The sequence below is a fragment of the Balaenoptera borealis genome, assembly GCF_965194805.1.
Source record: "Balaenoptera borealis genome assembly, chromosome: 12".
In the NCBI taxonomy this organism is placed as follows: Eukaryota; Metazoa; Chordata; class Mammalia; order Artiodactyla; family Balaenopteridae; genus Balaenoptera; species Balaenoptera borealis.
In genome coordinates this window covers 53,190,389-53,323,209 of record NC_138869.1, presented here as the reverse complement: position 1 = coordinate 53,323,209, position 132,821 = coordinate 53,190,389, and the positions used below count along the sequence as shown (strand labels likewise).

Below are 132,821 nucleotides of genomic sequence, written 5' to 3'. Positions count from 1 at the left end.
CTGTAACAGATATTTTTGAATGAATGAAAAAATAAAACTCAGCTTGGGACACGTTGAGTGGAGGTGTTTATGCAACACAGAAGGCAAAGGCACCTGGTTGAACAGTGATGTGCTGATTAGTGGTTATCTGCTGACTCTTGACAAAGCCCTGGTTGGTAGCCTTTGTGGAATGCCATGGTGTAAATTGCATTTCAGTTTCCATGTGGCTGATTTCAAGCTCCCAATGTGACATTGCAAAATAGAGTTGGGAAGAGGTGTGTACCATTGGCTCTCGTGAGTTGCCATGACTGGGCTCCAGTGAAGTGCTGCCTGTGGGCAGGTGGGTGTGGGGAGTGGGATGTAGGCTGGAGAGATGGATTTGGTGACCATCTGTGGAGTGATGGTCATTGGAGCTGGGGAGCACCAAGATGACCCACAGAGTTGGCTCGGGGTCAAAAGAAGAAAAGAAGGATAGATTCTGAGGCGACACCAGCATTGACGTGGCCTGTAGAAAAAGAAACCTCTTTGAAGAAAGAGGCAGGAAGACCTGAAAGAGAAAATCAGTAGAACTGGGTCAGTATTGTGTCATGGAAGCCAGGCAATGGGAACCAAGGAGTAGAAATTCTCAAGATCCCCACTGGCAAATAAAGGAGAGTGATTCAATAATGGAAGTGCTACAAAATGTGTGTTGCATCTCAAACTTAGCAGGTTGGTGTTATTGAACCAGCGTTGTGAGGATAGCAGCCAGATTTAGAGAGGAAAATATTTGAAAAGAAAGTGTATGTGGCCAGCGAGGCTGTCGTTTTGGGTGTTACATTAGTTACTGATATTTATTATTTCATAACAAATTACTCTACAACTTAATGTTTATTGTTGTTTTAAACTACTATCTCATACCCGCTGTGGGTCAGTATTTCAGGAACAGCATAGCTGGGTAGTTCAGACTGGGGTCTCTCATGAGGTTGTACTTAAGATGCTGGCTGGTGCTACTGTCATCCGAAGGCTTGACCAGAGCTAGAGGACATGTTTCCAAGATGGCACACTCATGGGATTGGCAAGTCAGTCCTGGCTGTTGGCAGGAGGCCTCAGTTCTTCCCCCATAAGGAACTCTCCATAGGGCTGCTTGAATGTCCCAACAGTATAGCAGCTGGTTTCCTCCAGAGTGGGTGATCGGAGAAGAGAATGGCAGAAGATGCAATGTCTTTGACATAGCCTCAGAAGACGTATGCCATCACTACTGCAGTATCCTACTGATCACACAAACCAGTCCTGATTCAGTGGAAGGAGTGACACAAGGGCACAGTTACCAGGAGGAAAGTTCATTGGGGACCATCTTGGAGGCTGGCTGCCACAGCATGGGACCAGGCAAGCCAGGGTTGTGAGACCTGGTGGGATTAATTGGCCTCAGGGTTGTAAGAAGAACTCTGATATAAATCGGCTTCATGGAATCACAGGTGTATTTGGGTTCCCTGATAGTTATTAGGCCCTCAGTGTGAGTACATCTTCCTGTAGACTTGAGGCTGCTCCCCCAGCAATGTGGAGAATTTTTTTCTGTGAGGACCACAAACCAGCAGAGGCTGAGGCCTTACATGAAGGCCCTTGGCTGAGTCTTTTTCAAACACACAGCCCTCTCTTGGAAGGTACACAATGGCTGGACCTAGAAATCTGTGTATCAAGATAAAAGTAGCATCAGTATCAGAATGTACGGAGTGTGTTTACCCTGATTCAGTGTTGTGTTTACCCTGATTTGTGTAATCTTAATGATCAAGTTTTACCTCTTTCTACCTCTTAAGATTTCAATTTTTTTAGTAGCAAAATACACGATTTGGGGGAAATGTTTTGACTTTGCAAGTTTGTGTGTCATAAATCTACAAGAGCTTATCATGTAAGCACAACACCTCCTATAATGTCTGAAGATCTGAATCAAATCTGTGGAAACGGCCAGAATTTTCTATTCAGTCACCTTTGGGGGTGAATTCTCTGCTGCCATCTTGTGGCCACTTAGAATAATAACAACTAGAGCGTTGCCTTTGGTCCAGTGAATCATCCACCAGACAATGTCCAGAATTCCTCCTCCCATGTCCCACCCAAATGTCCTCTATTCTGGGTGAATACTTCCCATGCAGGGTGCCAATTTGCAAAGCAGTCTATACCTATGTTGTAAAGCTTTGATTATTAGAAAGTGCTTTCTGACACTCATCCAAATTCTGCCTGGGTCTAATTTCTATCCAAGCTGTCCTTTTTCTACTACTGTATTTAATTTTTAAATATTTGAAGGCATCTGCTCATCATATTTCCACACAATTTTTTTCCTAGACTAAATATTTCAACTCCTTCATCATCTCCTTATGTGATATGTTTTCCAGAGCTTCTGTCATCCTGTACTTCTCTCTCAGGTCAGGTTCCCTAGTAGCAGATATGAGGCAGGGATTCTAATGCAAGGGATTTACTGGGGGAGTGTCCTCAGGGCACACTTGTAGGGGCTTGAAGCAGGATGGGGGAGGGGGGAAAAGAAAAATGGAAGAGAAGATATTACCAGCTCATTCCCAATGATCAGTGTCTTGTGAGTCTTTAATCATGGCTGTCCTTCCAAGTGTATGTCAATTGTTCTGTATGCATAATTTTCATAATTTCTTTGAAATAACAATCTAGTAATATCTTAAGAACTCATTGTTCCTTTTATGTCACCTGCCTTAGTTTGGGTTTGCTCAAAAAGCAGGGACTTAGGAGCTAGCAGTCTTTTAGGGAGGTGATCGGGGAGCAGAAGTGAAGGAGTGGAGACAGCAAGACAAGGAAGGGAGAAAAACTAAGACAGGAAGAATACAATGGAACACTACTCAGCCATAAAAAAGAAGGAAATTTTGCCATTTGCAGCAACATGGATGGACTTGGAGGGTATTATGCTAAGAGAAATAAGTCAGACAGAAAGACAAATACTGTATGATATCACTTATATGTGGAATGTAAAAAATACAACAAATTAGAGAATATAACAAAAAAAAAAGAAGCAGACTCACAGATACAGAGAACAAATTAGTGGTTACCAGTGGGAAGAGAGAAGCAGGTCAGGGATTAAGAGGTACAAACAATGAGGTATAAAATAAGCTATAAGATATATTGTACGACACAGGGAATATAGCTAGTATTTTATAATAATTATAAATGGAGTATAATTAAAAACTGTGAGTCACTATATTGTACATTTGTAACTTATAAAATATTGTAAATCAACTATACTTCAATTCAAAAAATTTTTAAAGAGGGAATTCCCTGGCAGTCAGTGGTTAGGACTGTGCGCTTTCACTGCCGTGGGCACGGGTTTGATCCCTGGTTGGGGATCCCACATGCCGTGAGGCGAGGCCAAAAAAACCAAAACCAAACCTAAGACAGGAACATCAGCAGTGAATGTATAATCAAGAACTTCATTTTATTTTGGCTGCACTGTGCTGCTTGTGGGATCCCAACCAGGGATTGAACCCGGGCCCTTGGCAGTGAGAGTGGGGAGTCCTAACCACTGGACCGCCAGGGAATTCCCCAAGAATTTTATTTTTGGATACACTAAATTTGAAATGATTATTTAGACATCCAATGAAGAAGTTAAGCAGGCACTTGGCAAGAAAAAAAAAAAAAAAAGAAGAAAAGTCTGATTATTCACAGTCAATAAATTCGAGCTGATCACTGGTTAGTTTCTCCAGCAACAAGTCTCTCTTCTGACATAATGTCTGTCACCTCCCAGGCTTTCTTTTCCCTGGCAATCGATGTTAGTTAACTGGAGACGGAGCATTATGTAAGACTCTATTTAGAGTTATTCAAAAGATAAACAGCTAGCCTTTACTGTTGGTGGCAGCTGCTTTCCAGATGCCAAAATCACCCCTAAGTTCTTTTATTACATTAAAAATGGCCCAGATGCTGCTTTCCACAAACTCCATCCTTATGTCTTCTTGGGTGTTTTTCAATGTGTTAGTCCACAGAGTGGAAGGCATTACCACGCTCATTTATTTTTCATGGAGTGTCGTAACAGGAATCCTGGATTCGACAAGTGAAGCTGGAAGCCATATTAATAATGTATGTTAAGTACAGCTGATCAGCACTCCTGTCATCGTAACATCACTGAGAGCATCAGAGCAAAGAGGCACACATGTGGCAATGTGGTCACGTACTGTATCCCTTCTGCCACAAGATCCGTAATGAAGTGACTAGAGGTGAATCTTTAGCTTTCAGCCTAAGCTAGTTGTTCTCCAGCATTAGTGAGCCATCCCAGTGTGAATCTAACTCAGTGGGTCTCCATCTATCCCTCCCTCTCTTCCTTCCAACAAATATCTCTTAAGCTCCTGCCATGTATCGGACAATGCCTTAGGCCTAGGAATCTGCATGTAACAAGCTCTGTAAATGATCTTCATATAGGTGGTTCACGGAACACATTGTAGGAGAAGCTGGCCTAAAGAAACTTGTAATTGGTACTGTGGTTGTCTCTCTAGCACCCATTTTATCCAGCCCCCCACCCCCTCACACAGATGTATGTTGTGTTTAGGTGGCTCTGTTCTCAGCCATGTGCTTCAGGAGAGGCTGACCAAAGAGGCATACATATCATCGATGAAGATAGTCAATAAACAATGTGTAATAGGAATAGAAAAGAGTTTCCTGGGCTTCCCTGGCAGTGCAGTGATTGAGAATCTGCCTGCCAATGCAGGGGACGCGGGTTCGAGCCCTGGTCTGGGAGGATCCCACATGCCGCGGAGCAACTGGGCCCGTGAGCCACAACTACTGAGCCTGCACGTCTGGAGCCTGTGCTCCTCAACAGGAGAGGCCGTGACAGTGAGAGGCCCGCGCACCGCAATGAAGAGTGGCCCCCGCTTGCTGCAACTAGAGAAAGCCCTGGCACAGAAACGAAGACCCAACACAGCCAAAAATAAATAAATAAATAAATAAAATTAAAAAAAAAAAATCTGCATGACTCCAAAAACCAGGTTCTTAAAAAAAAAAAAAAAAAAGAAAGAAAATGGAGTTAGGGGGAGGAAGAACGTTTGAGAACTTTTGTATGTTTGCTTTTCTATTCCAAGCAACATTTATTAAGGGTAGTGAATAGCTAGGTGTGGCAGGGCCAGGGGCTGCCCTCTGTTGCCAAACCTCAGGCTGTGTACAGGGATATATATACAGGGAGAGGGGCTGGATGTAGGGAGAGCACCATGCAGGGGTGGCACACCGGTCTCAGATAGGTGAACTCTACTTGACTTGCTCAAGGCACATCAGGGAACATACTGGAAACCAGGAGGCAACGGCAGCCCACTGGTGTCACGAGCCCTCACCAACCATCACTCTAACAGTGTTTTCCTTTGCAGTCCAATGTCCTCCACCCTAGGGATTGTGAGCAAGTTTTAGGAATAGAGAAAAAGGCCAGTTCCAGAGGACAATCCATCTCTCTGCACATGAGTGATTCTCTCTGGTGGTTGTCAGTTAAGTCACAGATAAGTCAGTGTTATTGGGCAGTTGCTGGGTGGGGGTCAGAGGAGTTGTCCCCAACAGAAACCTCTTCATCTGGGAACAGGTTGGGGACAACTTTTTTTGGCCGCTTCCATGATCGGTCTTGGTTAGGCCAGCTGCTGAGTTGTCACAATGGGTGACACTGAATGTCAACATTTTCACAGTCATCCCACACAGCTGAGCTACATCTCACCCTGGCATCTGTCCCTTGGCCCTGGGAGGACAGGCAATTCTTTCATATATAACGGGAAAAGATACAAGAGAGACACTGTCTTTCTCTCAAAGACTGTTCGAGTAGCGGGCCATTGCACCCTGAATAATGCCCTTTCAAAGGGAGAAAAAATTGGATTCTAGAATCACACACTTCTGGGACATTTAGAGAGGGCAGTTTACTGAGTATGATTTTTGCAAGATGATTGTGTAATGAAATGTAAGCCTCAAAGTCTGAGAGAAAGAAAATGCATTTATTCAGAATATCTCATGAGTGTTTGTATATGTATGTTGAAACCCATCACCCTTCAAGTGTCCTATGATCAAGACAGGGGATGAGAATTATACTGTATCTGGAAGTGCAGACAATGTTGAGGCTGAGAATGCAAGGCAGGTGGGGATTCCACACCTGGGTGTCCCTTTGGGGAGCTGTGGAACTGGTGTGCCAGGGGTGGTCTGAGGTGAGAGCTCTCCCCGGGGAAGGAATGCTTCTCTGCCTTTCAGCCTTTTACAAGCTGAAGCTGCAGCTTGGCCTGGAGGTGCAGTGGGTGGAGGTTTTGACTGAGTCTAGAGGCCCCTGGTGTCTGCCCAGTGTGAGGGGAGGTTGACCCAGCACCTCCTGGCTGCCGTCGGAACTGTGGAGGGTAGCTGGTGGGTAATGACCCCTGATAGAAGGTGGACACACATGCTCTTTCTCTTCTGAAGGTCTAAATGGTGCAGCCGCGAGCATCCTGAACCCTCACAAATGTGTTCCACCTTTCCTTTTTCTCTGGGTTGAAAAGTCAAGCCTGTTTCTTTGAATTATGCCTCATTCACTTTCATTTTCTTCATCTATTCCTAAAGGAGCCTAGTGCCTGGAACCCCTGGTTAAACTAAAGATCCTTAGCTTACATGTTGAAAACAAATCTCCATGGTTAAGAAAATGTCAGTAAAAAGTCTTTATTTTTTAGCTCTAATTTTCTTAAATTAGAAGTATGATCCTTGGACTTCCCTGGTGGCACAGTGGTTAAGAATCTGCCTGCCAATGCAGGGGACACGGGTTCGAGCCCTGGTCCAGGAAGATCCCACATGCCGCGGAGCAACTAAGCCCGTGTGCCGCAACTGAGCCTGAGTGCGCTCTAGAGCCTGCGAACCACAACTACTGAGCCGGCATGCCACAACTACTGAAGCCCGTGCGCCTAGAGCCCGTGCTCCGCAAAAAAGAGAAGCCACTGCAATGAGAGGCCAGCACACCGCAACGAAGAGTAGCGCTACCCCGCTCGCCGCAACTAAAGAAAGCCCGCGCGCAGCAACGAAGACCCAACGCAGCCAAAAATAAATTAAAAAGGAAAAAAAAAGATCCTTTCAGGATTATCGATGACAGAAAAAGACTTAGTGTTTAGAATGTCCTCTCTTTCTCCAAAGGAGGCAGTGCCTAGTAACCACTTTTTTTGGCTAAGTGCAAAATCAACTTCCTGTCACAATTGCCTCTCCTGTCCAGGACAGACTTAAGTGATAGATGTGGGGATGGAAGACTGGTGAAGTGGGGCAGGGGAAGCGCTGCTTCAGGAAAGGAGAGACAGATTGCCAGAGGCCTTGGAGCTGGTGGAGGAGGGTGGGGTCAAACAAGGCTGAGGTCCACATGGGGAGATTAAGACACTGACCACAGAGCTGCAGGTAGGGTGGTTTGAGGAGAAAAGAGATGCTTAATAAGATTATTTGGAGTGAAATACTGTGCACTAGACAATGTAAACCATGACTTTTGTTCCCCCTAGAAAATCTAGACTAGAAATTCTAGATTCTGGAGTAAAATATCCACATCTTTGGTGCTGGGTGTTGTATATATTTTACATCTTAAATATTCAAAGCATGAAGAAACACACAAAGCAAAAAGCGATATTTGCACTTCCCCTGTTTTAATTAATCCCAGTGTTCAGAGTTCACCTATCCAAAGCTAATAGTTTGATGTGTATCCTTCAATAGTTTTCCTAAGCATTTATGGACATATACATGATTATTAATAATTTGGCTCAAAAACAATGAGATTGATGGAGAGAAGGGAACCCTCTTGCACTATTGGTGGGAATGTAAATTGATACAGCCACTATGGAGAACAGTATGGAGGTTCCTTAAAAAACTAAAAACAGAACTGCCATACGACCCAGCAATCCCACTACTGGGCATATACCCTGAGAAATCCATAATTCAAAAAGAGTCATGTACCACAATGTTCATTGCAGCTCTATTTACAATAGCCAGGACATGGAAGCAACCTCAGTGTCCATCAACAGATGAATGGATAAAGAAGATGTGGCACATATATACAATGGAATATTACTCAGCCATAAAAAGAAACGAAATTGAGTTATTTGTAGTGAGGTGGATAGACCTAGAGTCTGTCATACAGAGTGAAGTAAGTCAGAAAGAGAAAAACAAATACCGTATGCTAACACATATATATGGAATCTAAAAAACAAACAAAAAAATGGTCATGAAGAACCTAGGGGCAAGACAGGAATAAAGACGCAGACCTACTAGAGAATGGACTTGACGATACAGGGAGGGGGAATGGTAAGCTGGGACAAAGTGAGAGAGTGGCATGGACATATATACACTACCAAATGTAAAATAGCTAGCTAGTGGGAAGCAGCCGCATAGCACAGGGAGATCAGCTCAGTGCTTTGTGACCACCTAGAGGGGTGGGATAGGGAGGGTGGGAGGGAGGGAGATGCAAGAGGGAAGAGATATGGGGATATGTGTATATGTATAACTGATTCACTTTGTTATAAAGCAGAAACTAACACAGCATTGTAAAGCAATTATACTCTAATTAAGATGTTAAAAAAAATGAGATTGAAAACATTCTCTTCAAAATTTCGAAGGTATTGCTCCATTGACTACTTTCTTTTTTTGCATGTTAAAATTAATTTTTGAATAGTAAATACATGCGTGGGGGATGAATTTGAAAGATAAAAAAGGATACCACTAATACTTCCAGCTGCCTTGTTTCCTTCACTGGTGGCAACAACTGTCACTGGTTTCTTATGTGTATTTCCAGATATATTCTGTAATATCCATGTGTTTACAAATATACATACACACATATGTTGAACCATATTAAATTGCCATTTTTGAAGTTAAAAATCAGCAACTTCACGCAATTTAACCTAACACAGATATATATGAATATAATTTTTAATCACACTAATGATAGTGTGCTGTATACACTGTAGTGCACTTTGGTTTCTGACTTAATGAAACATCTTGAGATCTCCCCATAACTGTATGCATAGAGCTGCCTCATTCTTTTTTAATTTTGTGCCTATTTATTTGTTTTCATGGCAAAATGTTATTATTTTTAAATTTACGTATAGTAAAATTGAATTTTAATTTTGATGTACAGTTCTTTGTGTTCTAACATCTGTGTACCCACCACTACAATCAGGAAACAGAAATATTTCAGACATATCTATGTCATCACCACCAATGACAAAGAATACTACTGGCAGGCACCTCAAACCTCCCTCCCGATTGTTACGCCTTTCCTACACCCCAAGACAATATTTCTCTTGACTTCTAACACCGTAGGTTAGTTTTGCCTACATGAAATAAAGGAGTATACATTCTTTTGTTTGCCTTCTTTGGCTCAACATTATGTAAGATTCATCCATGTTGTTATGTGATTACTATAGAACAATGAATTACACAATATTTCATTATTTTATAGCATTTTTTTGGCATGCAGAATAAAAAAAACCCCTTTATTATAAACTGTTTTTTTGTAATGGTTTCTGGATTTTGTGCTATACTTAGGAAGGCTTTTAGCGCTCCAGGGTTATAAAATAAATCTTCCAGTGTTTTCTTCTAGTAATTTAAAAATTTCATTTTTTCAGGTGTGAGGAATGAATCCAACTTTTTTTTTCCAAGATACTAACTTATTATCCAAATACTCATTTAATCTTCATGGGAAATTTATGATGGATACAATGACATGTCTTCATTTTACAGATGAAGAAACTGACACATACAAAAGTTCAGTCATTTTCCCCCATCACAGAACTAGTAAATGGCAAAGATGCGACTTGAACCCAGTCAGTTGAGTTTAATGCCTTTGTGCTTATTCATTATACTACCCAGCCTTTCCACCCACACAGTATCTTGAGTATGAGGCAAGGATCCAAACATTTGCAAGAGTGAAGTTGTTTACTTAGGAGTCTGATTATCATATAGTTATTCAGTAGGAGCAGAGAATTTGACACTTCACCTCCAGTCCCTCAGCCCTTCTCTGTGTTACCAAGAGCCCTCATTCTTGAAATAAGATTTTTTTTTTTCTCAGCCCAGTGTTGGGTTTTCCCTTCCAAGGACTCTTCTCATTAGATTGTTGAGTCATCAGCTGGGTAAACAGCCCTAGGACATGTGTAAACAATTACAAAACTGTTAAAAAATTGAGCAGGGTGTGTCTCAGAGAAGAGAAGGAAATGTGAAACATACTACAGTTGGAGACCAGGATAAAGGGCAAGAAGCCTGAGGTCAGTTTCCACTTCCATCTCTGAGATCATATGACTCCGGGAAGGTCACTTTTTGGCTCTTCGTTTTGCGATAGCAATAATAATGTAGCCCTTCACTTTTCCTTAGTTTCCTTATTTCTGCCTACAATGGGAATTAAATTAAAAACAAAGATACCAAAAAAACCCAAACATTCTTTAAAGAAAAGGCCCCAGGCTGAAAAGTAAGCTAAATTCCTGGGAGAGTCACAGTCAAAGTCTAGACACTGATGTGCAGACCTTTCTTCGATGGGAGGTCTTCCAACTGTTTTATAACTTTAATTTTTTTAGTAAGTTTTTGGCCGTGCTACCTGGCATGCAGGATCTTAGTTCCCTGTGGAGTCTTAACCACTGGACTGCCAGGGAAGTCCCCATATAATTTTAATTTACATAGCCATAAGATGTTCTTTTGCAAAGTAAATATTAAAAACATACTGTGTTTCAAAGTGTTCCGGTGAAGTACATTAAAACAGGATAGGAATACAAGTATTTCAGTCCGCTCCAGATCTGTTACTTGCTATAGCCAAAATATGTACGCATATATATTATATACATATATATCCCCCCCAACCTTACAAATGTTGGCAAATCTGGTATGTGAAGAACAACACAGCTGTTGCACTTTCACATTTGTGGATAAGTGCTCTCAATGTACAAAATATTTTTTCTTTTCTTTCTTTCTTTCTTTGCAACCAGGAAAGAATATATGCTGGTGAGGACACTGGATATCAATCAGTAAATCATTTTGGAGCAAAGTATTGGAGAACATAGCAAAATCAATGTCAGTGGTAGTCTATGCCACCATGGTAAGGGATCCAGAGGCGGTGTGGGTGGGTGGTGTAGACATGGGCTTTAGAGCCATGAGAGCTCTGGGTTCAAGTGCTGCCTCCACCATGTCCAAGCTGTGTTACTTTGGGTGAAATTCTTAACCTCTCTGAGCCTCGGGTTTTTAATTTCCATTTTAAAGTTTTCATACAGTGAAGTTTAGTGTTTGTGGTATATAGTTTTCTGGGTTTTGACAAATGCACACAAAGTTGTATATCTACCACTATAGTTATGATATGAACTGTTTCATCATCCCAAAGATTCCCTCATCCTGCCCTTTTGCAGTTAACACCACTTCTACCCCAATCCAGTCCTGGCCCACTCAACTCCTAGCAACCACTGGTCCATTCTCCCTCCCTATAGCTTTGCCTTTTCATAATGTCATATAAGTGGAATCTGTTGGGCTGCATCCCACAGGCCTGCAAGCCTTGTACTTGCCCAGCTTCAAGACCAAAGAGAGTCCAGAGTCAGTGACAGAGACATCAATGGTTTAGTGGATGGGGGATCTTACATGTCTGAAACAAGGTCCTGTAGCGACACCCCACCGTGTGCAGCAGGACACGGCACTAGTCTTTGCTTCCAGGCAGAGGGGAGGTTACCAGTTATAGGGAGAATTGACTTCCGGTTGGCTCATCGGTTACCAAGGAAACCAGCAGAGGAGCGTGCCCCTCACCTCCCCTTTGGTAAACTATCATAGTGGCGAGATTCTGATCTAAAGATGAGAACAATCACTAGTTGGAGCTGGGGGCAAGTATGCAGGCATTTACTGATGAAGGTCTATGATTAAGATGGGAGGTCAGTCAAGTGAGTAGGGTGTAGGTGAGGCAGGGACTGTACAGAGAGCAAGATATATATGTATGGCTTCTTTTGGGTCACTCATCAAAACTTAAGGAGATCCATTTAGGTTGTTATGAGTATCAATACTCTGTCCTTTATATTTCAGAGTAGCATTCCATGGTATGGAAGTACCACAGTTTGTTTATTCATTCACTGACCTAAGGGCATCTGGGTTTTGATAATTTGTGTCAGATATTCCCTTATAATATCTGTAGAATCTGTGGCAATAAGCCCTCTTTAACTCCTGATATTGATAATTACTGTTTTTCTTTCTATGAGTCTTACTAGAGGCTTACCAATTTTATTAATCTTTTCTAAGAACCAAATTTTAGTCTTGTTGGTTTTTCTCTATTGTCTGTTTTCTATTTCATTGATGTTTTGCTCAGTATCTTTTATTTCATTCCTTCTACTTACTTCGATTTTAGTTTTTTCTTCTTTTTCAAACTTCTTAAGGTGGAAGCTTAGATGATTGATTTTCAATCTTTATTTCCTTTGTAATACAAACACATAATGCTATTATTTTCCATGTAAGCACTGCTTTAGCTGAACCTCACAAATTTTGCTATGCTCTGTTCTCATTGTCATTCTTTTAAAATATTTTCTAGTTTCCCTTGTGCTTTGCTTTTTGGCCCATCAACTATTTAGAACTGTGCAGCATAATTTCCAAATATTTGGGGACTTTCTAGATATCTCTGTTATTGATTTCTAATTTAATTGCTTTGTGGTCGGAGAACACACTATATGATATTAAGCCTTTGAAATTAATTGAGACCTGTATTATGAATTAGCACATGGTCTATCTTGGGAATGTTCTATAAGTATTCCAAAAAACCCCGTGTATTCTGCAGTTGTTGGGTCTTTTCGAAAAAGATCAATTAGGCAAAGTTAGCTGATCCAACTTCTCTATATCCTTACTAATTTTTTTGTCTACTTGTTCTATCAAAGACTGAGAGAGACCCCGAAGAACCTGGCACTTAGAATTAAAGATTTTTGAAGGAATATATGAAAATATACGATTTCTGTGAAATAAAAGATAAATAAAGGCGATGTCCAAAGGACTGAAATCTTACAATATTGGCCAGAAACTTCTGGACCCTGGGAGCCCCGTGTCAGGCACTTCTTGAACCCTGGAAGAGTGCAGCGAAGGGAAGAGGGCCCCTCTGGGAAGCAGTAGGAGTACGAGACACTGAAGGCAGAGAATCCTAACCACAAATACTGAACAAAAGTACACTATCCTTCAGAGCCCTCGGCAGTCTTCTCGCACCCCGGACACCCACACATGCAGTTCTTTGCGGCAGGATTGTCAGCCTTGCGGTCCTCAAAAGAAGCAGCACCCTCCCCACCAGACTTCGCAGCGCCGAAGCCCCGGTGTGCGTCAGCGTAGCGTTCCGACGAGCCCGGGATCCGGCTCTGAGGGCATCTAGGCACGCAGTGAGCATACGCAGCGCAAACCCCTGGATTTTCCGGGAGCGACCCTGGAGCGCGCATGTGCGGGCCCGACTTCCAGCTTGTCCCCTCCGGCGCTCCGTAGCGCTCCCTCGGCGAGCTCCACGTAGGCCGCGCAGGCGCCTTGGGCACACGCTCACCTGGTGCCGTTGTTGTCGCCGCCGCCGCCGCCGCCGCCGCAGGGGCTGGATGGGGGGCCGAGGCCAACCGGTGGCACCCAGAAGAGAGAGACGCGGCGGCGGCGACGCCGACACCCGCAGGACGAGTGTGCCGACCCGCCCGCGAGGCCAAGGAGGAGAGGCGAGGCCCGGCCCCCGCGGTTCCTGGTGTAGAGAACCCTCCGTCGCCGCCGCGGCCGGGTCTCTCAGAGCACTCGCCCTCAGGTCTCATTCACATTCAGGAACCCGCGTTGCGCCATGTTCAAGAAACTGAAGCAAAAGATCAGCGAGGAGCAGCAGCAGCTCCAGCAGGCGCTGGCCTCTCCTCAGGTACTATGGCCGCCGCGCTCCCCTAGTTCCCTGACCTTTGACCTCTAACCTGAGGCTTCCCCCAGACCCCGGACTGGGAAAGAGCTCAAGGCTGTCCAGGTCCTCCGTGACTCCTGACCCGGGTCCCCCAACCCAAAACTCCGTTCTGGTTGTGGGGGTGGCTGGATTTGTGACACCTGACCTCTGGTAATTTTCCCTAATTCCCAACCCGGTCTGAGAATAAGTGAGAAGGGCTCCGATCTTGCATGATTTTTGACCCATATCGAAGGTTCCACCAACTATCCGAGACCCCAACTCAAGAGTGAGGGCGGAATGGGAAAACCAGGGTCCCTTGTAACATCTGATCTCTCGACTGAAGTCCCCTCTCTGATCCCCGACCCGAGATTGAGTACGGAGGGGCCCCTGGCCCGTGACGAAGTCTAATTCCAAACCCTCGTCCAGGCGTGAGGGCCAGGGGTCGAGCCATTCCTGCCCAGGCTGCTTGCAGGAGCATTGGGACCTGAAAGAGGTGGCGGTGTGGCCGGCGTCCAGCGCCCGCGACTGTCACGAGTTAGTCACTTCGCATAACTTGGTTGATCCGGGACGGGCGGAGGGGCTGACACTGTGCGGCCCAGCAGGGCTTGCGCCTGTCCATAGCCCGGCTCTGCTTCTTCAAGTCTCGTTAATATTTGTTTTTCACGAACGCTGTTGCTTCAGGAAATGACGGTTTTCAGGAAAAAGGGGGCGTGTTAGTAGTGTTAATTTAAAGAAGCAGAAGCAGTTTCCTAAGCAGCTGTGATTGTGTGTTTGGGTGCTGGCAGCACGTGGTCCCTTCAGCAGAGGGGAGGGCTTCTGCTAAATTCCTTCCCAGCCTTTCAGAGTCTCAACAGATGGAGCAAATCTCTCTCTTAACTTTAGAGTTTCTACAAGAAAGGCTGAGTTTTGACTAATTTGGAGGCATTTCTAAACATCTTTAACATAACATTTATCGTATGCAACTTAAATATAGCTAACTAATTAACAACTACTAAATCAAACAACTATTGAATTTATTCTGAAACTGTAAATTGAAGTTGTTCTCTAAAAATGTAAAGGTCCCCTAGAGTGAAACAGTGGTTGAGATACATAGGTACATGGTACCGAAAGCTTGTTCATTCTCCCAAGTGAAACGTAAATAGTGATTAAGATTTCAGTACTAGAATTTTACTTTTCATACCATTTACCGCAAGCTTTTAAATTTTATAAAACACCATTATTTAAGAAACAAAGGAAAAACTAAAAATTGAGGTACAGATGAGGAATGTGGGGAAACAGGTGTGGTAGTGAATGTAAGGAACTCTATACATATCACTGATCCAGGATTCCACCTCTAGAAATTTATTCTAAGAAAATTTAGGATGTATTAAGCAGTTAGCCACATGGATTTTCACTTCAGTGTTGTTTTAATAGGTAAAATCTGGCCAAAAATGTTCAACGCTAGAAAATTGGTTAAACACGTTATATTAGATAGTTATTCCGCAGCCTTAAAAAAATGCCATCATTTATTAGGTTCTTACTCTATGCTAGGCATTTTGCTTGTATTATTTTGTTTAATTCTCACATAACTCTACAACTTAGAGAATCTTTCATACATGGAGTGAGGCTCAAAGGGGTTAAGTAACCTGCCTGATGTCACACAGCTAGAGTTAGAGCCTACGGAGACGTAGGCTCTAACTTGTAGTAAAAGATTGAAAAAGTGTGTAGGGGTTTCCTTTGTGGGGAAAGTATGTATATAAGTGTGTATATATATATATATATACACACACAGAAATAGTGAAAATAGTTTAAGAAGAATATGCTCCAAGGTGCTCATTCTTTTTCTTATTTGTAATATTATCTTTTTTTCATGAGCTTTAACAAAGGGAGGATGTCTTTAGAATGATAGTAAAAGAGCTAGTTAAAAGATAATGTATTAGAGCTCCCAGTTTCTATGGGTTGATGCCTCTGGTGAGACAGTGCATGTGGAGCAAATAATATCACCTTGTATACAAAAGATTGAAAACAATCCTCTTTGATAACATATATTTATTTATTCAGAATGCCAGAGTAAATTGTTAGTGATCAACTGCTGATAGAAACTTGATTATTTTCTGGTCTTGATCCTCAGCTATTCAGAACCCTTCAAGTTGAGAAGTTCTGGATTTATTTGTTTATTTATTTTGTTTATTTATTTTTGGCTGCATTGGGTCTTCGTTGTTGCGCGCGGGCTGTCTCTAGTTGTGGCGAGTGGGGGCTACTCTTCGTTGCGGTGTGCGGGCTTCTCATTGTGGTGGCTTCTCTTGTTGCAGAGCATGGACTCTAGGCATGTGGGCTTCGGTAGTTGTGGCACACGGGCTCAGTAGTTGTGGCGCACGGGCTTAGTTGCTCTGCAGCATGTGGGACCTTCCCAGACCAGGGATCGAACCGGTGTCCCCTGCATTGGCAGGCAGATTCTTAACCATTGCACCACCAGGGAAGTCCCGAAGTTCTGGATTATTGTTTTCAGAGTTAAGGATTTCTTTCAAGCATGAATTAAACAAATATTTTTTGATGGGACAGTCCTTTTATAACAGATTACGCATATCCTTGTTTTCTTGTGCAAAGGATCCTGAATTTGTATAATATTATCAATGTCTTCATTTTTGAGTATGAATTATTTTGTGATGAAGGCACCATGCCCTCAGGAATTTAATGGGGTATGAAAGACAATTCCCTTTTACCCACTCAGGAGGATTTATTTGTTTTTGGTCTACTTTTTGTAATTACTTTGTAGTCTCCCTTGCTATCTGCCCAGTGTCGTTCTTCCAGCTTCTGAATTGTTTGGGCTTTAAATCAAGACAAGACACTAAACTTCTAAAATTTTGGGTAAAATAAGGGCAAGTACCTAAGAGATTCTTTAGTGTATATTAGTGTATTAACACAAATTTTGAGACATTTGTTTCGAGATTTTGGAGGCCTGTGTGTGCATACTTCCTGGTTCTTAGCTTGCTTTCCAGAGGGGAGATTGCCTGATAGGGATGTTTCAAGTAGAGTGAGTTGTCAGGTGTTCATAATTATGGGAGAAATGAATGATTTGCATCATAATATTTGCAAAACTTTTCAGTAATAGTAATAGTGATGGTGTTAGTAACACTGTAAGGGTCCCTTAAGTTTTTGAAAGCATTCAGTAAAAGACAGCCTTCTGGGGCTTCCCTGGTGGCGCAGTGGTTGGGAGTCTGCCTGCCAATGCAGGGGACATGGGTTCGAGCCCTGGTCTGGGAAGATCCCACATGGCCGCGGAGCAACTGGGCCTGTGAGCCACAACTACTGAGCCTGCGCGTCTGGAGCCTGTGCTCCGCAACAGGAGAGGCCGCGATGGTGAGAGGCCTGCGCACCGCGATGAGGAGTGGCCCCCGCTCGCCACAGCTAGGGGGGGCCCTCGCACAGAGGCGAAGACCCAGCACAGCCAAAAATAAATAAATAAATAAATAAATAAACCCATTTAAAAAAAAGACAGCCTTCTGTAGTCCCCAGTCACTTCTCTTTGGTTGGTGCTAAGATTATTTGAACCCCTCTTTGGCAGATATTATTTTAAGTAAACATTTGTTCAATTCTGATGATGACGTGAAGCCTAATCACTAATTAAGAATAAAATTTAAAAATTTCAAATCAAGTTCCATTTAATATATATATTTTTAAGATTTATTTATTATTTATTTATTTTATTTATTTTTGGCTGCGTCGGGTCTTAGTTGCGGCACGGGGGATCTTCGTTGAGGCATGTGGGATCTTTTGTTGCAGCCCGTGGCTTCTCTCTAGTTGCGGTGCGCGGGCTTCTCTCTAGTTGTGGTGTGCGGGTTTTCTTTTCTCTAGTTGTGGCGCGCAGGCTCCAGAGCGCGTGGGCTCTGTAGTTTGCAGCACACGGCTTAGTTGCCCCGCGACATGCTGGATCTTAGTTCTCTGACCAGGGAGCGAACCCGTGTCCCCTGCATTGTAAGGCGGATTCTTTACCACTGGACTGCCAGGGAAGTCCCTCCATTTAATATTTTTTTAACAACAAATATCTACTTAGATTTTTAAATTCCTTACAGAATGAATTTGATAAAAATTATTAAAAAGTAATATAGAATACTTTCTAACTTCTTAGGATATATGTAGTGCCATGAATAAAAATATTTTTTAACATTTTCAGCCTTTTTCAAATATTACTGAAACTTAAAAATTATAAAAAGCACAGGCGCAAATGGACAATTGTATGATTCCACTTGTATGGGGTACCTAGATTAGTCAATTTCATAGAGACAAAAAATAGAATGGTGGTTGCCAGGGGCTGGAGAGGGGAGGGGGAAGTGGAGAATTACTGTTTAATGAGAACAGAGTTTCAGTTTGGGAGGATGAAAAAGTTCTGGAGATGGATCGTGGTGATGGTTGCACAACAGTGTAAATATAATTAATACCACTGAACTGTACACCTACAAATGTTTAAAATGGTAACTTTTATGTTATGTATACTTTACCACAAAAAAAAATTAAATTAAAAAGAAAGCAAAATGTGGGCCTACCCCAAACCTGCAGAATTATAGCTTTTTTAGAGTGGGGCCTCAAAATAATAGTTTATGTAATAGAAATTTTTTAAAAATTCCACAGACAGCAGAGGAAAGAGTCGCCTTCTGAAGGAACATAGGCTTTTTGTAAATGCCACTTGGCAAAATAACTAGCCTCAATCTAAAAAGCATAACTCCCAGAGAGAATATTTAGATCAGAAAAATCAGAATGTCTTGAGTGTTTATAAATCTGTATTTTGACCAGGGAGCATAGAGTGCCTATTTGTATTACTTTATATAGAATATACATTAAGTTCTCATGTTTTAAATAATTTAAACATATATGTAAACAAACTTGTTCATGTGATTTAAAAAATCTTTGTGAAACTTGAATGGGGTAAGGGCCATACAAAGTTCTCTTATCTGCTTCTTAGTTTGATAGGAAGAGCTGGAGGAAAAAAATTATGAGAGAGTCTTTGTCTCTGTAGCTTTTGGGATGAATTAACCCAATTTGTTAAACTGTGATGTTCAAAGACCCCAAGACATAGATGCAAATTATACATACCTTAACTTTACATCCCACGGAAGCTGTAGGCAGATTCAAAAGTGCATCTTCCTGGGCCCAGGTGAGAAAGCAGGGCTGGAAACTTTGATGTAGAAATTCAGTTAATGTGTTGATAAAGGTCAGGGCTCTTAAAAGTATAGGATTTTAACTAACAGCATTTGGCTTCTTCACCTTCTAAATCACAAAATATTAGGAAGACGTTCTCACTTAAACATTTATTTGGCTAGCTATTAAACTCCAGGTTGAAAAATTCCCCTCAGACCGTTGACTGTTTTTCTTCCTTATCTTCTAGCATCCTGTGTGCAGATGAAAAGTCTAATTCCAAATTGTTCTTTCTTTATTGGTAGTTACTTGATCTTTGAATCTTTTCTTTTTTCCTTGATGCTAGAAAATTTCCAGTTTTCTTCTTCTATTTTTTTTTAGTCCCCCTCCTTTTTAAAAAAAATATTTATTGATTTATTTATTTACTGGCTGCGTTGGGTCTTCGTTGCTGCACGCGGGCTTTCTCTAGTTGCTGCGAGTGGGGGCTACTCTTCGTTGCGGTGCACGGGCTTCTCATCACAGTGGCTTCTCTTGTTGCAGAGCACGGGCTCTAGGTGTGCAGGCTTCAGTAGTTGTAGCATGCGGGCTCAGTAGTTGTGGCTCGCAGGCTCCAGAGCACAGGCTCCGTAGTTGTGGCGCACAGGATTAGTTGCTCCGCGGCATGTGGGATCTTCCTGGACCAGGACTCAAACCCATGTCCCCTGCATTGGCAGGCGGATTCTTAACCACTGTGCCACTAGGGAAACCCTAATCATATATTTAATTTCCACAAATAATAACACTAGTCAACACTGGATAGTTATTTTTAGCCAGGTGCTTTCTTGGTGCATTGCATGTATTAACTAAATTAATACATGAAATAATAAAAGGTGTGGATTTGTATTATACCCATTTTACAGATAAGAAATTGAGGCCTAGGGAGGTTAAGTAACTTGTCTGTGGTAGACAGCTAGTACGACACAGCTAAGTGGTAGAGCCGAGATATGAACCCAGGCAGTCTTGCTCTAAAGCCCATTCTCTTAACCAGAGTACTACGCTTGTTGCTTTGTTTCAGTTTTCAGTAGCAGCTTGTGTTTTAACGGAAACTAGAGCTTCTCAAAACTCTTGCAGGATAAGTGTTATATATTATACGTACATGCATATTTAAGTTCCCTTCCTTGATTTATCTGATTGCTCTGGGTTACTTGTTATATTTCTTCATACTTGTCGTCGTTTATCTTTTTTCTTTTTTTTGAGAAAAGTGTCTTGTTATTATTGGTTGTTTGTTTATATTTATGAAAACCTAGTGGGTGGTTTATTTCGGTAGCTAACATGGGTTTTCTCTGCTCTTACCTGCTACTCTCCTGTGTGGAGGGCCAGCCAAAACACAGAGAGTCCTGCTTTGAAAGGTGACCATACGATTTATTATCCAAACGTTCTTATGAATGAACGGGGACGCTACTGGCAGTTATCTTGGAACATAAACTGGCATGAACTGGGTGGGACTGGGATTGCCTTGGTCAGACTGGGGCGTATTGTTACCCTGCTGCTTTGTGGTACCAGCCCCTGCTATTGGAGCGCTAACTCCTCCAAGGTATTGCTCTTTATATTTGGCTGTTACTGTTGTCTGGAGATCTATTTGGGTTGGGGGAGGCTGACCCCACGTACCTGTTTGTCTTGCAGACACTTAACACATTGCTGAGAGCAGTAATCTCCCTTTAGAGTGTCTAAAACTGTGATTTTTTTTTCTTCCTGTTGCAGAAAGTTGCTGCTGCCTCTCCCGCAGCCTTCTGTGCGTGTTTAGGGTTATGGCTACCTTTGCCCTGATTTTTCCACCAGTTTGAATCCTTTTGCCTTTGAGTCTTCAAAAATTTATTTTCTTTTTGCCTGTGGTGTTCTCTCTCTTGTTCTAGAGTGTTAATCTGTCTGGTTTTCTAATTTTTTTTTAACCTTCATTTCAATGGGTTTTGGGTTTTGGGGAGGAAGAGAAGTAAACAGTTTTTATTATTGCATTGTGCTGGACATCCAGTGGACGCTTTAAGTGTGGTGACTCCTGTGCTTAAATTCTTGGAAACTTTTAGGTATTATTTCTTTGATAATTCCCTCCCCTTTGTTTTTTCTCTTCTGTCCTGAAATTCCAGTTAGTTAGCTTTTGTGCCTTCAGGATAGATTCTCATTTATTATTTTTTACCCTTTATGGTCTATTTTTATTTTTTTGTTCTATTTTTGAGAGTGTGCTTCAATTTAACTCTTCAGTTGAATTTTTTGTTTTATATATTTATTTATTGAAGTATAGTTGATTTACAATGTTGTGTTAGTTTTCTTCAATTGAATTTTTAATTTTGGCTACTCTATTTTTAAATTTCCCAAGGCTGTTTCTTATTGTCTTTTGCTTTTTCGTAGCATTGCTCTTGATGTACTGATATATCTTTTCTCTCTCTGAGAATAATGGGGATTTCTTTTCTTTTGTTTTCTTTTAATCTTTATTGTGTTAGGGTTTTTTTTTTTAAATTGTTTATTTATTTATTTACTTATTTACTTGGCTGTGCTGCGTCTTAGTTGTGGTGTGCGGGATCTAGTTCCCTGACCAGGGATTGAACCGGGACCCCTGCATTGGGAGCATGGAGTCTTAACCACTGGACCACCAGGGAAGTGCCGTGTTTGTTTTTTGGTTTTGGGGTTTTTTTTCTTCTTGTTTTTGGCTCCCTCTTACATTGGAAATTTTCTTTATTGAGTGCTCTGGGCTATCTATTCATATTTAAGGGCGAGGCACTAACAATCTGATGCTATTTGGAAGTAGCATGTGATTGACACTGGGGCTCACTGGTGGGTGGCAAGCTGTAAACTGGTTTTATTGTTGGGAGAAATATCTACATGTTGGTAACCAGAGGCCTAGCTGCCAACTTTCTGGAAGCAGGTCTGAGAAGGACTGCTGGAGGTTCCATTGTTCACTGTGCAGAATATCGCCTAATCTGCTCAGTTTAGTCACACACTTTGCCCTTCTCTCCTGTCTTACTGTGGTGCTTGGTTTCACCCAGTTTAAAGCCTCATTGGCTCCAGAAAATAAACATCTGTTTCTTCAGAGGCTATGTAAGGTGGGACAGGGGACCTGGGGACTCTTTCAGCCAATCTTTCTGGTTTTGATCCTGTCTCATCTTGCTTTATAACTTTTGCTTCAAGTCCTAAGTCTTTTTAGGGTTCTGGGGATGAAAATAGGCTTCTTCTCATCACTATTCCCTTCTCCATGGGGTTGTAGTGGTGTCAGCAGTACTGTTACTTTAGTATTCTTTCATTCACATCCAATCTTCTGAAAATTGGTTGAAATTTAACTCTTTGGGAGGGAGAGAAAATAGGAACATATGTAGCCAATCTACTATGTTTAACTAGAAGTCTCCTTAAATTACTTTTGAATGAGTGGATCTCACCACATTAAAGGGCTGTTTTTGAGAGGTAAGCATTTATAACATAAATAGCAATATTTCATTTCCGGCACTACTATTTAGATGTCAGGATGTGGAAGATACTTTATTACAGACATAATAGAAAGCTCTAATAATTTTGGTAACTAGTAAACAGAGGTTTATGTGAAGCATTAACTCCCAGTTACTTTGGCCATTCCTTTATAGCTGGGATGTCGGATGGATTTGGCAGAGACTTTCAGGAGTGCTGTGGTGAGAAGGAGTCTACGGCTATATCCTTGCCATGATTGATTACCATGGGTGTGGGAGGGAGAAGTGAAGCCAGATGTTTGTTATGCTTGTGTAAGAATAACATCTCATCTATTGGGGGCATAACTTGAGAACTGAGTAGTGTCAAAAGGCCTCTAAGCAGCCAAAATTTTAATGTCACTAACTTCACATTCCATAGTTAATGTATGTTGTTCATAAGAATACTTTAAAAAATCCCTCACTTAGAGCTTCCTTATGCTTATTTTGTCTACAATTCCAATAAATGTAGTTATCTAGCTTCTAAACTAGTAGCAGGCTAAAATGGACAGAGAAGATATACTACAAGTAGCATATTGACAGGAATGACAACTGACCTAGAAAATGTTAAATTATATTCAATTTCCTTTTATATTTGAAAACTAGAATTAGTTATTGTCGGAAAGGTGAAACCTGATTTCAGAAAAGTGTAGATTCAAAATGGTTAAACCTCATTGTTATCTCCAAACCCCTTCAGGTATTAGTGAGGTTTAACCATCTTGAATCTGTAACTTTAGATAGATATCTATCTAACAATTCAGCTATTTTGAGTAATTCTTTCTATGAAAACTCCCAGATAATAGAGCCCCTTATGGAATAAACTATGATTAACATAGTTTTGACTTTAGTGTAGAACTTCCCAGTAATGTGAATGTCCAAAATTTGTGTTTTTGTTGTCTTTAGATTTTGTTGTTCAACCTAGAATTAATGCTTTTTAATTTCTATTTTGTGGTATATTTAAAATATATTAGATATATTTGATGTATTCTGGATTTAATAGTTAGTGGCCATGTTTATCAACATTGTTCTTATACAGACAACATGGTATGATGAAAGCAGTTCAGGTGGGTTGTGGAATCTGTGGATTGGGATCAGCTTTTTTTTTTTTTTTTTAAATGAAAGACTAGATTAGGTCAAAATGTGGCATCTTATGTTGTAAAGGTTAAGGTTTCGTAAAACTTGTTTTAGAAGTGTCTGTGTGAAAAGGATGTTGTTGTTTTACTGTGGGTCCCAGTGAAAAAAATTTGAGAAACAGTGATCCAAAGAATACTGGGGAAGTGGATGAGGGGCTCAGAAGACCTGTTTGCTAACCCAGATGCTGCAGTATGCAACCTGATCAAGCCACATAAGCATTGTGAGCTTCTTACTTTCTTGTCAGGGAATTGGGGATGATAACTGTCCTGTTTACCTTGCAGATTGGTTGTGAGAATCAAAAGAGAAAGTATTTGAAAGCATTTGTAGTTATAGAACGCTTCTTTATTTAACAGAGCCTGCTAAGGTGCTGTGCTGGTGTTGCATTTGTCTTGAAGGGTAGATGTAGTCTCTGTACCATAGGGTTGAGAGACAGTTACTCCTGGTGTGGTGGGAGTGTGAGAGGATCAGGGTGACATCTGATAGAGTCTTGATGGGTAATGAAAAGTCATGGTGTTCAAGGCTTATTATTCCTAAAGGTGACTGTACTAGTTTCCTAATGTTACATAACACATTACCACAACCTTGCTGCCTAATAACCCAGTTATTGTTTCACAATCTGTATGTCAGAAGTCTGGCATGACATGACTGGCTTCCCTGCTCAGGGTCTCACAAGACTAAGATCAACTATTGTCCAAACTGTGTTCTCATCTGGAGGTGAGGGTCCTCTTCCATGCTCACGTGGTCGTGGTAGAATTTAGTCCTTTGTGGTTGTAGGACAGAGGTCCTTATTTCTTGCTGGCTGTTGAGCGGGACCACTTTCAGCTCCTAGGGCTGCCCACAGTTCCTTGCCACTTGGCCCCCACAGGCCTTTTGCTTTCTTTCAGGGTAGCAGGAGTACATCTCTCTGCTTTCTACTGCTGCCTCTGCACTCTGGGCTCATTTGAAGGGCTTGTGTGATTAGGTTGGACCCATCCAGACAATCTCCTTTCAGTTAACTCAGAGTCAACTGGTTAGTAACCTTAAATATACCTGCAGAAACCTTTTTGCTATGTAAGGTAAGATAATCAGGGCAGTGATAATCTCATATTCACAAGGTGAGGGTCATTTGGGTTCATCTTCAAATTCTGCATACCACAGTGACTAAAATGGGTTTTTTTATACTGAAGTTGAGGGCTATGGTCAATTAATAATCAGTTAGTTGGCAATAAAAATATTAATTGTGAGCCTGGTTATAGTCATCAGGTTTTTTTGGTAAATAGCCATGAGAAATCTGAAGACAGATTTCTAAGCTATGAGAATTAATTAGACCAAATTTAGTTTGAAGGAATCTAAATCCTTATATATTTTGAAGTGAGGATAGCCTGTTAAAGATCCAGGACTTTGGGATAAACACTCAAGTACAGTTAGTTTTTTATGCATGTTTTATACTTTACAGTCATATCCATTCCCTCATGTGTTCCTTACTTTTGCAACTCCAGAGGAAGATCTACAAGCCATCAGGCCAAACCTTGCCACGTGGTACTACTTTTCGGAGGACAGTGTGTGTTAGAACCTCTTCTTTAACTTTATAAACCCCAACATTTGATTTTGCCGGTTTATCCAGAGCTGATGAGGCTCCAATTACAATTAGGCTCACATGAGGCCAAAGTAAAAAGACATAGTGCCACTTAAAAAAATTCACAGTGGAGGTGTACTTTTCAAGTGATTTCAAGGTCCCTGTCTGAAGTAGCCCTGTCCTGGCATCTGGGCATTTGGAAAGCTGAGTTATTAACCCCCAAATTTTTTGGATATGATGGCATCACAACAGAGAGGGTTAGCTAAGAGCTATATCCTTTAGCCTAGTATTACTTCTCTAATCACTTTCCTAACTTTTTGCCCTCTCAGTGGCCCTTTTATTTTATTTATTTATTTTTTGGTCTATTTTTAAAAATATTTATTTATTTATTTATTTATTTATTTAATTTTTTGGGCTGCGTCGGGTCTTAGTTGCAACGTGCGGGTTCCTCTCTAGTTGTGGCGCGTGGGCTCCAGAGCATGTGGGCTCTGTAGTTGGGGCACGCAGGCTTAGTTGCCCCGTGGCATGTGGGATCTTAGGTCCCCAACCAGGGATTGAACCCGTGTCCCCTGCATTGGAAGGCGGATTCTTAACCACTGGACTACCAGGGCAGTCCCGGTGGTCCTTTTATTAAAGGAGATATTACATACAACCATTTAAAAGTAGATGCAAATGGAGTTTCTCCCGGTCATAGTGGTAGTGTTTGAAACATCTACAGCCTTTGAAGCTGGCATGGTTTGAAATTTATGGCTCTAGGTGTGGGAAGGGTTATTGCACTTCCCTCAACTTCAGTGAGAACTGTTTCTGAAGTGCTTTGAATACTTAAGATTTTTGTTTCAGTCCTGGGTAAACTCTGTCCAGTGACTGCTTTCCCTTCCCATTTTCTAAGCACAATGTTGGCTTCATACATTTTCTAGACATTTAAAACATTGATAAGCTTCAGCTTTATTTCACATTCAACCATTTTGTTGCTTAAAATTCTAAGGCCTTACTGTTTCTGTTTTATCTTGATTGAGAAAGGGATATCTTATCCCCTAAGGTAACTGCTGCACATAGCTAATTCCTTCTGTCACATGTTGATTTTTCTGGTTCATCTTTTAGAAGGTATGTGTGTGCTGGAATTCTACGCTGTAAGCAACAGAACTCAGTCTAGCTAGTTAAGCAGAAAAGGGATCTATTAATGAATAGTTGGTGACTTACAGAATTTTCAGGAGGGCCTGAAAGTCTGGGCTGATTGCTCTGCTCAGCCACACTTGGGGGGCTGCACTAATAAGAATGTTGCAGCCGCCTCAGTTTGGCAGCATTGCATCTTGCACTGCACAGCTCTTGTGAACGACTGCATGAAGCTCCGTGTCTCCATGTTCACCAGCTGATGAACTTTATTAATTTTGCATGTCTGTTTTCTCATATTACCCACTTATGACTCAGTGTCTTGTGTGGGTATGTTCATTGGTGGAGTTCAGGTCACCTGCCCTAGATGAAAAGAAGACTGGGGTGGTGAGTTTTCTGAGTTCTGACTTAAGCACTTATAAGAGCTGTTTAGAAAAAAAGGTTATTAAACTTTGTCATGTTTTGTTGATGTTTTCCCCTCCTCCCAATTAATCTATTCCTTTTGATTTCTGCTTCTGACATAAAAATCTCTTTCCCATTCAGAGATTATAGAAATAGACTCTCATATTTTCTCTTATATTTCAATTAAAAATCATTTAGATCTTTAATATAGCTTAAGTATGAAGTGAGGATCTGATTGATATTGCTCCCCCATATGGATGGCCATTTGTCCCAGCACCGTTTATTGAACATCTGTCTTGATTAGAAATGTTAGACTTATTGTAAACTGAATATGTATATGTGTGTGTAGAGTGTGTGTATGTGTGTGCAACATTCCTCGTGACCTCTCTGTTCTAGCATAGCCACAGCAGTATGTACTGACTTGACAGATTAGCGTTCCATTTGTTCATTCAGTCATTTATTTAACAAATATTTATTAAATGCCTTTTTAGGTAGTGCTGTACAGACTACAAAAGGGTAAGACATTGAGACATTTCTTTGTGGAGATGAGTTAAGATCTGTCTTGTTATGGGTGATGGGGGGTCTTGAAGTTTTGGTTTTACACTTTTTGGACTGTTTTTAGCTCACCTTAGAGTACACCTCAGACTCCTAGTTTAAATTTGGGGCCCTTTCTCCTGTGGGTTTCTGTATAGGAGTCATGTGTTCCTTTACAGAGCAAATGGACTGGCATCTCAGTGTTGGGCTATGGTGTGCATGGTGTTCTCAAAGCAAGGCCCTTGACTAGAGAGATGTTTACCTGTGCAGTTCATTATATTGAATATTAGAGCTGGATGACACTTTAAAGATTGAATTGACAACCTTATTTTTTAATGAACTTTTAATTTTGGAATAATTTTGATTTATAGGAAAGTTGCAAAGATAGTACAGAGAGTTTTCATATACTTCTCACCTGGTTTCAGTTTCCCCTGATGTTATCATCTCTTAAATAAAATTTTATTTATTTATTTATTGTTTTTGGCTCTGTTGGGTCTTCGTTGCTGCTCATGGGCTTTCTCTAGTTGCGGTGAGCGGGGGCTACTGTTTTTTGCGGTATGTGGGCTTCGGTGGCTTCTCTTGTTGCGGAGCACAGGCTCTAGGTGTGTGGGCTTCAGTAGTTGTGGCACGCAGGCTCAGTAGTTGTGGCTAGCGGGCTCTAGAGCGCAGGCTCAGTAGTTGTGGCGTACAGGCTTAGTTGCTCCGCGGCACGTGGGATCTTCCTGGACCGGGAATTGAACCCGTGTCCCCTGCATTGGCAGGAGGATTCTTAACCACTGTGCCACCAGGGAAGTCCTAATGTTATCATCTTATGTTATCATCACGACCTTATTTTTGAGGTTAACGTTAGCCCTCAAAATGTTAATTTAGCTCAGATCATAGTTCTAGTTGGTGGCAGAATCAGACCAAGGACCCAGTAGGTAGCCTGGGTCTGCTAGTTGATTATGTTTCAGTTATCCTTTTCTGTTTTTCATGTATTTGCTCTTTTCCTTCCTTTCACTGGGTTCTTTGGGCATGGACTGTGAGAAGGACTACCTAGTACATAGTGCGCTCATCAATGTAGTCTTTCTAATTTGTGCAATAATTTTTAAATCTAGGCTTCCTCCAGTTCTTCAACGCCAACGAGAACCAGGAGCAGGACGTCTTCATTTACAGAGCAACTTGATGAAGGTACACCCAATAGAGAGGTAAGTTTGGAATTTCTTCGTCAATAAATCCTTTATAAGAAGCTTATTAATTTAAAATGTAATGCTACTGTTGATAACAAAATGGGAAATTACTTAGTTCCTAGGTATTGTTTTTTTTTTTAGTAACAATTTTTTTTTTTTGCAAATAGTAGTGTTGCTTTTGTAAAGTGTGTTTTCTTTGAATATCTTAATTTGAGAGGATAATATACTTTGCCTTTAATATTTGAAATTTTCAGAATGATTTGATAACAATTTGTTCAGCATAGCATTATGTGGGGAGAAGTCCTATATTTTCAAGCTAGTGATTGGAAACTATGAAGTAACTCCTAATTCCATGTGACTTGGAGCTGGCACTATAACTCAGATTAGATTTTTTTCCAACTTTTTTTGTTTCTGTGAAGGATTATAAGAGTCATGCAAGTAGAACATAAGTACACAAATCAGGGTAAAAAGAGGGTAAAAGAAAAAAGGGTAAAAAATAAATGCATAAATCAGTGAATTATTATGAAGTGAATCCCTATGTGACCACCACCCAGGTCAAGAAAAGGAACACTGCCAGCATTGGAGTGCTGCTTCCCTTCCCCACAAAAGAGTACCGTCATCCTGACTTCTTGATATTTGCTTCCTTCTTTTTTTAAATTTTTTAAATTTTTATAGTACCACTTAAGTATGCTTTCTGTTGTAAACCTTATAGTTAAACCTTTGGGTTGTCTAGTTTTTGGCTATTATGAATTATGCTGCTGTGAACATTATTGTATATTTCTTTTGCTACACATGTACCTGCATTTCTTTTGCTATGTACTTAGGAGTAGAATCACTGGGTTAAAAGGTATACATAGTTTTACCACTTTAGAAGGTAATGCCCATTGTTTTTTAGAATAGTTGTAGAATTTTACCTTCCCACCAGGAGTTTATGAAAGTCCTTGTTGCTCTATATCCTTGCTAGTCTTTAATTTCAGCCATTCTGGTGGGTGTGTAATGTTCTCTTATTATAGTTTTAATTTGCATTTCACTGATGACTAATAAGATTGAACATTTTTCATCTGTGTACTGATAACTTCTTTTGCGAAGTGCTTACTTAAGTCTCTTGCTCATTTTTCTATTGGTTTATCTTTGTCTTACTGATTTGTAGGAGTTCTTTTTTATTTAGTGTGGATAGGAGTTTTTTATTGGATACATGCCTTGCAAATATCTGCTTCCAGTCTGTGGCTTGCCTTTTACTCTCTTAATGGTGTCTTTTGAACAGAAGTTCTTAGTTTTAATGCATTCCAATTTATCAATATTTTATTTTCTGGCTAGTGTTTTTTGTTTTTTAGTATTCTTTTCTTACCCTTCAGAGTATTTCCCGTTATTATCCTGTTTTACCTTTCACATTTGGATCTGTACTCTATTTGGAAAAGATTTTTTTCAATATGGTGTGAGGTAAGGATCAAGTTTCACCACCGCCCCCCTCCCCACATAGCTATCCAGTTGTTCCATTCTTTCCATACTGCTATACTGTGCTACCTTTTTTTCAGAAACTAAGTGTCCATATTTGAGTGGATTTCTGGACTCTTGTTTCTGTTCTGTCATTTGCTTTGTCTTTGATCTGATCCCACACTGTCTTCATAACTATAGTTTTATATTAAATCTTGCCCTCATTAGAGCAGGTCTTGCATGTCTTTGTTTTAAAGCCAGAATTCCATAGACTGGGTGGCTTAAGCAACAGACATTTATTTCTTAGAGTTCTGGAGGCTGGGCAGTCCAGGATCAAGGTGCCAACAGATTCATTATCTGGTGAGGGCCCTCTTCCTGATTTGCACACAGCTGTCATCTCATGATGTCCTAGCATGGCCTTTCTTTGTTGCATGCACCTAGGGAGAGATGGAAGAGTGGGGAGGCAGCTCTCTTGTCTCTTTCTCTTTTATAAGGACAGTAATCCCATCATGAGGGCCCTGCCCTCATTACCTTTTAACTGTAATTACCTCCCAAAGGCTCTGCCTCCAAATACCATCACTTAATATCCTTGGGGGTTAGGGCTTCAATATATGAATTTTGGGGGACATACGCAGTCCATAGCACTCCTACCTTCTTCTTCTTGAATGTCTTAGTAATTCTTGTACCGTTCCATATAATTCCATATAAATTTTAGAATCAGATTTTCAAGTCTTACAAAACAAACTCAAAACAAACCAAAATAAAATACAGTGCTGACAACAAAGAAACAAACCTGTAGAGATTTTTACTGGGGTTGCATTGACTCTATAGATTAGTTTGGGAAAAGTCTCAATATTATGAGTCAAATTTTATAATCTTTTTGATATTATAAGTAGTACTGGACTGAGCATTTTACATAATGCATAAGTTACAGTGCTGTTTTTCTTTAGGACAGATTTCTAAGAGTGGGATTGCTGGGTGGTAGGGTATATGCAAATTAAAAAATTTGAAAGATTTTTCCAAACTGCCTTGATGTTACTTTAAAACATAATTTTTTAAAACCTTTATTTAATAGATGTTGATAGCAAAATAAACTTAAAAACTTCGTAGTAGTTTTTGCATTCAAAGTTAATGGCATATATACTGTGTCTTTGGTTTATGTATTTAAATGATCTGACAAAGTACATAAGAGTATAAAGTATATGTATACTTTCTTTGAGATCTTATTTTCTTATGCATTATTTGCAATATTGCAATTCTTTAATTTTATGATTTCAAGTTTAATGGTGTTGAACTTAGTTTATATGTGTAACCAGTTGGAATGAAAGCTGCAGTACTGAGTAGTGAAAACACTTTTTGCAGTCAGTGTTAATGGCATCATTCCTATACTTACTATATTGGTTGATATTATGGTATATTGGTTTACATATAATATAGTAGAAACCTTGAAAACAACTTGTTGATTGTTACTATTGCTTTTTAAACAAAGATTTATCTAAGATGCTTTAAAACATTAAAATTGAATATGTCTTTATAAAATAATCCTTTCTGAAAGGGATGGTTTGAGCATTCTTTTACAGCAGGCTAAGTAAGCTACAGGTTAGTTTTTATTTCTTCCCAAATTTCAATACTAGAGGTCCTGTGCTTATAGATATAGTTTAAGAAATGGTTTCTGATTGAAAGCCAAAGCAGTATCATCACTTTGTCTCGTTGCTTTTTAAGCATTTTCTAACAACTCTAAAAGATATTTTTGACCACAAAGTGAAGTGTAAACTTTAGTTCAACTTATTTTACAATAAATAAAGGACTTTTAAATTTCATGATCAATTTATAGATTAAAGGGCATTACATAAAATTATCTTGTTACACAGAATGGACCTGAGGACATGCGGAGGGGGAAGGGTAAGCTGGGACGAAGTGAGAGAGTGGCATGGACATATATACACTACTAAATGTAAAATAGATAGCTAGTGGGAAGCAGCTGCATAGCACAGGGAGATCAGCTCGGTGCTTTGTGACCACCTAGAGGGGTGGGATAGGGAGGGTGGGAGGGAGACGCAAGAGGGGGGAGTTATGGGGATATGTGTATATGTATAGCTGATTCACTTTGTTATAAAGCAGAAACTGACACACCATTGTAAAGCAATTATACTCAAATAAAGATGTTAAAAAAAAATAAAAAAGCTTGATGGATAAAGTCTAAGACAGATCCATCTTGTACCATAATCCACCTTAAGGTAAATGGTAAATACAGATGTATCATCTTAACCTAATGTAAAAATCCAGATTTACAAAACAAGTCAATGAAAATATAATTTTTTTTCCTGTTGCAAAAAAAAAAAAAAATTGTTAGTCACCATGCCGCACCCCCACCCCACCCCAGGTTTTCATCTCGTTAAACCTCTAAGATGGAAGATACTCTGTCAGTGATGGGATCCTCACTTTTAGTTTTAAGTTTCTTTTTAGCAAAATGTGGAAGTTTAATTCAAATTATAAATATTTGTCCCATCTCTCCAGTAGGTACAGTAAATTCTATGTAATCTAGAATGCTTGGGAAGTAGAATGGTTTCATTAAGTTGATATTTCCATCAGTTAAATGTTTTACCTTTTTTCAGCTATTGCTGAAAATCCTAATGTCTGTTTTCCCATATTAGTAAATATTATATGTAAATCTAAATAAGTCTGTCTTTGATTGCAGTGCCTCAGGCTTCCTTATAGGGCTGTAAAAAATCATCTATATGATTGTAGACTTTAAAGGCAAAGGAGAGTAGGGTGATGTGCACTGACCCTGAGGTCTGCGGGTCTCTGGCGCTCTTTCATCCTGCACAGATGGCATATCTGTCCAGTTGACCTGGTACTCTCTCCTGGGGGTCCCAGGCATAGCCTCATTACCCTCATCATAGGGCTTCCTTCCCCTTTGTGTTGCTTGAGATGAATCTTTTTTGCCTCTAGAGCTGGGTGCCTTTGAGCAATATGGAGTGTGGCATCATGTAAAAGGTTAACTAGGCAAATGACACTAACTGTCCTCCTGCCCTCTGCTCCACTCTGATTTTTTTTTTTAACTGAGGTAAAATTCCTATAACATAAAATTTACCATTTTAAAATTTATTTATTTATTTTTTAAATTTTTGGCTGTGTTGGGTCTTCGTTTCTGTGCGAGCGCTTTCTCTAGTTGTGGCAAGCGGGGGCCACTCTTCATCGCGGTGCGCGGGCCCCTCACTGTCGCGGCCTCTCTTGTTGCGGAGCACAGGCTCCAGACGTGCAGGCTCAGTAGTTGTGGCTCACGGGCCCAGTTGCTCCGTGACATGTGGGATCTTCCCAGACCAGGGCTCAAACCCATGTCCCCTGCATTGGCAGGCGGACTCTCAACCACTGCGCCACCAGGGAAGCCCCAATTTACCATTTTAAAGTGAACAATTAGGTGGTATTTAGTACATTCACAGTGTTGTGCATCCATCATATTTGTCTAGTTCCATGATATTTTCATTACCCTAAAAGGAAACCCCCTACTCATTAAACAGTCACTCCCATTCTCCCTTTCCCCCAGCCCCAGGCACCACTAATTTGCTTACCTACTGTATGGATTTACCTATTTTAGATATTTCATTTAAATGAAATCACACTATGTGACTTTTTGTGTCTGGCTTCTTTCACTTAGCATCATGTTTTCAAGCATCATGTTTTCAAGGTTCATTTATATTGCAGCATGTATCACTACTTCATTCCTTTTTATGGCTGAGTCTAATGATTTTTGTAAGAGAATGAGAATATGTTTATTTGTTTGGAGTAAGACCTGGAATAGACTAGTGAGAAGGGGTTGGTTTTTGGAGTCATCTGGATTTGCTGGCTGAAGGATCTTTGAAGGTTAACTTTTCAGTGACTGAGGTTTTCTCATGTGTAAGATGGGAATAATAATGCCTTCCTTGTGGTATTGTGGGGATTACCAGTAGTACAGCAGGTAACTCTCCTCACGTCGTGCCGTGCACATGGTAGGTGCTTACTAAGTTGTTACTGGGGCAGCCACGGAAGACGGGAAAGGCTGCTCCACTTACTCTGCGTAGGTCCCCTCACGAGGGGAGGGAAACAGATGTACCATTATGTGGATTGGGGCCCTAGGGGTGTTAGTGCGCTGTCTTTGCCTGCTGAGCTTTCGAAGGAATGATATTTTCACTTTCCCTGCTACCCTGTTCTCTAGTTTGCTCTCTTGTGGAGGCACTTCCTCATAGATTGGGGGTCAAAGTAGGCATGCCCATTCTTTCCCTGGAAACTCATCTGTTCAAATTTTTCATATTATTTTAAAATTAAACTTTAGAAATCAGTTTATTTTCATATATGTATTTTGGCTAAAAAAATGCATAGAAAGAAATAAACTATTCTAGTTAATCGATGGATTCTGTTCTGTTTAGTAGATGTCTGTTCATATATACTGCATGCTTTTTTTGCTTCCCTACATGCAGAGAGAGAGCCTGGAGTAGTAGAAGGATCCCAGGATTCCATCCCTTACCTGCTGTGTGGCTTTAGGCAGCTTTCTTTAACTTCTCAGAACCTCAGCTCTCTCAACTTTAAATTGTAGTGAAATGAATATCTACTCTCACAGGGTTCTTGTGAAGGGCAAGTGAATTCAGAAGTATGAAAATACTCATAATTTGTGTATCACATACAAAAGATCGTTATTATACAGAAAAGAAAAGGCTTCTTCTGTACTCACCAGCTCTTGAGCAGCATGGACACTGCATTTTGTGTTAAGAGTGACATTGTAGGGAAAGAAACAATGAAGCGTCAGGCTGCTTTGGAGTAGATGCTTTCCCAAGCTTCAAGAAAGGTGTCCCTTTTTCTTTTTTATTCTCTTAATCTGAGATATTTTTTAGAAGCAAAATGCTGCCTCTTACCTTAGTAGTTGTCTTTGTATTTCCAAGTCAATTTTCACTGTTCCGTGTGAGGACCCCTAACAGGGATTCTTGATACTCTCAGATTTTGACAATTCTTTTTTTGAATTTTGTTCGGTTTTTTGGAATTTATTCTTTGTTTCAGGGCTTCTAAAGGCATCGTTCTTTAGGAATTATTAAGAAGTATCTTCAAAGTAATGGGTGAGAAATGTTTCTTCCTAAGTTTGGAATTAATTTTGCCCCTAAATGGATTGACTTTCAAAGCTGGATATGCTTTTTTTTTTTTGTTAGATGTTAGATTATAACCTACCTACCCTCTGTCAGTTAATCAAAGTAAAAGCCATGCCTGTTAGATTGTCTTTGGTGTCTATTCAATTCTCATATTTTTTCTTTTGATCTAATGATAGGATATGAATTATATTAATAGATTTCCTAATATTAAGCCATTCGTTCATTCCTTAAATCAACTCTGCTGGTCAGAGTGCATTTTTAATATACCGTTGTTCTCTGATACTCATGTTATTAACATTTTCTCTGACTCTATTTGTAAGGAGAGGGGTTTAATAAATTGGAAACTTTCTATCTTCTCCTGCTGGTCCTTTCTTTTCCTTCTCCTCCTCCATTTATTTAGGTCTTCTTTAATTTCTTTCTCAACAAAATTTTATCGTTTTCAGAGTTTAAGTTTTGTACTACTTTTGTTAAATTTATTCCCAAATATTTTTTTCCTTTTAATGTTAACATAAGTTGAATTGTTTTCTGAATTTCATTTTCAGTTTTCTTGTTATTCTACAGAAATAAAATTGGATTTTTATAAATTAATCTTGTTATCCTGTAACCTTGCTGAACTCATTTCGTAGTTCTAACCGTTCTTTCGTGGATTACTTAGTTTCTTCTTTGTACAAGATCAAGTCATCTGCAAATAGAGGTAGTTTTACATCTTCCTTTAATCTGGCTGCCTTTTATTACATTTGCTTGCCTAATTTTCCTGGCCAGAACCTCCAGTTGAATAGAAGTGGTGAGAGCAGACATGCTGTCTCTCATTCCTGATCTTAGGGGAAAGGCATTCAGTCTTTTTGTCATTAAGTATGATGCTAGCCATGGTGTTTAACAGATTCCTTTTCTCATGTTGAAGAAGTCCCCTTCTGTTCCTAGTTTGTTGAATGTTCTTAGCATGAAGTAGTGTTGGATTTTGTCAGATGCTTTCTTTGCATCTTGAGATTGACATTGTGGCTTTGTTTTACTCTGTTGATACGATGTATTATATTAATTGGTTTTGGATGTTAAACCAGCCCTGTATAGGATAAATTCCACTTGTTCATGGTGTGTAATTTTATATTGCTGGATTTGATTTGCTGGGGGTTTTTTTGAGGATTTTTGTGTCTATATTCATAAGAGATGTTGGTCTGCAGTTTTCTTTTTTGTGTGTGTGTGATGTCTAGTTTTGGTGTCAGGAAAATTTTGGCCTTATAAAATGCGTTGGGAAGTGTTCCCTCTTGTAATTTGTGGGAAAATTTTGAAGATTAGTATTAGTTCTTTAAATGTTTGGTATAATTTACCAATGAAGCCATCTGATCCTGGCCTTTTCTTTGTGAGAAGTGTTTTGATCACTAATTCAATCTTTTCATTTTTTATAGTTCTGTTGATATTTTCTGTTCCTCCCTGCATCAGTTTTGGTAATAAGTGTCTTTCTAGGAATTTGTCTGTGTCATCCATGTTGTCCAGTTTGTTGGCGTACAGTTGTTCGTAGCATTGCCTTATAATCCTTTTTATTTCTGTAAATGCAGTAGAATTTTTCCTCTTTTATTCCTGATATTAGTAATATAATATGAATCTTCTCTCTTTTTATTTTACTCTGTCAAACAAAATATGAACCAGTGTTTGATTCCACTTTCTTGATGAGTGTAGTGAGCATTCTCAGGATTGGAGTGGCAAGCTGATCTTTGATGACTTATTTTTCTCAAGTCCCAGATGCCCTGGGACTTAGCAGAAATTACTTGAATCTGTTTTGTTACTTTCCTGGTTTTCTGGCCTGATATGTGTTTTTTACCATCTTTATATAGCCTTGGTCTTTTCAGTGCTCGTCGGTCCTTTTTTGCTATCTTTTTTGTTTAATGGCTTTGTATGTCTTTAACTTTATATATAGTGGAAATATCCATATAGACAAAATAGGGCCTTAATTCGTGACCTTAGATTTGATCAAAATGATTTAACCACAGTCTGTACTGCATATTTTCTCACCTGCTGCTACTACAGGCAGTTTTTTCTCATATCTTCTGCTGAGTATATTGTGTACTTCTTAAGGTATACATTATTGGGAATAAGAAGGAAGTGAATTTGACTCAAAAAAGTAAGTGTTGCTACTAACAGCTATATATAACAGTGTCTGGGAAGATAGAAACAGGACCTCTTCTCTTCAAGGCAGAGATACTAAAAGATACTAAACTTTTTAGGGTCCCTCTCCTAATAGGAGGTACATTAGTACGTAGGAGACATATTAATTCATTACATACAGTGGATGCTAGGTAGCACATGCCTTTCGGCTGGCATTAGGATTTAATTTTCTCTTTGAACTCTGGTTGAGAAGGACTGGGAGGGTTCTGTGCTGCCACAGTTTGATTTGGTGCTGCAAGGCAGAGGCTAAAGTGGGGCTCATGGCACTGGTGAAAGGAGGTTGAAGAAAGCGTTTCCCAGCTGATGCATAGAGCTCTCTGTGGCCCATTGTGAGAAGCTGCTGTCTCTAGGGAGGCTTCATGACCAACAACTGAACAAACCTCGCATCAGCTTAGTGACTGAGTCTGTGATAACCTGTGTTGCGATAGGGCAGGAAACCCAAACTGGGGCCCAGGGAATCAGATTGACTGGATAAGGAGGGATGAGCACAGGAGGAAGGAGAAGGAAAATACCTTCCTCAAAATGAGCCTGTAAATGAAAATGCTAAAATAAATGCTAAGAAGACAGCCAATAAAAATAGGAATTGGGATATCAATTTATTCCAGGTGAAATTAGAATAAGTAAAAGGGCAGTCTGGATAAAACTTTGAAACAAGTATTTTCAGTAGGATAAGTGAAGTAATAGTTTTCTTAAAAAGAACAGAGAATTGTGGGGAAAAAACAGGCCAAAAAATAGACTAGGTAGATATGAAAAAGAACCAATTAGAAATCCTGGAAATTAAAAAAAAATGATATAAGAATGTAAATCAGAATAAAACTCAGACTGGTCCCAGTTCAAGGGAAAATTAGGGAATTTGAAAAGAATACTGAGTAATCCCACCAAAAACACAGAGATAGAGATAGATAATTATCTAAAGAGTAAGAGACATGGAGGATAGATTGAAAGCTTTCACCACATATCTGATAGGAGTTTTAGGTAGTCGTCATGAATGTTGAGATGCATAAAACTTTAGTCAGTGTTAGTTCAACTGATGGGACCACACAGAAGAGGCGAATTAAATTCTTAGCAGATTTGGATTAGAATTTCAACAAAGTTTGAAAGAGTTGAGACAGACTTACTGAGGATTTTTGAGAACTGAATCTTGGGAGACTTTGATAGGCATAAGAAGCAAATGACAAGGACCACAAGTGGGGAGGAAGCCTCTTTAGGCTTTGAAATAGCTGTCAGTGGAAACTAATTTCGACACACTTTGCTTTTTTACTATGGCATGGAATGTAAATTGTTGTTTGGTAGCACCTTCTTTTGAAATGTTTGGTCAGCGTGTGTTTCTATACTGGTTTCTATACAGCTTTTGTGTTTTTCTCTTAAAATTCCAAATCTACTCTTAACTGTGAAATTTTAAATTATTTCCTTATGTGATATGAAAAGTGACTTCATTTCAAAAATTAACTTTGGAAGCCTAAGAAGAGTGAATTTGTATAGCATTTAACTTAAGATAACATCCACTCAAAAGATGACCTTTCTGAGTTTCCGGGAGAGTAAGATTTTCAGCAGGAGTGGAAACTTGAATAGAATGATACCCTAGAGCCAAACAGGCATCTAGTGTATTTTAGTATACTACTGACACTAAATTTTAGGGTTTTAAGATCAATTCTTGAATCCTACCCAAAGAGTACCAGTTATTAACATAACCAAAAAAGACTTAAAAAAAAAATTTGTCTCATCTGTAAGGTGGCCTCTAATGTAGGACCAGATGAAGAGTTAGTGAAGGCTCTAGTCGTTATCCAGAACTCTAGAGCACTGAGATGAAAAGTGTCAGTTTTTAAACTTTTGCAGACATTTATTTTATGACATAATTCTTTATTATATATTATATAATAACATACATTAACTGCTAAGTTAATGTTTCAAAACTTTTGTTTTTTAAAGTTTTTATTTTGAAATAATCGGATTCATGGGAGGTTAAAAAATTTCTTTTTAGGGAGGCTCTGTGTACCCTTTATCCAGTTTCTCCCAAAGGTAACATCTTATATAACTATAGTACACTATCAAAACAAGGAAATTGACATTGGTAACCTCTGTGACATCCACAGAGCTTATTCAGATTTCACCTGTTGTGTGTGTGTGTGTGTGTGTGTGTGTGTGTGTGTGTAGCTTTATGCAGTTTTATCACATATGTATGTTTGTGTAACCCCCACCATGAAAAAGTTCATTTTAATTATAATTTCTTATACATCTAGTTCATGATAACTAGTATTTTGGTGTATAGTATACAGTTTCTGAAAGAAAATTGAAGCTCAGAAGAGAATATATATCAAAAGAGCTAGTATAATAGAATTTATCCTTAAAACTTACTATAAATTTGTTTCAAAAGTTTCTTCTGTATGTATTGGAGAAAACTGTATTTGTATATAAGTAGAAATAAATGATTATTTAAAGTTTTATGTGTTTATACTCCCCATAAATTTCCATGCTGTCTTTTTGAATATATAAAAATGAGTGGCTCAATATTTGTTATACTAAGGCTTTGTGTTCTTTACCATGTATTGTTCTTACTGGTATAGGCTCTCATACTGAATTGCCAGATGTGCTGTGTGCTGTGGTGCCTGTTGCATATATCATTTGTATGCCAATAAGCAAGTTGGTTAAAGTTGAGTTTTGAGATCCAAAACAGCTCACCTCATCTCCCTTCCTGACCTTTCCCAGCAACTTACTGTTTCTATGGGTGGAGTGATGGGTGGCAGCAGTGGTGGTAGCACAAGGCCATTATAGCGTTGTGTGTGCTGTGCGGTGAGGACACGTTGCAACATGCCCTTATGATTTGTCTTTCATCCTTTGTTTTATTTTTATACCTCTGCTCATTGCACTGAATGAGACAGCTCCTAGCCGGGATGATAGCAGAGCCTGCTTTTCTCTCTGAGTATACTATCTTTGCTTTGGATTCCTCCAAGCAGCCTAAAACCCAGACTGACGGTGTGGTGAGTCCTTCCACCGCTTTCTGCATTCCCTTTGTGGGGAAGCAAAGTAATTTGATAATTCTAGAAGCAGATCTCACATTGCTTGTCACTTACCATCTCTCAAAGCATCTTCAGTGCCCTGTTGCTAACCTCGCTCTAAAAAATCAGAGAGTAAATTGCTGAATTCTGATGGCTGGTGTGTTTTTTGCTAGCTTTTTAACAGCAACAAAATAACACTGTTTTCATTAATGTAGTGAAGAATACTTTCACTTGGTCTAAACTCTTAAGTTTTCTCCCTAGGGAATGTTTGCTCATTAACTAAAAGAGGTATGCATTGCTAGGAATCTGTTGGTAGGAGGCCAAGAATATTTTGAGATGTGACTCACATTTTTAGGAAAGAAAAATGCATTGTATGTAAATCCATAATTAAACAACATTGAGTAGGCAGGTGGAGTCTACTGTAACAAGTAATTGCATCTTATTTTGGGAGAGTACCAGTTTTCTGTGTATTCAACATTTGAAAGGAAAAAGTTACCTCTTTATTTTTCAACTGACTGAATTCATACAATTTTGAATCTTGTATATATTGATAATTTCACTTGGGGAAAGTAGACTTTCTTCATAAAGTATCTAAGTTCTTAATTTAGCAAATTAAAACTTAGAGATGTTTGATTGCTTAGTAAGGATAGCTTTTGTTGTTAGAATGGACACCGACTGAACTGGGATTGAGGTTTTTTTAAACAGTGAGAATTGGTTTAATTTATTAAGTGGCTGGTAATGAAGTTAGAACATTTCTGTATTTATCAATTGCAGCCAGTAAAGACTTGGTCTGCATATGGCCAGTAGCAATCTTATATTACATTCTAAACTTGGTTTTAGAAAAGGAGGCAGCTCAGAGTTCTCATAATGCCTTAGCTTGGTTCTCAGGTATAATGGTCTCTCCTTGGTTCTGGCTACAAGTAACACCTCACTGTTTTCAGTACTGGTTTGAGAGGGAGACAGGAGTCCCAGTTAGAGATAACTTACCAACTTATTTTAAAAACATAAAAGGATATTACACTTCATGTAGTAGTAATAGAACCTTAAAAAACAACAACAAAAAAGAGCTTCTCCTAGGCCCACTTCCATTAGAACATAAAATGATTTGTATTGAGTGCCTATCCTATTGTGAAAAATGCTAATAATTTTAAAATGGAGGCTTTAGAACTATTTAAAATAATTTAAGTAGACTGAAAGTCTACGTTAATCTTATTTAAATTTTGTTTTGTTCAGATAAAAACTTATTTCTCCTCACATAAAACCATAGCATAACCTATAGTAGAATAAAAATTTAGTGAGCGTCTAATTCATTATTTTATTTCACCAACTGCTGACTTTTCCTTAATTCAGTTTTTTGAAAAATGCATCTCTTTACCCCAAATTCTAAAAGTTGCTGTATCCTTAGTGCTCGGTAGTCAAAAGTAGTTGTTGAAAGATTGAACAAAACTTAATTGAAGGGAATTCCCTGGTTGTCCAGTGGTTAGGGCTCAGCGCTTTCACTGCTCTGGGCCCGGGGTTCGGTCCCTGGTCGGGGAACTAAGATCACGTGAGCCACGCAGTGCGGCTGAAAATTAAAAACAAACAAAAAACAAAAAAACAACACACATACACAAAACACCATAATTGAAGACAAACCTGGCAGGGAACCTGTGTGTGCTTTTAAGTTAAATGCACTTTAGAAATGTTTTCCTGTTATCTAAGAATTGCCTCCAGGAGAAAGTGTTGGTGACTGAGTAGTGACATGTGTTGAGCTAGTTCTTTAGGCTTCTTTCTTGGGGGAGGCCTTCAGAAGTCTCCTTACACTGAAGGAAGTAACTGTATAAAGATTTAACAAGCAATTACTGAGCCTCTACTACAGTCAGGCAAAATGTAGGGTTCCTGCCCTCTGAGCGTTTATAGTTTAGTATGGAGACAAAGATGTCAGAATACACTTAACAATGCAAAGGAATTAAGTCTTCGTAGAACAAAATACAGGCATAGGAAATGTGTTAGCCCCTCAGGCCAGCCATATGAAGCTTCACAAAATAAGGGGCATTTGAAAGTTGAAAGACAAATAAGAATTTGCTGGGCAGAAATGGAGAAGGCATTACAGGTAGTGATAAAATCTCTAATTTTGTTTCTAGAGATTCCTAACTTAGATTTACATGGTAACAGAGGCCAATACTTTCCTTAGCTGTCTTGCATTTATTTAGATATATAGTATAACAAGTAAATTGAAATATAGATGCAGAGATGAAAAGTTTTTAAATGTTATGCTGTTTGTTTGGTAGGGTGATATTTCAGACAATTGTAGAATAGCTTTTTTTGTATGGACCACAATCATGTGTCAAGTAATTTACTTAGAATATGGACTCTCTTGCCGCTCTTCTTCCTGACCTAAATATTTTATGGAGCCCTTTCATTTGCTTTCTCCATAATTTAACAGTAACTTACTTTTCGGTATACTGCCTGGCAGAGAGACTTGCTGATTTCTCTGAAGTATGTTTTTTATTTTATAGTGTGTAGTGTAGGATATTTTTAGGGCTGGAAAGCATTAATTATGATGCTACACAAATAATATGCCATGTATACGACTTCTAATTCTTTGAAATGGCAGACAGCAGGAAGATAAAAGTTAATTCCTATGTTTCCCCAACCGTTCTCCCCTATGTAACTTTAAGGAAGTGTCTTGGACTGATAAAATTTGATAACTCTTTTTATGTCAGAGGGAGAAGGTATTTAAACTTTTATGAGGAAAAAATTCAAATGTATTGCAAGAGTGAAAATAGTAATGAGTCACATAAGATTTCTTCCCCCTTCCCCAGTATCCATTATCCAGTGTCAACAATTAATAAGTCATGGCCATCTTATTACCATCCCCTCATACCTCCCTAACCACACCACTCCCACCCTCCCCACACATGCAGATACCCTCTGCCCATTCCCGTGGGATTATTTGAAGCAAATTTCAGATATCTTATCTAAATATTTTGGTATATATTTCTAAAAGATAAAGACTAAAAGTATATAACCACAATACATTTATCACACCTAAAATTATTTCCTAGTATCAAATACCTAATGAGAGTTCAAAAATTTGAGAACACTTTTGCAAAGCTGAGTGCCTTCTCCACTTGTATTTAAGAATAAGAAGAGTCATATATTTGACCCTTTCTTGGTTAGCCCTAGAGTTGTAGGGGAAATGTATTTTCAAGTTACTGAAACATAGTGGCTAGTATTTGGTTGAATGCTTTTGTTTAAAACATGGAAGTTATTTTATCATGAGCTGCTTCTATAGCTTTAATTTTAGACACTTAGTATATTATGAATGCAACGTAGAATTTTGAATCTCGAAGAATATCATCCATTATGGAACTCACGCCGGTATGATGTAATCAGTAGAATGTTGTGTAACTTGGAGCATTTGTCATACCAACAAAACAAAACAAAAAGCTTTCATATGTGGAAGAAATTATTTTTAATTATAAGTTTTTCTGAAAATTGTCATAACAATTTCATTTAGACTGCTGGCTTCAAATGAATGAGGCATTTCCATTTCTTGTTACCAAGATATTTTTCAGAGCTTAGCCCAAATAACTTTAAATATTATTTTACTGTAAGGAACAATTGACGTTACTTTTTCTGGATAGTTTTCTACTTGAATGAGTTTTGCTAATTGAATCCCTGATGTTAACTTCATATTGAGGGAAAAAACTGGGGAGATTGGAATGGGGAGAGGTATGTGATTAGCTTGAAATAAATTTGGCTGCATACTAATCTTTGCTATTTAGTTACAGATATTATAGCAAAATGAATTTTCTAAAATACTTACCATACTAGTTTTGCCTTGCATGAAAAATTCTAATAAGTGAACAATTACTAATTTTGTTTAACAGATAAATGTATCTAATAGGTTTTGGTACTTGACCTTTCTTTGTTCTTAACAGTTTTAAACTTTTAGTTTTCTGATCCTTTCTTTACAATGTTTCTTTCTTTTTCTTAGAATGCATCTATCCAAGCCATGAAATCTCCCGACAGTGTTAATGGAAGTGAACCCACAACTCCTCAGGTCTGTTATTAATGTTATTTAAAAGAAAGAGCAAGTCATTTCAGGATGTCAGTCAATCTGTATTATTAGCATTTGACTTTACATTGAAACAGTGATGTCTGAACATTGATACAATGTCTATGGTAAATCCAGGTTTGTTGGTGGTTTCTTGGAAAAAGTTTAAAATGAAAGCAATACAGGTATATATATACCAGTCATGTAAGATTCCATTATTACTCATTTAAAAAACTAATGGCACTGAAGAGAAAACTTCGGGAAAAAAGACTCTGATTTTATAGTAAAAGATTATGGAGTAAGTCATATTGAAAGACATGTTGAGTTACATATTCTAGAAGGGAGATGTGAAGAAAATGGGATTTCTTTTAAAGTTTGTTCTAATGCAGAGTATCTTACTACCAGAGAATTTAGTTTATCTTTGATTTTAAAAAGTTATTTGGAGAGTGGGGCTCATGTAACATTCTTTTGACTCCTTCCAAAAAAGAAAGAAAGAATTTTTTTAATTCATTAAAAAAAATCTTAATGATAGCAGTGTCTGAGATGAACATTTATTTTCTTTGGCTTTAGTGATTATTATTATCATTAACCTGGCTGTTCTCAACAGTCTCTGTGTAGAGCAATAACATTTCTGATTCTGTGAACCTGGAGCAGGAACACAGGCAATTTCTGAACTAACTCATGTAGATTAAACATTCTAAAGTATTGTCTAGCTTTCCATACTCCATGCACAGGTTACCTGTGAGCTGAGAGTCTCATTCTTTTCAGGGAGGCCGGTCAGGTTCTGGGCATAGTCCACGACGTCCCTGGGCCTTGAGCAGCATCCCCTAAGTCCTCTACAAATAAATCATTTTCTATTAGTGCCTTGAGGTAGGGGTAAAATATTGGGAGGCATCAATTTAAATGGTACTGGACAGATCCAGTGATCTTGAAGGAATATTAATTAGATAACCAGCTTTATGATCAAATTCAGGAGAGATTTAAGTTTAATTAAGGTGAAGAATGAACATGGGTGACATTCAGGAAGTTAATTGTGTTTATTGAGTTTACTGTGTGTCATTGTTAAGCATTTTATGTATATGATCTCATTTAATTCTCATAACAAGGAGACACCTTCACTCAGAGTCTGTTTACTTTTATACAAATTTCTGACAAGTTGGTTGTTGGTTGTTGTTAGCAAATTAGGAATGGTGGGTATCCCCAAAGCGGGTAGAATGCTTACTGTGGTTGGGCAGCAGGAAATCAGAGTTGATACCAAGGGAGAAGAGATGGTGAAAAGCAAGCCCAAGAGTTTATAAAGTGTAGCGGCCCGTGACCCCCTTACTACTGGGTAGAACATCCTCTGTAAACCAATAGATTTTGGCACACAGTGTAATGATTGTGGTGGGGGTGTCATTAAAAAGAGTTACTCACTGTCCTTATTTAAGAAGGCAGAAAAGTGCAGTATACCTATCTCAGAAAAATTTCTGTTAAATAGTTAACTCTTAAATTGTTTAATGCAGTACACAAAATTCAGCTAATCAAAATGATTCTTCATTCATTTCCAAAGGAATGCAGGTAGTTGACATTTTACCTCAAACAGACTCATAAAACTCAGATATTTGAAAATAGTGTATGCCACCATGTAATAGAGAAAAATATATTTTGCAAAACAGGTATGTATGAGCACTCATCCTTATCTGAGAAGCTGTGAAATAGTTTTATTGGATCATAGTTTTAGTGTTTTAGCAGTTTAGGATGAATCTAGGATCTAGTATTACCCTCTTATTGTGTAGATGAGCTATCAGGCATGAAACTTTAAATTATTTGCCCAAACACCAGTGGCTAGTTATTGATAGTGGGGTTATCATAGATAGACAAAAACATCAGTCTACCCCGCTATAATTTTTTGCCATGTATTGCCTCATTAAGTTTATATGCTGTTAAAACAAAATGAGAACAAACTAGTGGTTGCAGGAGCTGAGGAGGGTGGGGAGGATGGCGAAATAGGTGAAGGGAATTGAGAGGCACAAACTTCCAGCTATAAAATAAATAAGTTACAGGGATGTAATGTACAGCACAGGGAATATAGTCAGTAATATTGTAATAACTTTGGTGTGTAATCTATAAAAATATCGAATTACTCTGTTTTATGCCTGAAATGAACATAACATTGTAAGTCAACTATACTTCAGCAAAAACAATAAAAAATAACAACTGAATTTTGTTAAATTGAATAGAGCAAATCATAGGGATTTAAATGACCATTCTCATATGCTATTATTTTTTTTAACTATAGGAAAAAGTCTGGTTTTGAAAATCATTTATGATTTTTTTTTAAAAGCAAGTCAACCTCTGTCAATTTTTAAAAATTTTTTAAATTTTATGTATTTATTTTAATTTTGGCTGCTTCAGGTCTTAGTTGTGGCACGCAGGCTTCTCTCTAGTTGTGGCGTGTGGGTTTTTTCTCTCTCTAGTTGTGGCACGTGGGCTCCAGAGCGCGTGGGCTCTGTAGTTTGCGGCACATGGGCTGTCTCCTTGAGGCACACGAGCTCGGTAGCTGTGGCACGCGAGCTTAGTTGCCCCGCAGCATGTGGGATCTTAGTTCCCCGACCAGGGATCCAACCTGCATCTCCTGCATTGGGAGGCGGATTCTTTACCGCTGGACCCCCAGGGAAGTCCCTATGAATTTTTTAAAAAAGAGAAATTATAGTAGTATAATTAAATTTTGAAATTTCTGTTGCCGTTTTTTGAATACTGCTTTTAACTTTAATTTTATTTTCAACAGTTTGTTATGAAAAATTTCAATCATACAGAAAAGTTGAAAGAACTTTATAAAGTGAACATCTGTATACCTACCACCTAGATTCTATCATTGATATTTTACTTTTCTTTTTTTTTTTGGCTGCGCTGCACGGCACGTGGAACTTCCCTGACCAGGGATTGAACCCATGCCCCCTGCAGTGGAAGCACAGTCTTAACCACTGGACCACCAGGGAAGTCCTGTACTTTTTTTTTTTAAATCACAAATCTGTCCATATATTCATTCCTCTATTCGTCCCTCAATCCATTTTATTTTTTTGATGCCTTTCAGAGTAAGTCACAGGCCACAGTACTAATGTTTTAGTATGTATATCATTATCTAGAGTTCAGTGTTTGTAATTTCTAGTTTGAAGTGAATTTTATATAAAATGAAATATACAAACCTCAAATGTACATTGACTGATTTGTACATCGACACATACATTTGACAAATGTATGTGCCAAACCCATGCACAGGTTATAGAAGATTATCAACACACCAGAAAGTTCCCTTATGGTCCTCCCTCTCAGAGGCAACCTGTTGTAATTTTTTCCACCATACAACACATTAGTTTTGCTTATTTTAGAACTTTATATAAGTGACCTTATAAGTATGTGTTCTTTTGTGGAAGACTTCTTTCACTCAGCATTATGTTTTTGAAATTTCATCCATGTTGTGGTTATCAGTAGTTTGTTCCTTTCTATTGCTGTGTAGGATTCGTTTGAATGAATATTCTGCAGTTATTTACCTATTGATGGACACCTGGGCTGTTTCCAGTTTTCTGCTATTACAAATAAAACTATCATAAACGTTATTGTAGAAATCTTGTGGATGTATGTTTTCATTTTTTCCTTCTTGAGTGTTATTGATTATGTATTAATGCTTTTTGATGATTTCTAGAATAAGATATGCTATATATAAAAAGTGATACATATCATTTTGATCAAGCATTGAGTATTTAAAGATGTCCCATTAGATCATCGTTATCATATTGCCAGGTTAAGGTTCAGCTGAACAAATGTGTACTAACTACCTACTTTGTGGAAAGCACTGAGGCAAGACTACAGAGTTAGAGAATTTGAATTCTGTTCTAAAAGCATAAAGTCTGGGGTGAGGGTGTGTGTGGCAGATATAATGATAGGAAAATGTATTTAGTGCTTCCTGCATATGAGGCACTATTTTAAATGCTTTTACTCATTTAATCCTCATAACAACCTACTAGAGTAGTGTTGTTTTATAGATGAGGAAATTGAAACAAAGAGGTCCTAAAGCTAGTAAATGGTAAAGCTGGAATTCAAATCATGGAGTTTTGGTCAGAGTCTGAGTCTTAACCACTGTGCTGTATTGTCTCTGTAGTTGTTCTAAGGCATAAACAATTCAGTTAGTTGTTACATCAGCAAGTAAGTAACTAATGGTGAGTCAGAATGCAGTATGTGCTCCAGTAGTGGTCCTGGTAAAGTGCTTAGGCCATTAAGAAGGGTTGTTTCTGATGGGTGAGATCTGAGGTTTCCTGGAAGAGCAGAAACTTGAGCTCACTTTTGAAGGATGTCTGAGTTTCCATGCACAGGGAAAGTTTGGGTGATAGTACAGAGGCACACAAGGATGCATTTGTTCAGGGAACAGGAAGTTACCTGTTAGAACTCAAGTTTTTGTTATATGAAGGGGTGGTTTTACGGAGAAATGGGTCTTGGGAAGTGGGAACCTTGAGTATAAGCTAAGGATTTTGAACTTTATATTTAGTGGGAGTTCAGTTTAGGAATTGGAATGAAATGATCTGAATTATGTTTTAGGAAGACAATCCTGGTGACCATGTGGCAGGGGCAGATGGGTAGGTAAGAGATTTGAGGCAAGAGAACAGAAGGCTGCTACAGATATCCAGCTGGTAGAGGATAAAGGTCTGAACAACAACACTGTTGGGGAAATAAAAAGGAGGAATGCAAACAAGGTAAAGTGGGGGAGACAGAAAGGAGCTAAAAGTAACTCTGTGTTCATTTATTTTCGTTTATACATTTCTCCTTCTCTAACCCCCATCAGCTTTTTAAAAAATGAGTTATAAATCAGTGAATGTTTTTGGTACCAGAAACCTGACAATAGTTGGAGTCAATGGGAGTTTAGTTTTTCACATAGCAGAAGGGCTAGAGACAGGCAGTCATTAAGGACCCTTCTCCGTTTGGCTTCTTGTCCCCCCCTCCTTTACCTTCTCATCCTCCCCACTGCCTTTCACCCTCACAGTTACAAGTTTGGCCTCCAGGAATTGCATCTCCATTGTTGACAGGACAAAAGGCATATTCCTTTTTATCAGGAAAATAATATCTCTCCTAGAAGGTTCCATCCATTTTATTTTTGGCCACACCATGCAGCTTGTGGGATCTTAGTTCCCCGACCAGGGATTGAACCCGGGCCCCAACACTGAAAGCACGGAGTCCTAACCCCTGGACCGCCAGGGAATTCCCAAAGGTTCCATCCTTTAGATTCCCACTTATAGTGTACATTATTGGCTGAACTTAGGCACATGGCCCACTCCTTGCTGAAACAGAGTGTGGAAAAAGCTAATTAAAAAAAATCCTTTAATTGAAATGTAATATATCACAATGTAATAATGTATACAGAAAAGTATCATGTATTCCTTATACAGTTTACTGAATTTTCACAAACCAAACACAACTTTGTAACCAGCACCCAAAATCAAGAAACAGAAATTACCAGCACCCCAGAAGCCCTTGTGCTCCCCTCTGCTCTCTGCTCTCACCTCCCCCCACCAGGGGTAACCACTATCCTGACTTCTAACTCTATAGATTAATTTTGCCTGTTTCTGACTTTATGTAAATGGAATCAAAAGTGGTTATTCTTTTGTGTCTGGCTTCTTTTGCTTAATACTCTGTTAGTGTTAGTGAGATTCATCTATATTCTTGCTTGTGGCTGTAAATCTTTAATTCTCATTGCTGTCTAGTATTCCGTTAGTGAGCGGATGACAGTTGACTTATCCCATCTGTTATTGATAGACATCAGCAGTGGTTTCAGGTTTGGCGCTATTTTAAACAGTGCCGCTATAAACTTTCTAGCGTATATCTTTTGTTGAACATGTTTATACACTTCTATTGTGTATATACTTAGTAGTGAAATTGCTGGTCTGGAGAGTACGTGTGTGTTTAGTTTTAGTAAATACTGGTAGTTTTCTGAAATGGAGTGCTCCACATCCTCACCAATACTTGGAATTTTCCATAGTTTTAATTTTAGCTATCCTGGTAGATATGTGGTAGTATCTCATTATGGTTTTTATTTGTATTTGAGAAGGTGAATGTTTTAACCTGGCTGTATTGTCACCTTGCACGAAACTGGCATCTGGTGGAAAGGAGGAAGGGAGGATTGGATATCAGGTGATAGATAGTATTGATTGTTCAGCTCAAACCAGTCATGATGCTAAGAGCTTCACATGTATTAATGTAGTACTCCTCACAAGCGCCCTACGAGGTGAGTGCTGTTGTTTCCCCCAATTAACTTACGAAGAAACAGAGGCACAGAGGGACTATGTAACTTGCCCAAGGTCATATTGCCGGTAAACCGTGGTAGGAAGACTTGAGCCCAAGAAGCCTGGCTGCAGAGCCTGTGCTCTTAGCTGCTGCATCTTATAGCCAGAAGAGTCTGCCACATAAACTTGCGTATAACATTCTTATTTGTATTTGTCTTTTGTTTTGTTTTAGTCTTCATTCTCTAATAATAATGATAATTGTTAATGTTTATTGAGTATTTGCTGCATTGTAAGCAATTTGCATGTACATATTAACTCATTCAGTCCTTGTGGCATCCATATGAGGTGGGTGGTATTATTATTACCATCATTATTATTTTTATCACCCCCACTTTAGAGAGGGGGAAACAAGACTAGTGAGGTTGAGTAACTTGGTCGGTGTCATGGACATCGTGGTGGAGCTGGGATTTAAACTTAGGCAGCCTTACTCAGCAGCCCACAGGCTGAATCACAACACTCAAACTCCCAAGCAGAGTAGATGTGACAGTTACTCAGTTTATGAGCTTCTGCAAATACATGTCTTTGAAATTGTTCATTACCTCCTGGCTCACCCTAAAATAACTGTTTCTAGTGTTATTCAAACTTACCTCACTTGTTTCTCCTAAGGCAATTTACAAGGAGATTGTCTGTAAGAGCTGAAAAGCACTTTTTTCATGGGTCAGAAGTGGATGGTAATGGAATAGCGGTAAAGTGGTTCTTCAAGTTTTTGAGCATGAGGGTCCCTCCTCTCCCTTAAGACTTTCTCTACCCCATCCCAGTATAAAGGTAAAACTTGCACATTATGAAAGAAAAATTTTGGAAAGTACAGGAAAATAGAAAAATGAAAATAAAAATCACCTAAAGTCTTACCACCCAGACCCACTCACTGTTAACTTTTGGTGTTTGTTCTTTAACAACTTGATTCTAAGGGTGTTTGTGTAAACATGCATACAAATTCAAAAGTATATGTAACTACGTGAAATCAAAATGGGTTCACAGTGCATGTGTTATTTTATAACCTGAGTTTTCCCATTAATAGTATGTCTTGAACCTCGTTACATACATTGTGGTTTATATAATGTATCCTCTAGTGGTGAACATTTGGGTTGTTAACCACTTTTTACTGTTATGAACGTCCTGTGATAAATCTGTGCGTATGCAGGGGGTGGGCCCCTCTTACTCCCACCTTGCCAAATACTATTATTAAATCTCTAAAATCTATGAGTAAAATATTCCTGGTCTGATTTTTTTTTTTCTTGTATATTAAAGAGAATCTTTTTGTTTTCCTGTAATCTTTGCCTATACATGACCTCAGTCTCCCCTGAGCATTTCATTCCTGGCATCTTTGAGATCTTGCAGTGACCCTATTGCACTAATGAGAATGAGTTTCTAGGAAACACCTGAAGTACTGACTGCTGTCACGTGAACAAAAAAATGCAGCTTACAATAATGCAGGTTATTGAATTATATTATTTTCCATTGCTATTGTTCAAAATAATGCATCATTATTAATATTAATATTCTAATTAAGAGAACAGCTCTTGCTTATCACTGTTTCTAACATCAGACTTACTGATCCGTGTAGAGGGACTCTAGCTCAGACTTTTTAATGGTCCTCCATGATTTTTTAATGCTTATTTTTATTGCCGGTAGACAGTGATAAGTAGAGCAGAGTTGGATATCCCTAGTCAGCTCTGCCTGGCATTCTGTTATTGAGCAAAATGGGTTCACTAAACATTACCCTCTGCCCGAGAAGAGTGATGAGGAATCTGCACAGGCCTTCATGCAGACTCCAGATGCAGCCACACACTTCACACTTCACAGTACATACCCACATTTTAGGCACTGGGTGTATACTGGTGGTATAGATGACCACTGCCTCCAAGGGTCTTACAGTTTAGTGGACAGATCTCACAGCACACCTGTGAGGTTGGCTGGGAAAGTATGGCTTCCTTCTTTTTACAGATGTGCAAACTGAAGGGAAGTGACTTAGTGAAGGTCATTCCACTGCTCGGTGACAGACCTGGGACCTACACCCCAGTCCTCTGACTCTAGGTCCAGCGCCTTTTCACAAATAAACAGGTGTCTCCTGTTTTTCAGAAAACAGTGTATTGTGTAAAATGGCAGGAATGTAAATTAAATGTGTTAGCTTTCTATAGATTATTGCTGGTGATTAGGGAATTATAGAAGTCTAAATATGTATTTTAACCCACTTGTTATGATGCGTTTTGGTTGCAGTCAGGTGACATGCAGTCTTTTGCACAGAAGCTCCAACTCCGGGTGCCTTCCGTGGAGTCTTTGTTTCGGAGTCCAATGAAGGAATCTCTATTCCGATCTTCCTCTAAAGAGTCTTTGGTACGAACGTCTTCTAGAGAGTCCCTGAATCGACTTGACCTGGACTCTTCTGCTGCCACCTTTGATCCACCCTCTGATATGGAGAGTGAGACCGAAGATTCACTAGGGAATTTAGACAGTCTCAGCAAAGAACATTTGATCCAGTGGTTGCGAAGAATGGAACGAAGGTTGAATGGCTACAAAGGAAAATGTTCTGAGGTAGGAGCATGACTTTTTTGTTGGTATGAAAAGTTCCTCCCCGTATTCTCTAATTCATATTACTCTCTGACCTTTATGCCTGTCATTGGCTGAACTGTCGATTCCCTGGCTACGCTGGATACTGATGGTGGATAGTTTGTGGCAGTATCTAATTAAAGACCTTCAGTGGTACTGAGGCCCTTTGACAGTACTCTTAGTAAAATTTTGGAGCAGATTGTTGCCCATTGCCTTTTGATTCTCACATGCTGTGCCCCTCTCTCCAGGGTTGCTTGGACACCCAGCTCAGAGTTCATTGTCTTTCCTCCTCACATCCCTTGCCTTGTTCATCTTCTAAGTGTGTGGCTCCAAAATGACCTCTTCTGCCAACCAGATTCCATTATTTCTGACCCTAGTTATGTGCACATTTGGTGCATTCTCATTGGACCTACATTTACAATTTGCCTCAAGTGAATCTTTTAACTGCTGGACCCCTTGATAATGTTTGGTCTAAGAGAGGAAGGAAGTGGTGCTGCTCCTTCACTCCTTTCGTTCCTTTAGGAACATGGCGCCTTCCCTTTGGGCTGATTGTATTAGTTGCCCTCGCTGTCCTGTGCAGTTAAAATGTTCTTCCTCCGGAAAGCCTTTCTGGACAAAGTTGCCCGTGGCTTCCTTTTTTAAAAAAAAAGAACAAAAAACCCCCAAAACCCCATGGGCTTCTCTGGTGGCGCAGTGGTTAACAATCCGCCTGCCAGTGCAGGGGATGCTTGTTCGAGCCCTGGTCCAGGAAGATCCCACGTGCCATGGAGCAGCTGGGCCCGTGCGCCACAGCTACTGAGCCTGCGCTCTAGAGCCTGCGATACACAACTACTGAGCTCGCGTGTTACAACTACTGAAGCCCGCGCACCGAGAGCCTGTGCTCCGCAACAAGAGAAGCCACCAAAATGAGAAGCCCGCGCACCACAACGAAGAGTAGCCCCCACTCGCTGCAACTAGAGAAAGCCTGGGCACAGCAACGAAGACCCAAGAGCCAGAAATAAATAAAAAATAAATAAAATTTTAAAAAGACCCCATAATGTTTTATTGTCTTAATGCTGATAAATCAGCATTGTAGTTAATTTTAATTAATGAATAATAAAGTTCAAGGTTAGAGTATAAAGTTAGCTATTACTTCTATTTCCAGTTTGGCTGTAATATGGGTAGTTTTACCCTGCAGCCAAAAACAACAAAAAAAAACTCCTAGATGAAATATCTTTTTTTTTTTTTTTTTTTTAGCAAGGAATCTCTTCTTTTTTTTTTTTAATTTTTATTTATTTATTTATTTATTTATTTATTTATGGCTGTGTTGGGTCTTCGTTTCTGTGCAAGGGCTTTCTCTAGTTGAGGCAAGTGGGGGCCACTCATTATCGCGGCCTCTCTTGTTGCGGAGCACAGGCTCCAGACGCGCAGGCTCAGTAATTGTGGCGCACGGGCCTAGTTGCTCCGCGGCATGTGGGATCCTCCCAGACCAGGGCTCGAACCCGTGTCCCCTGCATTGGCAGGCAGATTCTCAACCACTGCGCCACCAGGGAAGCCTTCTCTGCACTGGGACCAGCTCTCCTGCCGTGGCCTCTCATCCTCTGAAAACGTACGCTTGTGCCAAGTTCGTCTCCACCCCCTCCTTGATCAAGAGAACCTCTCCACTGCTGAGCTGATCACTGTCTACAGCGATGCTGAAACAGCAGGAGACACTGACAGATGAGAGCCACAGCAGCTTGGCAGCCCCGAGTCCCCTGACCACCTCACTTATTCCTAGCCACACCTTCCAAACCAGTGCCATTTCAAGGGACATTGACACTGAAACCAAGTTCATTGGAGCTGGGGCTGCCACAGTAGGGGTGGCTGGCTCTGGGGCTGGAATTGGGACTGTGTTTGGGAGCCTCATCGTTGGTTATGCCAGGAACCCTTCTCTGAAGCAACAGCTTTTCTTCTGCGCCATTCTGGGCTTCTGCACTCTCGGAAGCCATGGGGCTCTTTTGCCTGATGTTGGCCTTTCTCATCCTCTTCGCCATGTGAAGGAGCCGTCTCCACCTCCCATAGTTCTTTCTCCTTTGTCTCATCTGCCCTGTATGTTCCTTTTCCTGTACCTCCCCAGGCAGCCTGGGGAAAGTGATTGGCTCAGTGTTTGACAGAGGGAAGACAAATGAATACGGTATTAATAAGAAAAAAAAAAGTACAAAGTGCTGACAAAATAGGAAGGAATTACTAGATTAAAATCTGTTGGCTAGCTGGAACCCAGAGATGTACACAGGGCATTAAGGCCATGTATCTCATAAGGCACATGTGGAATCAGGCAACTTTTTTCTTTAAATTTTTAAAAAAAAATTTATTTTTTATTTCTATCAAAGTTAATAATGGTCCTGAATTTTTTTGTTTAGATTTATGTTATTTTCACTAATCCATGGCTTTTAAGTTTGAAGCTCGGGCAGCCGTATAGTTAGTATTTAAATGTACAAGACACTGTGCATTTTATGTTTATGGTGTCATTTAATTTTGCACCATCTCTGTGAAGTAGATATTTATTAGCTCTGTTTTGCAGAGTAGAGATTAAAGACTCATAGAGAGTTACTCATAGAGATTAAGTAACTTGCTTATAGTCACACAGGTAGCAGTTGACAGACTCTGCATGGATTCTAGGTCTTCCTGGTGGTTTCCGCTATTCTGTACTACCTCAGGTAAAGCTGTGAGGCTTTTTAGGGATGAAAAGAGCCCATCATCTTTGTCTCCACCTTTCCTTGCTACTGTAGGTACCTAGGATGGTAGTGCTGTAAGTGCCATCTGATTGTTGTGTTACTCTTCCACTCCCACTCCTCCCCCCACCCCTCACCCCGACGTTGAGTACCGGTTTCCTAACTGGTCTTAAGTAATAAGAAGGGGAGGATCCTGGTTTAAGGCCGAATTTTGTTTTTTTACATCCTTATTCCTATCACTGGACTCGCCTTCCATTGCTGCCTGCCTCTTGACTCAAGACATCAGTAGACACATTCGAGGGCACACAGCAGCCTTCCAAGGAAAATGGCAAGGCCAGAATCGGGAGTGCTTTCTCCTGAAACTGCAACCTGTCTCTTCAGAGCCCACTAGCACCTCTAAAGTGGGTCCAAATAATGCGGTGGAGCCATGTGCTTAGCCTTCCGATGAGAAATGCTATATAATTTATAGGTTTAAAGGTTTATTACTCTGTAATTTCATCAAGTTTTGCTAGAATGTTTAAATATCATTTTTAGGTTAAATGGTTAAATATCTCTTTAGGACCTGACATAGCAGTTTTCCTCTGTTGGTTGTGAGTTGCTTCCCTTCAGATTTTCATAGAGCCGCAGTCACAGGTCCTACACCAGAGGAACTTTTAGAGATCAGTTACATGGTCTGTTACGGCCCAAAGCAAAAAATCACCTGAGGAGCTAGTCAAAACACACATTGTTGTCTCTCCGCCCTCCCTCTGCTTCTCATTCAGTTAGTTTGGGGTGGGGCCCAAGAATTTCTGTTTCTAGCAGGCTCCCAGGTGATGCTTTTGCTAATGGTATTGATCTGTGACCACAGTTTGAGTAGCCTTTAAGCAAGTTGTCTCTAATCCCCACCTATAAATTAGGTACTGAAATTTAAAGAGGTGTGTGTGTAAGGTGAAATCAAATGGAGATTTAATATCTTTCTTTATAGAGTCATTACATTTTATTTTTTAGAAATATATTTCCTATGTTATTTAGTTTCAACTGCATATACATCTAATTGGGTTGAATTGTCTCTAAAAGGATTGCTTTGATTTATTTTCTGACTTTCATAATGAGATGTTTTAGCAGAGTTTAGAATAATTAATTGCATTTATGTAGGAATGACTGATGTTATTAGTGACTTTTTCTTTATTTTAGCTTGTTACAGCTTATCAGACTCTTCAGAGAGAGAAGAAAAAGCTACAAGTAAGTGATTTGTTGTCTGTTATATTGATTCATATATAATTTTAAAAATAGAAGGGATCTTTTAATAAGATAGTTCTAATGCTCACTTTTAATAATTCTTCATATGACCAAAGTATTTAAGCTGTTTTCCCATTGGGGATTTTGATAAAGAGAATGAGTGAGAAATCTCAGATATTTAACCTCTGGTAGGGATGGGCTTCCTTGAGTTCTGGATCCCTGCAGTGTGTAAGAGGTTTGGATTTAAGGCATGTTTGCCTCTTTCAAGCATCTTTCCTCGTGTGCCAGTGTGCAGGCTGCATCTTTGTTTTAGTGGTAAAGAGATGTACAACTTCGAAGCTTTCCCTTCTACTTTTTAAAAACCTGCAGAGATCTCTGTTTCTTATTATATCAGGGTCCAAAAATAAGCATCCTCTCTACTTCCTGAGGCTGCTGCTTGTAAAGCCCTTGGTTAAGTGTGTGGAGAGAAGAAGCTATTATAGCTCTTCTGGTGACTCACCTCCACACCTCTATGTCATCCTGTTCACGACTGGAAATTTCCCAACAGGCATCTCAGGTGATAATTCGCATGTCAGAGCTAAGGGGAAATACCCACTCCAGTTCACATGGTGCTGTGTTATTTATAAAATGCAGATAGTCTTATTTTTTACAATAAAAGTCATTTAAAACAGTTTAGCGTCTTGTCCCATTTAAAGACCGTAATTATATAACCAGAAAGTTATTTGTAAAGTGAGATTTGGTAAAATTAATTTCCCCGTGTACATTATTTTGAAATACCGAATCTGCCGTAAATATTAGTCTCCTTTGAGTACAACATTAAATTTTCTGGCTTTGGTCTGGAATATAATCAACTGAGAATGATAACACCAGTTACTTATTGCTGATTCAGTGTTCTAATTGTCCATAACAAGTGTGAAAATTAGATTATTACAAATAAAGTTTTTAGTTTAATATTTTCTTAAACATGTGGTCTATAGAAATTGGGGGTAGTTCCCATTTAATCCATTGTGCTATTAATATTCCATAAATTCATTCTCAAAAGGTCATTTTATTCCTAAATTCTTTGAGTACCTTGCTTGTGTTTCTATGAATTGTCTTATGGATTTTTATTTCGAGATGTACATAATTCTACCACTAGGTGGCAGTAGAGAGTTTTGGTTGCAGAGTTGCGAAAGTAAAGGGTGTTGGAGATAAAATTCAATGATTTGTGATCTTTTAAACTTGCTTTTCACTACTATGTCATGTGGTTGTTTGAACCAGCTTCTTTTTCCTTTTAAATTAAAGGGTATATTAAGTCAGAGTCAGGATAAAGCACTTCGGAGGATTGGAGAGTTAAGAGAGGTAAGTTGTGACTAGTACTTTGAGAAGAGTAACTCAATCTCTCATATTTATCAGAACTATTGTATGTATTCGGATAGTTTCATATCTACTACATTAGTTACAGTGAAAATTAACCAGTCTAAGCTACAAGAACAGGGATCAATTCTTTTAGTTTTCATTTGTGTGGTTTCCCTAACATCTGTTGGTAGAATTACAGGCAGACCTAGTTTTTTTTTTAACATCTTTATTGGTGTATAATTGCTTTACAGTGTTGTGTTAGTTTCTGCTGTATAACAAAGTGAATCAGCTACATGCATACGTATATCCCCATATCTCCTCCCTCTTGCGTCTCCCTCCCACCCTCCTTATCCCACCCCTCTAGGTGGTCGCAAAGCACCGAGCTGATCTCCCTGTGCCATGCAACTGCTTCCCACTAGCTATCTATTTTACATTTACACATAGTGTATATATGTCAATGCTACTCTCTTACTTTGTCCCAGCTTACCCTTCCCCCTCCTCGTGTCCTCAAGTCCATTCTCTACGTCTGTGTCTTTATTCCTGTTCTGCCCCTAGGTTCATCAGAATCATTTTTTTTTTAGATTCCATATATATGCTAGCATACGGTATTTGTTTTTCTCTTTCTGACTTACTTCACTCTGTATGACAGACTAGGTCCATCCACCTCACTACAAATAACTCAATTTTGTTTCTTTTTATGGCTGAGTAATATTCCATTGTATATATATATATATATATATATATATATATATATATATATATATATATATATGCCACCTCTTCTTTATCCATTCATCTCTTGATGGACACTTAGGTTGCTTCCATGTCCTGGCTATCGTAAATAGTGCTGCAGTGAACATTGTGGTACATGATTCTTTTTGAATTATGGTTTTCTCAGGGTATATGCCCAGTAGTGGGATTGCTGGGTTGTATGGTAGTTCTATTTGTAGTTTTTTAAGGAACCTCCATACTGTTCTCCATAGTGGCTGTACCAATTTACATTCCCACCAACAGTGCAAGAGGGTTCCCTTTTCTCCACACCCTCTCCAGCATTTATTGTTTGTAGATTTTTTGATGATGGCCATTCTGACCAGTGTGAGGTGATACCTCATTGTAGTTTTAATTTGCATTCCTCTAATGATTAGTGATGTTGAGCATCTTTTCACGTGTTTGTTGGCAATCTGTATATCTTCCTTGGAGAAATGTCTATTTAGGTCTTCTACCCATTTTTGGATTGGGTTGTTTGTTTTTTTGATATTGAGCTGCATGAGCTGCTTGTAAATTTTGGAGATGAATCCTTTGTCAGTTGCTTCATTTGCAAATATTTTCTCCCATTCTGAGGGTTGTCTTTTCGTCTTGTTTATGGTTTCCTTTGCTGTGCAAAAGGTTTTTAAGTTTCATTAGGTCCCATTTGTTTTTGTTTTTTTTAATTTAAATTAATTAATTTATTATTTTTTTTATTTATGGCTGTGTTGGGTCTTCGTTTCTGTGCGAGGGCTTTCTCTAGTTGTGGCAAGCGGGGACCACTCTTCATCGCTGTGTGCGGGCCTCTCACTATCACGGCCTCTCTTGTTGCGGAGCACAGGCTCCAGACGCGCAGGCTCAGTAATTGTGGCTTACGGGCCCAGCTGCTCCGCGGCATGTGGGATCTTCCCAGACCAGGGCTCGAACCCGTGTCCCCTGCATTAGCAGGCAGATTCTCAACCACTGCGCCACCAGGGAAGCCCCCCATTTGTTTATTTTTGTTTTTATTTCCATTTCTCTGGGAGGTGGGTCAAAAAGGATTTTGCTGTGATTTATGTCAGAGTGTTCTGCCTATGTTTTCCTCTAAGAGTTTTATAGTGTCTGGCCTTACATTTAGGTCTTTAATCCATTTTGAGTTTATTTTTGTGTATGGTGTTAGGAAGTGTTCTAATTTCATTCTTTTACATGTAGCTGTCCAGTTTTCCCAGCACCACTTATTGAAGAGGCTGACTTTTCTCCATTGTATACTCTTGCCTCCTTTATCAAAGATAAGGTGACCATATGTGTGTGGGTTTATCTCTGGGCTTTCTATCCTGTTCCACTGATGTATATTTCTGTTTTTGTGCCAGTACCATACTGTCTTGATTACTGTAGATTTGTAGTGTAGTCTGAAGTCAGGGAGCCTGATTCCTCCAGCTCTGTTTTTGTTTCTCAAGATTGCTTTCTCTATTCGGGGTCTTTTATGGTTCCATACAAATTGTGAAATGTTTTGTTCTAGTTCTGTGAAAAATGCCATTGCTAGTTTGATAGAGATTGCATTGAATCTGTAGATTGCTTTGGGTAGTATAGTCATTTTCACAATGTTGATTCTGTCAATCCAAGAACATGGTATATCTCTCCATCTGTTTGTATCATCTTTAATTTCTTTCATCAGTGTCTTATAGTTTTCTGCATACAGGTCTTTTGTTTCCTGAGGTAGGTTTATTCCTAGGTATTTTATTCTTTTTGTTGCAGTGGTAAATGGGAGTGTTTCCTTAATTTCTCTTTCAAATTTTTCATCATTAGTGTATAGGAACGTAAGAGATTTCTGTGCATTAATTTGTATCCTGCTACTCTACCAAATTCATTGATTAGCTCTAGTAGTTTTCTCGTAGCATCTTTAGGATTCCCTATATATAGTATCATGTCATCTGCAAAGAGTGACAGTTTTACTTCTTCTTTTCCAATTTGTATTTCTTTTATTTCTTTTTCTTCTCTGATTGCTGTGGCTAAAACTTCCAAAACTATGTTGAATAATAGCAGTGAGAGTGGGCAGCCGTGTCTTGTTCCTGATCTTAGAGGAAATGGTTTCAGTTTTTCACCATTGAGAATGACGTTGGCTATGGGTTTGTCATGTATGGCCTTTATTATGTGGAGGTAGGTTACCTCTATGCCTACTTTCTGGAGAGTTTTTATCATAAATGGGTGTTGAATTTGTCAAAAGCTTTTTCTGCATCTATTGAGATTATCATATGGTTTTTATCCTTGAATTTGTTAATATGATGTATCGTATTCATTGATTTGCGTGTATTGAGGAATCCTTACATTCCTGGGATAAACCCCACTTGATCATGGTGTATGATCCTTTTAATGTGTTGTTGGATTCTGTTTGCTAGTATTTTGTTGAGGATTTTTGCATCTGTGTTCATCAGAGATATTGGCCTGTAGTTTTCTTTTTTTGTGACATCTTTGTCTGGTTTTGGTATCAGGGTGATGGCGGCCTCATAGAATGAGTTTTGGAGTGTTCCTCCCTCTGCTATATTTTGGAAGAGTTTGAGAAGGATAGGTATTAGCTCTTCTCTAAAGGTTTGATAGAATTCTCCTGTGAAGCCATCTGGTCCTGGGCTTTGTTTGTTGGAAGATTTTTAATCACAGTCTCAATTTCAGTGCTTGTGATTGGTCTGTTTATATTTTCTATTTCTTCCTGGTTCAGTCTTGGAATGTTGTGCTTTTCTAAGAATTTTGTCCATTTCTTCCAGGTTGTCCGTTTTATTGGCGTATAGTTGCTTGTAGTAATCTCTCATGATCCTTTGTATTTCTGCAGTGTCAGTTGTTACTTCTCCTTTTTCATTTCTAATTCTGTTGATTTGAGTCTTCTCCCTTTTTTTCTTGATGAGTCTGCCTAATGGTTTATCAATTTTGTTTATCTTCTCAAAGAACCAGCTTTTAGTTTTCTTTATCTTTGCTATTGTTTCTTTCATTTCTTTTTCATTTATTTCTAATCTGATCTTTATGATTTCTTTCCTTCTGCTAACTTTGGGGGGTTTTTTTGTTCTTCTTTCTCTGATTGCTTTAGGTGTAAGGTTAGGTGGTTTATTTGAGACTTTTCTTGTTTCTTTAAGTAGGATTGTATTGCTATAAACCTCTCTCTTAGAACTGCTTTTGCTGCATCCCATAGTTTTTGGGTCGTTGTGTTTTCATTGTCATTTGTTTGTAGGTATTTTTTGATTTCCTCTTTGATTTCTTCAGTGATCTCTTGCTTATCTAGTAGCATATTGTTTAGCCTCCACGTGTTTGTATTTTTTACAGTTTTTTTCCTGTAATTGATGTCTAGTCTCATAGTGTTGTGGTCAGAAAAGATACTTGATACGATTTCAGTTTTCTTAAATTTACCAAGGCTTGAATTGTGACCCAGGATATGGTTTATCCTGGAGAATGTTCCATGAGCACTTGAGAAGAAAGTGTATTCTATTGTTTTCAGATGGAATGTCCTATAAATATCAATTAAGTCCATCGTGTTTAATGTGTCATTGAAAGCTTGTGTTTCCTTATTTATTTTCATTTTGGATGATCTGTCCATTGGTGAAAGTGAGGTGTTAAAGTCCCCTACTATGGTTGTGTTACTGTCAATTTCCCCTTGTATGGCTGTTAGCATTTGCCTTATGTATTGAGGTGCTCCTATGCTGGGTGCATAAATATTTATAATTGTTATATCTTCTTCTTGGATTGATCCCTTGATCATTATGTAGTGTTCTTCTTTGTCTCTTGTAACAGTCTTTATTTTAAAGTCTATTTTGTCTGATATGAGAATTGCTACTCCATCTTTCTTTTGATTTCCATTTGCATGGAATATCTTTTTCCATCCTCTCACTTTCAGTCTGTATGTGTCCCTAGGTCTGAAGTGGATCTCTTGTAGACAGCATATATACGGGTCTTGTTTTTGTATCCATCCAGCCAGTCTATGTCTTTTGGTTGGAGCATTTAATCCATTTACATTTAAGGTAGTTATCGATATGTATGTTCCTATTACCATTTTCTTAATTGTTTTGGGGTTTTTTTTGGGTCTTTTCCTTCTCTTATGTTTCCTGCCTAGAGAATTTCCTTTAGTGTTTGTTGTAAAGCTGGCTTGGTGGTGCTGAATTCTCTTAACTTTTGCTTATGTGTAAAGGCTTTAATTTCTCTGTCAAATCTGAATGAGATCCTTGCTGGGTAGAGTAATCTTGGTTGTAGGTTTTTCCCTTTCATCACTTTAAATATGTCCTGCCACTCCCTTCTGGCTTGCAGAGTTTCTGCTGAAAGATCAGCTGTTAACCTTATGGGGATTCCCTTGTATGTTATTTGTTGCTTTTCCTTGCTGCTTTCAATATTTTTTCTTTGTATTTAATTTTTGATAGTTTGATTAATATGTGTCTCAGCATGTTTCTCTTTGAGTTTATCCTGTATGGTACTCTCTGTGCTTCCTGGACTTGATTGACTATTTCATTTCCCATGTTAGGGAAGTTTTCGACTATAATGTCTTCAAATATTTTCTCAGACGCTTTCTTTTTCTCTTCTTCTTCTGGGACCCCTATAATTCGAATGTTGGTGCGTTTAATGTTGTCCCAGAGTCTCTCAGACTGTCCTCAATTCTTTTCATTCTTTTTTCTTTATTCTGTTCCCTGGCAGTTATTTCCACAATTTTATCTTCCAGCTCACTTATCCATTCTTCTGCCTCAGTTATTCTGTTACTGATTCCTTCTAGAGTATTTTTAATTTCAGTAATTGTGTTGTTCATCACTGTTTGTTTGCGCTTTAGTTCGTCTAGATCCTTGTTAAATGTTTCTTGTATTTTCTCCATTCTGTTTCCGAGATTTTGGATCATCTTTACTATCATTAATTACTCTGAATTCTTTTTCATGCAGGTTGCCTTTTTCGTCTTCATTTATTTGGTCTTGTAGGTTTTTACCTTGCTCCTTCGTCTCTAACAACTTTTTTTGTCTTTTTTTTTTTTTTGATGGCTGGTGCTGTATTCCTGTCTTACTGGTTGTTTGGCCTGAGACATCCAGCACTGGCGTTTGCAGGCAGTCAGATAGAGCTGGGTCTTGGTGCTGAGATGAGGACCTCTGGGAGGCCTCACTCTGATTGATATTCCCTGGGGTCTGAGGTTCTCTGTTAGTCTAGGGGTATGGACTCAGACCTGCCACCACAGGAGCTGGGGCCGACCTCCAGCCTGGGAACCAAGATCCCACAAGCTTTGTGGCACGGTAAAAAAAAAGAAAGAAAGAAAGAAAGAAAAAAAGGAGCAGTACAGTATCAAAGAATAGAAAACAAAATAAAATTAGAAAGATAAAAAATATAAGAGGAAAAATAAAACTATACTTGAAACAACAGCAACAAGGTAAAGTAAAACCACAACAGAACAAAGAAAAAAAAGGGGGGGGTGACAAGCCAAAAGGAGATATCACCGGTCGCTGGGGGTTCCTCCTGTCCCCTTAGGTGTCCATGGTCCCCAACCGGTGCCTGGTCAGCGCCCCAGTTGTGAGGAGACGCGAATTCTGTGTCCTCCTAGTATGCCGTCTTGAGTCCACCCCACCAGACCTAGTTTTATTGCACTTCACTTTATTACGCTTCAGAGATCCTGACTTTTTACAAATTGAGGGTTTGTGGCAACCTTGCGTTGTCAGATGATGATTAGTATCTTTTAGCAATAAAATATTTTTTAAATTAAGGTTAGTTACTACATTTTTTAAAAAGCAGAATGCTGTTGCACACTTAGTAGATTATAGTGTAAACATATCTTTTATATGCACTGGGAAACCAAAAAATTTGTGTGACTTGCTTTATTGCAATACTTACTTTATTGTGTTCGTCTGGAACTGAATCCACAGTATTTCCAAGGTGTGCCTGTAATGATCCAAGAATGTCTTATTTAGCTATAGAGTATCATTTGCCTGCATAAACAGTCAGTGGCAACTTCTAAGGCTAACTTGTCCCTTCTGTTAGGTATTTCAGGATCTTTTTGTTTTTCCTAACCAACAATCTTTTTGGTGAAGTAAAATGAAAATTATGTTCATTGTAATTTGGGGGTGGTTAACAGACTCTTGCAGCTATAGTGGGGGTAGGGATAGACGTGGTGAGAAATGGTCAAGTTGCTATCTACTTTGAGGGTTTGCTGATGATTGGACATGGGGGAAAAGGGAGGAGTCAAAATTGACCCCAAGAATTTGGGCTTGAGTGATGGCGAATGGTGGCATCATTTGCTGAGACAGGGTATAGTGGGAGAAGATTAGGTTTGTTGGGAGAAAAATCAGGGTTTGATTTTGCCTGGCTTCAGAGTTTGGAAGTACTATCACATGGAAGAAGGATTAGATTTGTTCTTAGTGACCCCAAGGGTCTAATCAGAACTTCCTGAAAGTGGAAGGTAACCCCAGATAGTAGGGTCTAGTTCTGGAGCTAGTGAAATCTCTATCATGGTGGTGTTGGACAGCTGGCTAGCTAGCCTGTGGGCTGTAGTCAGGATATAAGTTGACAGTTCTTAAGTTCCTTTATAACTGTGGTCTTTATTGTTTATGGAGTACTTATTGGTTGAATAGTCTAATGTAGCAGGAGGAGGGAGAAGGGGACATGATTAAAAGATGTTTCTGGGGAATTCCTTGGTGGTCTAGTGGTTAGGATTCAGCGCTCTCACTACCATGGCCTGGGTTCAATTCCTGGTCGGGGAACTGAGATCCTGCAAGTCGTGAGGCAAGGCCAAAAAAAAAAAAAGATGCTTTTATTGTATCCAAGGACTTCTTAACCTAAGATGAGGAGATGAAAACATTCAAAACCGGAAAATCATAATATAAATTGAGAAGTTTTTGTGGGCTGGTAGGGATGCCATGTAACAGAGTCTAGTATGGTAGAATGTAGGAAATTATTTGGAAGAAATGAATTTTAAAGAAAGTAAAGGACTGCATTGCTATTAAGGAGATATGCAGCTGGTCCTTACTAAAGAATTGGCCTGTGCAGAGTCATGGGTGGGGGGGACAGTGCTTTCCAGACTTTTGGATTTCAGGGACTGAGAAATTACCTTCCAGTTCCTTCCAGAAATGGGGGAAAGGAGACTTGTCATAGGGCTACTTTTATTTTTTTCAAGTGAGGACATTGACAATAAGGAACCAGATTCTTTTATTGTCATTATTTCATGCAAGAAAGTTTTTTTTTTAATAATAAAAAGAATTAGGAAGGACACAGTCTCAGAATAAAGTACAGTTGTTTAGTGAAAGAAATTTAGATCTAAGAAAAACATGTCTTGATCTGAAGACCAGCACTTGGAGGCTCCTACTGCCAGGGGAGGTCAAGCCAGGAGTCTGTAGTGAGAGGAACAGTAAATGTGCTGAGATCTTGGGACCATGTGGGTGTGGGGGAGAGTAGAGGACAGTTAGTACCTCAGTGTTTTGAGAATTAGTAAATTTGAAACAATTCAAGAAGAAGGCGTTGCTTATAAGTCCTTGAAAGTAGTGTTTGAGGAAAGTTTTTTAGCAAATGTGTGAGGGATGGATTAAATCAGAGGTAGACTTGAGGTAAGAATTCTCTCTAGAAGGCTACTGAAGGAAATTAATCATCAAGATTATTAGAGATTGGGATTATGGTTTTGGATGTGGAAAAAGGACCTAAACATTGTAGAGAAAGTAATGAAAGAATTTGGTTATGTGCAGAGGTCAACAAAAGATAAGTAAAATGTGACTTTGAATATTTTGAGCTTAGAGAATTAGAAAAGTAGGAATCCCAGAAAAACTGTGGGGTTTTGATGGGATATCCACTATGTTCCAGGTGTTAATCTGCAACATTCTAATGGAGCAAGTGTAAGGGAGAAGCTCTGAGGACACAGAACTGAGCCCAGAGGGATATTTGCCGAGAGAATCAGTGAAGGGCACAGTGGAAACTCTGAGAGATAGGAATATAGGTAGGAGCCCTTAAGCCGCAGAAAGCAGGTACCTCAGTTGAGGAGGTGATTATTAGTGACTGGTGTAGTGGAGAGGTAAAGACCATTGGATTTAGTTAGGGAGGCTCATTAATGACTTAAGGAAAGCAGCATGTCAGGAAGTTGAAATTTCACTGTTTGGTGATCAACTAGGTCAACCTTTTCATTTGAGGAGGCTTCTGATTTTGACTGTTGATCACTTTCATGTATTGGGAGGAGGAAGGTTCTATTGATTATCTATTTAGTATATAACAATTCTGTTTTAGATCAAGTGAATATAAGATAGCACAAGCAGTAAGATGTCTTAAAGTAGGATAAAATTTTACCTTTATCTTAAGTAACTAATTTTTTTAATCCTCTCTACATAATTATCAATTCAGCAGTGATTACAGATCTATAAGTATACTTTTTCTTCTTGGATTTTCATATTCTTTAAGGAATAGAATTATTTGTTGGGGTAAGTACTAGTGTTTTAAATGCTGATTATTCTTTAATTATTGTTGCTCTTACCTTACCTTAAGAGTAATGCAAATCTGGATTGATGAGTTTTTAAACTTTGAAAATTTCAGGTTTGTATTTTTTGTTTTATACTGAAAACTGCTTATGAATCGTTTACGTTTTAGGAGCTCCAGATGGACCAGCAAGCAAAAAAACATCTCCAAGAGGAGTTTGATGCATCTTTAGAGGAAAAAGATCAGTATATCAGTGTCCTTCAGACTCAGGTAAAAAAAGAAGTGTGGAATTTTTGGATAAAGAAAAATAAAGGGGTTTTGATGGAATATCTAATAGGTTCCAGATGTTTAAAAAATGGCCTTTTAAAACATTTATTTATTTATTTATTTGGCTGCATCGAGTCTTAGTTGCAGCACACGGGATCTTCATTGCAGCACGCAGGATCTTTCGTTGTGGCGTGCGAGCTTCTCTCTAGTTGTGGCTCGTTGGCTTCAGAGCGTGCGGGCTTAGTTGCCCTGCGGCACGTGGGATCTTAGTTCCCTTACCAGGGATCGAACCCGCATCCCCTGCATTGGAAGGCGGATTCTTAACCACTGGACCACCAGCAAGTCCCCAAATGGCCGATTTTTAAAACTCTTTGCTTTTCCTCAATTAATTTTAAGGATAATTTTTTTTTTTTTTTAAGAGCTAACGGTCTGGCTTTTTTTTTTTTTTTTTTAATTTATTTATTTATGGCTGTGCTGGGTCTTCGTTTCTGTGTGAGGGTTTTCTCTAGTTGCAGCAAGTGGGGGCCACTCTTCATCGCGGTGCGCGGGCCTCTCACTATCGCGGCCTCTCTTGTTGCGGAGCACAGGCTCCAGACGCGCAGGCTCAGTAATTGTGGCTCACGGGCCTAGTTGCTCCGCGGCATGTGGGATCTTCCCAGACCAGGGCTCGAACTCGTGTCCCCTGCATTGGCAGGCAGATTCTCAACCACTGCGCCACCAGGGAAGCCCCTTAAGGATAATTTTTGATTTATTGTATCTTCTGGCTAAGCTATCATTATCATTGAAAATAGCAAATATCAAAATCAGCAGCATTGGGAGTAAATTTTTTATTTTGATTTCCCCCCCTCCCCATTATAGCAAAAAGGGTATCTTTTACTCTATTCCTTCTCTGTTTCAAGGAAAGCACTACTGCCAAAGTTTCTCTTGGTTTTTTTCTAATGAAGGACATTTTTTTATTTTAGGTTTCTTTGCTGAAACAGCGGTTACGAAATGGCCCAATGAATGCTGATTTACCAAAACCACTCTCGCAGATGGAACCAGAGGCTGAAGGCATCACTAAAGAGAACACAGATGGTGATGTAGAGCCAGTAGGTAAGCTTCAGCTTGTCAGAAGGTTATGTTAAAAACTAGAGGAGGATGGTGAGTGATTCTAGGGCAGGAAGTAGTAGACATGGACTGAGGTAGAAGTAAAGTGTCCCTGACCCTAATATTTCCAGAAAGATTCAACTGAGTCAATTTTAAAGATCTTATTGACTTAATTAGACCATTCATGAATCAGGCAGTACCCCTTCTAGCAGATAGAAAAGAACTCCTGGGAGCTGTACAAAATGAAAGACTTTCACAGGCAGAAGGGAGTGGGACAAGGAAGTTATAGTAGCAAAAAGTGGATTGATTGTGACAAGGTCCCTTTCCTTTAGGGGATGCAGGGGTCTGTCAGGCATGTGACCTCCCTAGTGTTGACCAGGTGATTCCTGATGGACTGGTTTCAGATTCCATTTCTGGGAGAGGCTGAAACTGTAATTAAGTCTCAGTTTGGTGATGTGGGGCTTAGCTTAAGCCTCCATTTTGGACCTGTTTTTAGCAGATGCAAGAGTTTTGATGGTTTTTTGGGCTCTTTGTTTATTGTTTTCCAGGAGAAAGTGAGTAATTGTTTTGACACTTGAAAGTCTGTGAGTAGCACCACATTTTCATTGTAATTGAAATGCATTATATTATACTGTTTCACTGATATAGTAGCTAGATTTCATACAAAAAGGTTAAGTCTGCTCAAGATTAAGGAATATGCTCTTTGTCACTATTTGTCTCTTTTAGTTTTTAAGTATTATTGCTTATGTATTTCTACATTCAAAGATGCCAATATTTGCCCTATTATTGTAATTGTAAAAGAAGGAATAGTTAAATTATGTTTTAAAATCCAATTGTAGCCCTCCCTATTCTTTGAGGCTTTGTGGTACCTATTTAGTAAACTTCCCACTTTTTATTTACTAGCTTTATCACAAAGAGATTTGTGATAAACTTCTGGTCCAGCCAGTGCTGGAGTCAGGTGCTGAGCAGCCATTTATCTGAGCAACCAACCTGTAAGGGCTCCTGAAACACCCCTGGGCTATGTCATAAATGTAAGGAGATGGAGAAAGCTGTACTTGCCAGAACTCCTCTCTGGATGAGATTAGAATGCTTTGGAAGGAATACTTTAGTGATCCTTTGGGGATTGGCGCTAAGACATGGGAGGCACTTGTAAATAGCAAAAGATGGTCATCAAACTGTCTTTGAAGGAGGGTGGATTCAGTTAACGTTAGTTAACTCTTGAGTGTTTTGTGCCATTTGGGTTGGGGTTGAACCACAGAAGAAGAGGTGAATGTACTACACAGCTTCTTTAGCAGCAGATCACACAAATAGTGGCAGAGTAGAGGTTTGGAAGGGCACCCCTCTCTTCTCAATCTGGCTCAGAGTATAGCAGAGTGTTGGAATGAGAATACAGTCCTGTGCACTAACAGAGTAGCTGTTCCCAGGGAGCCCTTAGATTCCTCACTGACTGCCCCTGCTTATGCTGCTTTATTAATAGTGGGAGATGGAGCTTCTGCTAAAACACTGGAAATACTTCAGCAAAGAGTTAAGCGTCAAGAGAATCTACTGCAGCGCTGTAAGGAAACCATTCGGTCGCATAAGGAACAATGTATGCTGTTAACCAGTGAAAAAGAAGCCCTGCAAGAGCAACTAGATGAAAGACTTCAAGAACTAGAAAAGATGAAGGTAAAAGAGAAAATGATTGTGGTTTAACGCAGCCCTGTGATGCTAGATACATAGGCCCCAGCGTGGCCTGCACCTCCTCTGGAAAGCCTTCCCCCTTCCTCCGTAGACAGCATGGAAAGGGCTCCTGAGTGCCCTGGGCTTCATAGCATTTACCATCCTTTTGACACATCCTGTGTTCTCTTCTCCTATTAGACTTGTAGGAGTATTCAAATTAGAGAAAATGTTTAGAGTTCTCATATGAGGAGAAGCTTTATTAGAGATGGAAATGAACTTTTAAAATTTTTTTAGGAGCTTCATATGGCTGAGAAGACTAAACTTATCACTCAGTTGCGTGATGCAAAGAACTTAATTGAACAGCTTGAACAAGATAAGGTAAAACAACAAAACTTATGATACTAAAATTTGTCAAGGGGCACCCCAATTCATTTTTGGAAGCAATTGGAAGCATTCAGACTTCTGCTTTCCAAAATTATTACAGCTGCTTCCATGAAAAATCTTTTTGTTTTAATTTCTAGATTTATATAACCATTAGCATTAGTTTTGTATCATGTGAAGCTGAATCTGATTTCTTGATCCCAGTCAGCATTTTGATTTATAGATTAGAATACTGTTGCAAAAGAAATCTGTTTACAGAACATAACTACTTTTTAGAGAAAAGTTAAATTATTTACAGTTAAGCCATTGCTAAATGTGAATAATATAAGTATTATCTTTCAAATATAATGGAAACAGATTAATCTCACAGATAAATTGCCTAAAAAGTAAAGAAGTGGTAATGTATATGTTAGCGTAAACAGAAATTTCTGCAAATAAACTTTAGAATGTATAGGTGAGATTGGCAGTTTAGAGTTGGAACAGAAACTTTAGCAATGGAAGCAAAGACAGCTAAAAAATTCATGGGCAAAACAGTTTTGACCAAAGCCTTTCAGCACTGGGTTCGTGGGTCCTTTTTTTAAAAGTAGCTTCCAGTTAGTTCCACACCATCCACCGTGTTCTTTAATATGGTACATTATAGCTGCAGTATTTTAAGTGGCCATGTAATTAAGAACATGTTAGAGCTGTTCTGCTATTGAAATATATTGGCAGTTTTTTCATCCTATTCATTTTGCTGGATTCTATTCCATAAACTTCATGAAGGCCCTCTTTAAAAAAAAAAAACAAAAAACTTTTTATTATGAAAAACTTAAAACATTTACAAAAGTACAAAGATTAATAAAAGGAATTCCTATGAACCCATCACCCAACTTCAACAGTTAACATCTCCTGGCTAATTTTGTTTCATCTGTACATTCCCAGCCCCCAGTACCCTCATCCCAGGATTGTTTTAGAGCAAATCTAAGAAATCTTATCATTTCTTCCATAAGTATTTTAATGTATATTTAAAATAAAGGTCTTTTTTTAAATAAAAATATAACCACATTATCATGATCACATCTAAAAATTTAATAGCAATTCCTTAGTACAATCAACTACCTAGACAGTTTCAGATTTTCCCTTTTGTCTCATACATTTCTTTCCCATTTTTATGAATCAGGATCCAAATGAGGTTCTTTCATTACAGTCGGTTGATGTGACTCTTAAGACTTCTTTTAATCTATAGATTCCACCTCTCTCTCTCTCTCTCTCTCTCTTTTTTTCCATTGTGCTTTGGTTTTTGAAGAAACTGAAGGCCCACAATTTTCTTTTGGAATTTTGTATAATAATGCCCCACTTACCTGGTTTTTAATCTGTTCATTAATATTAGCCATCTGAAAGAGTCATACCCTAAAGCAAGGGTTGACAAACCCTGGAAGTAAGGTAATACTCTGCTTAATATCATAAAATAGCTGTCATAGAGTCTTATGTTTCAAGAAACAAGTTGAACCACCCATTTTTTGTTAGTTGCAAATGACTGATTTAATATATACTATTTGATTATATTTTCCCCCTAGCGACCTTCATTTCTTGTGTAGATTATCCAGAGAGTGGGAAGACAGTAGCAATTAGCAAATTGGAGGAATGCCTCACTGACAGTAATAAGGAGTGGTGTTGGGACCAGAGACTGTCACAAGAGGAAAGAGAAAAACCAGGTAGCTCTGTACCGCAGTCTTGGTCCATGCAGTGTGGCAGCAGTAACCTTATACTCTCAGCAGCCTCTGGGGCTTTCCCCATGTTACAGCGCAGTTCAATAATTGTAGTTCATGACTGGTTCTGAGCCAAGTACTAATGGCTATATTTTGTTCAATGTAAACTGTTTACTAAGATAGGGAAAATTATAGTAAACATTTATAAAGATTATAAAATAAATCTTTTAACTAAAATGTGTTGTTAATAATTAAAAGATTAAAGTTATTATTAAAATAATTTTTTATATTAAGAACACGCTGATATGCCAGGTAACTGAAGTTATTGTAGTATATAGTGTAGTATATACACAGGACACAGACTTCAGTTTGTGAAATACTAAAATAATTCGTATGTTGTACTTAGTAAGAGACATTATGTTTTCTGCCCTTTAAAGTAAGTTTGATATGTGCTATTGATAATGCAGTTTTGTTACACAGACGCTTTAGAGTCTGCACTTCTGTTTAGGGGATGGTAATAGCAGAGACAAAACGTCAGATGCATGAAACCCTGGAAATCAAAGAAGAAGAAATTGCCCAACTTCGTAGTCGCATCAAGCAGATGACTAGCCAGGGAGAGGAATTACGGGAACAGAAAGAAAAATCTGAAAGAGCTGGTAAGAACTCAGGGGTTACTTGTTTTATGTTAGAAATCAAAAGTCATGTAAAGTGCTTGACCAACCAACATTTAGAAAAATTAGTTAAATATCGATAAAAATATTTAACTGTAGAGACTCTTTATAAAGACACTGGGACTGTTCCTCAGAAGAGACAGGGGTTGGTAAACTATGGCCTATGGGTAAAATGCAGCCCATGCCTGGCCTGTTTATGTAGAGCCCTGCAAGGCCTAAAGTATTTATTATCTGGCCTTTTATAGAAAATGTTTGCTGACCACTGCCTTAGACTATCAAAATTCAGGTTTACAACTTTGAGACTCCCCAGGTAGGCACAGCATGGTACATATTAAATAACTGCTACATTTTGGATGCTCTAGGGTAAATAAAAAGTATAAGATGTAGTCTGCTTTTTAAGAGAATGTTGGAATAATTCAGTGTTATACATAACTGCATTATGTTTTGACCCAATAAATGCTAGACTGTAAAGTGTAGAGACCAGTATTCAGCAAGGTATGATACTGAATAATGCTCGGAAAGAAAGTAGAGATGCTAGAAAGAGGAGAGAGCAGGGTGAACTGGTGCCTTCAGGTTAGTGAGGATGTGAGTTGACTTGGGCCTCAGATAATGAATAGAAGGGGCCTAAACAGAGAGATGGGGGCAGCACATATTTCAAATTTAAGATCATAAACGGGCCCAGTGACCATAGGGGGTGTGTGTGTCAACTGGAAACCATTCTTGCTGAAGTGGGAAACGAAGTTGGATTGTGAAGGAACTGACTGTTAACGTCTGTAAAAGTGAGTAGCTAATTTTAGACTTTGGTAAACAAGGAAACCAGTAATAGGAAAGCATAATGTGATGGAAGCCAGTGTTGTATGTAGAAAAGAAATGAAGTGGAAAGTCAAACCTAAAGGCAAGGGTAGAAATACAGGCTTTGGGAACTGAGAGCTTTGGCCACCTTGACTAGGATGGTGGGTCTGGGAAGGAGAGGAAGAGTCAAATTTGCAGAATTTGGTATCCAGTTAACTTGGAGGGGCAGAAGAAAAGTAGGAGTCCAAGATGACGCCAGAGTTTTAAGGTTAGGAGACCGAATGAATCAGGTGAAGTCAGAATAGGAAGTCTAAATGGGAACACTGAGGAATAGAGTGAAATGGTGAGTTTGCTTAGATTCTTTGAATTTGGCCCTATCATGAGGTTTCCAGATGGAATTGACCTGTAGGAATTTGGAAATAAAAAATCGGAACATCTTTTAGGAGTTGTTAGCCTAAGGTTGAAGCCTATGGTTCGATCTGTAGAAGAGGCTGATTTCTCTGAAAGATTGTTTTACTGGTAGTAGAAGCGGTGGTAGCCTTAGCGGCTGCTGCTACTAATAGCCAGCACTTACTTTATGCAAGGCTCTGTCATGAATGCTTTGCTCGTATTCACTTGTGTATGTATTTGTATTTAATCCTCAAAATTTCTATGACTTGGGTATTACTATTATCCTCATTTCACAAATAAGAAAGGAGACAAGAAAACGTAGGAACATAGAAGTTAAGTAACTTGCTTACATTCACCCACAGAGAGTAAATGTATAGTCAGTATTTGAATCTGGGCATTTTGAGTCCAGAGCCTATGCTGTTAACACAGAGATACTGAGTTTGGCAAAGAGACATAAATGAGAACAAAAAAAGTAACCTGAGAAGTCAGAGGAATTGCGGATACTTATGCTTCTGGGGGAATATAGGAGGCATTTCCAAAAGTGGGGGAGGTAGGATGAAGATTTTTTAAATGTCTTTTAATTTGCATGAGGATTTGATTCCCAGGGTGCAGTTTCAGAAATGATTTTAGAAACCAGAGTGTAAGGTTTAAGGAAAGGAATGGGTCTGGATAAGAGAGGCAGTTGGTTGTGCTCATAAATATCTCCTCATCTCCTTATAGTTGTTTTATTTATTTTTAAAATTTTTTTATTTATTTATTTTTAAATAAATTTATTTATTTATTTATTTATTATTTATTTTTGGCTGTGTTGGGTCTTCGCTGCTGCACATGGGCTCTCCCCAGCTGTGGTGAGCAGGGGCCACTCTTCTTTGCAGTGCACGGGCCTCTCATTGTGGTGGCTCCTCTTGTTGTGGAGCATGGGCTCTAGAACACAGGCCCGGCAGCCGTGGCGCACAGGCTCCGTTGCTCCACGGCATGTGGGATCCTCCCGGACCAGGGCTCGAACGCACGTCCCCTGCATTGGCAGGCGGACTCTCAACCACTGTGCCACCAGGGAAGCCCTAGTTGTTTTATTGACAAGTGGCTGGGAAATTTAGAAATTTGCTCCCCCAAAGCCTAAGATTTCCCTTCAGAGAGCATTAATAGGTAGAATCTCTCAGATTCTAATCTCTAAAGACTTCACTGAAGCAGCTGTAGACTCGTGAGATGCTGTTAAACAGGTTTGCTTTCCGTGAGCAGAAAACCTAATGCAGAGTCTCAGCTTCTCATGTCAAGCCTTTTCATTTTTAGGACTGCTTTTGTTGACTCTTGTAGCCAGCTGAGAGAAAATAATGCTGGTCAGGGATTACATTTCCTTTTAAAATTGAGGTGCATCTTGTGAGGAGGTAGAAACCCATGAATAACAAGTAAAAAGGGGCACATGATTGATAAAAAGGCAGACAAAATAATACAGTTAATTCATATGTAAGGTAAAAATTTCCCAGGCTGCTGTTCCAGTCAACTCTTTTGTAATACAGTCTTCCTTCTCTTGCTTCTCCAAAACACAGATGTATTTTGTCTTTATTTATTTATTTTTACAATTGAGGTATAGTTGGTGTACAATATTACATGTTTCAGGTGTACAACATAGTGATTCACAATTTTTAAAGGTTATACTCCATTTATAGTTATTACAAAACATTGGCTGTATTTCTTGTGGTGTACAATATATCTTTGTACCTTATTTATTTTATGCATGGTAGATTGTACCTCTTATGTATTTTGTCTTTAAATGTGATTTTCATAAAACTATATTTTTGTAATATTTCATAGCCTATAAGTTGAGAAACTTATCTGTTAATAATACTGTCAAAATATTTAAAGTTAATAAATACTTAAAGAGAGAATTAAGATTTACAGTTATTTAATAGATATATTTATTTTGGAAAGTCTTTGGATAACACAGTTATGAGTGCTTTTATAGATATTTTCAAAATTATATTTGTAGTCGTAATTATTGAGGTTTATGATAGAAAGTTGTAACAGACTGATTCGATATTGAAGATGTTGCCCTTTAAATCTATAATGAAAGTTAGTTTTGTGCATCAACTGAATTTCATCTAATGGCTTTAGTTTAAGTCTGAACAGAATTGTTCTAATATAATGTGATTCTTAGTTCAAATATAAAACGCATATGCCAGTTGACAGAAAAGTCCCAATTTAGTACTATAAGTAAGAAAAGGTCTTTGTAAAGGAAATAGAGTTTTCATAAATTTTTATAAACATCATTTGGCTCTTGGAGAATTCAATTGCTCTGTTAAATATTTGTCTTTCTCTTTCTTAGATTTAAAATTCAAAGGCTAAAAAACACATAAGAGCTGGCCATGTGAAGGAAACACTAACATTAAAGTTTGTGGTTGTTAAGGTTTTTAGAAGTAAATGTGTCTACATAAAATAATTATCAAAGGATCTGAACTCTCCTAATGCATTTTTGATTGTAAAAAACTTAACTCATATATTTAGCAGTTCTTGACATGTGGATATTAGTAGACAAATAGCTACTTTTGGGGGCTCACTTATTCTGGAGATCAAAATGTGGCTCAAATACATTCCTCACTACTTTTCTTAGAAAACAGTCTATTGCACTGCTTCTCATATTTTTTCTAGACAAACTGTGATGCTTCTCATATGTTGGAGGACAAAGGAAATCTGAGTGTCTCTGATTTTAAAAAGAATAGTTCTGTCATAAAATACCAAGGCTATGGGAATATGGTAACATGCCTACTTGATGCTGTATCAGCTTGTAGTACTTACTCTACTCTACAGTGGAACTGGTAGGCATGTTTTCTAAAGTACAATACTATAGCACTTTTGTTAAAATTATTTCAGTGAATAAAGAAAACCAAAAATAAATATATTTGTTACAAGCATTTTACTACAGCTGTTGATAGTATTCCTTTCTAGGTGTTACTTAAAAACAGATGGTCATATCTTCAAGCAACCAGATTTTAAATTTGGAGAATTCTGGTGATTCAGCTTAAGTATGTGATGGTGCTTTTTTAGGTACTAGGTATTATTACTGATTGTCTAGAATATTACCTCTTCAATGCAGCACCCGTGCAGAATGTTAATGCTGCTAAAGTTCACGCTAGGTCTTGGGTATTCTTTGTGTGCATGTGTGTGTATGTTTTACCTGGGATAGGAGGGAGAGTAGCTGGCTAATCATTAATGTAGTATATTACCCAAAAATTGGAAAACAGAGGAAATGAAAGCACGTTGCTGTTGTTTCAGTACACTTCCATTTAGTCTTTTCTCAATCCTTGTTTTATACGATTGTAATCATAATTGTCCATATAATTTTGTATGCTCCTTTTTCTTTATTTAACATTATATTAGGAGTAGTTTTACTTGTTGCTAAAGTACTAACATTTTAATGGCTTTGTCAGAATGCATGTACATCATTAACCATCTCCCTATTGATCAGCACCTAGATTATTTTCTACTTTCACTTTTCTGAAGAATACTATAACAACTTTGTAATACAGCTTATTCCATCCTTGAATTGTTTCTCCGGATAAAGTCTTACCGATAGACTTTTAGTCTTTTTTATTAATTGCCTTTAAGAGATTTAAATATAGCCATTACAAAAAAGAACCCATATCATAGTATTAATACCCTGTCCTTAAAATGTTCTTGCCCACAACTGTGCAAAATGAATAAAATACTCTGCTCGGATTAGGAAAGTTTCCAGAGTGCACTGACTTTTGTAAACCCTGTTTCCCTTTCATGTACCCTGTCTTTGCTGAAGTTCTGTGTTTTATATGATTGGCTGCATTTTAAAATGTAGATTAATTCACAACATTCTTTGCTTTTTTATTGTCATGTTGTGTTTGTGCAGGAAATAAGTTTCTTTTTCATTTGTATAGTACAGACCTGGTATACCAAAGACATTCAGTGGAACATTTATTTGAAGGACCCTTTAGAATAGAGTTTATTTTTAAATAATGTATAAGATTTATGCATATTTATATAACAAACAAAAATCACATGTGTATTTAAGTGCTTTGTTAGTTGTTGATAATTTATGTAACAGAGTTTTCTTGGAGTCTTAAGTCTCACAAAACATCTTATTTTTGTGCATCCACACATGCCAATAAGTGAATCATGGTGCCTTTCCCAAGCCTTGTATGAACAGGACTGGGGTAAGGGCTGTTTTTTCTTATCATGGGTACTTAGAATAAGCTTTACAAAGAAAATTCCATGTTTCTCAGGCAAAAGAGTATGAATTAAAGTTGAATTTAAGTATGCCATGTTAGGTGAGTAGTATGTACACATTTTGGCACTGAATGAACACCTGTTGGAAAATTTTATTATTTTAAATGGAATTAGATTTTAATTTAATATAGGTTTTTTATTTCGTAGTCGTGTATTTGTAGGTGATTGATACATTTCTACAATAGTAGCTGTACATACATACCTTTAGAAAGTCATTGTCAGCCTGCACTTATTTATGTCCCTGGAAATGTCACTGTTACTGGAAAGCACCAGCAACTAGAGGAACACATTTCTTTGCTACAGAATCATATTTTCCATTTAATTAAATTTACTTAGCTTTAGCCTAATATTTTTCAAGATCATCCTGATGTTTTCAAAGTATTTGATAGTTAAATTTGCATGGTTAATGTAAGGAGTGCATGAAATTTGGATAGATCTGTAAAAATTTTAAAGGTCAAAGCATAGTTAATCCTTAGAGTGAATCCTGTTATGTATTTTGGGAAGTGGCTTGAAAAGTAGATTTCCATTGCACATGTGATATTTATTAAATTTCTGAAGGCCCCAACTTATAAGTATTGCAATATCTGGTTTATGCCACTGGGTGGTAGCATTATTTTATTTTCATTTATGTAAACTCTAGACCAGTGGTTTTCAAACTTTTTAATCACAGGGATCTCCTTACACTCTTAAAGCTTACTGAGGTTTCCAGAGAGTATTTGTTTGTGTGGGTTATATGGATTGATATTTATTATATTAGAAATTAAAACTAAGAAATTTTTTTAAAGTTCATTTTAAAATAACAATTATAAACCTATTACATATAAGTATTGAGTACTTTTATGAAAATTACCCATATTTCCCAAAACAATTTAGTGTGAAGAATGGCATTATTTTACATTTTTCCTTATCTTATTGTTTGGCTTAATAGAAGATAGCGGGATTTTCATGCCTGTTTCTACATTCAATCTGTTGTGATATATTATCTTGGTTAAAATATATGAAGAACATCTGCCCTGATGCAGATGTGTATCTAGAAACAGGAGGACCTCATAGACCCTCAGAAAGGGTCTCATGACCCTAGGATTTGTGGACCACACTTTGAAAACTGCTGCTCTAGACTTTTGCTTTTATTCACAAGACACTTGATGATTGGATGGGAATTCTGATAAATCTTTTTGTTGTTTTTTTCTGTTAATTTGCATTTCATTCATTTCATAGTACTAGCTGTGTTTTTTTGGTTTTATATCACATGCATTTTAGCAGCTTTTTTGCTGGGATAAAGAAATAAGCACTGGCTTACTTATTCATTCTTGATGTTATTAATTAGCTTTTTAATCTAGAGGTGGCAGCCTTTCCACATTTCTGCCTCTTTGCTTCTTCCCTGCAGGGGGAGTAGAGTGGGTCTTGTTATTTTTACAGTAAAGTGTTCCCTGGGACAGTGCAACAAAACAGTAATGCTGCCTAGAATCTCAGAATTCCGGCATTGGTTATTTATTATGATTGGTTAGGACGTTGAGGATGAGGAGGGGGAAAGACAGTGAAGTGGCAAAAGCAAATGCCACATTCTTCCTAGCTTAGCCTGACGATTAGTTCTGTTATACACCTCTCCCCCACCCCCCGCCTGCCTTATTACTTCAACTGTCTTTTTGTGAAATATTTTCTTTATATCACCCAATGCCTAACATATGCTTGGCAGATGTCAAACATCTAATAAATATATGATGAATGAATGGTTGGATTATTGAGCTGTAGATTGCCACCCTTTCTCATGTAACTCATATAGTGAGCATTTGTCCATTTTCATAATTCCCATGGACATGAGTAAACCTCATCTGAAGGGGAAAGTGATGAGCCAGCAATAAAAGGTCTGCCCTGTGTTTTTCTTAACTGATAGAGGACCATTCTTAAGGTGCATTCAATTTTTTCTAGAAATATTTTCAAAGTTTTTTTTTTTTTTAAAGCAAAAATTGCCTGAGATACATTGAATTTTGCTTTGGAAGAACACAACGTGTTCTTGCAACATTTGGCGGCAGTTCGTGCTTAGCCTTCCTGTTGATGTGTGCTGTGACCATGGTTTCTCTGTGCACTCTTGCATGTTGGCAGAAGACTTGTCAGCTGGGGCTGATGCACGCTTTCTCTCTCCCCACTCACTTATCCTGTGTTGGTAATTGGAAGACAAATTATGTAGACATTCAGAACATACTTCTTTAGTACTCAACATTAAAAACCCAGCATAGTTTTATTTTGGAAAGAGTGGGGAATTCACTTGAGAATATTACAGGCTAAGGACACCACTTTACTATGTCTAGTGGTTGCAAGATCAGAAGGTGAGATGTTTCTGGTTAGTAAGTAAGCTCTCAGTATATCCTCCTTCAACATTGAAATGGGACTCATTGTTGGATGCAGACTTCCTGTAAGGAAGTGGCTTCATTTGTGGTAGAGTGTAGAGTGGGTTTGAAATAAGTTTTCTGTATGTGGATATAGAAATGTGTTTTATTGCCTCTTTAAAATTTTATTTTATTTTGGGGGGACTTAACATTTTCATAAAGCAAGATGGAGATGGAAAGCAGTGAGTTTTTGTATGTCTGTCAGAGGTATAATAACATGCTGCATTTTGTTGAGAGTTAGAAGCCATCAGTAATTGATTGGTTCAGAAATTCTGGTTTAGTAAGGTATATTATTGCTCAGCTGAGCTTGATCAATGTCAGCATTCTTAGTTTTAAAAAATAATGCAAGTTAAGGATTGTTCCTTAAATCCTGTATATTTAAGTTGATTTATCATCTGAAGGAGAAGTTGGATGACTCAGTTCTTGCATTTGAATGAGGACATCTGAAAGGTGTCTTTTTAGGTATAAAATTATATGGTTCTCTGACAAGGTGGCAGAAAGTAGGAAGAAAGGATTAAATTTAGATGAAAAGAACTTTGGAACCAGATCTGTCCTACCTTAATCATTATATCATGGGTAATCAAGTGACTTAGGAAAGCTATTTTGGAGGATTAAACACTAAAATTAGAATATAATATAGGAGAATATACTAAAATTTACTGAGTATGGTTAGAAAAGTTAATTATTGGAAAATTATATCCAAATAGGAACTTTGTGGCATAGATTTTTTTGTTGTTATTTGAGAAAGTGAGAGCACTACATCTATTTTTATACTATATTGGATTCTGGAATTTAAAGAAAACAATGAAAATTCAGTTGGTATTGACTGTGTACAGTTTTGTTTTATTTTGCTTAATTGACAAAAGTTTTTCATTTAAAACCCTGTCTTGCTGGAAGAATATCAAAACTATCTTCAGGTCCTCTAGAGCCTGATTTAAGATATTTCTGTGAAGTGCTTAGAAGTGCTAATGTAAGTGCAATCTTACATGCCGAATATTAGCAGTAAGGAAAAGATTGTGATGACATCTAATAAGCATTTTAAAATATCGTCATTCCTTTTTTCCATGTTTTTCTTTCCCAGATTTAAACCTTCAGCTCAAACTAAGCAGTAAGCATTCTGTTACAGAATTTCTTTCCTGTAATTGATCAGCTTACTCCACTCCTTTTTGAGAAATTAGGAAACTAATTTCTTATTCCTAGCAAGAGATGCTTCTTAATGCTTGACACCAGAATTTATAGTAAAAGAATATCTAACTAAAACAAAGAGCATTTCCCTTTAAATACTTTATTTACCAACATATTTATGTCTAAGGATTATCATCTTGGTGTTTACAGCCAAATATCAGTAAAGTTGGAGTAGGAATCTTTAAAAATTATTTCAGCTAATTAATATGCCTTTGAAATTTAGACCTTATTTGAGCTATAGTTTTATACTTTGCGCATATAAAATGAATAAATTGGGTAGATTTTTTTAATATCAAAAACATGGTTGCCAGAGAAGTGTTTTTGTTTTTTTTGTTTTTGTTTTTTAACATAGTGAGCAAAGTAAGTTGTGTTTCCCGGTTGTTACCAGAATTCAACCTTTCTCTTGCCTTTTTCTATACCTACTACAGTTCATCATTAAGAAAATGCTTTAGAATACGTGTTTGCTTCAGGTATGCAATTCCTTTGCCCAAACCACTGTCTGTTAAGTCAAATTGTGGTAATAAAGGGGCTTTTAAATGAGATATCATAGGTTGAAGTTCCACATTTCTTATACCACTGGGAGTGAAAATACTACACATGTCAATGAACTGTCACCTCTGGATATATGTTTCTTAAAAGGATTAAAACCCATCTTGAAAATTGATGTTTTATTTATAGTTCATCTCTTTGGTAAAGGGAAGTCTGGTGTCTTCTAGTCTGTGAGGACTAAAGGAAATAGTCTAGGATGATAATAGCCATAGGATTTTCACAGGATACTATTCTGTCAGTAGAGAGAGAAAGAAGGGGAGAGAGAGGGAAAGTGTATGTTTGCACACATATGCAGTGCACCCATGCATACACAAATACATATATACACACACACGCATATACACACAAATATACATAAACACACACACATATATTTTTGGTGTCAAGTTACCCAGCCCTTGCACCCATCATATCTGATTTTGTTTGATACTGGGTGAGCTGTCCTTAAAGATCTTACTACTCTAGCCTAGATGATTGTTTTTTAAGGGCCTGAATTCTTACTTATTTCACCCAAGAACTCCCTGCTGGTAGTACCTTTTTATACACGTTGACTCAGGTAAAGATTTCTTTCTAGTTAACTACACTAATTCAAAACTTACACAAGTAGTAGGTTTCATATCAAAATACATTGTTTAAATATGTGATTCAGACAGTAAATATTTAAAAAAAACCAACCCTGCTGTTATCATATGGTTAAGAGGTTTTTAAAAATAAGATTAGTCAAAGAATAATTTTTTCATTCTTAAAAATGTCCTAGTGAGTATACAATAGTATTACCTAATTATTGATAATAATTAGATAATTATTAGATAATTGATAATAATTAGATAATTAGATAAGAACTGCATCACAAACAAAAAAGCAATTGGACTTATATACTACAGAAGTAGGTACAAGTCTTCATTTCTTTGAATTTGCTATCCATAAGGACACTTGTGGGGAGAGTGGGCAATCTTTAGTAATTTAATATTTTTTCTAACTTCTGAGCTTAAGTTCATATAAGCAATCTTAAGATCTGAATCCAGAACTCAATGACAAATTGCTTTCAGTGACTGGACATTTCTGTGGCTTTTAACTACTCAGATATCTCTTGGCTTAAAACAGTGATGAGTTTTTTAACCTCTTCTGCTACTGCTGCTCTTAGTTCCCATAAATTGAATGTAAAACACTTTAGCTCAATGATAGTATTTCTTGAGATACTTGTTTTCTGCTGTTTTCATTATAGCTTTTGAGGAACTTGAAAAAGCCTTGAGTACAGCCCAAAAAACAGAAGAAGCACGGAGAAAAATGAAAGCAGAAATGGAGGAGCAAATAAAAGCCATTGAAAAAACAAGTGAGGAGGAGCGTAACAGACTTCAACAAGAATTAGGCCACGTGAAACAGGAGGTGGTTGATGTAATGAAAGTAAGAATAATTCTGGATTGAAATGGGCTACGGCAGTGTTGAAACTTAAGTCTTATGCTTTTCCTACATCTTTGATAGTAAAGAAGAGTTAATTTGTATTTTGTTTGAGACCTTGATCATTTCATGATGTTTAGGATATAGGAAAAAAGCACTTTGATAGAGAAATGAATGTGTACCTTTTTGGCTATACTTCCCAGAGATAGTCTCTGCATATAATTTCTCTCTTATGTTTTCTAATCCTCTCTTTAATTAATTAACTAAGTTATTTATCTGGCTACATTGGGTCTTACTTGCAGCACGTGGGATCTTCATTGTGGCGTGCAGGATCTTCCGTCGTGGTGCGCAGGCTTCTCTCTAGTTGTGGTGCGCGAGCGCGCAGGCTCAGTAGTCGCGGCACGTGGGCTTAGTTGCCCCGCAGCATGTGGGATCTTAGTTCCCTATCCAGGGATCAAACCCACGTCCCCTGCATTGGAAGGCGGATTCTTAACCACTGGACCACCGGGGGAGTCTCTTTATTTTATTTTTTTTTAAACACAAACGATGGCATGTTATTTTTACTGATCTGTATTTTGCTTTTCCACTTAATAATCTGTCTTGGAGGTTGTTCTTTATAATTGAGTTGATAATGATGCCCCATTTGTTTTAAGGACTGCTCAGGACTTAATTGTATGAATAGCTCATAATTTAATCAGTCTTCTGCTGATGGATATTTAGCCTTTCAGTTTTTACTGTTGGAAATTGTGAATATCCTTATCGTATTTGCTCACATCTGTGTTTCTTTAGAATAGATTCCTAGAAGTGGAATCTAGGAAAAAATTACGTGTATTTATACTTATTGGATAGTTGCTACAAGCTCAATGGAGGACAGTTTATACTCATGAGCAATGTATTAGAATATGTCCCCCCCCATGAGCAATGTATTAGAATCTGTTCCCCCCCCCCACAAAGATGGTATTACCTGAATTTTTTTATCTTTCCAAGCTAAGTTAAAATAATGACATCATTGTAGTTTTTTTTTAAAATAAATTTATTTGTTTATTTATTTTTGTCTGCATTGGGTCTTCATTGCTGCGCGTGGGCTTTTCTCTAGTTGTGTCGAGCAGGGGCTACTCTTCATTGCGGTGCACGCAGACTTCTCACTGCAGTGGCTTCTCTTGTTGTGGAGCATGGGCTCTAGGCACGTGGGCTTCAGCAGTTGTGGCACGTGGGCTCAGTAGTTGTGGCTTGTGGGCTCTAGAGCGCAGGCTCAGTAGTTGCGGCGCACAGGCTTAGTTGCTCCGCGGCATGTGGAATCTTCCCGGACCAGGGCTCAAACCCATGTCCCCTGCATTGGCAGGCGGGTTCTTAACCACTGCGCCACCAGGGAAGTCCTGTAGTTTTAATATGCATATCTGTTACCAGTATGACAAAGGTGTTTTTGTATGTTTACAGGAATTTATAGTTTTCCTTTTTGAGTTGCCCGATCAGATCCTTGATTCATTTTCCTCTTGGGCTGTTGGTCTTTTTCTTACTGATTCATAGAAGCTTTTTACTTATAGTAAGAATTAGTCATTGGATATAAGGTGCGTTTATCCAAATAATTTTCTCAGTTTGTTATTTGTTGTCTTTGTTTATGATTTGCTTTTGTTTTGGGTTTTTTTTGGCTATGCAGAAAGTTTTCTTTTCCTTAAATGCTATCTGGATTTTTGTTCTGCTTTAAAAACACATTCTCAGTTGAGATTAAAAATTTTTTTTTATTTTTCTCATCTAACACTTTTTTTTTTTTTTTTTTTGTATCCTTTGACCAACATCTTCCCATTTCTCCATCCCCAGACCCTGGTAACTTTGCCTTCCATCACACCAAGTTTGTTTTTTTTAAAAATTAATTTATTTTATTTTATTTATGTTTGGCTGTGTTGGGTCTTTGTTGCTGTGCACGGGCTTTACTCCAGTTGAGGTGAGCGGGGGCTACTCTTTGTTATGGTGCGCAGGCCTCTCACTGTGGTGGCTTCTCTTGTTGCAGAGCACGGACTCTAGGTGTGCGGGCTTCCGTACTTGTGGCTCACGGGCTCTAGAGCGCAGGCTCAGTAGTTGTGGTGCACAGGCTTAGTTGCTCTGCGGAATGTGGGATCTTCCCAGACCAGGGCTCAAACCTGTGTCCCCTGCATTGGCAGGTGGATTGTCAACCACTGCGCTACCAGGGAAGCCCTCTCATCTAACACTTTTGTGTTTTCATTTTTTATAGTTAAATCTTTGATCCAACTGAAATTTATTTAGTGTGAGGAGTGAGGTAGGGATCCAACTTAAATTTTTTCCAAATGACTACCTAGTAGCCTTAAAATCATTTCTTTAATAACCCATGTTTTCCCTTCTGACATGCCATACTACCTTTATTACATACTAAATTATTGTAGTGCTACATATGGGCCTTCTGGATTCTCTGTGCTATTCCACTGCTTTGTCTGACCATGTGCTGGTATTACACTAATACCAGTTTTATAATATGTTTTAGTTTTATAATGTTCTACTATTTGGTAGCCTCTCCTTGTTACTCTTATTTTTCAGAAGAGGTCAGCTATTCTTGCATGTTTATTTTGTCCAGTGGGCCTTTCCTCATTTTGTTTTATTTGATTATATTAAATTTTTGAATATATTTAGGGTGATTTGACATTTTTATAAGATTGAGTCCTCCTATTCAAGAAAGAACAAGGTCAATACTTTTTAATAAGTAGTAGTACATGCCTGGAAAGCTAGGCATAATTAGATGGGTGTAGCCAGAACACCTTGACCATGGTGGAGTGCCCTCTCTGAGAGCATCCTTATTCCCCCTGCTGTGCTTCCCTATCCTGATTGGTGGGGAACATCTTTGTATGATGTGAAATTGGAGCTTCAAGCCCATAGGACTGACCATTGCAGCTGCAGCTCTCCTTGTCTTAAATGAGAAGCAACACTTTACTGGTTTTTCTTTTAACTCTCAAGAGTTTGGTGACTTTTGATTTATGTGGGAAATATGTTCCAATTTTTCCTCTTAAGAAGCTATTAACTTAATTATAATAAAGTATTATTTAGTTGTAGAGTTACATATTTTATTCTGGGTGTCTCACTTTAACTATTTGGTTGCTTTTCAGAAATCCTCAGAACAAATTGCAAAATTACAGAAGCTTCATGAAGAGGAGCTGGCCAGCAAAGAGCAGGAACTGACTAAGAAGTTTCAGACCCAAGAAAGGGAATTTCAGGAGCAAATGAAAGTAGCTCTTGTAAGTACCTATTTTGGTTTGGCCACATTATAAAGTTGTCAGCCCCTCACCCCTGCCTCCCAGCTTGAGGTCACGCTACTGGCAGTCTTGACATTTGAGTATGCAGAGAGGGTTGGCCGTAGGCAGGAATGAGGCTTTCACAGCTTGTTAATTTAGTATTATCTGAAAATTAAATTTTCTCATCCAACAGGCTTTCATTAATCAGTTTGTTTATCATTCCTCTCACCCTGGCTGTAGGCTGTGATTAGGGAGAAGTAAAGGGGAACACAGGGTAACTGAAGCAGCGACTGCGTAACTTAGGAAGAATGTCTAAAAACTCAACAGACTGAATGTATCAGAGCTTAAGGTTCAGAGAGTTTGCCTGAATGCATTTTAAAGAAGACAAAATGAAAATAACCAAGTAGTTTTCATTTTAAGTAGAATAATTTCAGTAATTTTCAATCCATATGATGTTTAAAAAGATAAAGTAAAATGAGAAAACTGACTGAACTAACTAAAACAATAACCAGAAAAGCAAAGATAAGAAAGATTTGTTGGAATAGTATAATTTGGAAGTTTAAAGCAAAAAATTTTTTCTCTTGAACCGTGAAGTATTAATGCTGAAAATGTAGTTTACTGTGTTTATATGAAGCTGTTATCCATGAGATAATATGTATAATTTAAAAATGCTTTTAGTGTGAAAGGATGAGAAATAGTTTTTATAATTTTAATCTCCTTTTTTTTTTTTTTTTTTTGGCTGCATTGGGTCTTCGTTGTGGCACACGGGATCTTTGTTGAGACATTCGGCCTTCTCTCTAGTTGTGCCGTGCAGGTTTTCTCTCTCTGGTTTTGGCGCGTGGGCTCTGTAGTTGGCGGCACGCGGGCTCTCTTGTTGTAGCGCGCAGGCTCAGTAGTTGTGGCATGTGGGCTTAGTTGCCCCCAGCATGTGGGATCTTAGTTCCCCGACCAGGGATTGAACCTGCGTCCCCTGCATTGGAAGGCAGATTCTTTACTACTGGCCCACCAGGGAAGTCCCTTTAATCTCCTTTCTTTTACACATTTTTTTTTCACTCTCAGCTGGACCTGGGGCTCTGAGGATTTCCAGCAGCTGTGATCCTTGAACTGAGTCAGGGAGTTCTCTAATCTCTGTGGGGCCAACAGGCACATGGTTTGACAGTGCTGTTGGCTGAGGTTAGCGGTTTAGTCCGTGGTTTTGTGAAATGTACATCTGTATGGGTACATATTTGTATTCTTTGTTGGTCCAAAAAGGATTTAAAGTTGTTTACAAGAGTACTTAAAACCTATAACACGATAGCATACATTTAAAATAGGGACAAGGAAATAAAGGAATAAAGTGGGACATTAAGGACCTAAATGAAGCTGGGAATGGTGCTAAAAATTCAAGTCATAAAGACCTGCTGTGGGTTTTCATGCTAGAGTAATTGGGTGCACTGAGCTTTGAACATTGGCCTTGTTAATACTGTGTTCTGGGAACTGATATATTCAGACATATTCCCACTAGCGAGCGCAGGACACACGTAAAGTACACGTATGTGCACATGCTCTCGCCCCCTTCCACTCCCCTTCGTACCTAGTTTCTCAAAGGAGTTAGCTTGGAGTTGAGAATCAAAATTCTTCAGACTATTAAAATTTCCTCTTTTATATTTATGGACATATATAGAGATGCATTTAACATATAGTTTACATTAAACAATATAACATTTTTAAATGATGTTTTAAAATTGATGTTATAGAAACTAATATTTTCTTATCAATCTACTTATAATATGGTACAAAATCTTTACTTAAGGCAATATGCTTCACCAGAGTGAAATGGACTGAAAATATTACTGTTGGCCACATGAACCCCAAGCAATAGGTATAGATAAATATACTTAATTGGAGTCTAAAGTCACTAAATGTTAAAAGTGCTCTCTGGAGCTTCTCTTTTCAAAACAGTAAACAGTATTAATATGAATGCTGACATATACTAAGGACAGTCAAAGAAGAAGCTTGTCAGGGCCAGGCTATCTGAAGAGTTATGTAGGCTTTTATAAATATTTCCTTGATCTAATCCATATATTCACATGTAATCTTCTGATTTTGATTTGCTTTTCTGTGTGGGGTTCCCTATTATAGTGAGGTATTTCTCATAAATCATATAAATTTCTCAGCCTAGAGTTGAAATACCAAACTGGCATGCAGAGAAGAGGTAGTAACAATTGTGTGACCCTGCACATTCAGTGATATTTTGCAAAACATTTTAAGTAGTGAAAAAATAGCAGACATAGTAGGGTTACTGGAACAAAATTTTTCACATCAATAGTGATTGTGGCAAAGATTGGCCAGACCATACGGAAAAAACCACAGTACCTTATTTCTGCAGACCAGGGTGTGGGAAGAGAGGTAGTGATACTGCCTACCTCGCAGGGCTGGTGTGCAGATCAAATGAAATGAATGATTCCTGTGGCAGTGCTTTGGGAATGCTGAAGATCTACGTGGGTCTAAGGTGGTGTTACTGTTTTTGGCACAGGAAAAAAGTCAGTCTGAATATTTGAAGATCACTCAAGAAAAAGAACAGCAAGAATCTTTGGCCTTGGAAGAGTTAGAGCTGCAGAAGAAGGCAATCCTCACAGAGAGTGAAAACAAACTTTGGGACCTTCAGCAAGAAGCAGAGACTTACAGAACTGTAAGTTTAAAATACTCTTCAGGTTCCACAGCTGTGGAACTGCTTGTATAGGAAAACTGTTGTTATCTCTGCAGTCAATATAAGGTTGTAGAGAAGCTTTTGTTTTAGATTTACGTATACGTACACTCCATTCATTATTAGGTAGTAAGAGCTGTTCATGGGAGTGGTTTTGATGTCTGCTACATGGTGCTCCTGACCTGCCTTTAGCTGGCTGTATTTCTGTCAGCCATTCGCTCCGATTCTTTGCCCTCAGGCTGTGCAGCATCTTTGCTCCACTGCTTATTCACCTTTCATCTTTAGGAAGTGGCCTCATTTTGTACGCAGCACTTGCCCTGACACCTTCCTGCCTGTTCAGCTTCATCTTGTGCCACGCCCTGGACATAATTCATTCTTTGTTTATATCACAGTTCAGTTACCCCATTGCTCTACTTTGACATTTAACTTTTCCCCAGTTTTCCCACATTAAAAATAGTCCTATGGTGAGCATGTTAGTATATATATCTACATGTGCACATTTTTAAGGCCCTCTCTCCTTCCCCTGAACAGTGTATGAAATTTTCGACCTATTTTGAATAAACTGACTGATGTTATTTAGACTTTTTAGCCTTTTTGCTCTGATTTAGACAGTGACACAGTCACACTTCTTTTTTTTTTTTTTTAAACAACAGCTCCTGCTTATTTATTTATTTATTTATTTATTTATTTTATTTATGGCTGTGTTGGGTCTTCATTTCTGTGCGAGGGCTTTCTCTCGTTGTGGCAAGTGGGGGCCACTCTTCATCGCGGTGCGCGGGCCTCTCACTATTGCGGCCTCTCTTGTTGCGGAGCACGGGCTCCAGACGCGCAGGCTCAGTAGTTGTGGCGCACGGGCCTAGTCACTCCGCGGCATGTGGGATCCTCCCAGACCAGGGCTTGAACCCGTGTCCCCTGCATCGGCAGGCAGATTCTCAACCACTGCGCCACCAGGGAAGCCCCAGTCACACTTCTTACCCCTATTTCTAAACTGTATTTTATTTTCCCACTTCCAACATTTCTGTAAGGTGGCATGGTAGAGAGGAATGGGTACTCAGGAGGCCTAGATCTTTCACTTACTAGCTTTGTGAATTAATTATACCTTAATTTCCATACCTGTCACCTGAAGAGATTGATATTTGGTAATTTCTTAAGACCTTTCCAGCTTTGACATTCCTTGGCTCTGCCTTACATTCCTTACAATGCCTTGACATTCCTTAGCTCTTTTCCTTTCAGTCAAGATTGATATTTTCATGAGATAATCATTTTACTATTACTTTTTGTAAATTACTTTGGTAAAATTTGTGTAAGTTCCTTCTTTTTGAAAAATATCTTCTAAGTAATAATTTTTGGGGTAAGAGCCAGATACGTTATTTTTCTTCCAAAATTAAGTTATGAAAGTAATAGAATACTATTATAGGCCTTTTAAAAAAACAGAAAAAAATACTCATCTTTCTATAAGCAGTTACTATTATCTACGTTATGACTTATTTCTTTTTCACTATCCATTCAGAATATTCTTGAAAAAACAGGTAGTTGAAATAGCTACCCAAATAGGTAGAAAGAATCTGGTATTATGAGTTGTGTAAAAAATAGAATCTTTTCTTTATTATATGATTCGTTTAGGAATTGAGCACAGATTCTTTGTCCTTTCTAGTGTTTGGTAAGATACGTAAAGTCGTTTATTTAAATTTTAATCTTTAAGTAGGTGTAGACATCATGTCATATATATCATTGCTAACAAATATGTACTTTAATAAAAACACATCTGTTTTCATTAACAGAGAGTTCTTGAATTAGAAAGTTCTTTGGAAAAAAGCTTGCAAGAAAATAAAAATCAATCAGAAGATTTAACTATTCATTTGGAAGCTGAAAAAAATAAGCACAATAAAGAAATTACAGTCATGGTTGAAAAACACAAGACAGAATTGGAAAGTCTGCAGCATCAGCAGGATAACCTTTGGACTGAAAAACTCCAAGTCTTAAAGCAACAGCATCAGACCGAAATGGAAAAACTGAGAGAAAAGTGTGAACAAGAAAAAGTAACATTGTTGAATGACAGAGAGGTTCTCTTTCAGGCCCACATAGAAGAGATGAATGAAAAGACTTTAGAAAAGCTTGATGTGAAGCAAACAGAATTGGAATCACTATCGTCTGAACTGTCAGAAGTATTAAAAGCCCGTGACAAGCTAGAAGAAGAACTTTCTGTACTAAAGGATCAAGCAGATAGAGTGAAGCGGGAATTAGAGGCCAAGCTGGATGAACAGAAAAGTCATCACCAGCAACAGGTTGACAACATCATTAAAGAACAAGAGATGTCTATCCAGAGAACTGAGAAGGCATTAAAAGATGAAATTAACCAACTTGGGCTTCTTCTGAAGGAAAAGGACAAGCATTTAAAAGAGCATCAGGCTCATGTGGAGAATTTAGAGGCAGATATTAAAAGGTCTGAAGGGGAGCTCCAGCAGGCGTCTGCTAAGCTGGAGCTCTTTCAGTCACTGCAGAGCACCACGCGTGAGCAGGTAGAAACATACGAGGAGCAGTTGGCCCAGTTGCAGCAGAAGTTGTTGGATTCGGAAACAGAAAGAATTCTTCTTACCAAACAGGTAGCTGAAGTAGACATTCAAAAGAAAGATGTTTGTGCTGAGTTAGATGCTCACAAAATCAAGGTACAGGACTTAATGCAGCAACTTGAAAAACAGCATAGTGAAATGGAAGAAAAAGTAAAATCTTTAACCCAACACTATGAGTCCCAACTTAAAGATAATATAGAGCAGGAACAGACAAAGCAACTCTTAATGGAAAAGGAAAATGTAATTTTACAAATGAGGGAAGGACAGAGCAAAGAAATTGAAATACTCAAACAGAAATTATCAGCCAAGGAGGACAGTATTCGTGTTTTGCAAGAGGAGTATGAAACCAAATTTAAAAATCAGGAGAAAAAGGTAGAAAAAATTACGCAGAAAGCAAAGGAGATGCAAGAAACGTTAAAGAAGAAACTGTTGGATCAGGAAGCCAAACTTAAGAAAGAGCTCGAAAATACTGCTCTGGAGCTCAGTCAGAAAGAAAAACAGTTCAATGCGAAAATTTTGGAAATGGCACAGGCTAACTCAGCTGGAATCAATGATGCAGTGTCAAGATTGGAGACAAACCAAAAGGAGCAAATAGAAAGTCTTACTGAGGTGCACAGGAGAGAACTCAATGATGTCATAGCAGTCTGGGAGCAGAAACTTAACCAGCAAGCTGAAGAACTTCAGGAAAAACATGAAATCCAGTTACAGGAAAAAGAACAAGAGGTAGCAGAACTGAAGCAAAAGATCCTCATATTTGGGTGTGAAAAAGAAGAGATGAACAAGGAAATGGCATGGCTGAAGGAAGAAGGTGCTAAGCAGGATGCAGTGTTGAAGGAATTACAGGAACAGTTAAACCACGTGGTTTCTGTCTCACAGAATGAAGCTGAACTGAAAGCTGAACTTGAAAAGCTGGAGGTTGACCTGAATCACTCTCTGAAGGAAAACACTTTTCTTCAAGAGCATGTAGTTGAACTGAAGATGCTGGCAGAAAAAGATAAGCTTAAGGTCTCTGAGTTGACTGAGAAGCTGAAAACCACAGATGAAGAATTCCAGAGTTTGAAATCTTCACATGACAGAAATAAGAAAAGCCTAGAAGACAAAAGCTTAGAATTCAAAAAACTGTCCAAGGAGCTAGCAGTTCAGCTGGACATTTACTCCAAGAAAACGGAAGCCTTATTACAAGCTAAAACAAGTGAGCTCATCAACATTAGTAGCAGTAAAATTAATGCCATTCTCTCTAGGGTCTCCCATTGTCAACACCGCACAACTAAAGTTAAGGAGGCACTACTTAGTAAAACTTGCAAAGTTTCTGAATTAGAAGCACAACTGAGACAGCTAACAGAAGAGCAGTACACACTAAATAGTTCTTTACAACATGCTACACATCAGTTGGAAGAAAAAGAAAGTCAGATTAAGAGCATGAAGGCCGATATTGAAGGTCTTGTGACAGAAAAAGAAGCCTTACAGAAGGAAGGAGGAAATCAGCAACAGGCTGCCTCAGAAAAGGAGTCTTGCATCACTCAGTTGAAGAAGGAGTTATCAGAAAACATCAACGCTGTCACCTCGATGAAAGAAGAGCTTAAAGAAAAAAAAGCTGAGATCAGCAGTCTTAGTAAACAACTAACTGATATGAGCACTCAACTTCAGAATAGCATCAGCCTAACCGAAAAAGAAGCAGCCATTTCATTACTAAGTAAGCAACATGATGAAGCGCAACAGGAATTGCTGGATCAGGTGCGAGATTTATCCTTGAGAGTTGAAACTCTGAGTAAGGAGAAAACTTCTGCTCTTGAACAGGCCAACAAATTCTCAGAATGGAAGAAGAAAGCACAGTCAAGATTTACACAATATCAAAATACTAGTAAAGAATTGCAGATGCAGCTTGAGTTAAAAACAAAGGAAACCAATGAAAAGGATGAGCAGATAACTTTACTGAAGGAGGACCTTGATCAGCAAAAGAAGAGATTTGAATATTTAAAGGGGGAAGTGGAAGATAAGAAGAGCAAGATGGAGAAAAAGGAACGTAATTTACAGACGGAGTTAAAAACTCAAACAGCAAGAATTGTGGAATTAGAGGAGCATGTTACTCAAAAAACAATTGAAATTGAGTCCTTAAATGAAGTTCTTAAAAATTACAATCAACAAAAGGATATCGAACGGAAAGAAATGATTCAGAAACTTCACCACATTCAAGAGTTAGGAGAAGAAAAGGACAACAGGGTTAAAGAGGCTGAAGAAAAAGTCTTAAGCCTTGAAAAGCAAGCATCTTCCATGAAATCTGAACTTGAATCTATGAAGAAAGAATTGGAACATGTGAATTCAATTGCGAAAAGCAAAGAAGAGGAGTTAAAGGCATTGGAAGATAGACTTGAGTTAGAAAGTGCTGCAAAATTAGGGGAACTGAAGAAAAAAGCTGAACAAAAAATTGCTGCCATCAAGAAGCAGTTGTTATCTCAAATGGAAGAGAAAGAACAGCAGTATAGAAGAGACAGAGAAAGCCATCTGAGTGAGCTAAATACAAAATTGCAGGAAAGAGAGAAGGAAATTCACGTCTTGGAAGAAAAACTTAAGTCGGTGGGAAGTTCACCACAATCAGAAACATCAGTTGCACCCAGATCGGCAGAAAATGAAGCAGCATGTACTGAGCAAGAAGAAGCAGATTCCCAAGGCTGTGTGCAGAAGGCATGTGAAGAACAAATCCATGTTTTACAAAGAAATTTAATTGAAAAGGAAAAGCTATTGCAGAGGCTAGAGCAGGAAAAAGAAGACACAATTTCTTCTCATTCTGAAATGCAGTGCAAATACCAGGAGCTCTTAATAAAGACAGAACAGGCTGAAGCAAAGCAACACGAGGATCAAGTGATGATAAAGCATCTTCAAGAAGAACTTGAAGAAAAAAACAAATACTCCTTGTTAGTATCCCATCATGTGGAAGAAGAGGGAGATAAAAATAACATAGGGGCAAAGCAGAACTTGGAGAATGTGGTTGATGGTGTCCAGAAAGCCCTCCAGGAGAAGGACTTGACCTGTCAGATCTTGGAGCAAAAGATAAAAGAGCTGGATTCCTGCTTATTGAGAGAGAGGGAAGGACATAGAGTTGAAATTGAAGCGTTGACCTCAAAACTTGAAAGATTACAGGCTCTACAACAACAGATGGATGGAAAAAGTAAACCCATGGAAGTTTTGGAAGAAAGTGCTGAAGAAAAGTCCAAATCTCCTGTGGTCCAACCCAGCTTGCTTCGTAACATGGAGGCTGAGCACAATGACCTGGAGTTTCAATTGGCAGGGGCGGAGCAGGAGCAGCAGAAGCTGAGCCAGGAGGTGGTTAAGCTGCAGAAAGATCTTCGAATGTTGCGGAAGGAACATCAGCAAGAACTGGATATAATAAAGAAAGAGTATGAACAAGAAATGGAAGAGAAAATCAAGTAAGTTTTTTTCAGTATGAATATTTTTAAGGCAGTCCTCCTTAATGAAATCTCTCTTTTTTGTGTCTAATACAGTTAAGTTTCACAACCTAAATTTGTTAGTATCGAACATAAATATAATAAGTTAAATACCGAAGAGAAATAAAAACAATTTAAGGCAAGAGGCAGTGTTATTCATCAGTTTAAGGGGAAAAAAACCTTTTCTTGCCTATGAGATCATGGTTATTAGGTACATATCCCAGTAATTATATTTAAAATTATTTTTATATTGTTATTATATAACATAGATGTGTATGGTGAAAAATTTTAAGTCGAAAGTAAAAATTCTCAAATCCTCAGGACCATTCCCTACAGTTAATCATAATTTACTTACCCTTCCAGAAGTTTTCTGTGCCTGGAGACATGCACACGCACATGCACGTGGATGCACACTCCCTTAAAAATGGTTGATATTGGTGAGGTCATACTATATACACTGTCATGAAGACCAGGTAACTCTTTGCAGCTTGTTTTTTGTATGACAGCAGTTAGCTCTTCCTATTTTTGGTACTCAGACAGGAGCAGGAAGATCTTGAGTTGAAGCACAATTCCACACTAAAACATCTGATGAGGGAGTTTCATACACAGCTGGCACAAAAGGAACAGGAGCTGGAAATGACCATAAAAGAGACCATTGGTAAGTAAACTTTTAAATTCAATAAAAAAACAAATCAGAATCAGCAGAGACTATTTATAATTTAAGCTTATTCTTTTCACACTGTGTTAAGTGCTTAAAGTAATTATAAACTGGAGAAAAAAATGATTCTTGCCCAAGAAAGTTCTCTGATGGGAAACTGTGCTGCCTGAAAGTGGCTTGCCTGTCAGTGGGGAGGAGCAGGTGGAAGAACCTGAAAGCATTACCTGATTAATTACCTAATGAAGACGCTTCTGCTCCGTGAGAAGGGTACATTTGGTCAATTTGGTCAATTGATTTTAATCAAATTTAATTTGGAACAAGGGTTCTTACAGAAATTGGGATACAGATATTAATTCTTAACCTAATGTGTTTTCTTGTATGTGTCCATTTTTTATTTATTAGATAAAGCCCAGGAAGTGGAGGCTGAACTTTTGGAAAGCCATCAGGAGGAGACAAATCAGTTATATAAGAAAATTGTAGAGAAAGAAGATGATCTAAAAAGAACAGCCAAAAGATACGAAGAAATCCTTGATGTACCTTATTTTCTCTCTCTTGAAATTTAGCTGTAATAGATTTAATGGTAGTGCTAAAGAAGATTGGCTGTCAGATTTCCTGTTTTTTCTAGTGTAGAGGGGTTTTTTTGGGGGGGGTTTCAATATTATTCAAATTAGTATTTCTCTACTGTTTGCAGATTTATAAGGAGTCTAATTGATTTCTGCTAGGATTGTAGTTTTCTGATCAGTTTCTGCTAACCAGGCATATAGGCCACTTGAAGCAACAGTGAGTTAGTAAGGGCAAGAATGGATTCTCTTCTATGTCTTTCTCCCAAATTCAGACCAAATTGTGAGAGCACCAGACTAAGAATTGAGAGCTTGTGCTTGGGACAGGTAGTGTGTGTATGAGCTTTAGCTGGGAACTTTCCAGGAGGGCCAGTTAACTTTATTTCATCCCTACCCAATTTGCATAGGTTTTGTTGCTCTCAAGGGAGAAAAAAAGATAGAAAAAAAAAAAAAAAAAGGAATACATCGGCCAAATCTTTTATATGTAGTTTGGAAGCTAAATTCAATGTACTTATTCTTCTAGTGGTGGATTAGTATTGTCATTTTTGTGTATGAAGATAAGCCATGAATGCTAGTGAGTATTTGGACTGCAGAACATTTTTTAATGTAAAGCAGTGTAAATTATTCTTTGCTGGATTGCAGATTCTTTTTTTTTATATATATATTTATTTATTTATTTATTTTTGACTGCGTTGGGTCTTCATTGCTGCACGCAGGCTTTCTCTAGCTGCGGCGAGCAAGGGCTACTCTTCGTTGCGGTGTGCAGGCTTCTCATTGTGGTGGCTTCTCTTGTTGCGGAGCACAGGCTTTAGGCACTCGGGCTTCAGTAGTTGTAGCACGTGGGCTTCAGTAGTTGTGGCGCATGGGCTTAGTTGCTCCACAGCATGTGGGATCCTCCCAGACCAGGGCTTGAACCCGTGTCCCCTGCGTTGGCAGGCGGGTTCTTAACCAGTGTGCCACCAGGGAAACCCTGCAGATTCTTTAGTTACTGCAAGCCTTATTTCACTATGTGCTAAAAACCATTTGATGGTTAGGAATGTATAAATTAGAGAATCATGCCTCAGCTGACTATGGCAGCAGTAGAAGTCTGAGCCAGGAACAGATTCTAGTAGTAATTATTTTATTTTATTTTATTTTATTTTTTAAAGTTTTATTTATTTATTTATTTTTGGCTGCGTTGGGTCTTCGTTGCTGTGTGTGGACTTCCTCTAGTTGCGGCGAGCAGGGGCTACTCTTTGTTGCGGTGCGTGGGCTACTCTTCGTTGCGGTGCGTGGGCTTCTCATTGCGGTGGCTTCTCTTGTGGCAGAGCACAGGATCTAAGTGCGGGGACTTCAGTAGTTGTGGCACACGGGCTCAGTAGTTGTGGCTCACGGGCTCTAGAGCACAGGCTCAGTAGTTGTGGCACACAGATTTAGTTGCTCCGTGGCATGTGGGATCTTCCTGGACCAGGGCTTGAACCCATGTCCCCTGCATTGGCAGGCGGATTCTTAACCATTGCACCATCAGGGAAGTCCCAATTATTGTAAATGTATTTGAAAAAGCTGAAATTACCTGATACATAAATCTAAATGTTACCTTCGTGTAATTTTTGAGCTTTAGACCTCACTGTGAAGGAAAATTTGAACGATTTCACATTTTCCTATACTTCCCTAGAGTATATTATGCGAAGCTTTAAAAAAATACTGTTGTTTCTTGAATGCTTAGAGAATGTTGGGATTGGAAGATACATTACAGCTAGTTTAGGTTCATCTTCTATTTTTGTGTTTTTTGTGTGTGGCAGAAGCAGGAGAGTGAGTTCAGCATAGTCAAATGATCTCCCTAAAACTACACATGGCAAGTGGTAGAGCACTGATTCTTCATTAACTTCATATATTTTATAAAGGCTTCTCCCTAAGGAAAGAACTTGGATAGTTAAGTCAGGGAGCTTCGTTCACAGGGGATAAACTGTGTCACGGCTGTAGTGTTCCCTTTTGTGAACTACTTCTGTCTCTGAATGTGTGTATATGAGGGTGTGGAGGTAGTACACAGTACACTTTCCAAGGTCACAACAAGCCTCTGTAGGTGGAGGGGTGAGTGAACAGGGAGACAGGTAGCAGTTAATCTCTGGTATGGTTCCTCCTGGAAGATCTGCTGTTTATTAGAAAATAAATGGTCCTCCCAGCTTCAGGCTTGGAGTAAGTAGAGCAAGTGGGCAGGAAGTGGAGGGTGGGCCAGAGGACTCAGGTGGACTCTTCCCCAGGCCCCTTCCTGCGCCTTAGACCAGCACTGTCCATTAGAAATACAATGTAAGCCACAAACGGGATTTAAAATTTTCTGGTATCCACATTAAAAAAAAAAAAAAAGAATCAGCTGACTTTAATTTTGATAATAATGTTAGCTGACCCGTTATATCCAAGACATTATCATTGCAAGATGTAGTCAATATAAAAATGATATATGTATTAATTCTCTGAGATTCAGTGTGCTTCTACGTTGGCAGCCTGTCTCAGTTTGGATTAGTCACATTTCAAGTGCTTATAGCCAGAGTACAGGGTGGCCAGTGATTAAATCAGCAGTCCCCATCCAAACACCCCAAATATATACTCTGTCTTGAAGAGTTTTTTTAAAACAGCATATATTGCTAAAAGCGATATTACCAATTCTAGGTAAACACCATATTGCTTTGATTCTGAGACATATTCTTTTATCATTCTCCCATTTAAAATTTCCCAGATTTGGAGTTTTATATGGATTTGTATGTATTATGTAGTACTTTTTTTTCCCTCTGAAAAAGCTGTTATCAGATTGATGATTTGTCTTAATGATGACATTGTAGAATGCTATGTTTTTCTCATCCATTAAAATAATTCCATGATTTGTTAATAGCAAAGTGGAGCACAGAGACATTTTCATTTTCTTGCTTTCACTGTCTTAGCTCACATTCTTACCATTGCTTGGAGGAAACTGAGAACTTTGTCATCCTCGATTCATGCCTCCCATCTTCCTCAGCCCCTCACACATCCACATCCACACACTTTTTAGGACATGAAATCTGCTTATCTTCCCTGATTTCCTAGGCAGAGAAATCACCTTTCTCCTTTTAATTGTGGATCTCCAGCACATTCTCCAACATGTAACAGACTCTCAGCTGTACTGTTTCATTGACTCCCATTGCCCGTTCCTCTCCTCTTAACTCCACCGCTTCTGCCATGGTCTAGGCTGCTGTATTCCATTTGGTCTGGCCTACTGTATTAATTTCCTGCCTGGTCTCCTTGCTCTTGTTTTTTTTCCCCGTAAAGTATTCGTCTCTTCCTGTCAGAGTTATTGTCTATCTGGAAACAAAAGTGGGATCATATCCCTTCTCCTGAACACCTGCAGTGGCTTCCCTTGTCCCGGTGCCCCCATCCTCCGGGTCATTCTGTGGTCTAGCTGAGCTCAGCTTTAGCTCCTTCTTCCCTGTATTTCACCTCTGCTTACGCTTTTCCTGGTGCTTCAAGAGTACATTCTCACACTTCATGAGTTACTGCAGCTGTTGTCATCTCTTTTGGCAGTTTTCTTTAAAAGTTTTAAATTTATCTTGTATTCAGAAAAAAAAATTTGAATCAAATAAAAAAAAAGTATACTTGGAGAATGGTCTATCATGAGAATTGCATCCAAACTTTTCTCTGTATTCTACACCCTGTTCCCCTTCTCCCTCCACAGGTAACCATTAGTTTCTTATGTAATAATATTCCCGTGTTTCCTTATGCAAACAGAAACAAAAATGAAATATATTCTTGTTTTTTCCCTGTCCTACCCCAGAGTTAGCTTTTTAAATATGCTTTTCTGCATCATATTGTTTTCACTTAGTTTTTTTGAAACCCCTGAAAATAGAATTAATTGCACCTGTCTTCCTTTGGTACTTTATTACTTCACTTACGACATGTTACTTTTGTCATACATACATATGTGTGTAGGAATGTATTAATGTATCTGTCCTCTCCTCTAGACTATTAGCATCTTGTAGGCAGGGATCTTGCTGTTCATCTCTAGTCTTGAGGACCTAGCCAAATGCTTGGCACACACTAGACACTTGGTAAATTTGAAGGAAGTGACACCTGGTAGGGCAAAGGGAGCATTCATTCGGGGAGAGGGGCTGGTGACATCTGAAAGGAGTTGAGTCTCACAAGTAAGGGAGCTGACTGCCTTCGTCCCAACCTCAGAGCAGTCTCACTGGGAGGGAGTAGCTCCTACAGCTACATTAGATACCAAACTGGTTTCTTTTTGACATTTACTGTATTTTAGTGATTTGATTTTGGCATAATAGTCTTTAAAACATAACTTTCATGTATGTGCATAAATATTCAATTTAGTTTTTCTTACTGTTTTTCCTTCAGAGCAAGCAGTATTGCTTTCTTTCCCCCTTCAAGAAGACAGAAAGCTTTTACAAAGGAAGTTATAGAACTGTTTCTTAAATTAGAAACAACGCATCAAGGATTCTTTTCCAATTCTTAGAGGGCTTGCTTTCTATTGGTATCTCCCAGCTGTCAAAGGCAATGTCAGACATAGCTGATTACCATATCAGAATCTGGACCTAACTGAATAAGTAGCTGTAAGAGGTGATCCTTTCAAACAAGGCTAGACCACATTGACACAGACATCCACACAGGATATGTGACGGTAGAATAAAAACAGTAAGTAAACCAGGATTGCAGGCAGTTACAGATTTACAGTAGTTTCTGATCAGTGGTGTTTTAGGGGTGGAGGCTGGGTTAGAGTGCCTTAGTGGGCAGATGTTGAAGGAGGCTATTTACAAGAGACTTTGCTTATGTTGAGAGAAGGGGTTCGTTCTTTTTTAGTTGGTCTAAGTTTCATGACAAGTGGTATTTAAAGTTAGATTTTCGAGGTGTCTTATGGTTTGTTGCTTTATTTTGTGCCTTGGGGCCTCTTTTTGTTTTTGAGAATGATGTTTCTTGGTTCTGGCAAGTCAGCATCTGTTAAATCAGATAGCTGCTTGTGGCTGTTTTCCTGTTTAGTCTCTTACTTAGCAGACACTTGTCCTGTCTTCATTACTCAAATCTGATCAATATTCCAATGTCAAATGTTCTTTTAGCACAAAGGTTATTGCAAGATTTATAAGAGCAAGGAGAGGTCTGGACTGCTTTGTACAACAAATGATGGCAATTATCAAGACAAATGAAAAAATTTAAGGGTGGGCAACAGCCTTTTACCAGGGCAGTCAGAACAGAAGAGAGAATGATTTGTATGCCAAATTTTATAAAAAGGATTTTTGAACCAGTAAGTCATGTATTACTTTTGCAGCCCTGTCTGTTTTCTGCAAAGTTCAGGGCAAATGGATACATTACGTTAGTTACCAATACATTGGACAGTAATTTTTTTTCAAAAATAGATTTTAGTTGAACATTTTACTCCAAAGAACCACTGGTATGGTTTGCAGGCAGATGTGAAGGGGACGTACAGGTTTGCTAACTAGGACAAAGAACCATCTTGATTTGTGCAGCCCTTCCCAAGGGGCTGAGAAAAAACCTCCACAACTTCTTGTGATCAGTAAGTTGCCAGCTGGTTGAGCAGTGCTTTGCATAAAACTAGTTTATATTGGGTATTTTCTGGAAATCAAATGCTAGTGTAGAAAAGACCAAAGTCTTAAAACAGAGATTCTGTTTTACAGTTCTGTCACAACGCTGTTATACACCTAAGTGTTGCTTAAACCTTGGAACCCTAGTTTAAGGGGAAAGAAACAGCTTGATGAGCTTTATGGGGTGGGGGCAGGAGGACTGAGGGTGGGAAAAGTCATCCTAGGAAGAGTGAGCAGGGCTTCCCTGGTGGCGCAGTGGTTGAGAATCTGCCTGCCAATGCAGGGGACACGGGTTCGAGCCCTGGTCTGGGAAGATCCCACATGCCGCGGAGCAACTGGGCCCGTGAGCCACAACTACTGAGCCTGAGCGTCTGGAGCCTCTGCTCCGCAACAAGAGAGGCCGCGATAGTGAGAGGCCCGCGCACCGCAATGAAGAGTGGCCCCCACTCACCGCAACTGGAGAAAGCCCTCACACAGAAACGAAGACCCAACACAGCCAAAAATAAAAATTAAAATTAAAAAAAAAAAAAAAAAGTGAGCAGCTTTAAAAAGGACTTGGAGTTAAAAGTGGGGCATGAAGGAAGGTGTTTAGAGCACAGTAATGAATTACAGTAAAAACAGTGGTTTGTGTTTCCAAAAATGTGTAGGTGTTGGTTTCTCCTACAAAGGTAGTTTTCTCTAGATCATGTTGCCTCTTTACTGCATACTTTTTGATGTTTGTTAATATTTTTTTTATTCTAAAGGCTCGTGAAGAAGAAATGACTGCAAAAGTAATAGATCTACAGACTCAACTTGAGGAGCTGCAGAAGAAATACCAGCAAAGACTAGAGCAGGAGGAGAACCCTGGCAATGATAACGTGAGGGGAACTGGACTTGGCTCCATACATTCCTTGAAAACATTGTCGTTTTCATTGGCTCGCCTACCAGCATGCCTACCTACCTCATCTAATCCTAACAAAAGCCTTTCAAGAGGGAGATTCCTGCCTCTCTTTCATAGACAGTGAAACTGAGGTTCAAAGAAGTTAAATAAAATGTTGAAGCTCACACAGTAAATATTCTGTTGGGAATATAAACCCAATCTTCCAGACTTCAGAGCCTAGGGCGTTTCTGTGATACCAGTGCTTCTCAGTCTTTCCCGTGGAAAGAACAGCAGAGGAGAGTTAACCTCATAGCCCTGGGGCAGAGCCAAAAATGGTCCATAGAAAGTATGATAATTTTAGATTTTTATATTTTGAGCTAAGAATTCATATAAATTTTACATTCTCTATAACAGCAGTCCCCAACCTTTTTGGCACCAGGGACTGGTTTTGTGGAAGACAGTTTTTCCGTGGGGTGGGGGTGGGGTGGGGGGAGGATGGTTCAGGCGGTAATGTGAGTGATGGGGAGTGGCAGATGAAGCTTTGCTTGCTCACCTCCTGCTGTGAGGCCTGGTTCCTAAGAGGCCGTGGACGGGTCAACGACCCGGGGGTTGGGGACCCCTGCTTTATAATATATCTTTATTTGTAGTCACATAAAAATGTTTTTAGTTATATACCTTTGAGAAAAACAATGTCTGCTTTTCTCCTTGGTTAATGGACCAGTTGTAGATGCAATGGGATTATTTTGGAAAATTGCACTGAATTCAAAGAGATCTGGAACTCCATATCCAGGCTTTTTTTTTCTTTCTTTCTTTTTTTAATAATCCCAATCTTTAAGTAAAAATGATGCTATGAAAGGCCATGTTTACCTTGTGGCTTCCTGTCCTGCTGTGCACCCCAACAAGTGCACACCCGCAGGGCTTGTGGGCCCCCATTCAAGAATCCGGGCAGTGTACCGTTGTATGTCTAAAATGTTCTCACTCATTCCATTATGGTCTTCATAGCTCTGTCATGAGGGTCTTGGGAAAGGTGGACACATTCATGGCTTCATCCTTTAGTTATAGAGGATTCATTAGAGAAGTCAGTGACCAGATAGCAATTTTCTAGACAACCAATTACATGGATCACTTTTCCAAAATGGAGAGAAGAGGACTTTATAAAAGGCTTTGCTATGCTGTGCTGCTTGGTACATATATCTTGATTATTAGCAATGAGCAAAGCTGAGTAGACTCTCTCTTTCTTTACTAGCTACCAAGTTAGTTCTATTGTTTTAGTTTTGTTTTTTTTTTTTTGCCATTTGGTCACAATATGAATATACTTGGTGCTATTAAATGTTGCTTCCTATGAGCCAAATAAGTGTATTCTACTCTGTAACATGTTCTTTTCCTTAGTATCAAATTAAGTATTAATGTTGCATAAAGTGGCACTGAGGCCTGTGTCAAGATGCCATAGAGTATTGAAACATTATGAAATTAATATTCAGGAGGTCTTTTGAGTCCTTTACCTTGTAGCATAAGAAAGGAGAAACTATCCTTAACTTTTATTTGTACTCTAAAAAATATTTTTCTATTTTATTCTTTATGAATTTTTATTCTTTTCCTTTTTGAGCATCTTTTGGTGCTTCTGGGATATCTTGAACTACATGTCAGTGTTGAGTTCAATGAAGAATAATTTGTGATTATTGTGTAGAGTGGATTCCCAGAAATGGTCCTTTAGAATTTTCCCTAAAGGGCCCATATGCTATAAATAGATGTTAATATGTTTAATTTTTTGAAATTGCACAAATAATAGATTAATATATTCTTGTTAAAAAAAAAAAAGTCAGATAATACAGAAGTATATAGATAAACCCTTCCTGGTGGGTACCTCCTTTTCCCAAGTGGTAATCATTGTTAGGAGTTTGGTGGGTGACCTTCCAGTCATTTTTCTTTGTGTTTACCTATCTTTATGTATATTTACATTTTAATAGTTTGTATAGCAACATAGACCAGGTTTAAAAGCAAATATTTAAAGTTGTCTCATCTCAAATCTAACCACTCTCTTAAGACTGTAACACTAAATTTTTGTTTCCTTGTAATTTCATATTGCTCTATTTTATTATTTCTTGTAGATTTTATTATAGGCACTAATTTTTTTTTTCTTTTCCATTTTTAGGTAACAATTATGGAGCTACAGGTAAGACTAGTTTTTCATTGAATTTGAGTGAAGGTAGTCCATTTTCAGGAGCATTCTGTACTTTAGGTTAAAACATAAAGAGACTTGTTCTCAGGAAAAATTTACCAAGCAGTATAGAAATGTGTCCAGGCAATGATGACACCCATATGCATCTCAGATCTGACTTCTTGTTCTTTCAGACACAACTAGCACAGAAGACTACTCTAATCAGTGATTCAAAGTTGAAAGAGCAAGAGTTCAGAGAACAGGTACAGGTCTAATTGGTGCCTTTTATTTTGAGATGACTTCCTTGATTTCTGTTCGTATGTTCTTGGAACTCATTTAGCTAGTTTTTAAAAAAGAATGGATTTAATACTCATTTATTAATTGACTTTGCAATCTTGTCTTACACAGGAAATTTTATTCCCAAACCTGAAGGTGCTAGAGCATATCTTTATAAATTTGTGATCACGTATATTTAAACAAGAACATTTGCATTCCTATTATCTAGTTCCAGAACATTCCATCACCCCCAAAAGGAAACCCCATACCCATTAAGCCGTCACTCCCTATTACCTCCTCCCCCCAGCCTCTCACAACCACAAATCTGCTTTTTGTGTCTGGATTTACCTATTCTGAGTATTTTATATAAATAGAAATAATACATGAGCTTTTTAATCTGACTTCTTTCACTTAGCATGATGTTTTTAAGGTTCATCCATGTTGCAGCATATATCAGTACTTCACTCCTTTTTATGGCAGATTAATATTTCATTGTATAGATATACCACATTTTGTTAACTCATTCATCAGTTGATGCATGTTTGGGTTGTTTCTACCTTCTGCCTATTGTGAATAGTGCTGCTAGGAACATTGTTTACAAGTTTTTGTTTGAATACCTGTTTCCTTCTTTGGGTTATGTACTCAGGCGTGGGATTGCTAGATCATATGGTAATTATATGTTTAGCTCTTTGAAGACCCATCAAACGGTTTTACATTGTGGACACCATTTTACATTCTGACCACAATGTATAAGAATTTCAACTTCTCCACATCTTCCCCAGCAAGTGGTTTTTTTTTTTTTTTTTTAAACATCTTTATTGAAGTATAATTGCCTTACAATGGTGTGTTAGCTTCTGCTTTATAACAAAGTGAATCAGTTATACATATACAATATGTTCCCATTTCTCTTCCCTCTTGCATCTCCCTCCCTCCCACCCTCCCCATCCCACCCCTCTAGGTGGTCACAAAGCACCGAGCTGATCTCCCTGTGCTATGCGGCTGCTTCCCACTAGCTATCTATTTTACATTTGGTAGTGTATATATGTCCATGACACTCTCTTACCCTGTCACATCTCACCCCACCCCCTCCCCATATCCTCAAGTCCATTCTCTAGTAGGTCTGTGTCTTTATTCCCGTCTTGCCACTAGGTTCTTCATGGCCTTTTTTTTTTTTTCCTTAGATTCCGTATATATGTGTTAGCATACTGTATTTGTTTTTCTCTTTCTGACTTACTTCACTCTGTATGACAGACTCTAACTCCATCCACCTCATTACAAATACCTCCATTTCATTTCTTTTTATGGCTGAGTAATATTCCATTGTATATATGTGCCACATCTTCTTTATCCATTCATCTGTCGATGGACATTTAGGTTGCTTCCATGTCCTGGCTATTGTAAATAGAGCTGCAATGAACATTTTGGTACATGACTCTTTTTGACCTATGGTTTTCTCAGGGTATATGCCCAGTAGTGGGATTGCTGGGTCGTATGGTAGTTCTATTTGTAGTTTTTTAAGGGACCTCCATACTGTTCTCCATAGTGGCTGTATCAATTTACATTCCCACCAACAGTGCAGGAGTGTTCCCTTTCCTCCACACCCTCTCCCGCATTTATTGTTTCTAGATTTTTTGATGATGGCCATTCTGACCGGTGTGAGATGATATCTCATTGTAGTTTTGATTTGCATTTCTCTAATGATTAATGATGTTGAGCATTCTTTCATGTGTCTGTAGGCCATCTGTATATCTTCTTTGGAGAAATGTCTATTTAGGTCTTCTGCCCATTTTTGGATTGGGTTGTTCGTTTTTTTGTTATTGAGCTGCATGAGCTGCTTGTAAATCTTGGAGATTAATCCTTTGTCAGTTGCTTCATTTGCAAATATTTTCTCCCATTCTGAGGGTTGTCTTTTGGTCTTGTTTATGGTTTCCTTTGCTGTGCAAAAGCTTTTAAGTTTCATTAGGTCCCATTTGTTTATTTGTGTTCTTATTTCCATTTCTCTGGGAGCTGGGTCAAAAAGAATCTTGCTGTGATGTATGTCATAGAGTGTTCTGCCTATGTTTTCCTCTAAGAGTTTGATAGTGTCTGCCCTTACACTTAGGTCTTTAATCCATTTTGAGTTTATTTTTGTGCATGGTGTCAGGGAGTGTTCTAATTTCATACTTTTACATGTACCTGTCCAATTTTCCCAGCACCACTTATTGAAGAGGCTGTCTTTTCTCCACTGTATATGCTTGCCTCCTTTATCAAAGATAAGGTGACCATATGTGTGTGGGTTTATCTCTGGGCTTTCTATCCTGTTCCATTGATCTATATTTCTGTTTTTGTGCCAGTACCAAACTGTCTTGATTACTGAAGCTTTGTACCAGCAAGTGTTTTGATTATAACTATCCTAGTTGGTATGAAGTGATATCTCATTATGGTTGTAATTTGTACTTCCCTAGTGACTAATGATGTTGAGCATCTTATTATTTGTATATCTTCTTTGGAGCAATGTCCTTTGCTCATTTTTAAGTTGGGTCATTTGTTTTTTGTTGTTGTTGAATTATAAATGTACTTTATATATTCTGGATATAAGTCCCTCATTAGATATATGATTTGCAAATATTTTCTCCCATTCTGTGGGTTGTCTTTTCACTTTCTTGATAATGTCCTTTGAGGCACAAACATTTTATATGTTTTTTCTTTCGTTGTCTCTGCTTTTGGTGTCATATCTAAGAAACCATATGTATTACTTTTTTTTTTGCCTATATCCTGTATTCAGCATTAAGAAAATCTAGTGGCTACAGCAGTCTTTTTTTTTACATATGATTTCCATATGAATCTTATGATATGATTGGAATATTTGTTATTTTTAGATTCACAATTTAGAAGATCGTTTGAAGGAATATGAAAAGAATGTGTATGCAACAACTGTGGGGACACCTTACAAAGGTAGGAGTGATCTCTCATCATGTTATCTATGGTTATCTTGTATTGGTGGACTTCTGGATGATTTTCATTTTTGTCTTTGCTAATCTCATTCTTTACAAGGAATATATTTTACCTTTGTAATTCACCAGTAACAACTAGTTTTATGGAAAGAATGGTAGTAATCTAAAACAAAATTAATGCGTATTTGTTGTTAAAAAAAAATGCTGCCATGTTTAAGTGAAACTGCAAGTTCCCACTTCATTGTCCACTCTCCAGCTGAACCTACTTTACAATTTACATATATTTTTCCAGACTCTTCTGTGTGTATCCAGACATTTATGTAATCCACTACATGTACCCATACAAACTCAGAGTTACATATTTTAGATACTTGTTTTTTACTATTACAATAATGCTGTAATTGCTATTTTTCAACCAGGATTTAAGGAGAAAATAATTCATAAAGATATTTATTTCAAGGTGGCGAAGGATGATTTGGAAGTATTACTCTGTTGACTTAAGTTATGTATGCCACTTACAAAGGATTCTAAAGATGAGCTTAAGTCTTTATGTAGTTGTTCCCTTGAAATAGTCATGACTTCGAATAATCTCTGAATAATCTAACAATTTCCCATTCTCAGTTTCACTGCCTCACTGCATTAAGAATAGTTTTATTTTGCTAAATGTTTTGTAAACTTTTCTGCTTTTTCATGGAAGGCACTGGGGCATGAACCTAAGCCATTTCACATTCTTTTGTGTTTTTGAAAGCTCTTATTGTTGTGAAATAACATAAGATATTATACAGCTTTTAATTAAACAAGGACTTTATTTAGATTCTTTCCAAAACACACTTCAAAAAGTAAGAGAAAACCAACTTGGAAGTTTCCTATGGCTCATTGCAGGGAAAATTCCTGCTACAAAGACTGTTTGCCATAGCTAAGTCAACATATGTGATTCTTAGCATAGAACTGCTAAATCAGTGCCCAGCAGTGCATAGGGAATAGTATTGATTCTTTTTTTAGTTTTTATTTTTTAGTTTCAACTTAAGAATTCATACTTAATTTTCCTTTTTTCTCAGTTTTAAATTGTAAAATGAACACATATGTACAGTTTTTTAAATAACTGACACATATATAATACTAAGTGTCAGGCACTGTTATAAGACACATTTTGTCTATCAACTCATCTAATCCTGTCAACAATCCAAGCAGTCTGTTTGAATTTGCACATTAATCTCTTTGCTATGCTTTTAGATGTTTCTTGGTGCAGAAGGCTTTTCAGATTACCTAGTGTGCCATACTTCTGGAAGTGGATGCAAGTATAGACTTCACATAATGCATAATTATGAATTCATTCAAATTAAAGTTTGTCACAGTGTGACTTCATATACCTGAACTGTATTTTTTCTCTCTTTTTAGATTGAAATGGAGCTTGATTAATAGATGAACTGTAAATTTTATGACAGTCTTTTTAAGATGTTGAATCAAAGTATTTGAAAACCACTATATTGGCATTATTATTTCATGCATTTTCAAGTTATTTTATCTACCTTGTGTTTCAGAACTGTTTAGAAAACTTGATTTAAACTTCAGTGCTTTCAGGTTTGGAATACTAGAAAATCTAGAATACTATTCTGAGTTACTAAACTATTAAAATAAAAATGATTGTTCATTTTAGTCATTGTAGGATATCTGAAGCCAACCACATAATATTTAGGAAAGAAATAACAGTTCTGAGGAATCTTTGTATTCCCTAGGTCTAGTCTTTTTAAATTGCCATGCCAGAAGAAGAAGTTTGAGGATGGGGGGAATGTGAGAAATAAAATTGCTATAATAATTCTTGTTTTCTCTTCCAAGGGAAAAATACCAATTGGAATGCTTAGTGTATATATAATGTAATGCAGTACAATACATACAATATAATACAATTAATACAAGATTGATGCCTCTCTCTTTGTTCCTTTGATTGTCTTTTAGTTTGTCTTTTTCTAAGTAATAAGTAGCTTATCTGGTTTTGTCTTTACAGTTTGATCTGTTTTTTTATTGACAGGTGGCAATTTGTACCATACTGATGTCTCGCTCTTTGGAGAACCTACCGAGTTTGAGTATTTGCGAAAAGTGCTTTTTGAGTATATGATGGGTCGTGAGACTAAGGTATAAATCATGTCTGGTGATTTGGCATGTGGTTTAATTTAAAAGGAAATATGTCCCATTTTTAATACACATATTGATGTTGTATGTTTACTATTAGCAGACCATACATGCTGATAGTAGGCAATAGGTAACTGTGTTATTGCTCTTTGTGTGCAAAAGTGAATTGGCAGATCTTGCTTACATTTGTTACATTTATAAAATATTAATTTAGAAAATACTGGTGGATGATGCTAAAAAATAAAAATCAAAATTTCATTAACTTAATACTTTATGAAGCATGTGCCTATTTTTTTGACTTCAAATCTTAAAGGTAGGAGAATAGATGGAGACTATTTCATGGAAACTTGAGGATAGCGTGGCTAGTATTGGAAATGGTCCTAATTAAGAATGACTATGTAGGGATATTTAGAAATATTTTACTTTAGTCACTGTAAGAAAGTTACTCTTGCACATATGGAATATTGACCGTTTAAAAATAACCACACTAAAAAAAAAAAAACAAAACCGCACTGTGTAAGTAATAATGCTTGGTTAATTTGTTTTCTAGAATGTTAAATTTATTATAAGGTCCTTGAGTATAGAGTCTTGTCCTACTGTTATTTGTATCCCCAGCAGTGTTTTTAAAAGAGCCTTGTACCAGACATTTTGTAAATATATCTTTAATTGAATTGATTGCATTTAGGGAGATTCATGAGCCTTTTCTCAAAGTTTTTCATTTGAAGCAATTTCTGTTTCTGATATTGTTTCAACTTTTTACCTTCATGAACTTTTACATTGTCCTTATATGTTGGCTGAGAATGGGATAATGAGTTTTCTAAGAAATTATCAGTGTTTTAATTTATGGGTCTGTGGGGGTTACTGAGTGCTAATAAGCCAGTTCAGGGATTGATTTGGTAAATATATTTAAGACCTAAAAATTAGGACATAAGAAAATCTCTTAAGAATGTTATGGGGACTTCCCTGGTGGCGCAGTGGTTAAGAATCCGCCTGCCAATGCAAGGGACACGAGTTCGAGCCCTGGTCCGGGAAGATCCCACATGCTGCGGAGCAACTAAGCCCGTGCGCCACAACTACTGAGCCTGCATTCTAGAGCCCACGAGCCACAACTGCTGAGCCCACGTGCCCCAACTACTGAAGCCCACGCGCCTAGAGCCCATGCTCCGCAACAAGAGAAGCCACCATAGTGAGAAGCCCGCGCACCGCAACGAAGAGTAGCCCCTACTTGCCGCAACTAGAGAAAAGCCCGCACGCAGCAACGAAGACCCAACACAGCCAAATAAATAAATAAAATTTATTTAAAAAAAAAAAAGATGTTATGAATCGTAGATTCAGCTAAACACCAGGAGCTATAGGGCTAGAAGTCATTTGAATCCTTGACACTATAGAAGTCTAATTTCACTGTATCAGATAGTTCAAATTAAAGTAATATCTAGTGTGATCCTGAACATGAATCATAGGTGGGATATATATATATATTTTTAAAGTGTATGTCTGTATTATTTTAAATTTTTATTTATTTATTTATTTATTTTTGGCTGTGTTGGGTCTTCGTTTCTGTGCGAGGGCTTTCTCTAGTTACGGCAAGTGGGGGCCGCTCTTCATCGCAGTGCGCAGGCCTCTCACTATCGCGGCCTCTCTTGTTGCGGAGCACAGGCTCCAGTCGCGCAGGCTCAGTAGTTGTGGCTCACGGGCCTAGTTGCTCCGCGGCATGTGGGATCCTCCCAGACCAGGGCTCGAACCGGTGTCCCCTGCATTGGCAGGCAGATTCTCAACCACTGCGCCACCAGGGAAGCCCGGCGGGATATATTAATTCACGGTAATTCAGTACCTTTTTTTGTTAAGGACTTTTTTTTTTTTTTAATTCAGAGGATAGCTAAAACTCATTTTCTCCTTATCTTTAAAAAACAAAGCCAATGAAATGTAACTTTCTCTTACTATGCCCTGATTGGATAGCAGCCTGTATTTTTTTTTTTTTTTAAAGAAATTCACGGTCTTTTATTTATTTATTTATTTATTTATGACTGTGTTGGGTCTTCGTTTCTGTGCGAGGGCTTTCTCTAGTTGTGGCAAGTGGGGACCACTCTTCATCGCGGTGCGCAGGCCTCTCACCATCGCGGCCTCTCTTGTTGCGGAGCACAGGCTCCAGACGCGCAGGCTCAGTAATTGTGGCTCACGGGCCCAGTTGCTCCGTGGCATGTGGGATCTTCCCAGACCAGGGCTCGAACCCGTGTCCCCTGCATTGGCAGGCAGATTCTCAACCACTGCGCCACCAGGGAAGCCCAGCAGCCTGTATTTGAGGTGGGGTAGATAGTTTAAAGTTACCTTGTTATTGCAGGGAAGGGGGAAAGGCATTTCTTTACGAAAAATAGCCTCTCAGGAACTTCAACTACTCTGGTTTATTCGTTGAGTCTAAGGCTATCATCCCAGAGTTGTTGCTAAATAAATTATTTAGTCTTTTCTCGATCTGCAAAATGAAGAGAGTGTGACTGCCTCAGCCTGTGTCTTCTGGATGTTGTGAGCCTGTGTGGGGTGAGATCCCTACAGAGTTTGAGTCCTGGAGAAAGGCCCAGCCCAGCATGAGATACGTTCTGGGGTGGTACCAGTTCAGCCAGGTCTCAGGGCTCTGCATTTCCTCCTAGGCTGTGACTTGGGAGACAGCTAGAAGGGACGCTCTTGAGGCACGGGCAGCCCCAGCTAACACATGGCTGGGAATCTGTGCTGAGGCGGCTGTCTCTGATCTTTACCTTCAGCATTCAGTGTGCTTTTCTGGTTACTAAGACTGAGTAGTCTTTTATTCTGCCATCACATTTTATAAGTCAATATTGAAAATTGACAGTAGATATTCAGTTTAATTTACTGCATATTTATTGAGCACTTACTATATGTGGTCCTTTGTTTATCACCATGATGGATAAGGAGATGAAAATTGACACCATCCCTAACTTTAAGGTGTTTACCATATAGTGAGGAAGTGGAGCTGTTTACTAAGCACAGTATGATGCAGACTGTAGCACAGTGTCCTCATGTTTACTTGTGGGAAGGTCAAGGACATCATGGAGAAGGAGATGTATATACAGGCCTTTACAAGGGGGCATAGATTTTGATAGATGAGCTCAGACAGGAGGAAAGCCCAGACAGAAAGTCCAAGACAGGAAATTGAGTGTGGGCTTTGGAATGACAAGTAGTCCGCTCCAACTAAAATACCAGCTCTATGAGGTGGAAGTGACTCTGCTTAGGGCTGCAGGGTGTGGAGGGCCTGGAGTGTTCTCAGAGTTTTACCTGCAGGTTGTTGTGGGGTAGCCCTGAAAATTTTTGAGCAGGGGTTGACACAGTCAGAGCTATTTTTAGACGTTTCTTTTGTTGATTTGCCTAATTTCCATACATTCACAAAGAATTTGAAATGGAGACCAGGTTGTGGTTTTAGAACGAGCCGGAGTATATTGTGGCCTTTGTGATTTGATCACCATCTGCCATTGTTTCTTGTCCAGTAGGATCTGTATGTCATCCCACCTGTCTTTCTTCATCTGCTTTTGCACACAGTGTTCCCTATTTGATGAGGCAGATGATTTTCTTAAGACCACATATGTGATACACATTCTTATAGTACGAAGTTAAGTAAACTCCCCTTCTTTCTTCTGTCCTTGCACTTTCTTTTTCTTGGGTTTTGAGCCTCCATGCTATTTTTGATGCTTAAATTCAGCCTGTTCTCCTTTTCAATAGAAAGTGTTTCTCATTCTACCCTTTATTGACTCCTCTCCCTAAATAAAACATGGCAGGAAAGGCCACTTCTAAACCAGGTGGCTCATTTGAACTTTTCCTTACTTCCCAGGAGCTAAGGATATTGTATGTAGAGTAGACAGTCTGATTTCTTTCCCAAGATTCAGCAAAGAGCCTGGGCTTTCCATTAAAGTGTTTTCTGACAAGCCAGGGAAGAGCTTTTAAGTCTTTATTAGGTAATCAACTGCAAATGCGGCATCAGTGATGAATTTAGAGGTGGGTTTCCCATTTAACGCTGTCTAGAAATGTGAAGAGGCAACTAGCCACAGTTGGTTTTATTTTTTGTTTTTGTTTTGACAGACATGTTTGTGCATAGATGTGCACTGTGCAGTTTCATAGTGAATATAAATGGGCTTTTGGGTTTCTGAACTTGATAAGCTATTGAAATTAAAGAAATGTTCCTTATAATTGTGAATCCCTGAACTTTAGATTTTTGGTACTTCCTAAAAACAGTCTTCATAGATAGTATACCAGAAACCATTTAAAATTTCCAGAGGGCTAATAAAAAGAATATTGAAATAGTTACTACTTCATATTTCTCTTCCCATTTCATGCCACATATACGCTTGGTTTCTAGACTTCAGTTTAGCACAGAAGATTCTGTTCTATGTAGGCAATACAATTTAAAGGATGAGGGTTTTTGTAAAATGCCTTTGGAATTCTCCAAGAACTAAGTTGTTTTAAAGGTATTTTTTTAATCATCAAGCTGGCAGAGGCAAAGATAAAAGGAAGGAAGGAGGGCTGAAGCTAAAATCTTGCTCTTTATGGGGTTTGTGGTTGAGGAATAGTATTAGTTGATCTGTTAGTTGAAATAAGTATTAGAAATATGTAAAGTGCCTTGCCTAGGCTCAGCACATAATAGGAATTTTTTAAAATGTTAGTTCTTTTCCTTCCTGGAAATAATTATACTTTTTTTCTAATGATGTATGTTCCTAAAATTTTGGTTAACTCTATTATGTCATCTTTTGCTCAGTGACCTTCTGCAGTCACACACTCTTCCCCGCCCTGCCATACACACACACAGTCTTGTAACTATGAACAAAGAATGTTAGAGTCAGCTTTCTGGTGAGCCTCCCATCCTCTGTAGCACTACAGTAAGTAGTACTACTACTAATCCTCAGGAGAGCACTAGTACCTGAATTTGTATGTAAGCACTGAACTTGTTATCCTACTTATTTCATAAGTGGTATCTTCTTTCCTCTCTGTCTCCCTCAAACCATCTCATCTTGATACAAAATAGGGAATTTCAACCTTTGAGGAGAATTTTCCACGAGCTTATGGGTGACAGTCTGACTTACGGTATATTTATTGAGATCTGCACAGTTTATGATCTTGTTTGCAAGCCACCATGTGTAATGTTTTGATTCATCCTGTTTTCTACCAAACAAAACATCTTGTGTTTATTTAAAATGTAATTTGTATTTCTATTAGGCTGATGTGCTGCATGTATTAAAAAATACCTACTAAGCATGTTCATGTTCATGCAGTAGCCCGTGTTTATGAGATATATGATGTGATTTAGTTCAAGCTGAACTTGGGAGTCTCTAAATCTGATTGTTTAGAGCATATGTTTTGGCAATACATCACTTACTAGGTAGATTTCTACAAATAAAAAGCCTTATAAAATGAATGAGTAATAAAGTTTCATTTTAATAAGACAGAGGGCCAAGAGCATTATAGCTTCATGCTATTGTAAATACATCTTCTTAAAATAATATCAACCCAGACCTTGTGAGGGATCCTTTCAAATTGAAATTCTAGCTTTGGCTGTTATTTCCTTGACCAATACCTTCACATCATACTTCTTTGGTCGTGGCTTCCATTGAGAGCACTAAAGAATTCCACCAGCAGAACATGTCAGAATTCGGTGAGACCCATCTGCTCCACTGTCTAGTGATCGTCTCTTGTCTTTCTTGTAGACCATGGCAAAGGTTATAACCACTGTACTGAAGTTCCCTGATGATCAGACTCAGAAAATTTTGGAAAGAGAAGATGCTCGGCTCATGGTAAGCTTTAAGAATAGGCTACAGATAGAAGACAACTTTATCTCATCTGTTTACATTCTGTCTCATTTACAAAGACTTTGAGTTGGTAAGAGAAATTTAAAAGTTTTCATCTTTATTGTACTATAGCCTGAAAAATGAGAGTGAAACTACATTAAGAAAATTAAACTGAGGGCAGATCTGAATGGATGCCCTCAGGAAAGAACAGTCTTATTTAATAGTATATATGAGGTTGACACCAGTATGTGCTATATGAGATTTCTGGAACTTGAGCTCTTTATGGGAAGGATGGAAAAGGCATTTGTTCTGGTATATCCAGTAATAATTTTTTAAACCGAATTATATCATGATGTTAGGTATTTTGTAGATTACAATTCCTTATTCTGCTTCAATTGATTTCTAAATAACAATAATTCTGAGTGTAAGAGTTTAAGCATTTTTTGAGCTTTTGACATATACCCTGCAAGGGAAACGTAGATAACTGAATTCTTAGAAACCTTTGTGTGAAGTCAGCTGTGACTGAAATGAAACAAACACACACTTCATAAATTATGCAAAATTCCCTTTGCCTAACTTCTTTTTGTGCTGAACCAATAATACAGTAAGAAGATCCATTCTAAGCACAGTATGAAATTTGTGCTGTTTTCCTGTCTGGCCCTTAGCTGTCTCTTTCTGCTTCCTTTTCTTGTCTTGCTAATAGCCTGTAGCTCTTCCACATCTTCCCCCCAATTTCTTTACCTATTTCATGATCCCAGTACTGCTGTTTTTTTCACTCTCCTATTTAAAGCAAACAAAGATCTACTCTTTAGTGATGGGTTAGCCCATGTCTGAGTATCTCCAGTAAGAAGGACTAAGTCAATAAGTAAGTTCCCTTAAGAATCCTATCTTATCTCTACACACTGTGTGTTTCTTACAAAAATTCTGGCTTATCTTGATCCCAAGTCTCCCTTTCTGTTGTGGTCACCAACCTGTTCTGGTTCTAACCCATGGAACTCAATCAAGAACCCACAGATGGCCTGGATGGAGGGCTTTTACCTTCCAGGCTAAATAACCCCAGCACTTATCAGCCATCTATGAAGTTCCTCTCCTTTGACCCATTGCATGTTCTCACCTCTTTCCGGCTTCCTCTAAGGTCATCCCAGCATCCCTGACTTTTGTCCCAATACTCCATTGTATACTGTATTATTTACCTATTGTATATTTTCTGGGACAGTTGCAGTTATTTTGGTTAGCCTTTAATTGTTTTTTTTGGTGAAGCATTTCTCCCTGGTACCTAGTGGTCTGAAAAATACTGTCATACCTCTGTAGTTATTTCTGGTTATAGATATTTTTGATAAAGAAGTATGTAACTATAATGTATGCCCTTCATCAGTAGAGAGAATGTTGTTTTAAATTATAGCAAACATCCAATTCTATGATCTATAGTCCACTCAGAGTGGTCTTCCTCTTCACTGAGTAAACAACTGTGTCTTTGTGAAAATAAAAATCTCCAATGCAGTTTGAGCCCGTTGACACAATTCTGTCATTATAGTCCAGTTTAAGAAAATATTTTAAAATGATGGATATAAATAGAAAGCTTTTATTATCTTTGTTCATTCTCCTGTAGCCTCTTTTTTATCTTGATGTTGGGATATAGCCAACCTCTCATCTTACCGTTGGGCTACATTTTGTCAGGATTTAGAGTATAATATAGACTCATCCTAAGTCACTGCTTTGGCAAATGTGGTAGGAAACATTCCCCCTCACCCCACACACACATACAACCTTAGATTGGTTTGTCTTGAAGGAAACTAATCGAATTGATTACATGTAAATAGTGAACCATCTAAAAACCTTTTAAGGTGGATGGAAACGTTTCTTAAGTTTAATTAAAAAGAAATCTTTGAAAAACTTAACACTCCTCTTTCATGAATAAAATGGTATTCATTCTAGATAGGGATGAAGTGGTGACTGACTTCCTGAAATAATCCTTCCTTATCCCAGAGGCTGACCTGCCCAGAAAGAAAGTCCCACTCTTTCCACTACTTTTTTTTTTTTTTTCCCCTACTATTTTAAGCAAAGTCTCATCCATCATTATCTTTTGCTTAATGAATGAGTTCAGCTGACAGTCACCTACTGCTCTTCTGTTGGGTTGGCCAAAAAGTTTGTTTGGGTTTTTTCTGTAACATCTTACTTGTTACGGCAAATGTAGGAAAATTGAAGACATGGATGATACGATTGTTGACCCTGTGGAACCTTTAATTTTAGGGGGAAGGGGTAGCATCCATTCATTCATACACGAATAAAAGATATGCTTAAGTAATGTAATTCAAATAATAAAAATAGGTGCTTAGGAAAGATGAACTAAGTTATAGTGAGCATGAAGTGAGGGAGATCCCAAAGATGACTTATCAATTTGAGTCACCTTTTGTCAGCATAAAGAGATTTTTGGTACAGGATAGAGTGACTCATGATTGTTTCCTTATTTGATGGAAAAATTAAGATTACTGTTGATTGAGAAAGTTGAAACGTAAGTCACATTTGCCTTATGATTGCTGTCATTCATAAAATAAGTGGTAAGAATCACTGTCTTTGAACAAGCCTCCTAAAGAAATTATAACTTGTTTCGTACCCCAATGAACTGTAGCTGATTAGAGCAAAACACTGCTAAGAATAGTGACTTCTCTTTTTCTATGGAAGTATCCAATAGGAAGATATCTATATGTGTAGAAAGCAGAGCTTTTTAGGGTTTTATTAAATAATTGTTTAAAAGCTATTTAGTCACATTAGCTTTAAATATGTGTTCCAGATGGACCATTTCTGTAATTTGTTGTAACTGCAGCTACAGTTTCCCCTCTGTTAAAAATCAACAGTATTGACTATTTTGTTATTTTAGGTTTGGGGGCTACAAAGCTGCTATAAGTAAACCAAACAAACCCCGTCACGTTGCCGAGCCCCCTCCCCTGTCCGTTAGTCTTTGGGATGCTTGAGAGAGAGCGTGGACGGCACTTTTTGCTGAGAGTGTGCAGCCACGTCAGCATTTGTGTTATTTAGCAGGTATGAGAGGAGGAATACATTCTAAAAACTTTGCTTTATGACCCTAATGATTATACGTTTGCTTTGTGGCATTGATTGAAAACTGTCCATGACTGCTGGTAAGGTATTTTTCAGTATGTCCCCTCTTTACTGTATCTCCCCTGTCCTTAGTGACTTTTATACTGTTTATTTGAAAAACCCCACTACAGAATACAACAGTTATTATTTAATAAGTGGTTTCAGAGTTTAACCTAATTTGAAGAATGTATTTCATAGATGAGAAACCATTATCTGTCAAGTAAGAGTAAATTATAGAGCATAAGTAAAGTCTGGTTTATTTGAGGGTCACAATGTGTAGAGAAGGAATCCTAGTCCTTCATTTGACAAGTCTCAGAGCCTCTGTTTCTCCACAAAAGTATGTTGGATTATTCTATCTCTAAGGTTCCTTTTCCTCTAAAGTATTAAATTAGTTGTAAGTTTTAAAGTTTTAGATTTCTTTCAAGTGGGAAAAAATTGTCTTCTATGCAGCAGGCAGAAGTTAAAGGAAGTGCACACACAAGTCTCAGAGCCTCTGTCTCTCCACAAAACTAACGTTATCTTGTTAGGGTTGTTGGAGAACCAAAGTATGTATAGTGCCCGGCCTGGGGTTTTGTGATCGTGGTGGGGCTGGTGGTGGTGGTTCCTGAGCCACCACGTAGTGATGAGTAGAACGAGTCTTTCCTAGAGGTGAGACTTGGAAAGGTAAACTAGTAATGTGTGTAAGATACATCATGAAAGACCTCACTACAACAGTCAGGTCACTTTATAGGAATGAAACCAGCTCAAAACGTGTCCCGTCTCCAGTTTCAGCACCTCTGAGTGCCACCACATGCAGCTTTGCTTGGTGAGAGCTAGCGCTCAACAGCTCAGCCCCTGTGTAACTTTGAGCAAACCTTTTTCATATTTCTGGCCCTTATTGGTAAAACAAGTATGTTGGATTATTCTATCTCTAAGGTTTCTTTTCCTCTAAAGTATTAAGTTAGTTGTAAATTTTAAAGTTTTAGATTTCTTTCAAGTGGGAAAAAATTGTCGTACATGCAGCAGGCAGAAGTTACAGAAAGTGCACATACCAAATGCACATACCTTTGTGTTCCCTAGAGCAGCCTTTTCCCTCCTCTCAGTTTTTAGCTTATTGTGCCTGGTTTGTGATGGTTTAGGTAGTGTAAATGGCCAGAGTAGACTGGATGTTTGAGTTTCAGGGTGGGAGCAAGAGTGAATACGAAAGTCTTTTTTTTTTTTTTTTAATTAATTAATTAATTAATTTAATTTATTTGTGGCTGTGTGGGGTCTTTGTTGCTGCGTGCGGGCTTTCTCTGGTTTTGGCGAGCGGGGGCTACTCTTTGTTGCGGTGCGTGGGCTTCTCATTGCGGTGGCTTCTTTTGTCGTGGAGCACAGGCTCTAGGCGCACAGGCTTCAGTAGTTACGGCATGCGGGCTCAGTAGTTGTGGCACTCAGGCTCTAGAACGCAGGCTCGGTAGTTGTGGCGCACGAGCTTAGTTGCTCTGGGGCATGTGGGATCTTCCTGGAACAGGGCTTGAACCCGTGTTCCCTGCTTTGGCAGGCAGATTCTTAACCACTGCGCCACCAGGGAAGTCCCAATATGAAAGTCTTTAGCTTGTCTAATTGAATAAGACTGCCCTGGAAGTACACCATCAGATTTTTTTTTTTTTAAAGAGAGTGTTATTTATTTAGGATAATTACAGTAAGAAAGTTTATTTTAATCAGGTGCTAAATCATCTCTTGGAATTGAGAGGTTCTTTTGTTATATAGCAATCTTTTTAAAAATGTGTTTCTAGGAATATACTTTTCTCTTTAGAGTGTTAGCAAACTTAATGACGCTTTTAAACTAGATGACTGTTTTCTTGGTGACTCCATTAAAAGAAAATCGTTCTATTCTGATGAGAAAGATTTGGCTTGTTTTCATTTCTCATCCACTTTAGTCATTTTTAAAGATTGATCTTCTGTTGACTTTGTTATTGCTTTGCTTTCATGCTGATCCTTTGTGTTGTGTCAAGTTCTTGATCAGTCCTTACCCTAGACCAGTCTTGTACTTAAGTTAATGTTTCTGACTTCTCTCCCTTTGGCTGAAATTTTAAAAATCTCTTCCAGATTAATAAAATCATCAGAACTTTTCAGCATCGTTAGGTATAAAAGTTCTCCATTGTAGTTGAGGTTTACCTTTCCCTTTGCGTGGGCTCAGTAGATGCATGCAAGGTGGATTCAAGAAACAAACGCACATAAAAATGATGCATAGTGAAAAACAATGCACATGTAAAACATACATTTGTTCTCTTAAAAGTGGCTTTACCTCTTGATTTTGTTAGAATTACATGATGTGTGATCATTGCGAAAAAACATTGCAAACAGTTCAGAAACATTACATAGAAAGGGAGATAGATCTTCATGATTTTCAGCCTCCCAGCTGTCTCCACCTTGCCAAGGTCATGTTTGCTAATGGTGTGGTGAACACCCCCAGCTTTATAATTATGTATTTATAATTATTCCTTTATCATTTAAGTATTTTATTTTATAAAAATGAGAGTATGCAATGGCTTGCTTTTTTCACTTATTTTTATATAATTCCACCTCATTACAAACTGATTTACCTTATTCTTTTGATTGGTTGATTATATGGATGTCCTACAGCTGAGTTCATCAATTTCCTATCCATGGACACTTAGATTATTTCAGTTTTTCAGTACTTAACAAGCATAGACACAGGGAGCATACATATATTTCACATGCTTCTGCCAGTTTTCCAATAGGATGTTAGCCTTATGGTGTTGTGTGTTGCAGATATTTTCTAATTTGTCTTTTGATTTTGCTGCTCCTTACTAACTGTACATTAAATATAAAAGATAAATAAAATGATGCTTCTGAGGTTGGTTACACTAAGAATAGACTCAGATTTTATAAACAACTGTTTTTGCTGATGCTGTTTTAAAGCAAACCAGGAAGCTAATTAATAATCTTGGTTTATGACCATGTTAAATAGGACATAGAATTTATTTAAGAAGGTTGCTACAGTAAAACTGTGTTTGCAGAGATTGGGTCCCCTTGAATAGAAACTTTGGTTTGGGTTATCATTCCTGAAACCAGTCCTGATATACTGTTGATATACAAGAGTTATTCATTGATAAAATTGACATATTTTAGGAATGATGATTCAACATATAGACACACTGTATTCACATTCATCAACATTTCCCCCCAAATTTTTGGTGGTGTTCACATTCATCAACATTTCCCCCCCAATTTTGGTAAATTGAAATTATGTAAATCAAATTGTAATGTGTGCTTTAATGGAATTATGAAAGAAATCCTTTTATAAACCAAATAATCATGACTTAATTATGTCTAGCATATAAATATGTACTTAAAATGTAAAGTACATCTATAATTGTGTTGTTTAAACTTTTAAATTAAAGTTCCAAGTAAAATCTCCACTACATAGTGTTATATTTACTTAGGATGGGAGGGAGCTATTACAGATTCCTTAGCCTGTCCCCCCTTGATTTGGGGAGATGTGAGAAAAATTTAAGTACATTCTGTTTAATCCTTTGAAGTTCATATACACATATAATCTCTCTGTTATGTTGTCTTAAAACTAATCCAATAAGCTTTTTTTCTTCCTGGCTTTGTAGTATACTTCACCTCGCAGTGGTATCTTCTGAGTAAACCGTCAGTCTGTGCTTAGTTAGCATGTGGTGAGTGAAGAATAATATGTCTTTGTGTCTTTTGTGCAAAAATTAAATGTATTGCATGATACTAACCATTATGCTGGAGTTCTTTTGCTCTTTTGTTTAATGAAAATATGATTATGCTATGGGTTAATATAGGGATTTTCTGTTAATTTTGCTTTATAGATTAATAATCACCACCAGTAAATGTTACGTAATTCTAGGAAATTTTAGTTCTTTAAACAGTAGTTGAAAGTTTCAGAATTGCTCTTTGAAAGTTTGCTGAAGAATCCAAAAAAATCTTTATGTATTTTACATTCCTTTTTGTTTTTTATTTCTCAAGAATGGTCTTTGAAGTTAATAAAGATTGTGAGAGAAAAATGAAAAATCATTTTCTAGATAAAAGTGATGTATTTCACGAATCCAGAATGTAAAATATTGTAAAGCCTTCTTAGAGTCAAGGCTAATCTGAAATAATGAGCACTAGTAAAATTGATTTTAAAATAAATGACAGTTTTATTACTTCCTGGGATCATGCAGTATAACAAAGTAGCACATTTGTCCTGAGGAGACCCTTAGGCAGCCGGCTCTAATTGAATGTGGCTGTTTCTAATTAACATATTATTACAATGAGGGGGAGGCATCTAAAATATTTGGACACAGTTGGCTGTCCTCACATTTAAACACCCCTCCCATCACCTCCACATATTATCCATGCTGTTGGTGTGATTTAGCACCCCTAAAAATTTAGGGTACGTCTTTACCTCAAACTTTGCAAGAATTTTCACAAGTGACAAATAAGCTGGATCACAATCTATAGAACTTAATTATAATTAAATTAAAGGTTCTCTGATTATTAATTAAGCTAGTGTTCAACCAACAGTATCAAGTTTTAAAATGTTAATATATAACATTTTTTTAACCTTTTTGCTTTAAATATCCTTTCTGCCTATATTTGAATCTCATTTTTATTTTTAATATGTCAGTTGCCTTAGTGATTATCTAAAACTGTCATTAGTCTTGTAAGTCCCAAATCTAATTCAATAAGTCTTAACATTTACCTTTGTTTATAATATTATAAATACTGTATCATGCTTGTTATTGCATTTAAATAGTATCATTTATCACTTGAAGGGTATACTCTGTAGCATTTCCGTTGATTGATTGTCTCCTCAACTTTTAGTTTGAAAAATTTCAAACAAAATTTGTAAAAATAGTACAATGAACATCCATATACCCTCCACCTACATTTACCAGTTATTAACATTTTGCCACATTTTCTCACTTGCTCTCACTCTTGCTTTCCTCTCCATATATATTTTTCCCTCTGTGACATTTGACAGTTGCTTGCAAACATTGTGCTTGCAAGCATTTGACAGTTACTTGCAAACATAAACTAAATACTTTACCAAGTATCTTTAAGAACAAGGTCCTTTTCCTACATACTCACAATACAGTTACCACTCTCAGGAAATTTAATATTAACACAATGCTGTTATCTAATATATAGTAAATATCCACATTTTCCCAGTTTTCCAAATAATGTCTCATAATTTTTAAAATTCCAGGATCCATTGAAAGATTGCACATTGCATTTTGTCGTCATGTTCTTCAGGTCTCTTTTGAACTAGAAAAGTTCTCCCAGCCTTTTTTGGGTCTCTCATGACATTGACATTGTGCAGCATTATTGAATCATGCATGAACTTCTTTTCCTGCAACAGTGCAAGCTAACGTTTGAAAATAATAATAATAATTAAATGTCATAGGAGATCTTTTTCTTATCTCCTCTACGTTTCTAGGACTAACGTGAGTGTTGAACAAGTTTTATAAATAGTAAACTCTTGGAGATAGATCATGAGTGGTGGATTATATTGTTCATTTACAAGTTGAGAAGACTTTGATACTTTCTCTAGAACTAAAATATATTTGAAAAGTTTGTCTCTATTACTTAATCTTTTTTGGTATTTTATTTTTATGCATTTTTAACCTCATACTTGATTTGACCACTGGCTTTTAGCATCAATTAGAGAAACCTTTTTAGGAAGGTTTAGCATCATGTTTCATAGCATATTACGGTTTTAAAATTAAGTTTGTTAACTTCACGAGGCATACATAGCTTTTTCACACCAGAATGCTGTTGTCCTCTGCCACCATGCCTGGCATCCTGGGAGAACTGCAATATGTAGAAAAATCATTACATTAGGGAAAAAGGAAGAACCTCTTCTCCTCTTAAATCCAGTCTGCATTCTTGTGAGATTCTGCCATGTCAGCACGTTTACTCCTGGCTTTCTCTAATCGTGACCTGGTAGCCTTCAATATGTGCTGAAAGGTTGCAGTTCCAGATTTCACTTAAAAATACTACTTTCCAGGACTGCTGACTATAAGTCAGGTCATTCCAAGAAGAGTAATTTTTAGAAGATTCCTTTAGGATTTAATATTTAGAATATTTCTGCTTTAGTCCTCAGACCATAGAATATAATCTTGATATAATTTTACTTTAACTTGAAAAAATAAATCTCACAGAAAGTTAGCTTTAAAAGTTAGTTTTTTCTTTCTCCCTCCCTTTCTTCCTTCCTCCCTCCCTTCCTTTCTCCCTCCCTTCCTTCCTCCTTCCCTCCCTCCCTCCCTCCTTCCTTCCTTCCTTTCTTTCTTTTTAAATTTTTATTGGAGTGTAGTTGCTTTACAATGTTGTGTTAGTTTCAGGTATACAGCAAAGTGAATCAGTTACACAGATACATATAGCCCCTCTTTTTCAGATTTCCTTCCCATTTAGGTCACTACAGAGCATTGAGTAGAGTTCCCTGTGGTATACAGTAGGTTCTTGTTAGGTATCTATTTTATACATAGTAGTGTATATATGTCATTTTCTTTCTTTCTTTATCCTCACCCTTTTTCTTTTCCAGTCATGGCTCCGACCTTCATCTTGAAGAAGTGGGGAGAGTGATGTTGGGCAAGCCTGGAAAACTGTGCACGTTTGCTGTTCTTAGAGAACGAAGCTGTTATTCAGGGCCCCTCATGTAGCCAGAAGACCAAGAAAAATCTGACATTGGCCACAGAAAGATTGCAGACTGCCTTTAAAATAGATTATATCAGTGGAGAAACGGTGATAGTTTTTTGTGGGGGGATTCTTCAGTTTTTCTGTTGGGAAGAGTTTTGTGTTGTTTAAAAGATACTTTGAATAACTTGACCTGATTTATGGGCTCATTTAATGTTCCTTTCTTTCATTCTTTTTGTCCCTCTTTTTAAAGAACTGCTTGCCTTTCCTATTTATTTCTAGGGTGATTTTTTAAAATGACTTGTGCAATACATTTTGAGGTGGAACTTAGTGGATTTTTTTCCTGATATATTAGAGCATTTAATTGACTATTTTATCCAGATTGATTTGTTGAATATTTGCTAAAGACTAGTTCTTTAAGCTATGACATATGATAAATCCAAATGGCAGTACCTCATTGTTTACTTAGCTTTTGTACTTATATTTTTCAGAGGAAAAAATACTACTGTAAATTGTAAATAGTCAATACATAACTGTATCGTATGCAAATCTGTGACTGTTGGCAATGTCATCTCAGAAGAACAGATAAATAAAGTTTATTTACTATATAAAATGTGCTTATTGTGTTTTTTCCTAAATTGAAATCTATTTCAAAACAGTTAAGAATTTATGGTGTATCTGGGTGAATATAATGAGGAACTATTTGTCAAGAGAGCTGAATGGCTAAGCATTTGGAAAGATTTTTTTTTATGCATTTAATTATTGAGTATTTTTCTAATGTGTGAATGGATGAACGGAAGAATAGGCCGTGTGTGTGTATACACATAACTACATTTATAATTCTGTTTATATTAAGGCCCATTAAAATTTCTGTGAAAACATTTTTAATTGCCTAATATTTTACCCTCAATATTCCATCATTTAATGCCATGTTCTCTACTGTTGAACATTTAGGTTGTGTGTAATTAGTCACTTTCATTCAGTACTCCATGAGGGTCTTGCTATTCATGTTGTAAGCACACTGGAAAGAACAACACAGGACCAACCTGTCTTTCTCTCAACAGCCTTTGGTTGCCAAACACGGACACACTTCAGAAGACTGTGTGCCAGGTTTGTCTGGCACCCTTTCCCCAAACATTCCAAAGATGTGACGCATGGGTGAGCATTCAGAGTCAGTACACTCTTAGAACATTACGTTTCAAAACTGGGCTTCATCCATATTTGGTTAAAGTGTTAAAGCTGCATTGAAATAGCTATGCCTGAAGCATACTCTCCATGGTGGCAGTTGGGGGGCAGGTGAGGGTGCAGGCAAGGCCGCGACATTCCTTCCATCCTCTGGCCATTGTAATAATAACAATTTCCTGGTGCCTTCCTTTGGGATCCTCTTTAGTCGGGCTTTGTTGTTGTCATTATGTTTTTCAGAAGTGTCCAAATGCCAAACATATGTGAACCTATGACACTTAGTAAACAATATGGCCATTTAAAATTTTACTCTGACGATTAAATGCAGTTAAAATGCAGCTATGGGTACATCTCTTATAATTTTCCAATTGCTTATTCCCCTGCTGCAGGCAGGCGGCTTCTTGCTTATCTCACACCCAGATTGGGCTGCCCTCCCCTTTTAAATGGGGAATGTGTAGTGTGTTTCCATGTCTGTCATTTCTCTTTCCACTACTGTATGTTGGGAGTGGGTAGGACAGATCATTTGTCTTTTTCATTCCAGGTTTCCAAGAAAAGTTAACTCAGGATCCGGTGTGGCTCATGAGATCCTGGACATTATGTCTGATGCTATGATTGGGTGAGACTTTTGGGAAGTCTTTGGGAGCATTAATTAATGTAATGTAATTTACGGGCAACCAGGAAGGAAATGAATCCTTATGACCCAGTGAGCAGATTGCGGTAGATTGGATCGTTGTTTCCAATTCTTCTCTCCCTCCCTATATTTGGATTATGCATCCACATACTTCGTTATCTGACTTTGAAGTACCTACTATTGGAGCGGGTGGAAATACATTTCTCCACCAACACTGAGATTGGCTGTGTGACTTTAGTCAATGAGTTTTGAGTGGACATGACTTTGCCACATCTGAGCAGCAGTTTTAAGAGCCCTTGCATAGTTCAGCTATTGCTGTTTTATCGCTGCCATGAGACTGAGATAATGGGTTCTCCCTTAGCTTGGACACTGGGATAGTGACACATTGACCAGACGTGTAACAGAGTGAGAAATTATTATTATTATAAGCCACTGAGATTTGGGAATCATTTGTTACTGTAGCATAACTTAGTGAAAACTGACACATGCAAAAAAAAATTATTTTTGCAGGATAAAGTGATGTCTTTAGTTTTTAGAAGTTTTGACTATGTAGTGTCTTGGTGTGGATTTCTTTAGGTTTATCTTAGGGTTTGCCCAGCTTCTTGAGTCTACAGGTTTATGTCTTTTGCCAAATTTGGGAACTTTTCAGCCATTATTTCTTTCCTTTTTTTTTTTGGTTTTAAAAAAATATTTATTTATTTATTTATTTATGGCTGTGTCAGGTCTTAGTGCGGTATGCGGGCTCTTCGTCATGGCATGCTGGCTTCTCTCTAGTTGTGGCGTGCAGGCTTCTCTTTAGTTGTGGCATGTGAGCTCTGTAGTTGTGGCACATGGGCTCAGTACTTGTGGCATGCGGACTTAGTTGCTCCGGAGCATGTGGGCTCTTAGTTCCCCGACCAGAGATTGAACCCACGTCCCCTGCATTGGAAGGTGGGTTATTAACCACTGGACCACCAGGGAAGTCCCCAGCCATTATTTCTTTGAGTATTTTTTTAGCCCTACCCTCTTTCTCCTCTCCCTGCTCTCCTTCTGGGACTCCAATGACACGTTAGATCCTTGGTTGTAGTCCCACGTGTCCCTGAGGCTCTGTTCATTTTTTTTCCTCCAGTCTAATTTCTCTCTGTTGTTCAGATTGAGTAATTTCTCTTGTTCTATTTTCAAGTTCACTGACTCTTTTCTCTGTCCCCTCCATTCTGCTGTTGAACCCATCCATTGAGTTTTTAATTTCAGTCATTGTATTTTTCAGTTCTAAAATTCCCACTTGGGTCTTTATATCTTCCATTTCTTTGCAGAGATACTCTGTTTCTTTGGTGAGACCTTGTTTTCTCATTTATTTCAAGCACGTTTGCAATGCTCATTGAAGAATATGTAGGCTGGCTGCTTTGAAGTCTTTGTCAGATAAAGGATGGGATAGAGATCCAGATTCTCTACTAGGCCTTCATTGACACCCAAGGTGGGGAGGGTCTCCTCATCACTGCTGGGTGGGGATGTAGAGTTAACAGTTGCCCACTAGACCTCCACTGAACCATGGGAGGGGTGGTAGGGAAGGAGACCTCTTTACCTTTGGGTGGTAGTGAAAGTCCACTCTCCCCTGGGCCTCCTCTCCCTCCACCCCAGCAGGAAAGGGGATTATATGTTCTTTACCCACCAATATGTAAGAAATATGAGCTCCGCGGCATGTGGGATCTTCCCGGACCAGGGCTCAAACCCGTGTCCCCTGCGTTGGAAGCAGGGAGTGTTAACCACTGGACCACCAGGGAAGTCCCCGACCTTCCCTGTTTTCACTCCTACTTTGCTAGATGTGTTTTTCTTTTGGGATTGAGCCATGTTGGATTTGAAGATTAGTTTAGGCCCAGGGAAAGAATCTGTCCAAAGAGCTTAATTTCCCCATATCTCTTGGGGAGGTGACATTGCATGCTGGCTATGAGTGCAGGCTCTGGGGCCAGCCTGCCAGGCTTCGAGTCCTGGCTTGGCCATTTACTCACCATGCCAGAGATCTGAGATGGGCTGGGACCTGGGACCCTGTGCTGCAGTGCTTGTACCTGGACAAACTCTCCTCAAGCAACAGAATACAAGAAACTATAAGGGACTAAAAATAACTGTGTGCATGAGCAGTTGGGGCAAACTATGAACAATGTGATACAAAAAGGCCAAAACCCAACTGCCCCTTCTGAAGTGCCGGGAACAAAAGCAGGGTTCTGTGCATGCCCCCTGCACACAGCACCACCAAGGGGGTGGGCAGACCACCTGAGCCACCCCTCCGGCCCAACCCACCAGTCTGCCCCTACCCTCACCCCATTTAAGGGACCAGCCCCCCTTGTGAGCAAGGGCACCTTATTACTTGCTTTCGCTCCCTTGTGCTGCAGCATGAGTCCCATTAGAGCCTTGCCTGAAATTCTTATCTGGCCTCTTATCAATTTCTACTGATTAAATGAGTCCAAGGACCCTGGTCGGTAACAAAGGTACAGATGCAAGAGCAGAAATGGCAACCTGCAAGCCCTTTTGGAAGCTTCTGCTTCTATCACAACCTAAGCCAAACTCAGAATTAAGGGGTGGGGAAAATCACACCATCTCTTGAAAGGAAGATTCAAAAAGTCACTTTATAAGGGTGTGACTGCAGTGAGAGTGTGAAGATTTGGGGCCCTTAATGCAAACAATTTATCAAAATGCTTATCAACTCAGTACGGCCACTACCAATCAGTTGAGTTCATACAGGGTATCAGACCTGTTTGCCATCACAACTGTAAGTTTCCCTGACGGGGGTGCTTCAGGGAACCCGGTAGGGGCAGGGGTGGGACAAAAAGGCAGGGTTCTGGGCCTCCTTTCCACTTAGAGCTGCTTGACTTTTATTTGTTTTATATATTGAGGTTCTACATTAGGTTTTGTTTGAAACAGATTCTGCCGTCAAAAGGCTTTAAAAAGTTTCCTCTCTTTGGATGTATTCAGACCAACAGGAAGAGCACACTTAGCCCATGTTTCCTTGGTCCCTGCAGAAGTGCTTTTGCTCATCTGTGTTTCAGACTGTGCCTTAGGCTTTACTCAAAGGCCACCATAAGAAAGAACTTCAGGGAATCAACGATTATATGTTCTTTACACCTATTTTACGAGTCACCAATATGTAAGAAATCTATTTTACAGACAAGTGCCGGGGAAAGTTTCAGTATATTTTCTCTTTTGGGCAACAAGAACTATTTTATGTATCATGTAACATGTTTCCCTTTTCGCTTTGGCCACGTGGAAGCTTGGTGCCAAATTTAGGTCCCATGTTTCGTAACTCTTAAAACTAGGATGGCCCAAGGAGCTTTTAAAATACAGATTCCAAGGCTTCAACTGCAGAGAGTCTGAGCAACTGGGCTGCCCCTGGTGGCTTGATTATTTCTGTTCTCTTTCTCTGCCCTGGACTTGCCTTCTGATTCTAATATATGTTTCCTCTGGCCCCAATTTTTCTTTCATACAGTAAGTCAGTTATTCCTAGGTCCAAACTGGAAGTGTGTGGGAGGCTGCTCCCAGGACCAGTGAAGGCACTGAGAGGCCTCTGGCCAGTCTAGGGGCCCAGCCTGGATAGGGGGCAGATCCTCAGCAGAGAAGTAGTAGAGGCACCAGGGCCCTCCATGTCTTCGGGTTTGAGAAGTCAGGTGTCCTTCCTAGCGAGCAGCCCTGGGGGAGGCCTATTCTGGAGCTGGGGGCTGGGCCTGAGGGTCAGATGCCAAAACACCCTGGGCTCTCAGGGAAGCAGGACTCGGGCCGAGAAAGAGCCACAGCCCGCCAAGTCCCCTGCAGCATCTGAACACCTGCTCGCACAGTCTCTACGCTGAGATTTTCACCCTATCGGACACCCCCAAGTTTAGGAAGAGAAACCAAGTCTCCCACAGCTTAATTCAACACTCAGGCTTGGCCAAAAATTGTTTAGAAGGACATGATCATTCTCTAGGATGATTCTGAATTTAGAATTGAATATAAATGTCAAAGTGAAGCAAGTTCATGGTCCTAATATTTTGGGGTTATTTGTATATTTTTTAAAATTTATTTATTTATTTATTTATTTATTTATTTATTTATGGCTGCATTGGGTCTTCATTGCTGCGCGCAGGCTTTCTCTAGTTGCGGTGAGCGGGAGCTACTCTTCGTTGCGGTGCACGGGCTTTCCATTGTGGTGGCTTCTCTTGCTGTGGAGCACGGGCTCTAGGCGCGCAGGCTTCAGTAGTTGTGGCATGCGGGCTCAGTAGTTGTGGCTCGCGGGCTCTAAAGCACAGGCTCAGTAGTTGTGGCGCACAGGCTTAGCTGCCCCGAGGCATGTGGGATCTTCCAGACCAGGGATCGAACCTGTGTCCCCTGCATTGACAGGCGGATTCTTAACCACTGTGCCACCAGGGAAGTCCTGGGTTATTTGTATTTTTAAGATAACTTGGCATACTAAATTAGCTAATAAATTAGCCTTGGATTCATTATAAAAGTTATAATTGAAGAA

General features: G+C 38.5%; 1 protein-coding gene and 1 pseudogene across 7 annotated transcripts; both read left to right on the top strand.

Annotated features, from left to right (window-relative positions):
• Window positions 1–13,440: 13,440 nt before the first annotated feature.
• On the top strand, window positions 13,441–127,153 carry GOLGA4 (golgin A4). 6 transcript variants are annotated; one of them, XR_014232868.1, is made up of 26 exons: window positions 13,446–13,789; window positions 28,213–28,302; window positions 39,875–39,973; window positions 43,974–44,039; window positions 52,562–52,876; window positions 56,755–56,802; window positions 58,084–58,140; window positions 67,426–67,524; window positions 68,484–68,613; window positions 70,085–70,272; window positions 70,561–70,644; window positions 72,844–72,991; window positions 83,789–83,967; window positions 87,075–87,203; window positions 89,716–89,871; window positions 91,668–95,881; window positions 96,436–96,557; window positions 96,960–97,090; window positions 103,416–103,529; window positions 105,684–105,704; window positions 105,884–105,952; window positions 108,824–108,899; window positions 110,928–111,031; window positions 116,728–116,899; window positions 123,510–123,572; window positions 126,449–127,153. XR_014232868.1 is itself a non-coding variant. In XM_082348282.1 (26 exons), exons 1-25 carry the CDS (start codon window positions 13,718–13,720, stop codon window positions 123,537–123,539), a joined length of 6,828 nt encoding a protein of 2,275 aa, XP_082204408.1. In that variant the 5' UTR covers window positions 13,446–13,717; the 3' UTR covers window positions 123,540–123,572; window positions 126,449–127,153. The 6 variants fall into 6 exon arrangements, 3 of the variants coding, with proteins under 3 accessions (XP_082204410.1, XP_082204408.1, XP_082204409.1); XM_082348282.1 differs by having other exon boundaries at window positions 116,728–116,814; XR_014232866.1 differs by lacking the exon at window positions 39,875–39,973.
• Window positions 54,439–56,735, top strand: LOC309608525 (ATP synthase F(0) complex subunit C2, mitochondrial pseudogene; annotated as a pseudogene). The gene has a single exon. The product of its transcript is annotated as an ATP synthase F(0) complex subunit C2, mitochondrial pseudogene (transcript).
• Window positions 127,154–132,821: the final 5,668 nt, after the last annotated feature.

Coding starts and splice junctions, on each gene's coding strand:
- GOLGA4 (XM_082348282.1), top strand. CDS start 13,718: ATGTTCAAGAAACTGAAGCAAAAGATCAGCGAGGAGCAGCAGCAGCTC. Junction 28,303..39,874: donor AAGGTACACCCAATAGAGAG/GTAAGTTTGGAA, acceptor TGAATGAGACAG/CTCCTAGCCGGGATGATAGC. Junction 111,032..116,727: donor TGATGGGTCGTGAGACTAAG/GTATAAATCATG, acceptor TCTTTCTTGTAG/ACCATGGCAAAGGTTATAAC.